Genomic DNA, 142,474 nt, shown 5'->3' with positions numbered 1-142,474 from the left:
TTTTTTTCTTTATGGTCTGTCTTAATTACTGCCATAGTAAATGATAGGTGAATGTTTGTTAAATAAATTAATGACTCCTTAAAGATAGTCCTTGTCGGATTTAGTTGTTATTACTTTAGCCAAAGAATCCTAAGTGTCTAGTACCACTCCAATTTCCATCTGTGGATATCCTTTTCAGGGACCCTCTTCAATAAGCCTTCTATCAATCAGCATCTCAGCCTAGGGCTGAGCAAGCCCTAATTTATAGCCTCACAACACCATGGGGTTAACTCTATTTCAGCACTTGTCACTTTTTTTTTTAACTGCCTCTTTATTGGCTCAAACAAAATCAAATTTATTTTTCTCTTACTGAACATTCCAGATTTAGGTGGTACTAGGGTAATAGCATTGACAACCTTAATACACAGCTTCCGTCTGGTCCAAGGTAGCTGCTCCAGCACTTGCCATCATATCTGCATCCTGGCCAGTGGGGAAGGGCAGGAGAAAGGGCAAAGAGAGAGCATATCCATTCCTTTTAATGAAATAACTTGGAAGGAGCATACATCATTTCTGCTCACATCTCACATAAACTCACAAGAAGATCTCAGAACTTAGCCATAGGACACTTAGATCCAAAAGAGGCTTGGCCCTTGCCGGGTAGCTCAGCTCAGTTGGTTAGAGTGTCATCCCAATATGCCAAGGTTTTGGGGTTTAACCCCTGTCAGGGTACATACAAGAAGCAACCAATGAATGCATAAATAAGTAGAACAACAAATCTCTCTCTCAATCTCTCTCTCTCTCTCTCAATAAAAACTAAAAATAAAATGAATTTTTAAAAAGAGACTCATAAAATGTAGTTATCATGTCAACCACATGGCAGTAAAAAGTCACAAGTTCAATTATTAAAGAACGAGGGAAGGAGAGATATTAGTGGTAAACCAGCTATCTCTGTCATAGCACTTGGTTTGATTTGTCTAGAGCAGGACTTGGCACACAGTAAATGTTCAATGAAAGAAAGAACAAAGGAGGAAAAAACCCACAGAACTCAAGATTCCTGCCATGATGAATGTACCATTAATCTGGAGAGACAGAGAGAACCCAGATGAAGAGCTAATATACCACAGACAACACAAAACAATACTTGGTGACGGGTTAAAGCAATTAACATTGTCTCTGTGGGATACATCATTTTGTCTGGCTCCACAGATCGCTCAGCCTCCTCAATTCCACAAGAGCTAATCCTAACTGTGACCCACTCTATGGGGCAAAATTTCCATGGCCCATCCCTTTACTTGTATCCACTTTCTAATGGACAAAACATTTAGTGACAACAATGGACAGTAACTGGACAATTGGAACCCTCCTGAATTCAAAGACCCACATAGGTTTAGCCTTGGTGGTAAGTCACATTCAAGAAACATAGTTTAGTACAACAATCAAGATTTAACTATAAGACTGCGAACAAAGACCACTAGGGGGTGCACCAAGGAAGCATAACAAAATGCGGAGACAAAGAAACAGGAAAAAATTGTCAGTGGAAGATATAGAGTTCAGAACCACACTTTTAAGGTCTCTCAAGAACTGTTTAGAAGCCGCCGATAAACTTAATGAGATCTACAAGAAAACTAATAAGACCCTCGATCTTATATTGGGGAACCAACTAGAAATTAAGCATACACGGACTGAAATAACGAATATTATACAGACTCCCGACAGCAGACCAGAGGAGCGCAAGAATCAAGTCAATGATTTGAAATGCGAGGAAGCAAAAAACACCCAACCGGAAAAGCAAAATGAAAAAAGAATCGAAAAATGCGAGGATAGTGTAAGGAGCCTCTGGGACAGCTTCAAGCGTACCAACATCAGAATTATAGGGGTGCCAGAAGATGAGAGAGACCAAGATATTGAAAACCTATTTGAAGAAATAATGACAGAAAACTTCCCCCACCTGGTGAAAGAAATGGACTTACAGGTCCAAGAAGCGCAGAGAACCCCAAACAAAAGGAATCCAAAGAGGACCACACCAAGACACATCATAATTAAAATGCCAAGAGAAAAAGATAAAGAGAGAATCTTAAAAACAGCAAGAGAAAGAAACTCAGTTACCTACAAGGGAATACCCATACGACTGTCAGCAGATTTCTCAACAGAAACTTTGCAGGCCAGAAGGGAGTGGCAAGAAATATTCAAAGTGATGAATACCAAGAACCTACAACCAAGATTACTTTATCCAGCAAAGCTATCATTCAGAATTGAAGGTCAGATAAAGAGCTTCACAGATAAGGAAAAGCTAAAGGAGTTCATCACCACCAAACCAGGATTATATGAAATGCTGAAAGGTATCCTTTAAGAAGAGGAAGAGGAAGAAAAAGGTAAAGATACAAATTATGAACAACAAATATGCATCTATCAACAAGTGAATCTAAGAATCAAGTGAATAAATAATCTGATGAACAGAATGAACTGGTGATTGTAATAGAATCAGGGACATAGAAAGGGAATGGACTGACTATTCTTGCGGGGGGGAAAGGGGTGTGGGAGATGCGGGAAGAGACTGGACAAAAATCGTGCACCTATGGATGAGGACAGTGGGTGGGGAGTGAGGGCGGAGGGTGGGGCGGGAACTGGGAGGAGGGGAGTTATGGGAGGAAAAAAAAAGAGGAACAAATGTAATGATCTGAACAATAAAGATTTAATTAAAAAATAAATAAATAAATAAATAAATAAATAAAATCACACAATATAAGATTATTATTACAATCATGAATTTTTAAAAATTATACTCTAAGCAAGTCATATAGTCTTCTTTAAAATGAGAATTTCCTTATTATTTTGAAAACTAAAATAGTGTAATTATTTAAAAAAAAAAAAAAAAAAAAAAAAAAAAAAAAAAGAAACATAGTTTAGCAGACAAAAGTAATTAAAAAGGAATCGAATTTCCCTTTCTCATCTCTCAAGAACACTAAAAGAAACTCACAGTGATACTAATGAAGTCTCTATCCTTTCCCAGCCACACCCCTCACCGGCTCTGCCTTGCCAAGCCCCTCATTCAGCCCCTAGCCTATTCTCTTCTCCTCCTGGCCCCCTCCCCCCAATCCTTTAGGTGAGAGGCTCTCAAAGTGTAGAACGGAAATAAAATGCCCAAAGTAGTTCTGCCTTCCAGCTCTGCGGATCCAGACGCTCAGAGGTGCCATCAGAATCTTTTACTCCCTCCTGCTGTGTCCGTGCGGACTTTCTCAATGTGATGGCAAAGACAGCTGCAGAAGTTCCAAGAAAAAGAGCATCTCTGACAGTCCAGGAGCGTAGGTAAGAAGTGAATCCTCTGATTGGTCCAGATTGGATCATGTGTTCAGCCCTGAACCAATCACAGTGGCCAGATGAATGGCGTCCTCTGATTAGCTAGACGTGGGGCACCTGTTCACAGCAGAAATTGAGGGACCCAGATGTGGACTCCGCCCCGTGTTGGGCAAACTGCAACTCGCCAGCCACATGCAGCTGTTTGGCCCCTTGAGTGTGGCTCTTCCTAAGCCTTAGGAGTACCCTAATTAAGTTAATAACAATATACCTACCTATATAGTTTAAGTTTAAAAAATTTGGCTCTCAAAATAAATTTCAATCGTAGTTGATATTTGGCTCTGTTGACTAATGAGTTTGCCGACCACTAAGGAACCAGGGAATGGCAGTGAGTGCAGCAGCATCCGCCAAAGGAATGCTCAGTAGGTAAAAACACGGACATCTAGCCCCAGATGGTTTGGCTTAGTGGATAGAGTGTCTCCCTGCAGACTGAGGGTTTTGGGTTCGATTCCAGTCAAGGGCACATGCGGGGGTTGCGGGTTCCATCCCCAGTGTGGGGCGTTCAGGAGGCAGCTGATGGAGATGTTTCTCTGTCATCAATGTTTCTATCTGTCTATCCCTCCTCCTTCCCCTCTCTCTAAAATCAATAAAAACATATTTATTAAAAAAGAGAAAAGGTGCGACAGCTTAATTGATAATGATGAAGCCAAAGAAACAATAGTTTTAATTCTGTATTTAGTTGTGCTTACTTGGTTATAGTGCATTATAAGTTTATGACTTAAAGGTTATTTTTCCAGTTTTATTGAGAAATAATTGACACACATCACTGTATAAGTTTAAGGCATACAGCACGATGGTTTGATTTACATATATTGTGAAATGATTACCACCATAGATTTAGCTAACATCCATCTTTTCATGGAGATGCAATAAAAAGAAAGAAAAAATTAGAAAAAGGGAAAAAATGTTCTCCTCGTGATAAGAACTCATAGGATTTACTGTCATAAAAACTTTTCTATGTATCACACGGCAGTGTTAGCTAGCGTCATCATGCTGTGCATTGCATCCCTAGTACCTACTTATTTACCTTAATTTTTTTATATGTATATTTTATTGATTTTTTACAGAGAGGAAGGGAGAGAGATAGAGAGTTAGAAACATCGATCAGCTGCCTCTTGCACATCCCCTATTGGGGATGTGCCCACAACCAAGGTACATGCCCTTGACCGGAATCGAACCTGGGACCCTTGAGTCCTCAGGCCGACGCTCTATCCACTGAGCCAAACCGGTTAGGGCTACTTATTTACCTTATAACTGGAAGTTTGTACCTTTCGACCACCTTCCTCCAATTTCCTCTCCTCTTACCCTCAACATCTTTATACATGAATGTGCATATGTATATAATCCTATATAATAAAGAGCTAATATGCAAATGGTCATCATGCCCTCACACGGTCATGCCATAACGGCTCAGACACTCAACACTGGGGAGAGAGGAATGGGGCCAGCCAGGCACAAATGAGCTCGCGAGAGAGAAATGAGGACCAGCCAGGCTGCAGCCCAGGAGAGGGACAAGCTACCCACCCCACGGTCCCGGGCGCCAGCAGTTGCACCTGTGCCTACGGCCCAGGAGAGGGACAATCTGCACACCCCATGACCCCCCCGGTCCTGGGCACCAGCGGCTGCAGGTCTTTTTGCATACATATTCTTACATACTACTTCCTAAGCATGGAACCTATTCCATCAAATGTTAAGAGATATTTCCCAAAGGCCATAACAATATACAAATATAGAAGGGTGTCCTCCATATGGCCACCAGCAATAACTGTTATGGCTCTTTCTTTCTTGTTTTTCTTCCTCCTCATTCTCCTCCTCCTTCTAAATTGATGTGAGATTCACATAACATAAAATTAACCATCAGTGGCACTCAGCAGTCACAATGTTGTGTAACCAAGACCTCTCTCTAGTTCTCTTTTTTTGTCCCCCCGTCTAATTCAAAAACATTTTCATTACCCATACCAACTAGCAGTCATTCCCTATTCCCCTATCCCTGAGCTCATGCCAATCATTAATATACTTTCTGTCTCTATGGATTTACCTGTTTTGGACATTTCACATAAGTGGAATCATACAATATGTGGCCTTTCAAGTGTGACTTCTTTCACTTAGCATAGTGTTTCCAAGGTTCATCCACGTTGTAGCCAGTATCAATACTTCATTCTTCTTTGTGACTGGATAATATTCCATGGTATGGATATACCACATTTTGTTCCATTCAACAACTGGTGAACATTTGGGTTGTTTCTACTTATGTGGCTTTTGTGAATAGTGCTGCTATGAACATTCATGTACAAGTATTTGTTGGAATACCTGTTTTCAATTATTTAGGGTATATATCTAGGAGTGGAATTGCTCAATCAGAAGGTAATTTTGTGCTTAACTTCTTGAGGAAGTGCCAAACTGTTTTTCACAATGGCTGTACCATTTTACATTCCCACCAACAGTACACAGAGGTCTGTTTTCTCTTCTTATAAGGATACCAGTCATTGGATGAGGACCCACCCTAATCCAATATGACCTCATCCTAATTTAACTAAATTACATCTTCAAAGACCCTATTTCCAAATGAGGTCACATTTACAGGAACAGGGTTTAGGACTTGAACATGTCTTTGTGGAAGACACAATTCAACTGACAATAGGGTGTGATATCTTTTTTTAATCCTCACCGGAAGATATTTTTTTATTTATTTTCGACAGAAAAAGGGAGAGAGAGAGAAACATCCATCGGTTGCCTCTCGTAGGCACCCTGACCAGGGATGGCACCTGCCACCTGGGTACGTGACTTTCCCGTATATGGAATGATGCTCCAACCAATTGGGCATGTGATACAGGACGTAGAAGCAGCGATTGCGAAGCATATAGGTTTAGCCTTGGTGATATAACAAAGCGTCTTTTCCTTAAATCGTAGGAATTTCAGCCATTTGTGCAAAGGCAAGACCATCAAGCGTTGCGTGGCAGCCGGCAGGACTTGGCAGGACACCGATGTGGATGAGTGGCTAATTTTAGTCCATGAATACCACATTTGAATAACCCTGACTAGCTCACATCGGGAGTTACTGTTAAGTCCCTGTGGATAGATACAGACATGAAAAACTCTGACAGTCCCCATCATCCAGGTGCAAGAACTGAAAGGAGGACAGGAGATTTCAATGTTCCAAAACACCGTGGCTGTCCCGATGTTCCTTGTGGCAGAGAGAGCCAACTGGCTGAGCCCGCTACTGTTCCCCGTCTCTGACTCTCCTCTTCCTCCGATTTTAAAAGCTGGAAAGCTTCTTTGCCGTTGTGGTTGCCAACTATGCTGCTGGATTTCCAGGAATATGTTTGCTTTCTGATAAAAGGGACAAACACCACTGGTTCCAGCCCTTCCCCTGCCTCTTCCTGCCTTGAACATGGCCACGACACCGGGAGCCGCCGCAGCCATCTTCCTGCAGCACGAGGAAAAGGCCAAGAGGATCACAGAGTAGCTGGCTCTCCTCTCATTCACCCAGCGACAGCGCTCCCTGCTTCCAGATTCCTTGTTTGGAGAGAAAAATGTTAGCCACTCTTAATCAAACGTTCTGTTGTTCGTAGCCCCAAACATTCCTAACTGATTCATTTCTTTTGCTACTTAAACACAGCGGTACAATGCCATCATTATATCTATGATTTCATCTTGCTTGACAATTCAAAAGCCCATTCCCCAATGTCAAATCTTAATGGGCTCCTTGAGAATGGGTACCCCCAGGATTTATTTTTTAATGAATTGGAAATTCAAGTCTTAAAAAGAGAGATAAAAACAAATCAGCCCCTCCCCCATCGCAGAGGCTGATCTTCAAAGGGATCAATCACCGAAGTGCCGTGGGGGGCCAATTACACCAATATTATCCAGGTGGCTTTCTTCCCCTCTCCCCCAGGACTATAAAGAGATCCTGGAATTCTGTAGGGATTCGCACAGCCCCCCCGGCAGTTGTCAGATGCTTTTAACCTCTTCCACAAGGCTGCATAGTATGCAAAAAGGCATCCACTCTTAGTTCAAAATCGTACTCTTTATGCTCTTTTGGCACCTGGCAACATAAATTCTTCTGGGCTGTGGTTAGAAGCATTGACAGAAACGATCTCGTAGAAGGAAATTTAGCAAGATTTCTCAAAATTACAAATAAAGGGACCTTTCTCTCCACCACCTGGCCAGGAGGGCACATGACTGGGCAATCAGACGTTCCCGCCCAGGAGTTTCCGTTCCTGAGCAAGTGAAGCTAAGGGAAGTGTTTAGACTGACCCTGCATGTGGTGGCCAGGAGTCCGCAGCTGTGCCCAGGCAGAGGCAGTGTCGGGCTCAGTATGTCTAGTGGTGGCAGCGATATTCACCTGGACAGAATTCTCCAGGGGGCCTCCCTCGCTTCCTGCTTGTTTTTTTACCCTTCCTATGATTCTGTAGGAAAGCCCCCCACAGCGTTCCAACAGACCCCCTTGCCGCTCAGCTTAGCCAGCGTAGGTCTCTGTTGCTCGCAATCACAAACCTCGGCTGATAGAGCTTGGACATGCAGAGGCTCTCTGGGAAGTGACAAGAGAGACTGGTGATGTAGCTGCATCTTTCTTTTATTTTTTATTTATTGATTTATTGATTTTTTAGGGAGAGAAAGAATAGGAGAGAGAGAGGCATCGATGTGTTGTTCCACTTCTTTATGCATTCATCGGTTGATTCTTGTATGTGCCCTCCTGACCGGGGATCGAACCGGCAACCCAGCAACCTTGGCATATTGGGACGACGCTCTAACCAACTGAACTACCGAGCCACGGGGTGGCTGCTTCTTGAGAAGGCAACTGGGTGTGAGCCAGAGGTGGAGAGCACATGGCCTGTCATATATGCCCTTCTGTTCGACTTGACCTTTGGTCATTTTAAAATACAAATCATATATTATTTTTTAATTAATAAAAAAAATTCAGCCCCAACCAGTTTGGCTCAATGGATAGAGCATCGGCCTGCGGACTGACGGATCCCGGGTTTGATTCCAGTCAAGGGCACGTGCCGGGTTGCAGGCTTGATCCCCAGTGGGGGGTGTGCAGGAGGCAGCCTATCGATGATTCTCTCTCATCATTGATGTTTCTATCTCTCCCTCTCCCTTCCTCTCTGAAATTAATAAAAATATATTTTTTAAAAAATTCAAAGACCAAAAAGAATCAAATTTGATTTTAGTTCAAATCATTGTCAGATGGATGGCACCGATGGGCTCACTCTTCGGGTTGCTCAGTACCTACATCAACGCACTTTTCCTAAAGTAAGCACAAAGGACAACATCCCTGGAAAGCTGTGGAAGAGAGTCTTCTGCTAGTTCGTCTTGTCTCTGTGCCTCTAGGGGGAATGTGGCTGGGTTTTAAGTTACCTTCCTATTTTAATGAGGGTTACCTGGTTGTCTGAGCAGAAAAGAAACAAAACTGAACCACCGGGAATGAGCATATACAAGTCTATTTAGCTCTAGAATTTGAATTTAGCAAAAGGAATTTTTTTTAAAAAATCTATTTTATTGATTTTTTACAGAGAGAAGGGAGAGAGATAGAGAGTTAGAAACATCGATGAGAGAGAAACATCGATCAGCTGCCTCCTGCACATCCCCCACTGGAGATGTGCCCGCAACCCAGGTACATGCCCTTGACCGGAATCGAACCTGGGACCCTTCAGTCCGCAGGCCGACGCTCCATCCACTGAGCCAAACTGGTTTTGGCAAAAGGAATTTTTTTTAAGCCCATTTTCTTACTTACGGGCCTTCCCAGAGTATTACTTCACCTAAACTCTTGGAGAGCTCATTGGGGTATTTATACATCACATGCTTCTCACATCTCATTTATTCCCACACATGGACTCACTCATTCATTCAGCAAACATTGGTCCTGTGACCTGCTCTGTGCTGGGCAGCAGGATGGGTGGGGTAGGAGCTGTGAGTTAGTTGAATTGTTTTGGCTGTGAGTAACCTAAACCCAACTCAAATTGGCTTCAGCAGGAAAGGAATTTATTGGCTTTTGTAACTGTAAGCTTCAGTGCACACTGGCTTCAGGCGGGTTGGCTCCAGAGGCACACCAGGACTTCAGTCTTCATTTCTCAGCTATGCTTCCTTCTGCGAAGGCTTCACCTCAGCAGCTTCTCCCCTGAGAGCGTAGCGATGATGGCCTCTAGCAGGTCCAGACTTACCGGTTCAGCCACCCCCAGGGAAAGAGAGCCTTTTCCCCATGAGTTCCAGAAAAAGTCCTGGATTGGCTTTAATTTGGCCTAGTTTGAGTCATGTGCCTTCATTTGATTGATTGGGAGATGCAAGACGCTGATTGGCCAGTGCTCAGTCACATGGTCAAACCAGGCCTTGAGAGCAAGGCCAGTCCCATTTGAATCATGGGGATTGAGAATGAGGGGCAGGTAGTTCCTCCAACTAGAAAACTAGAGTGCAGTGACCAGAAAAAGGAACGATGGATATGGCCATGAAAAAAACATAGATGTCCAACTACAGGTGTAAGAAAGACAAATGAAATACCTTTCCTGGGACTATAGAAAACCCCTTGGCTGCTGGCAATGGTAAAGACAGGGAGCAGCCATGCGGGAGAGCAAGCAGACGGTAGTCACCCACATGCATTATGACTGGGCATCTCCTCTCCTGGATATAGATCCCACAGAACTGCTCATTCATTCCACAGGGGGCACGCACACAGATGCCCATTGCAATGGCACGTGTATAGGCAGGGAGGTGGAGGTGGAGGTGGAGGCAGGGATGGGGAGCCATCGCTAAGAGAGCGCGTTGGTAAAATGTGGTGGCTGCACAGAGTACAGGGAAGCAGTTAAAAGAAATGGACTGAATGTTCGCAGACGCAGGAGTGGGCTAGGTTGAGATCATGGAGGATCTTGGAGGCCATGGAAAAGGTTTATGCTGGTTGCTATGGAAAACCCATAGAGAATTTTAAATAGGCGTCTGGCATGATGTGATTTGCTTTTTCAGATCTGGGTGAGAAACTGATTGTGGAGGCACAAGGGTGGAGGCAGGGAGACCAAGGGATGATGGGGTGGAGACGTGGAGAGGGGAAGGGAGCTGTGCCACCGGCTGCTACTCCTGGAGGCGGAGTGGGAGGGAAGAAGAAGCAAGGACCACTCCTCACTTTTGCGCGTATCAGAGCCACATGGAAGGGGCAGGTTGGGCTGGGGCCAGAGGCAGTCAAACATTCTACTTTGGGGAATGCCCTTCTGGTTGCTAGATGGGGTGCTGCCTGACTCATGAATCACTTAATAAAGCCAACTTAAAAACCAGAAAGAATCGTGATGGAATTGTGCACCTAGAACCTGTATAATTTTGTTAACCAGTATCACCCCCAATAAATTCAGTAAAAAAAAAAAAAAATACTCAAAGGCTAGTTTATAGCTGCCATCTCCCCTTTCTTACCTCCTGTTCTTTCCTCAATCCACTCTGATGAGATTGACAAAAGTTTTTGAAAGTGAGTTGATTTAATAAAAGTGATTCCATTAGCCCTAGCCAGTTTGGCTCAGTGGATAGAGCATCGGCCTGCGAGCTGAAGGGTCCCGGGTTCGATTCCGGTCAGGGGCACATGCCCGGGTTGTGGGCTCGATCCCCAGTGGGGGACTTGGAGGAGGCAGCCAATCCATGATTCTCTCTTATCATGAATGTTTCTATCTCTCTCTCCCTCTTCCTTCCTCTCTGAAATCAATAAAAATATATTTTTAAAAAATGATTTCATTATAATAACAGGTCAAGTGGATCCTGGATAATAAAACTATATGTCCCACTCTATTATCTAGAGCAGCGGTTCTCAACCTGTGGGTCGCAGCCCCTTTGGCGGTCGAACGACCCTTTCACAGGGGTCGCCTAAGACCATCCTGCATATCAGATATTTACATTATGATTCATAACAGTAGCAACATTACAGTTATGAAGTAGCAACGAAAATAATTTTATGGTTGGGTCACAACATGAGGAACTGTAGTTAAAGGGCCAGAAGGTTGAAAACCACTGATCTAGAGCCTATTCCAGGTCCTCAAATGTGCTAAACATGCATGCCCCACGCCCTTTGTTCTTACCATTCTCTTTCCTGGAACATTTTCCCCCCAAATAACTGCTCCTCTCTTTATCTCTCTTCCCTCAAACTTTTGCTTAAATGTCATCTTCTCAGTGAGGTCTGGAGACCACCTTCCTTATTTTTCTAAATGTGTTTTATTTGCCCTGGCTGGGTAGTTCAGTTGGTTAGAGTATTGTCCCAATATGCCAAGGTTTTGGGTTTGATCTCTCATCAGGACATATATGGAATCAACCAGTGAATGCATAAATAAGTGGAACAACAAATTGATCTCTCTCTCTTTCTCTCTGGCTCTCTTCCTCTCTCTAAAATCAATAAAAATAAAAAAATATATATGAACATGTTTTATTCATTCACTCATTCATTGGTCATTCTTGGGCAGGAGGGCATTCATCAAGGCAAGGATTCAGGCTGTTCCATTTATTTCTGTGTCCCCAGCACCTAGAATAGTGCTGGCATATAGTAGGCTTTCAAAAAATATCTGCTGAATGAAAAAATGAATGAACAAATGGACTGGATCATGAAGCGGGCACTGGCATTCAGAGAACACGTGGCATTTTTATAACAACCCTATGAGGTTTAGTCCTGGAAATTCCTCTGCAGGCGTGCTTGGGAGGGTCAAAAGGTCAAAGTCCGGATTGTTCTCAGCTTACCGTCTTTATCCTTTTACCCCAGCCCCCTGAGCTCCCCAGGGACTGGTCCACCGCCCTTCCTTTACATTCCTCAGCTCTGAAGTGCCCACCCCCTTTCAACACTCTGCATTCTTTCTGACGATGGAATGGACTGAATAATATTTTCCATGTTAGTAATGGGGCTGAGGAATGCTGATGATTCAAAAGAACAGAGCGCCCAGCCAAGGGAGAGGAACGCGGCGCTCCAAACCGCCACCAGGGGGCGCCATTCCCCCACAGAGTTTAACGAAGGCCGTTCTGCAAGATGCTGAACTTCAGGAGAGGCGAAGCTTTTTTGCCTGTACCGTGGTAAGCAGCCTTTGTTGTGCAATATGGACTTGCAGGTGATAGGAGCGCTTGCTTTGATGCCTAGAAAGAAGCTGATTGCACAGGCCCTCTCCTGCCTTTAGTTAGAGCAGCGTTCAAACCCGGACTTCAACAGCTTTCTGGCTGTGTGACCCTGGCCAAGTCACTTAATGTTTGGGAGTCTTGGTGATCTCATCTGTGGAATAATAACAGTAATGGGACAGCATTGCCGTGAGGCTGCGATGAGATGCGCCTTGCAGGTAACACTGATCTAGGGTGCTAGTTACAGTAATCAACTCAGAGCAGCGGTCCTCCATCAAAGTTCATTGCCTGGACCAGCAGCAGCACCTGGGAACTTTCTAGAAACTCAAATGCTCAGCCCCACCCGACCTTGTGATTAAGCTCTGGCGGGGATCCCTCAGTTTGTGTTTAACAAACCCCCAGGTGAGTCTGATGTGTGCTGAGTCCACTTGAGAGGCGCAGTTTTCCTGTGCTAAGTAAGTGGAACCCACCTCCCAGGCTCTCATCCCCAGAGGCAACCCCAGTTGCCCGTATCATTTCTTGTGCCTCCTTCTGGAAATATTCTGTCTATTCCTCACTAGTTAATATTTTGTACCTGAGTCTGTCCATGATCCCACTTGAGCCTGAGGAAGGGAGCGATGGACACTTGTCCCCACGGTGCTCAGGCCACCTTGGTCCCAGGGTGCCTCACTCAGGGTGGCAGTCTTTTAGGGTGACAGCTGTCTGTTTGCCTGGGACCCTGGGGTTCTTGAAATGTGAGGTTTCCCGTTTTAAAATCATCGAGACAGCCCTGGCCAGTAGGGCTCAGTTGGTTGGGCGTCATCTTGTTCACCAAAAGGTTGCTGGTTCGATTCCCAGTTAAGAGCCCCCATCAGGTTGTGGGCTCCACCCCCAGTAGGGGGCGTGCAGGAGGCAGCCCATTGATATTTCTTTCTCCCTCTCCCTTCCTCTCTCTCTAAAAATCAATAAAAATATTTAAAAATAAATAAAATTGGGACAACCCTGGGCAAACCAGAAAGACTTGGTCACCCTAAACCCACTCCTTATAGTAAGTATGATGCTAGCAATTAAAGAGGCATGTTTTACCTTGGCCGCATAGCCCAGTTGGTTAGAGCACTGTCCCCTATACGCCAAGGTTGTGGGTTCGATCCCCAGTTAGGGCACCTATAAGAATCAACCAATTAATGCAGAAAGTGAGTGGAACAACAAATATATGTTTCTCTCTCCCCTCTCCCCCTTCCTGAAGGCATGTTTTGCATACAATTTGCCTCTTAACAACCGCTTCACGTGGAGCCCAAAGAAATAGTTTTTTTTTTGTTCCAGTGGAAGAGGGAAGGGGAGCTGGCCAGGTTGGGAAGTCAGGAAGGGGTGTTCAGGGCAATCTCACAGTATGTGAGCTATGCTTACGAGGCCAACATCAGAATAGACTTGCCCATGTGAGTTTCTTTCTATGACAGGCAATGGATTCATTAGGGTAAGCTGGATTGCTGTAAAAGAGACTCCAATGTCAGCTTTTGACTCCTTAAAGCAATCACCACGAAAACCTGTTGTCCAAGCAAAGGCATGTTGAGAGAGTCCATAGTACCTCCGAAGGGGGAAGTCAGGGGAAGGGACTTACAGAGTTTTAGGGTCCTAAGTGTGTGATTTCAAGACAGGTCTTGAAAGACAGGGACCTCGTTAGAATTGACAGCTTTTGACATAACAGCTTTGGACTGGTGGGCGCCGCGAAGCAAGTGTCCTGAAGTAAGTCTGGACAAGCAACTTATTAACCTTGATTAGTAAGCTACCTTCGTTACTTCACAATCACATATTTCAGGAGCGTTTCTGGAGCAGGAAGCGGGCCCTCAGACTTGTTTTGCGCAGAAGCAGGGAGGGATGTTGATCTCCGTTGGCCCGACAGGCAGCTCTGCTCCACATGGTCATCCAGGCACCTTGGCTCCTTCCATGTTCTTGCTCCGCCATCCCCAGGTGTCACACTTGTCTGCGTGGTCAGTGCCAGGCCAGCCCCTCGACCTCACTGCAGCCTGGATACGATGCACTCACGCAGGAGTGTATCCTTGATGCCTAGAAGGTTGTCAAGCAGGTCCTCTCTGACCTTGCTCAGGAAAGAATTAGACAGCCCTGGATTCAAAGCCAGCTCTGCTACCTTCCAGCTGTGTGACCTGCGTCACTTCCTTTCTGAGCCCATTGACAGAGTTGGCTGCACCTTAGTCACATGGCCACACCTAGCTGCACATGTGCCACGGGTGGGTCCTGTGGTAGGCCTGGGAGGCCCTGCAGAAAGCTATGCAGAAAGGTTGGTGCACACTCTGGCTGGGTGGCTCAGTTGGCTGGCGCATCCTCCCTTACACCACAGGCTGCGGTTTTGATTCCCAGGCAGGGCACACACTTAGGTTGCTGGTTCGATCCCCAGTCAGGGCGTCTATGGAAGGCAACCAATCAACGTTTCTTTAAAAATCGTGGTAAAATATACATAACATAAAGGTACCATTTAAACCACTTGAAGTGGATGGTTCCGTGGCATCCAGTGCCTTCACAGTGTTGTGTCACCATCCATCTCCAGGACTTTTTCATCTTCCCAAAGGGAAACTCGCCCAGTAGACATGAACTCCCCCTCTCCCCTTCCTACAGGCCTAGGTAAGTCACCGCCCTTCTGCTTTCTGTCTGTATGAATTTGCCTGTCCATGTCCCTCCTCTAAGAGAGATCATCCATCCGTCCGTCCTTCTGTTTCTGGCTCATTTCTCTTCCCTGTCCCTGTGGCTCATCCACGCGGCAGCACGCTGTTTCCCTCGGCACTGGGCGGGCGCATTTCCCCCTCCGGGAGTCCGTCTGACCATTTGAGTGGCTCCGCCCTGGCGGTGGCCTCCTGCACTTTCTCCTACCGGGTCAAGCTTGACCTGTTCCTGAGAGCCCTCCTTGGGCACAGAGCGGTGCCCTTCAAGTGGGCTCGGGTATCCGAAGGAGCGGCTTCATCTCCTGGTGGTGCTGTTTACTTGCTGGGCGACACTGGATGAGCCTCTCTGAGCCTCAGTTTTCCCGTCTCTAGGTGAAGACAACAATCGCTCCAATCTTAGGGAACTGTCCTGGCATTTATCTATTTTTAATTTTTAAATACATTTTTATTGATTTCAGAGAGGAAGGGAGAGAGAGAGAGAGAGACATCAATGATGAGAGAGAATCATCAATCAGCTGCCTCCTGCACACCCTCTACTGGGAATCAAGCCCACAACCCAGGCATGTGCCCTTGACCAGGATTGAACCCGGGACCCTTGAGTCTAGCGGTCGCCAACCTTTTGGACCCCACAGACCACCAATGGTCGGCGGACCACCGGTTGTCGACTGCTGCTTTAGTCCACAGGCTGACGCTCCATCCACTGAGCCAAGCCAGCTAGGGCTGTTCTGGCATTTAAATGAGATGACACTACTTTGGCTAGTGCTTGGAGAATAGAACAATTGTTAACTGTTACTGTGAGCTTGGGCATCCTGGCTCTTCCAATATCTTGTCAAAACCTAATGGGCCCTGGCTGGTGTGGCTCAGTTGGTTGAGGCATCATCCCGCACAACAAAAAGTGGCAGGTTCGATTCTTGATCAGGGCACATTCCCAGGTTTCAGGTTCCATCCCCATCGGGGCACATGAGGGAGGCAACAGATCCATGTTTCTCTCTCTTTTCCTTCCTCTCTCTAAGATTAACAATAAATAAATAACCTAATGAGTAGCAAATATGCATACTGGAGCCCACAACCCAGGCATGATCCCTGATCAAGAATTTAACCGTGACCTCCTAATTTACTGCTCGAAGCTCAATCACTTAGCCACATTGGCCTGGCTGCATACTGGTGTTCTTATTGTTCCCTAGCTTTGTAATTTAATTCTCTTATGAGATCTGACTTCATCTCCTCCGACTAAACTCTAGGTTTTTTTTGAGGGCTATCTCTCTGCATGTCCTAAGGGCTGAACATTGAGCTAATACAGTATGGTTTGATGAATATCTATTCTGCTAATGAATGTTTAAATCCGGTCCCTCCTGCTGTCTTCCCAGCAGGGCCTTCCCAGCTCTGTCGGAAGGATGAGCATCTGTTCCTTAAAATGTCCAGCCCTAGGCTGGAGCCTTCCTCCAGATTTACGCTCAGCAATCTCAGGTCTCAGGGGTTGTCACCCAAACCTGCCCCCACCGCAATACACACAAACATGGAACTCCTAAGAAAGGTGCCTTCCTGTCCCTTCTCTCATCCACAGTCGAGACGTGTGCACATCAGTAATGTGACAATTACATCACATTTTAAATACGCACAGACTCTTAACATACATATATATCCCACTTTCAAAGGCTGTTAAATCGCGCTGTTTACCCATATCTTAAGGAAAAAAAAATCACTTCAACCTGCTTCCCTATTTATAATGGTCTGGCCCTCTAGCAACTTCAGCGCGAAATTATAGCTAATTTGCCTACAAACGTCAGGTGGTCATAATAATCTGGCCCCTCAGTGTATATTTATACCAAAGCTTAACTGTACCGAGACCCACTGACCCAGCAATTCCACTTCTAGGAATTTTTCCTATGGATAACCCTTGCCCAAGACAAATGAATAAGGATATTTATTGCTGCCTTGTCTATAATAGCCAAAGGCTGGACACAACCCAAATGTCCATCCGTGGGAGATGGTTGAATGAAGTATGGTATAGCACAGCCGTGGGCAAACTACGGCCCGCGGGCCGGATCCGGCCCATTCGGCTGTTCTATCCGGCCCGCGGAGCTGAAAGAGCGGAGGGTTCTCTTGCTCTCCTCTCTGCTCCTTCACCAGCAGCAGTGTTAACATGTATTAGTTCACACAAAAACTCCATCCATGCTTTTGTTCCGGCCCTCCGGTCCAGTTTAAGAACCCATTGTGGCCCTCGAGTCAAAAAGTTTGCCCACCCCTGGTATAGCAGCATAGTAGATGCTACTCCACAATCATTTAAAAAGAACAAAACAGGTCTACGTGGATCGCTAGGAAGCAGTTCTCCAAGAGAAACCGATGATTTCAGAAAGCAGATCAGTGTGGGTGGCATGTCACTACTTGTACCAATGAGAGGAGGGGGAAGGTACGTGCTGGCATATGCACAGGCACTTTCTGGGAATAGGAATTGCCTGGGGGAGGCGGCATCAAGGGGTCAGGGGTGAGAGGCAGACAGCATTTCCCTGGATAAATTCCTGTCTTAATTCTTTACCATGTGCACACATTTCCTATTGAAAATCATTTTAAAATTAATGTAATATGTGTGCTGTATCTCTGGGAGGGAGGGGCAAGGCTTTGGACCTCACACCCACAAGGACACACCTTTCTTGAAAGGCTGAGAAGTCTCCGTCTGCTTTGTGCTGAGTGATGTCAGCAGACGCTGAGCGAGCGTGAGAGCTCACTTCAGTGCGGTGTCTTCACACAGTGTTCAGCTGGCACCCATCCCGGGCCCACATCAGGCACTTCACCCTTCCCAAGGCGGAGAGGCTCTTTGCTTTTCGTGATCTCATCTCCCCTGACAATGCTGGGGAGTGACTGGGGTGGGCAGGAACTTGTCCGTGGACACACAGTTAGAAAATGCCCGCTCTCTCTCTCTCTGCTCCTTTCTCATGGTTGGAAGTGGCAATCTTTGGAGATCAACAGACCCTGCCAGCATCTTATGCATCTGAGATGTTCCATCAACAAATATTTATCAAGTGTTTCTGTGTCCCAGTTACCTGTGCCCACCACATCGGCTAAGTTCTGGGGTCAATTCTCAGGCCTCATCCAACTTGACTGCTCAGGAGTATTGAGGAGGTGGTCACTCCTCCATCCTACAAACACTTTTAAAAATATGTCCTGCCTGGCTGGTATGGCTCAGCGGCTGAGTGTTGACCCAGGAACCAAGAGGTTGCTGGTTTGATTCCTGGTCAGGGCACATGCCCAGGGTTGTGGGCTTGATCCCCAGTAGGGGGTGTGCAAGAGGCAGCTGATTGATGATATGCCTCCTTGTTGATGTTTCTATCCCTCTCCCTTCCTCTCTCTCTAAAAATCAATAAAAAATATTTATAAAATTTAAAAAATGTATGTTTTTATTGATTTTTAGAGAGAGAGAGATAGCCCTGACCAGTTTGGCTCACTGGATAGGGCGTCAGACTGGGGACTGAAGGGTCCCAGGTTCTATTCTGGTCAAGGGCATGTACCTTAGTTGCAGGCACATCCCCAGTAGGGGGTGTGCAGGTGGCAGCTGATCGATGCTTCTCTCTCATCGATGTTTCTGACTCTCTATCCCTCTCCGTTCCTCTCTGTAAAAAAATCAATAAAATATATTTTAAAAAGAGAGAGAGAGAGAGAGAGAGATAGAAACATTGATGAGAAACATCAACATCAGCTGCCCCCTGTGTGCCCCCTACTGGCGATTGAGCCCCAAACTTGGGCAGGTGCCCTGACCGGGAATCGAACCCCGATCTCTTGGTTTCTGGGTTGAGGCTCCATCACTGATTCTCACCAAGTCACTGGAAACGTCTTATCATCTCTGTTGGTTCACCGTCATAGCCAAACATTCTAACTGTGGTTCCAGCATGGTTCTAACTGATTGGCCCTTGACCTGTCTCTTGTCCCTCTACTGTCTGTTCTGGGTGATCTCACCCGCTATCATGGCTTTAAATCCCATCTGGGTGCAGATGCCTCCCACATTTAGACCTCCAGCCCAAACTGCCCCTGCACTCAATCACCCAACCGCCTCTTCACCTGACCGATAGTTCCTCGGCCCCTCACATGTCCTCCCTGACTGTCCCTTTCACTGCTGTCCCCATCTCAGCTGCCGCCAACCCGTCCTCCCAGCTGCCCAGGCCCAAAACCTTGAAGTCACCCAGGCCTCTCCCACCCGACACAGACCCTGCCAGCAGACCCAAATCTTGCCCCTTCTCTCCATCTCTACAAGTCTGAGCCCCCTTCACCTAAGGCCTGGAATACTCTACAGTCTCCTCACTGGTCTCCCTACTTCTGCCCTTGCCCCCTTCAATCTATCTTCAATCTCACGGTCAATCTTGTAGAACATGTCAGTCTGTGTCTCTTCTCTCCCGAAAAGTCATTTCCTGTCTCCTTTAGAGTAAGACCCAGGCTCCTTCAGATGGCCTAACCGGCCTTCTGTTCCTCCCTTCCCTCGTGGCCTCTGACCTCATCTGACCACCATCACTTCCTCCCACAATGCAAAACCAGCCTGAGCTCTGCCCTTCCTCCAACACAGCGCCTGCAGGCACTCCTCGGCCAGGGGCTTCCTCTTCCGTCTAGTTTCTGGCTTCTCAGCCTCAGGCCATGGACAGTTGGGGCTGGATAATTCTTGGTCGTGGAAGCTGTCCTATGCATTTTGGGAATGTCAGCAGCAGCCCTGGCCTCTACCCACTGGCTGCCAGTACCATGTCCATAGCTACAGAAATTGCCAGATGTCCCCTGCGAACCACTGCCTCCCTGTGATGCTTCCCAGAAATCCCCATGCCTGCCCCCTCATCTTATTCACGTCTCAACTGTCACCTCATCGCATCCTCTGTCCCCTCTGATTCTTACTGCTGCCCACCTCAAACTCCCCATCTTCCTTCCCACTACATTTTTCTTTTTTTAAAATTATGTTTTTATTGATCTTAGAGAGAGAGAGAGAAAGGAAGAGGGAGAAAGGGAAACATCGATTGGTAGCCTTATGCACGCCCCCTCCTGGAGATCGAGCCTGCATTGGTTAATTATAAAGATCATGGATCTTGATCAATGGTCTCAAATCCCAGACTTCCTTTTTACCACTCCCATGGCCATCCCATCCTTACCACCAAATACAGAAAACCTAAGTGAAGAAATAGAAAATAGTTTCCTAAGTCAGACCCCAGTGTTAATTTCCAACTTCCCGTCCAGGAGGGAACAATTAAGAACAGGTTTCCTGGATGCTCCTGTTTACCCACTGGGTTGGATTCAACACATCTCAAATATCCTAGAAAATATCCTTTCCTCTTGGGAATTCATTTATCCACGAATCATGGCGATTTCCCAGGACGGTAGGTGTTTAAACGAATGCTGAAGGTGACGGGGTTGAACCAAGTTCTCTGAAGCCCCTTCTCCCCAGCTGGAAAACCAATGCGGCTGTTCTGGCATCCCCATGGTCACGTGCCTTTGCTTTTGAGGCTACATTTTATTATTTTGCTTCATTTTGGGAGAAAAGCCAGAAATCTGACTTAAACCTAATCTCACCTTCATGTAGTTGGGGCTATAGAAAAAGCACAGAAAGACAGACAGACACAGGTTCAACACCCAGAAGGAGAGAGGGGGAGGGGGAGGGAAGGGGGAGGGGGAGGGGAAGGAGGAGGGGGAGAGGAGAGGAGAGGAGAGGAGAGGAGAGGAGAGGAGAAGGGAGGGGAGGGGAGGGAAGGGAAGGGAGGGGAAGGGAGGGAGGGAGGGAGGAAGGGAGGGGAGGGAGGGGAGGGGAGGGGAGGGGGGGAAGGGTGAGGATGGGAGGGAAAGGAAGGGAAGGGGTGGGGAGGGGAGGAGAAGGGAGGGGAGAGGATGAGAGGGGAGGGAAGGGGAGGGGAGGGAAGGGAAGATAAGACTCTCTTATTATGTCACGGAGACCGATGGGCACGAATATTTATGTAGTGCCGTCTGAAACACTGCTGGGCTGTAGGAGTTCATCATGAAAACCCTCCCCCCAGGGGCTAACAGTTTACTGCACATTCACATCTGATGAGGTTCAAAAAGAGCTTTAGCATGAGAGATCCAAAGATTGAACATTTGCTTCTTGTCCCTTCCGCTGAATACCACCCTCAGTTTTCCTCCTGTGAAATGGTTCAGCCATCTATGCCTCATAGCTCAGAAGGGTTTGTGGGTAGGCCCCAGGGAGATGGCAAACAGGAAAGTGGAGATTGGCCATACTGGTTGCTCTTTATGGCATCTGTATTGAATACTAAGAACGGGGTAGGTCATTTTCTTGGAGTCCTCACCCCACCCTGAGTGCCTGGTGCTGCTCCCTCACTTCCGCAGAGGCAAAAGCGGATTCAGAGAGGTTGAGTTACTCTTCTAGGAGGCTCAGGATTCCAAAACAGAAAGGTAAGAGAGACAACACTACTAGGGAGAGTTTGACGAGGCCTCAAAGTTAGGCGTGCCAGATTAAATATAGGATGTACTGAGACTAAAAAATTGTTCATTGTTTTATCTGAAATCCAAGTTTAACTTGGCATCCTGTATTTTTATTTGCTAAACCTAGCCACAGTGCCGGAGTTCTAATGTCAGGCTGGCGGAGGCCTGGGGTACAGCAGAGACTAGAGGCATAGGGGTGAGCTGGGTCCTGGGGCTGGAGAGCCAGAGGGTGGGTAAGATCAGTGAAAAGGGGCAGAGATGGGAAGGCCCAGACACCAGGGCAACCCACCCCTTCTGCCTGGGGCTTCAGCTTCAGTTTTGGCCTGCAGCTCCTCAGCTACTCCTTTGAGCTGCTCCAGGGGAATACCAAGTAGGCTGGCCTGCTCCTGCAAGGTATGTATGCTTTACATACAAATGACTGTAGCTGCCTTTGGTAGCCTGGTTACCACCAGCGGGCTTCAGGTTCCTGTTGCCTGGACTTGAAAACTGGGGCTTCAGGCAGGCATCCTCAAGGTTGGTTCCTTCAGCCATTTCCGTTCAACATTCCCCCAATTACTTCTGAGCACCCACCATGTGCCAGGGGAGAAAGAATTGACTAAACAGACACTAAATAAGAAATCAGTCATAGGAATTTATATCCAGTTATTAAACATGTATTAAGTATTAAATTATGATTTCCATAAGTACCACGAGGGCAACATAAGTATGGCAAGGGGATCTAATTTATTGGGAAGTGGGTCCAGGAAGGCTGCCCTGAAGAAATGAATTTTGTGGCGGGTTTTGAAGTTACCTGATAACAACAGTGATAGCTAATTGGTGCCAGATACTGCAAATAAGCCCTTTTACTACAGGAACTAGTTTAATCCCGACTAAACTCTGGGAGGTGTTATTATCTACATTTTACAGGCCCAGAGAGGTTCAGTTACTTGCACAAGGTCACACAGTGAGTGAAGGACATCAGAATTTGAACTCAGCAGGCCTGAGATGGCTGGGGTCTGCAGTTCAGAGACCAGGCTGAAGTTGGAGACGAGAACCCTGCAGCCCCCCACCCCGCAAGGCTCGGTTAGGAATTTGAGACTGGCCTGAGAACAATGGGAAACCTTTGCAAAGTTTTTGAGGTGGAGGTTGGGGGGATGGGGGTGTGTCCTGGTCCAAATAGAAATTTCAAAAGATCCCTCTGGCTGCTGAGGGTGGGGGTGGGAGCTGACTGGGGCCTGGGGGCTGGTGGGAAGCTGGTCCCTTCCTGCCCAGATACACAGTTAATAGTGGCTCCAAGCGAGACACAAGCTCTGCAGAATGGTGCTACGCAGCCGGAATCGACAGTCAAAGACGCTCCGAAGGTACAGGGCTCCAGGATGGGAGGTGGGCGAGGGAAAGGTCAAGGGTGACGTCCAGGTTTTCGGCTTTTGGAATTGGATGGGAAATACTGGGAGGGGGCAAGGCTTGGTCGCCTGAGAGAGCCCCTCAGAGTTGAGTTTTGATCAAATGTCCCTGCGCCCGAGATTTCCTTTTGCCTTGGCATGTGTGTGTTTTGTTTGGTTTTGCTGTTGTTGCTGATTGGGTTCCTGGTCGCCTTTGCATGATTCCTGTCAAATTTGGTTCCCTTTCGCCATAGTATTTGTTTCTTGGAATTTTGGAGGTTGAGAGGACTCAGACTTCATTTTTCTTATCAGGGTCGTCCTTTTTCAGATGGATGGACGATTTCATTTTTCTGCGCCTCAGTTTCCTCATCTGTGGTTCATAGAGTTGTGGGGAGGATTCCATTAATTTACATGCAAAATGTGCTCAGAACAGTGCCTGGCCTCGGTCAGGCTCCGTAAGAGTGTAAGAGTGGCGCTCTTACCGGCGATGATGATATTCATGTTGTAACAAGGAAGGAGACGGGGGCAGGGGTGGCTGTAAAAAGGGGTGAAAGTCCATAGAAGTCACTCCAGTTATTTAGCAAGTACATAGGAAGCATCTTTTTGTTCCAGTAGTAAGCAACCTATTTTAAAAGGATGGACAGAAGCTCAAGGAATTTACATTTACTCAAATGAATAAACATCGAGAGACTCCCAAATGCTGCACTTCCTCTAGGCAGTGGGATTACAACCTTGTATAGGAAAACAAATTTTCTGCCTTGAAAAGCAAATGCAACACCTCGTTTTAGAATGTGTTAAGTGCTGGGAAGAAAAGGAAACCAGTGTTGTGACATGATGTGATCCCGGGGGGCTTCCTGGAGGAGGTGACATTTGGTCCTGGGTCTGAAGCATCAGAAGGAGCAAGTGCAAAGGTCCATACAGGTTTGGCAGGAGCCAATGGACACATTTTGAGGACCTCCAGTAGGTCAAGATGGCTGGAGTAAACAGTTGAAGGATAGAATTAGCTGGTTATATTTCTGCATATATATCACCATAGATGAAATTACTGCGATTGGACTTTTATTCACATGCAAATGGAAACTTCGTATGGTTCAACCTCATAGATTGTTCTAAAAGATGATAAATCCGTATTACGGCCATGGTTGAACTAGTGGAGATCTTGTACAAATCCTGCTTTATGTAAGAAGAAAATGCCATTCATTGGACAAATATTTACTGAGCAACTACTATGCCCCAGGCCTGTGCTGGCCCTGGGAACATTGGTGAGCAGATACACAAAGTCCCTGTCTTTGTACACAGACAAAAGGTCAGTCAACAAATAAGGTTCTTGTATGTGGCGCTACGTCATTCTATGAAGGAAACAACCGTGTGATGGCCCAGAAAATGTAAGGAAGTTGGCCTCAGGTGGATGGTCAGGAAAGGCCTCCGTGGAAGAGTGGCATTTGTAATGGGATCCGAGTCCTGAGATGACGCCACCATGGGAAATGGTGCTCCAGGTTGAGGACCCTGGGGGTGCAGAGGACCTGAGGTGGGGCCCAGCCTAGAGAGGCTGAGGAGGAGCTGAGGAAGGAGGCCAGTGTTGCCAGAACAGAGGGAGGAAGGGGCGGGGGGGAGCCATTGGAGAGGAGGGTAGAGTAGGAACCAGCCTGCAGAAGTCACAGTCAGGGGCCGTGTCTTTTCATATCTTAGTTCATTGACTCTGCAGGGCCACCTTATGAGATAGGAAGTACTATTCCTATCGTATAGGCGGGAAGCCAGGTGTAGAATCATGGAAATTATTTGGGTCTCTGGTGCGTGGCAGTGGCAGACACAGTCCCAGTAGCTTGGGTCCTAAGTGTACATGTTCCTAATTATCTTTCCATGGGGTTCTCCTTTGGGGTAGACTCAAAGGCTGTGTGGACTAGATGGGAGAAGGGGGATAGAGAGAACATTCTGGAATATTCTGAACCCGAGTAATGGAAAGATGGCAGAGGAAAGAGCGAGCTTGTTCCTGACTAGCTCCATGCCCAGATCCTCTGCACCCCCTTCACTGGCCTTTTCTGGCCACACTTAGCCTTTTTTTTGTTTTTCTGAAACACTAAGTTATCAAGTTCAAGCCTGCCTCCGGCCTTTGTACTTGCTGTTCCCTCCACCTGGAAGGCTGCAGGTCCAGCAGCTCAAATGTCACAGCCTCCCTGGAACCCTGCCCCACCTACCTACAGCAGGCCGCCCCTCAGTGCTGTCACTCCCCTAGATCCCCACCCTGCTTTGTTTTTCTTCATAGCATTGGTCTCAGTTTGATATTTTGGAGCAACGGACCATAGGTCTGGCCCTTCGAGGGGGAGAAGGTGCTCCATATATTACCTGTGGGCTGTCCATCAACAGCACGGACACGCCTGCCAGGGGTTAGGTACACAGATCTGGGGTCAAGGGGAAGGTTGGAGCTGGGTAGTGTAATTTGGAATCTGTGGAGGCAGTGGATGGAATTTCGACGGAAAGGTTGCAAGGAAAGGAAAACCGCCCACATGTCCTGTGCAGGCGTTCAATACTCCTCACATCCCCACTTCACAGGCTTGGACACTGAGACACGAAAAGGTTAAATAACTTGCTTAAGTTCCCTAAGCAGCCAGAGAGGAAGCTCAGAATGGACTCCCCCCTTCTCCAACAGGCTGGCTCCAGAGCCCAGACTAGGGGAACTACGGCCAGAAGGTCAGAGCAGAGCAGGAGTTGCCGGGCCAGGCCATGTTTTTGAAAACTCAGAAGTGTCCAGTAGCAAATGTTAATAAGAGGTCAAGGAACAATGGGCCTAATACTAACTAGCCTGTTGAAGTTGATTCTTGGAAGTCAATGATGACTTATTTTAAAAAAGTCCTGTTCAAAAATAACTTATTCTAAACAGCTACATACAAATATAAAAGAAACACAAGAGATTTTACCTAATGAGAGCACTTGTAAGATGCTATGACTAATTCACAGGTGAGGAATGCTGGCATGAATTTACAAATAGATGCAAAACCTGGCAAAATTCCTCAATATCCACAAGTCAATAGTCCATTGCATTCCCGGGAACTACATTTGCATTTCTATGGACACGAGTCATTTGCATTACTGAAAGTCTTCTACCGTTTACCGTTGTGAAGTAGCTTAAAAACCATGATGGGGCAGGCCACTCAGGGGGGAAGCCAGCTGGACTACGCATTGGTTTGTTTTTGCCTGTTGCATAGCCTTTCACAATTTTCTTGAGATTACATTTATTAATTTATTTTTGCAGAAGTAATCCATTCAAAGTGTTGAAATTCAAAAGGGATAAAAGTTAAAATTGTGCAAAGTCTCCTTCCCACTCACAACCCAACCACCCAGTATATCTTGTTAGCACTTTCTTAAGTGTGCTTCCAAGAGATTCTATGTATAATAGGCAAACATGTTAAGAAAAAGATAGACATATGCAGAGATGTGCCCTTTTTTAAAAAAATTTATTGATTTTTTACAGAGAGGAAGGGAGAGGGATAGAGAATTGGAAACATCAATGAGCGAGAAACATCGATCAGCTGCCTCCTGCACACCTCCTACTGGGGATGTGCCCGCAACCAAGGTACATGTCCTTGACCGGAGTCGAACCCGGGACCCTTCATTCCGCAGGACGACGCTCTATCCACTGAGCCAAACCGGTTAGGGCAGATTTGCCCATTTTTAAAAAATGGTATTATATTCCACATACTGGTGTGTGTTTTAACTCAATGGTGGTTAGAGTTTGTTTCACATTAGTACATAAGAATTCCAAGATTCTTTTTTCAGAGCTGCACAGTATTCTGTTGTGGTGGGACCATGTTTATTTAATCCGTTTTTTTATTGATGGCATGGTGACTTATGAATAACTGTCACTCAAAAGGAGTGGGTAGCCCTAACTGGTTTGGCTTAGTGGATAGAGTGTCGCTCATTGATGTTTCTAATTCTCTATCCCTTTCCCTTCCTCTCTGTAAAAAATCAATAAAATATATTTTTTTAAAAAAAGGAGTGGGTGATTACTGAGGCATAAGAGACTGTACAAGATATTTGCTTAGGGCAGAACTATTCATAGTTCCTACCTCAGTTTCTTCATCTGGGAAATGGGTTGATGATTATAGTGGTACCCACCTCATAGAGTTGGGAAGGTAAATGGGTTAGTTCATGTAAATTACTTAGAACAGTACTTGACACCGAGCTTGGAACATGTTAGCTATTAGCATTTTTCCATATCCTCCTTGGGAAAGTCTGATGGTGAAAGAGGAAGGAAACTGAGTGGAAAGCATTCAGAAAATACCTTTTTAAGAGTAAGCAGAGCCCTACCCGGTTTGGCTCAGTGGACAGACTGTTGGCCTGTGGACCAAAGGGTCCCGGGTTTGATTCCAGTCAAGGGCATGAATCTAGATTGTAGGCTCCTCCCTAGCCCGGGGCCCTGGTCCGAGTTTGTGCAGGAGGCAACTAATCTCTGACATCAATGTTTCTATCTTTCCCTCTCTTTTCCTTTCCCTAAAAATCAATGGAAAAATATCCTTAGGTGAAGATTAACAATAAAGAACACACAACAACAACAACAACAACAACAAAATCAAAAACAGTTAAAAAAAAAGAGTAAGCAGAGAGGGAAGTTATAACAGCAACTAAATGAGTGCTGCCTGTGCTGTGTTCCTGATAGGAATGGTCCATCCAATGTTTCCAGGTAGGTGTTATGATGGCTCCCATTGTACAGATGAGAAAATCAAGGCACAGAGAATTTCATACCTCAAACAAGACCACCCGGTTGGCAAGTGGGGTGGCTGGATTCACACCCAGACAGTCTGATGCCAGCAGCCACACACTCAACCACTGACTGCACAGTCTGCCGCTTGATGTAGGGAGAAAGGAAAAAGGTTAAAAGGTAAGGGAAAGGAGGCGAAGGCTCAGGTAGGAAGGCATCTGATAGACGGAGCAGGGGCAGAGGGGCTGGTTGGCCTGGGGAAAGCCTCCTTTCTGAAGCAGGTGAGAAGGCAGGACGGAAGATGCAGACACGGGAGGCTAGAGGAGGGAAATGGCTTTCTGTTAGATGGCTTGGGGAAGTGGGGAGGGGCCGAGTGCAAGATCAAGTACAAAGGCCTGGGGGGGGGAGGGAGGGAATGAGGCTGTGTTAGGCGGTGGAAAGAGCAGATGGATGACCAGAGTGGCTGGGGGGAGTGAGCCCGAGGAGCAGGGAAGAAGAGGAATGAAGTCAGAGATCAGGGAGGCACTGCTCCCTGTAGGGAGGGCCAAGGGCCATCTTTAGCATTTGGGCTTTTAATCTGAGTGACGGTGGACTTTGTGCAGAGGAGGGACAAGATCTGACTTGTTCTGAAAGGCTCACTGGCTGCCTCTGCCTGTGTGCAGTGTGCGTGTGCATACACATTTACAAGGGCAGAAGCAGGAGGCTCGGGCCGGAGACCCCTGCCTGCAGTGGGGGATGGTGTTCTGTGGAGCTCGAATACACGTGGAGCATAATGTTAGACGCCGAGAGCACAATGGTGAAGCCGTTCAGACCAGGTCTTTGCCTCGAAGCTCTCAGCCTAGTTCAGTGTTTTCTCACCTGGGCAGTGTTAGGTCTGATCAAATGATTGAAGCAACACCCCCACCCCTGGGAGATCAGACCTAACAGGCAGTGGTGACATTGGGGCTGACTAGCTCTTGTTGTGGGTGGTGGTACGGGGCGGGGGGGGGGGGGCGGGGGGGGGGCCTCCACACTGTGGGTACAGTAGTGCACCCTTCCTCTGGATGTGGCAACGTCTCCAGCCACTGCCACTGGTCAAACAGGAGCTAGAAACTAACAGAGCAAATAGATATGTGCTCTTCCTTCCATAGTAACTGCAGGGAAGTGGAGGTCCGGATCATCTTTCTTCTGATTTTCCTTTTGTTCCTGCATCCCTTCCATCTCTCCCCACACACTGTGGCCATCTGTCTGGTTGATGTACCATCCCCCCATGCCCTTCCCTTCTCCCTCCATTTGCCTAATCCTGCCAGTCCCTCCTAGAAAGAAGTGGGGGAAAAAAAAAAAAAAAAAAAAGACCTTCCAGGGGACTCTTCTCCAAGGTAGGGAGTCCTAACTGCCTCTCTGTGGCTGTAACATGACTCCTTCTTCTGAAGGTGAGCCCTTCTGTCACCATGTCTGAAGTGGGCCTCAGTTCCAATTGGCTGAAAGGAACAAAACAAAACAAGATATTTAAACCATTTCCTTGCCTCAATCCCCACGTTTCCCACAACGGACCGAGGGGCCTGCTGCGAGCTTGAGGCCGATAACTCCATGGGTGCTTATTTTCATAGCCAGCCGAACAGGCTATCTCGGGCTGCAGCTTGCCCAGGCCGCTCCTCCTGCTGCTGGCCTGGCTGCGGGCCAGCCCAGTGGAGAGCCATGTCGGGGAGGCCAGGCCGCCGCTAGTGAGGGTGCCTGGGGAAGGGAGCTGGGGCCAGCCCTTCCTCTCCTGGGAGACCAGCTTTATCACCGGGGCTCTGCCTGGCTTCCTTCTGCCTGATTCTGTCCCCCGATTCTCTCCGTCCCCTGGGAATATGAAGAGAGACAGGCTTAATCTATTTCTATTAGCTCATTTCTTATTAATATCACCACGGAACCTGCTTGTTTAGGCCTGTGCTGGCTTTTCTATCCAGAGGCACAATGGTTGGATTTTTTCTTCCTTTTACTTTCAGCCAAGGATTCTCTACCTTGGCACAATGGGATGACTGGACCACATAATTCCGTGCTGGGGGGCTGTTCTGTGCGCTGTAGGATGTTTAGCAGCATCCCTACTAGATAGTGATAACCGCCAAATCCACAGACATGGTTACATATCCTGGGGGTGGAGGGGTTGGGGTGGGGATGGACAAAACTACCCCTGGTTGAAATCACTGATTTCAAGGAATATAAAAGCCTGATTTTAGAGATGGCAAAGCGACTCCCTTGAAATCTTGCTGAAGGTCTGTAGGGAGAGAGGAGGTTTCTCTGGGCCTTTGGTGAGTCTGATCTAAAATTCTCCCAACTGCATCATTCAGGGCTTAAAACTCATGGTCAAAGGAGCTGACCCCTTAAAGAAAACACTGACCATATGCTTCTCTTTTCTTTCTGTAGAGGCAAGTGAAGGTACAGGGTTTAGCGATGTGGAGTCCTAACCGGGTTGGAAGTCTGGTCTCTGGCCCTTGCCAGCTGTGTGACCTTGGGCAGCTCACTTCACGTCTTTGGGCTCACTTCCACGTCTGTAACCATGCTCCCTGCCCCCTGGAGCTAGTCTGTGGAAAGTGCTGATTTAGCCCAGGGCCTGGCTCACCCGGAGCATTTGGTAGCTGCCGGGACCCCTCCGTGCAGGGAGGGTTTGAGGAGGGCCACAGGAGGGTCACGGAAGCTCTCTAGACACAGGCCAGCAGCACTGGGAGGACCTCTTATCAGCCACATTCCATCAAGCCCAGGAATGGCCCTTAGTGGGCCTGCCCTTTTTGATCCGTCACTCACCCAGGATTCCATCTGCCACTATACCTTTGTCACTGTCCCCAGCGCAAATGCTGTTTTCCAGATAACTCAGATCTACCTGAATGCCAACAGCATTCCTCAAACAGAGCAGAGCTGCCAGAATAAGCCTGCAGCTTCCTGCTCTTTGCCCCAGAAAACATTTCAAGTGATCAAGTGATCAGAGAGAGGAGGGGAGGGAGGGGGAGGATGCTGCAGCTGCTTATGCAACAAGCTTTAATCCCTGGTTAAAATCCACCACGCGGCACCAGTGGCATATTTCGTTTCCTCATTGGGTCGTGAAGATTCATCACAAACCCAGTTGTGCCTCCTCCCCACCCCCCCACCCCCCCAAAAAAAAGTAGCACCGCAGAGACAAATAGTATTCCCCACGGAATGGTGGTGGAGGAAACACAGTCTGATTAGCTCTGGCCTACGACTCTTGTCCCCCATTTGGTCTGCCGGTACAGACAGAGCGAGCTTCCTACCCCAGGAAGAGGAGCCCCTCCCTTCTCTGGTGAGGCCCAGGCTTGTTGTCCTGAGTGCTGGTTCTCCCTGCATCTTGGCCTCTTTAGCCTAAAATACAAGGACAACAGCAACAAAATCCCCTCCCTTTTCATACAGCCTGGGCCCTGTCCCTGCAATACTGTGTGTGTGGATTCCTGGCTTGTTGCTGCTTAATAGAAGGCTCCCCAGCAGGAAGAATTGATGTACACTTGGTGGGCATTTGTTGTCCCTGTGTGTGTGTGTGGGGGGGGCGGGGGGGGCTGGAGGGGGGCAGGGAGAGCAAACCATCAGCTCTGTTTTCTTTGTGGGAACGAATGGCGTGGGACAGCAAAGAAAGCCCGAGTCCTTGATTGGGCCGTAGTTTTACCTCCTGGAATATGGCTGCCTCACCTCTGGAAGCTCTCTCCAGCCTCTGAAGAATGGTGTTTACTTAGCTTCCGTCGTTCCACTTGCAGTTTTAAAATAAATCTTGTTAATTAAGCAGCTTGTCTTGAAGAGGAAGGAAAGCAAGCATGGACATTTTGAGATCCTTTTGGCTTGCCTTTTTCTTCCCAGGGTGCAGACCAACTACAAAGGCAGCTTTGGGGAGCAAACAGGCAAAGACCACCTACTACTATTGAAATGGGTGGAAGTATAAGCAGCTCTGAAAAACCAGTTAATATTTTACTGGGGAGCAGTGCCAGAGTTGGGGGGGGGGTGGCGGGAGCTGGCAAGTATAGAGCTGTGTGTGAAATAGCTGTTCCATCTGCCTTCGGGGACGAAAAGAAGCCGTCCTCTGTGGAAATAAATTTCAGCAAGAATCCTTATAAAGCCCATGGGATTTGTCTGCCCACCGAGGGCCCAGCTCCCCAAGTACATACATACAGGGGTGATTGTGACAGGAAGGGCTAAGCAGTGGGTGTATGCCTGACTAATAATGGGGGTTCTTGTTCCCTCCCCGAGTTTGACATCTTTCTTTCTTTCTCCCTCTGGATTTAAATGGCTTCTCAGACCGAGAGGCACTGCCTGTGCCCTGGATTCAGAAGGTACACGCCTCCTTGGGAAGCAAAGGCGAGAGACAGCGGCTCACTCTCTCTCTCTTTCTGCATCTGCCGGGGGAGCTGCAGCTGGTATTTTTCCACAGGCCTTTTCTGCGCTCTCGGGGCCTAGTCCTTCCCAGCCAGGCCCAGCGTCCGAGAGAGGGTTAATAGGCAGGAAGCTGAAGGCATCGCAGGCTAATACGGAAGTCAGATTTTTGTTTAACTGACAGGTTTAGCAGGCCTCGGCGGCGGTGGGGGAGGGGACCGGGAGGGGAAGGGAAGTTTGTAGATCTAGGCATGTGGCCTGCTAGGAGCGCATTTGGCTTTTCTTAGGGTAAGGACGGAGAGGGGGGCCGCCCCTTGGCATCCTGGCAGGGAGGCAGGAACCCATGTTGGTTTTTCCTTTGCGTCCTGGCTGTGGGGGCTGAGAGGACTGTCTGTGCCGCGAGGATGGCTCTCTGGCCTGCTTTTCCAGGAGGCATTTTGACAATGACTATGCAAACTTGACCACTCTGCTCCCCTCCTCCCCTCTGCAGCCCGAGCCTCTGTGCTCTGAGAAGCCAGGGCTGCTCTTTAGGGATTTCTTGGGGTTCGCCTGTCCTGCCTGTCTGCCCCCCCAGCTCCCCAGAGGCCTGCCTCCAGCCCCTTTCTCCTGCCCCTTTGGCCCATTTCCTGGGGCTCCCCACTCCTCAGCTCCCCCCCTCCCCGGGTGAACCATTCTGCTGGATTGTTCTAGAAAAGGGCCAGCCTTCCTCCTAGCAGAGAGCCGCTTCTGTGGGGGGCAAGTGAGGGTGAACCCTGTCAGCTCACCCCAAAAACTCTCTTCCCAGTGGCATCTGGGCCTCGGGCTTTGCTGGAGCAGGTCAGGCTGGCTGCACTGGTTTGCCCGTGCTGGGAAATCTAGCCAGGGTGGGGGGGAAGTGCGTGCGGGGGCCCCTTTCCCAAGTTTTTCTTGCTGCAAAAGGCCTAGCTTAGCCTGTCTTTTTCTATGCACAGGATGGCTCTTGCTCACCAGAGCCTCACAAAGATAATCGCTCAGGAAGTGTTTCAGCCAATCCCGGGCCGCCTTACACTCCGATTTGCCGGGCCAGCCAATCGGGGATGAGCTCTTATTAGGCGGCCAGATCATCAAGCCGAAGTGCCAAACCCTTTTTCTGTGAGAACTAGGAGCCTGTCCTCCATGTTTTATAAGTATTGACATTACACAGTGTTAACAATGCATCCACAGAGGTAAGCTCGACTTTTTAACCATCTTTTCTCCCCCTCCCTCTGAGACATCCGAACTGTGGGCGAGCAGTGCGATTTCTCTGTGGCTGGCCGTGCCACACTCACCCCCACAGCACTTAGGTTAACTTGGAACTGTTTAGAGAGAATTTTTTTGCTTTCTTGGGTCACATGGCTAAGTAGCCATTAGCCATAGCTCGATTTTGCAAACTGGCAAGGGCCTGGCACACCTTTACTTCCACCAGGACATGGTGTTTCTGAAATAGTTTGAAGCTAGATCCTGGTATGCCAAAAAAGAAGCTGTTTTTTTTTTTTTTTTCCTCCTCTTTCTCTCTCTCTCTCTCTGAGCAGTTTCCCCCCTGCACTATTGTCTTCTCTTGTGTCACATGCCTGCTGGGGGAAGAAAATGGAAGGTGAGCAAGCAGGCTCCTCTCTGAGGAGAGCTCATGGCAGACAGCAAAGCAGGCAAGTTTTCCTCTCCAAAGAGGTTCTGGGAAAGCTGGACTAAGTTTTGACCAGAGAGGACGTGTGTTTTTAAACAGAACCAAGCCCTCAGCACAGCAGGGCTCAGGAGAGCTCCTAGCTCCTGGGGCCTAGGTGGGTGGTGGTGTCTCTCCATGGTCTTCTCTCCCTGCAGGGTTTCTTCACTTGCAACTACATTGTTCAGCCTTTTTTTCCTGACTTCTGTTGATAACAGAGTGTTTGGGCTTCTGCAAGCCAGCCTGCAGCCAGCAAATGTTTCTGAAAGTGTTTCCTAGGCTTTGGAGGAAGTTTTTGGAGTAGGGATGGGGAGTAGGGGTGGGGGTGGGGGTGGGGGTGGGGGTGGGGGAGATGTTGGACAACATCCTGCAATAAATCTGTGAGGACTCTTTTTTGGATCCCTTAGCCCTCCTATTCTTGCATGGTTTTCAATGAACTAATGTATCTTTTATCCTTTTCTTTTTCCTTTCCTTCCCCCCCCCCCCCTCATTGTATCATCTTCTGTCCTCCTGTGATAGTGCAGAGGAAATAAAATCACGTCTGTGGCTCATGACAGCATTCCCTATTCAGTTGTTGGGTTGTGTTGTTGTTGTGGTGTGTGTTTTTAATAATCCCATGTAACTGTTTTAAAAAAAATTTCCTTTTTGATCAAGTCCCAAATCTGCCAGCCTGTTCTCTCTTCTTAACTGTGGAAAAATGAGACGGTTGCTTGAACATGTTGGGTAAGTAAAGCGATCCATTTCCTCTGTGACCATGTATAAAGAGTTTGGCGAACATTTGGGGTCTGTTTATAGCAGGGGGTCTTGGCTATAGCAGTGGAGGGCTTTTCATTAGCAGGAACCAAACAAGGGCTTTTAAATAGTGTCTTGATTTTAGGTGACTGTTTGAATCCACTGTTTTTCCTGAGAACCTCAGCTAGGATTGAAGATTATACTTCCTGTTAACCCTCAGACAGGGGAGACATGTGCAGTTCATTGTGACTTGCCTGGAGACCTTTAATTGGGTTTGTTTGGATATTAGATAGAAGTCTGGGTAGGTGATCTGCTTGTGAAATATAAGAAAGTGCTTGTTCTTAAGAGTCACAGAGCCTTAAGAAAGTAGTGGGGCAGGAGCTGCTGGTGGTGTGTGTGTGTGTGTGTGGTGTGTGGGTGGTGTGTGTGGGGTTAGTGGTGTCAGTACTCAGGTTTTAAGATACTAACACTGAGTGCAGAATCCCACCCACCAGCAAACTTGGTTTGATTAAGGACTCACTGCAAAACAGATTTGGCCTCTTCCAAGTCTGACCCACACACATCTGTATGCATGCTTTCCTTTACTTATGAATTATTTCTTACTTTTTTCATTTCCCCTGATCTCTTAATGCTGCAGTTAGAACTTCAGAGTGAAAAAAGTGGACTCTTGTTTGGCGTTAGCTTCAGAATTTCCCTGGAAGTTCAGTGCATCAATTTCCAGCCTGGAGACCAATCCCGCATAGCTGTAAATGCTGGAAATATATTCAATTGCTGTGTTATGCCAACCTGATGGAGTCAATAATCTTTTTTTCCTTTTAAATTAGTGTCCAGCTTTTAGCACCCATGGGAAAAAAGGCTCATTTAATGGTGAGAAATGTACCAAATTCTAAGTTAAGAAAAGTCTGTGGAAGGCCAGCTTCTTAGAGTAAGATGTCAAGAGTTAATGATGTTTTATATACTTAAAACTGAACAGTTGGACTGCCCCACACAAGTCAGTTCAGACATTTAGCTATTTTCTTTGTTCTTGTCTCCTGACTGTAAATGGAAATTATATACTGAGGTTCGTGTGGCTTCCCTAGAAGCAATATCTAATCACAAGACTCCTGCTTTGGTGCCTTCAGTGTTTGCATAATGGCGTATTTGTTGGGCTGGAAGGAAACCTAAGGGCAAGGTATTTGTCCTCTAAAAGCTCACATTAAAAATGGCTCACACAGGTTTGCGAAGCCAAGATCTGTTTTCAAATGTGCAGCCAGCCCCAGCAAGTTCCCAATCTGGACCAAGCTAGTCACTTTTCCTGGGTACTGTGGCCACCACTAAGCCTGAGTCTGTAACAAGTCAGTTGCTTTCAAAGTAGCATTATTTCCCAGTTTCAGTTAGGGGGTAAACATGTCTGCATTGCAGCAGGACCAGGTAGGCACAGCAGTGCTGGCTCACAGAGCAGCCCAATGGGGCTCCTCTCTCCAGCTTTTGAACCAATAGACTGGGAGGAAAGGTTACAGATTGACAATGGCAGTGGCCGAATTGAGACTGGGCCTTCTGGAAATTTCTACCATCTTTGTTCCTTTTAGGAAAAACAGATCCACCAAGCGGAAGAGTCTCCTGCATTCCATTCCTAAGGCATTTCTCCCCCCTCCCCTTTCTTTTTTTACATCAAGGTAGAATGTTCTCTCTGCCACGTTTGAAAATTGCAGAGGAAGGGACAGAACATGGGGCTGTTTTCCTTTTTCCTTCTGCCTCCTCAGTCCCTAAAGAGGATGCACAGCTGCAAGGAACAAACACAGACACACTGGACCTTTTGATTCCTCTCTCCCCCCCTCCCTTTTCTTCCCCTTCAAGACCCTCCAGGATGGATTCACTTTCTGCTTTGGGAAATTAAGTGGCATTCACGTGGGGGGAGGGGGAGCCACTGCTTTTATTAGCTCCAGAAAATGGTCAGTGTTCCCTGTGTAACTGGGAATTAATTATATATAATCACTCAGTAAACTTTCTACGTAGTTTTTCTAATTGCCGGGCATGAACATGGTTAGCCTGTTGGAGCCCCATCCAGTTACTTTTGTAATTACTAGCTCAAAGATTTGAGTCAGAAAGAAGGAAACAATGGGGCATCTTGGATTATAAATTAAGGATGAAAACAATAGCACCCCCCCCTTCTTTCTTTCTTTTTCTTTCTTTCTTGTAACCCCTTTTCTTTCCCTGGGAGGACAGTGGCGAACGGCTTCAGGTCTTAAATAGGAGAGGAGGAAAGGACTCAATCTGTAAAAAGCCAGGGTGACAGGAACCCAGAAAACCCTGAAGGCAGAGGTAGGTTTTTTGAGTCCAACCACTTCACATGTGTGATCTCTTTGTTTCTTTTGCCTTTTCCCTTCTCTCTCTCTTGTAGCAGAGGCAACAAACATTTGTCAGCTGAGAAGCCCTAGGTCTGGCTTTGCCTCTGGTTGACCCTGAAAAGAAAGACCCTCAAAAAGTGCCTTTGCCACCGCACCGCAGAGATTTAGTAAGGGAATATGTCGAGAAGCCCTGGTGTTGCTCTGAAATGCAAAAAACGAGGATTCACCCCTGGCTTTTCAGGTTGCCTAGGCTATGGCTGCCCTTCCCCCTCCCCAATCTCCTTCCAGATAAACAAGCTGGCGGGAGCCATTTCAGCCCTGCAGCCAGCCAGGCTGCTAGGCTGTCCCTCCTCATCAAGATTACCCACCTATCGGCCGGCCGGCGAGGAGCCAACCGCCCGTCCCAGCCCTGGCACAGCCTTGGGCACCGTGCCCTCCTGTCTCCCCTGGAGCGAAAAAGCAGTCACCTTGAAACTCTCCCCTCCCAGCACCACGGCGCGGAGGCCAGTGCTCAGACCTGTAACCGTAGATTACATTATCCACTCTGAGGCTATCAGTTTGGCCTCTGAAAGCGGGTTTTGCAAAACCAGTGGTTAATTTTTAGGGCTCTGTTGGGGGTGGACCAAAATCTAATCTGTGCATTGGCTGAGCGAATATTTTACTGTTGTGTCCCTGCAGACTCCCAATTGTCTTTCCTTGATGCTGTCTTAGGACCGGCTGGGCATTTGGTGGCCGTGTTCAAGCTCATAACACAGCCTTTTGATTTTACCTCGGCCTCGGACTGGGGTGCTGCCCTTTAGCTGGGCTTTTCAGGTGCCCGCTGTCCTGGAAGCCCTTTCATTTTACCTAGCTCCTTTTGGGTATGGATGCAAAGCTGGCTTTTAATATACCAACAAGGGGAAATGGACTTCCTTCCTTCCCCTCGCCAGCCTGCTGCTCCCTTATAACATGTGTGTGTGCGTGTTTTGCACCGACACCTGTCTGTCCGCAGCTTCTGCCACACGCCTGCCTGTTTCCTAATCTTCAACCGCCTAATTCGAGGGCAGAGGGGGCCTCTTCTCAGAGCCTCATGGTGCAGGCTCAGGATCCGAAAGAGAAGGGTTTTCCTTAGGAACCTGTGACTTCACAAACTCCCCCCTGTCATTGCAGGGTTTTTTTTTTTTAAGCTTCTACACGTTGGGTTGTTGGTGCCCTCTGGTTGAGCGCTGCCTGGTTCAGATCTTTAGGAGGGTGGCTTGAAAAGTAGCAGGGCTGCCTAACCACGAGCTGCAGCTATTGAACAAACTGCTACCATTTTAGCTTCAGCCCAGGAATGAGGGAGGCAGTGTTGCCAGACGCCATTTTAAGAATCCTGCATAAATAGCTTAGCTACCGATGACTCTGCCCGTTTTAGGTGAGTGCTTATATAAAGCTGCTCTGCTAACCGCCCCCCCCCCATTAAAACAAAATGAATTGCAGATTTAGGGGAGCATGGTTTTTAAAATTTGATGTTGGTTATTTTGTGATCTAGAAGAGGAAGGTGTTGTGTCTTGGGGATTAACTATTTTCTTACAGCCTGGACCAGTTTGGGATTCTGAATGAAAGTGAAAAAGCTGAAGGAAAAGTCCTTTGGAATGATGCATGATTCTTTGAATTGCTGCGGGGTGATCCTCAGCTGTAGAGCCAGAGTCTCGTGCATGCTGATTGTATATTCTAGATGGGTTTAGATATTCTTGGTTAACAGTCAAGTAGTAGGGACACTTGGGGGAAAGAAAGATCTGGGCATTGTGTATCCAGGCATTTTTCTGTTAAAACTATATGTATATATATTTTTCTCTCTCTCCCTTTTGGAAGTGCTCAGGGGATGGGATTCCTGGGAATTACGGACCAGCCTTGAGTCCTCAGAATTAATAATCAGAAGGCTTACAGCATCCTGGAGGTGCAGCAGTTCATCTGCAACTTTTAATTGCTCTTTTTTAAAAGTGCATGCAGGTTAAGAGGGAAGCATAGGTTTTCTTGCTCAGGCATTGGGAGAGAAATCTTTTATTCTTTCTGGGACTGGCTGGCATGCCCTTGGTTATATTTGCAGGCACTGTTATTTCTTGAATTGTCTGAACTGTATCAGTTTGTAAAATCCAGAGGCAGGTGACTTGGGTAAATGTGAGTGTAAGAAGTGGTGGTGGTAACATTTGTATACAACTAGTTGATGGTGAATTTTCCTGTGGGGGGAGAGACGGTAGTTTGATTTTCAGCTAATATTACCCCTTTCCTCATGTGGGTATCCTCAGCCTTCCCTGCAGATTTTAAAAGAAAAGAAAAGAAAAAGTAATGTCAGTTTGAAACAAGTGCTTGTTGTCCCCTTGTTTTTTGACCTAGGTAATCCCGGGTTGCTGGAAGCTAACAGATAGGGAAGAAAAGATGCTGGATATTTCCTAAGACTTTAATGTGTGAATAACAAGAGTTGAAAGCCCTTTCTGCAGATGCATCCACCTTTTCTTTTTAACAATTATGGTTATTTGACTGTGTGTGTGTGTGTGTGTGTCTGTGTGTGTGTTTAATCCAAATGACTGAACAGTTCTTAACCTAAATTGACCAAGATCTGTGGGGCATTCAGACAGGTACAAACCTTTTCTCACCACCACTTTTGATGTAGTATAAATAGATTTTCCCCTAATAACATACTAATATTTAAAACGAAGCCAAAAGAAAAAAAAAAAAACAACAACACAGCAAACCTGAGTTCAGTGGTGTAGAAAAAGGAAGTCCCTTTAGATGTGGCTATGCAAAATGACTAATTTTGCATTCTGGTCTTTGCTTTTGTAAATGATTCCCCCACCCCCCCTCTAATGCATAGACACTGCAATTTCCTTTAATCAAATACAAATTATTGTATGCATTGTGGGCACATACATGTGCATGTACGGGTTCCCTTTGCAATGATGGCTTGCTGATCGGTGAAAAAGATGGTTTTCTGAAATTGTTGTGCTCAAAATCCTTGCTAAAGCTGGTGGTGCTATTGCTAAAGTTAGGTGATTATGGTGGCCCACTTGCAGTACTTGGAAAGATAAAACAGCTTAACCCCCCCCCCCCCCCGCCCCTTGTCTGCTTCAGAATTGATTATCTTAAACTCAGCAGCAAATAGCCCCTACATCACTAGTTTGCATTTTCTTAGCCTCATAACAGTATTTCTGCTGAAAGTATTCAACTCCTCTAGGCTGTTACAAGCCAAATCATTGTTCTCTTGAACACAGCCCTCCTCCATGATCCATATACCTTTGAATGTCTTCATCCCTGCAGAAATACTTCCAGTGGGCTTTTGGGGCTCTGTTATGCATACATTGTTTCTTTCACGACCAGACATTTTGGTTGGACCCCAGATTAGCATTTTTCTCTGTCACTCCAAATATGGGATTGGTTTCAAGAAGTTTAAGATTTCACATACTTCATGCTAGAGGGGGAAACAATTCTAGTTGGTAGAAAAGATCAAGGTGGCTATTTGTTCCTTTGAAGTGGACCATCTATCCAGCTCTGAAGGCTGCGTGGGGCTTTTTAAAATTTATTTCCAATCACCCCAAGCAAGAAACCATCACCAGTATCTATTTGGACAACCTGTGTGTGGGGCAGGCAGGGTGTGTTTCTGAGTTGAGAATGTGTGCCTCTTAAGTTGGAGTAGAAGGTATTAGTGCTAAAATCACCTTCCACCGTCACCGCTGTATTATTGCATGTTAGCGATGTGTTTAAATGTAAAAGGCTGCTTCCTTCTGATGAAAACCGTTCGTGACAATCTGTCAGTTGTTTCTGGTGATTTGTGTCACAGCCTTTCTCTACAGGTGCAGTGCAAATGAAATTGTTAACGGGGTTCAATATCAGAGAGCGAAAGGTGTTAATATGCTGATTTAAAACCAAACTACCTTTCTTCTCAGTGCTGGCACTAGGGAAGTTTGAGGCCTCCAAGTTCTTACAATTTAACTCTAAGCCATCATCTCTTCCTTTCTATGTAGTTCCCATTTTGATGAACTCTCTTCCCCCAACAAACATGGAACTCCCCTAAACATACCTCCATGTGACAGGCCTTCTTGGACTCTCTTGTCCTAGACAGTCCCAGACTACTGAATGCAGAACGACACTCATCCTACCTCTCCTGCCCGCCTCCCTCCTGTCCTGGCTTTGAGTCTTCCCAGTGTAAAATTCTAGCCATAGCCATTGGGAACACACCCTTTTCTTGTTGAATCACAGTCGGGTGGAATTGCATTAGAGTAATTGTTAAGATTCTTTTTGTTGTTGTTGTTAAATCTTTACCTGAGTAAATTTTCCCCCATTGATTTTTAGATAGAGTGGAAGGGTGGGGGGAGGGGAAAGGGGGGGGGAGAGGAAGAGAGAGAGAGAGAGGGAGGAAAGGGGGGAAAGAGATGGAGAAGGGGGTAGAGAGAGAGAGAAACATTGATGTGAGAGACATATTGATTGGTTGCCTCCCACACACACTCCAGATAGAACCTGAAACCTAGATACGTGCTCTTGACTGGGAACCTGAGACCCTTTGGTGCTGAGACCGACACCCTAACCACTGAGCAACACTGGCCAGGGCTGTTAAGATTCTTATCACTTCACTGTCAGCCCCAGAATGTTGAAGTTCTTCGTATCTCACCATTTGCACCTATTTAAGCAGACTTTCACTGGCTTGATTTAGGGGTGTGTATGTGTGTGTGTGTGTGTGTGTGAGATATAAAATGGTTTGTACTCTATTCAGTGGGAGTTCCAGAAGAGAAAGGGAGAGAAGATTCTGGTGGACCTTCCCAGCAAAAGGGGCCTGCTTTCTCTCGTCTCTCCCCAACCCCCATCTCTCAGCCTCTCTTTCAAAGAATCCTTCCTCCTTCCACTTTAGTGGTGGGGAATAATTAGTCACAGCTCAAAAGAGTGCCATTGCTTTCTCTAAGCCATGCCTGCTGCCCAGAGGACACATCCCTGGGGGTGGGGGATGGGAGTGTGGAGACCCCGGTCCTAGCTCCTGGGGTAAATGCTGGTGGCTTGAATGTTTCCAGACAAGGCTTTTTGCTTCTGGCCGGGGCAGATTTTTCTACTTTGCAATTCTGTACATTCCCCCCCCTGTTCCTGCCCCTTCTTGAAATTGTAAGATGCAGCAGGGAGATCTGAGAAATGCTGTTTGCCTTACAGAATTCAGACATCAGAACTCTGCATACCCTGCAAACCCCCTCCTACCTGAATCCGGTGTTAACAGTCAGACACTTGTTTACTCCAAGGCTGGGTGCTCATTGGCCCATGGGGGCAGATTGTAATTGTGTATCTAAAAAAATGCTCTTTGCATCCCCCACCAGCACGATAACTGGAGTAGTAATTTGACTTAAAGAAAGGACAACCCGGTGTCTTAAAAATACTCCTTTAGGAGGCATTACCCTTTGTTTGCAATCAGGTGTGGGTTTCTCCCCACCCCCACCCCCCCATCCCTCCATAAGGATGGGGGATTGTCTTAAAGTTGGGTTTGTCGTTAGGACTTCTAAATAGCTAGCTGCCCCCATGGGGCAAGTTCTCTCAGTCTACCTAAACCTGAACGTAATTTGCTCTGTTTCAGCTTGGCCGAGGAGGAAATCAAAACAGAACAGGAGGTGGTAGAGGGCATGGATATCTCTACTCGCTCCAAAGGTGAGTGAAAATCTCGTATTATCTATTCCAGATCAGAGGAGGAAATTGGAATTTCTCTTTCTTGTGGTGGTGCAGCCAAGTGTGGCTCTATGGGCCGAGGCTGCAACAACGCACCTCCGATTTTGAGCTGTGAGACCTTAGATGGATGAACCTGATTTATGGAGAAATCTCTTTCTGCTTTTCTTGCCCTTGCGTGTCTGTGCAGGTAGACCGACCTGTCGGGGGTTGTCCACGAGCACACGTTTTCTGTCTTGACTAAGGGTGGCTGGCTGCCTCTCTGCAGGGTGACTTTCAGGAACCAGAATTTAAATGAAGTACGTTCTGGAAGCGAGCCATCTCCAGCTGCTGCAGGTTCCTTATGTTAATAAACCTGACCCGTGTGGAATCACGGAAGTGGGAGAAAATGCAGGGCTTTCTGGAATTCGGGGGCCGGTATTTGCATTTAGGACAAAATTTAGCAAATTAGAGCAAACACAGTTGACGTTTCCTAATACAGAAACCTGTATGTTAGACTCCTCCAACTTCTAATGGAGGGGTTGGGACTTTCTGTTTGGTGTGTGTGAGATTTCATGAGGCTTCCCCGAAAGGGAAGCAGTTGCTCACTTTTGCCTCCAGGGTGCCTTTGAAAATGAGCGACTGGAGTACTTTTCATATCTTTGGTTGATGAAAATGCTCATCTCTAAACTTAATGGTTGTACCACCCTGTTGTTACTGCTTTGACGAGGCGCTGAGCGCCTGCTCTGAGCACTCAGCCTGGTGCTCTGGGGCACGGGGGAGGCCAGAGGGCTGGGGAGAGGGTTGTTGACAGGCTCACCCAGAAGGATTCCCATCTCGCTAGCTAGAGAGCCACACAAAAGTGGCTCCCTAAATGCGGCTGCAATAACAAAGGTTTTTGAGGATTTTTATGAGCTTGTCATTTTGGGCAGAGATAGGGGTCATCTCGCCTTGGCTGGGACCTGGGTCTGGGAGCTGGCTGTTGCTGGGGCTGGCCTGACAGATGGAGGATTGGCATGGTCCAGAGAGGAGGCGGGAGGCACCTCCTGTTGGAAGGCCAGGCTGCCCATGTGGGTGGTCTGTGCCTGGGGGGCGGGGGAAGGGAGAGAATAACTGCGAGAGGTTGGCAGGGTGGGCCCAGTCAGTGGGCGCTTCATCTTTCATCACAGTCCTCATCCAGCCCATGGGGGCCATCAGTGGGGGAGTTTTGAGCAAGGAAAGAACCTTCCTGAAGGGGTGTTGTGAGACAGAGGTTAAGGGATTGTGGCCCAGCCCCCTCCCGCCTTGTGGTCAGAGGGTGGAGGGAGAACCCAGAAAAGGAAGCTGGAGATGGGGTCTCCTGCTGTTCAGTTTCCTGTGGGGTTTGGACACCTTCTGTCTCTGTGCCTCCGTTTTCTTCTCTGTAAAATGGGGTGTTAGGTTAGATTCTAAAATTCCTCCCACCTTGGCCTTCTCCTGTAGAAAGAATACTCAGAGGGACCCTTTCCCTCTCCCCACGTAGGAGTCTATCTATTCTTCAATAAATTTCCACCTTTGCTAAAAAGAAAGAAAGAAAGGAAGAAAGAAAGAAAGAAAGAAAGAAAGAAAGAAAGAAAGAAAGAAAGAAAGAATACTCTGAGTATTTTGAAGGCTGTGCTTGGACCAGGAGCTTTCTCATACTGAATTCCTCCAGTCCCCATTTGACCGAGGTGTTGTTGCCATTTTGCAGATGAGAAAACTGAGGCCCTAAATGGCACTATCTCACAGGCAGTAAGGGGCAGACCTGAGCGAGGCTCTGACTCCAAGGAGGTGCTTCCTTCCTGGAGCCCCGCTGTGGAGACTTCTCCAAGAGGGTCAAAGGCGGGGTTTGTCACTGTCACGGGTCGGGGGCGGGGAGGCCTGCTTTGGTCAGTACACCCCCTTTCCCTATTGAGAATAGGGTAGAGCACCCTATTCCCTTTCCCGTAAGTGTGGAGACCTCTCTTCCACCTCCCTAGACATCCTAGCTCTTCACCAGGTGGCATCTTCCTCCGACTGCTACATGAAGTGTGACCACTGTCCCTCTTTCTTATCTACCCCACTCCAACCCTCCTCCTATAACAGCTAGGGCGATCAAAAAAGCATTGGTCAGATCTGTCCCATCTTGCTGAGTCCTTCCACTGACCTTCTAGTGCCCTGAGGCTCAAGTCTGAGGCCTCTATGCCCTCCCTACCCGAGCCGGCTTGTTCACCTTGTGACATTCTGTTTACCTCCTCCCCTGCCTCCCCTTGACTCCACTTGAGCTTCCGGGCCCCTTTCCCCTCTGTTTTCTCCTCAGGGCCCCGTGTGTCCTGTGCCCTTTGCTGGGAACATGGTGCCCTGGGTCCTGCTGCCTATTTCTCATCTCAGATTCATCTCTGACACCCATCTCCTTAGAGAGGCCTTTAGTGGCCATGCAGTCCACAGGAGCCGTTCCATCATTTTCTGTTACTTTTAGTAACAAACTTCTAATTTTAGATTTCCAGATAAGTTGTGAAAATAGTGCAGAGTATTCTCATATCAAACGCCCCCCCCCCCGAGTTTTCTATTATTAACCTCATGCATTAGTATGTTTCATTTGTCACAAGAAACCCATCGATATTGATGTTATTACCAACTAAAGTCCATGCTTTGTTCAGATTTCCTTAGTTTTTCCATTAAGGTCCCTTTTCTTTCTTTATTTCTTTTTTTTTTTCTCCCTGTTAATCCCCCCAGAGGATATTTTTTCCATTGATTTTGGGAGGGAGGGAGGGGAGAGGAAGAGAAAGAGAGAGAGAGAGAGAGATATCGATTGGTTGCCTCCTGCATGCGCCCTGGCCTACAACCCAGGTACATACCCTTGACCAAGAATTGAACCCAAGACCTTTCGGTGTGCGGGCTGGTGCTCTAACCACTGAGCAGTGCTGGCTAGGGCTAAAGTCCCTTTTCTGTCCCAGGATTCCACATAGGATACAACATTATATTTAGTTACACATCTTCTTCGACTTGTCTTGGCTCTCACAACTTCTCAGTTTTTGTTTTTGATGACCTTGAAGGTGTTGAGGAATACTCGTCAGGTATTTTGTACGGTGTCACTCAACTGGGATTTATCTCATGTTTTTTTTCATTATTGGACTGGAGTGGACTGGAATAATGGGGTTTTGGGGAAGAGGACCACAGAATAAAGTGCCATTTCATCACACCATATTAAGGGTGCCCATTATAAACGGATTATGTTGACCGTGACCCCAGAGGCTCAGGCAGCGTCTGTCAGTTTTCTCCCCTCCCACACTGTATGCTTTAGAAGGAAGTCACAATGCCCAGCTCACATGGGGCGGGGAGTTGTATTCCTCCTCCTTAAGGCCAGAATATCTACATAAATTACTTGGAATTCTTCTGTATGGGAGATTTGTCTCTTTTCCCAATTTCTTTAGCCAATCACTTATTTATATCATCATGGGCTCAATTATTTTCTACTTCGGGTTATACAGTCCTATACTAATTTACTGTGTTGCTCAAATTACTTCAGCTGTGGCCATTGGGAGCATTTCAGTATCCCTTTGACATCACTGGGTGGCTGACTGATTGATTGACTGATTAATGGAACACTTTTCTTACCTCCTGCCCCTGCAAGGTGCTTTAGGCTTCTCTTGCGTATTTTCTGTCCCAGCCCTAGCACTGGTCATTTGCCCAAGGAATCCTGCTTTCGTGCATTGGAGAATAGCTTTAGAAACCAGCATCCGAGTGCTCAGTGTGCTCCTTGCTACTGCTGAGTCTTTGCTCCTACGTCCTCTCAGCGGACAGCAAGGAAAAGGGTTCCTAGCCCATCTATATACACCTATCTATAGGTATTTCTACCTTTATAGCAAATTAAATGGGTTCATACACTTGTCTCCATTTCTGATCCATTACCGCATGGATCACTCCAGCCTTCTCCCCTTATCTGCAGCATTCCACCATCTGCCATTTGTTTACCGTTTTCTGGTACATTTTAAATCTTCGGTGTACAGCTGGATGAACTTCCAATACATGTGCACTCATGGGACCGCAACCCAGAGCAAGATAATTGAATATTTGCGGCATTCCAGAAGGTTCCTCAAAATCACTCCTGATTTTTTTCTTCATCTGCCTTGTCCATGACCTTGTAATTCTTTTTTTTTTTTTTTTTTAATATTTTATTGATTTTTTTATAGAGAGGAATAGAGAGTTAGAAACATCAATGAGAGAGAAACATTGATCACCTGCCTCCTGCACACCCCTACTGGGGATGTTCCTGCAACCAAGGTACATGCCCTTGACTGGAATCGAACCTGGGACCCTTCAGTCCGCAGGTCGACGCTCTATCCACTGAGCCAAACCCGTCAGGGCGTAATTCTTTTTATTTGTTTGTTGGTGGTCTTCTCTGCTAAGATGTAGGCTCCTTTGCTCCTCATGTCCTAGGCCCCCTTGCTCGACCCCTCCCTCCCATTCGAGATGCAGGAGGGCATGAAGACAAAGAAAATCCTCGCTTTTAGAGCCAGGCTCCTTGGGTTCACCTGCCAGCTGGTGCCCTGCCTCGTTAGGCTATTCTTTGTGACTCAGTTTCCCCGTATGCGTGGGGATGATGAAGATAGAGGGTTTCGGTGAAGATTAAATTTGCTCACACAGATGGAGTGCTCAGAATGGTGCCTGGGACGAGGTGGGCGCTCAGAAGTGTTAGCCATGGTTAGAACTGGCATGAACCGGCATGAGTTTGCATTGGTAAGCCTATTGGGTAGAGATCCTACGTACTACATTCCACAACTGCCCCCACTTACAGCCTCCAGGAGGAGGGCTTGGAGGTGAATCTGGAAGCTGTGCCCAGGTAACGAAGAATTGGGTAGGGTGACCTGGCAGGCAGGCTCAGGCCAGCTTCTTAGCCCGCGGGCCTCCGACGCATTGGAGAAAGATGGTCTGCAGCTGTTTGGACTGCTTCTCCTAGGGCGTCTGGGGCCCCTGTTCTAGTGGGGAGTTTGTGAACAGGAGGAGGGGTCACCTGGTTTCAAGGGTTTGCACTATTGGAGTGCAAACCCTTTCTCTCCCCAGCGGCTGCCTTGGATGGCTTTCTTTGTGTGGAACTGAGCTCCCGTCACCCAGGGGCAGCCTCTGTGTCTAGGGAACCTTTCTGACAGAGCCTCTTGGGTCAGGCAAGGAAATTGCATACACACAGGCCCGGAGTGATGATGATGAGCCTGGGTTGCTGGGGTTCTGAGCGCCGAAGTCATCATGGTCAAGGTGTGAGGTTTGCAAAGGCTGATGGGGTGAAGTCTTATCTCTCAGTCCTCATCTTTCCCAAATCCGAGGCGTGGCGATCTGGGCTCAGTGAATACACACTTCATCCTGCAGCCTGTTTTTCTCGTGGTTTGGGAATTCCCTGCTTCAGTCCCTACACGACTCCATCCCTCTTGGGTTCTTTGGTTGTGAGCAGCGGAAGCCGCTGGTTAACTGGAGAGGAAGGGGAAGAGGAAGGTGGTCCGTCGGCTCATGGGGTCGATGGGCAGGCCGGAGGTCTGGGACTGCTCTGGGGCGTGGAACTGTGTACAGCCTCCTCAGGAACGACAGGGCAAAGTCCCCAGGGAGAGTCTCACCCAGGGAGAGTGTCATGTGCCTGCACTTTGGCCAGGGAAGGGCTGGTGTCTGGACACCAGAATTGCCCACATCCGGGAAGAGATAATTCCTTCACAGAAGATGAAGTGACTACTCAGGCATCTTGGGAAACTGGCAGCGGTATTACTTGGGAAACTTAGAAATGCTGACAATAATTGGCTCCAAATTCTCAAATCCTATTACTACATCTGGTCCGTATGACCTTTCAGGGTCTCTGACCAAATTTTAGTTGGGACACCCTCTTCCCCCTGACACGTACTCACTTATGAACTGAGTAATTTCCAAGCCGGTCGTTGTCGCTGCGCCAGCCTTGGCATTTACCGCGCGTTTTGAGTTCTCGGGAGATCAAGCTATCGAGCTTTCAGGATGTCAGGTTGACATTTGTGTCTGAGGGCAAAGATCTGCGGAAGATGCTCAGGCATGCATACATCGGAGTACCGTCTAGATGTCAAGTGTGTTTGCCGTGCGAGTGTTTTCCGAGTGCTTGTTAGGGGCCGGGTATTTGATGCAGATTACTTCATTTGATTCCCATGATAACGTGATGATATGGGTGTGTTGTTAGTCCCATTTTACAGTTAGGGAAACTGAGACGCAGGGACGAATGAAGTGGCTTAGTGGAGAACTGGGATCAGGTTTTATCTTTGAATTTAAACCTTTGGACTTGGTCATGAGCTCTGTCCCAAGGGTTCCAAGCTGGTGTCTGCAGGGGCCAGTGAGTGTAGCTGGCATCTAGGATTTCTGGAGCCTTTGGTGAATAGCAGAGTGTCTGCACTGAAGGGGGAGGGTGCCTCCAGCTGATCCATCCCTGACCAGCAGGAATATGACTCACTGGGTGTTGCCACTGGGATATTTTTCTGTAAAAACGCCTAATGGAAATATGGTCCGTGCAGCCCATTTTCTGAAAGATGATGCATGAACCCAACAAAACACATCTCTGGTTCAGGAGTGGCTGAGGTTGTCAGTTTGCATCCTCTGCACGAGATTGGTCACAGCGCAGCTCATGCCAGGATTGTGGCCACCTCGTGCATGAGTCTGAACAAGCCCCTCAAAAGCTGGGGACTTGAAATCTGAAAAATGATGGGCCCTGTGAGTTCACATCTCCATACAAAGGCGTCCCTGTTTGGGCTGCTTGCGTCTTGATCCTGCCATGTGTGCATTTTGCGGTAATGATTGTGGTGTGCGGATGCTAGGCTGCCAAAGCTGAAACTTTTTTTTTTTTAAATGTCTGTGTAATGTCACCCGCACAAGGGAATGAGCCACTTGGAAACCATGCACAGATGCAGCGGAAGCCCAAGATATTAAAATCTTGAACAGTATCATTCTTGCTGAGCTTTGCCTGGGTATGGGTATGTTTTCTGAGACAGGATGCTGGAGAATATGCAATTATAGCAATTTGCTAACCAGTCCCAGACCTTAATTAGTACAGGAGCCTCGTTCTCACTGTTGTATGTAAATTAAGACTGTTTCACAAAGGGATTGTTTATGAGGATGGAGATGAGCTAGAGACCTTCTGTCGTGTTTTTTTTTTTTTTCAAGGAAACTCTTTAAGAAAATATAACCATAAACACCCTTAAATCACAGTGCAATGCAGAAGTGCTGAGAATTTTTCTCTAAAAAAAAAAAAAAGAGCATCGGTATTTTTAACTCTATTTTGGCTCGTCTGCATCTCCGACAGCCCAAGAAGTGCCATGCGTGTGCTGTGCAATGGAAAGAATTTATTTGTGCGTTAGATAACTACCAGATTGTTCCTCTCCCAACAAGGTCTGAAATGCCCGGAACTCTGAAGAAGGCAGATAATGGCTTTCCAAGGCTCTACCTCCCCTTGGCCAGCGTAGCATCCACTGCGGATCTGTTCTCAGAGCCCGGTCGGCACCATCTGTGCCGCGTAGCTCTGTGGTTCACTTGTGCAGAGCCTTGTGCTTGCCTCATTTTTGAAGCCTGACCCATGTGATGTGTTTACTAGAGGCCCATTGCACGAAATTCGTGCAAGAGCAGGCCTTCCTTCCCCTGGCTGCCAGCACCGGCTTCCTTCCCGCACCCGGGACCTGGGCTGGCTTCCCTCCGGCCCCGTCTTGGTCAGGAAGGACGTCCAGAATGGCATCTGGAAGACGTCTGGTCTAATTAGCATAGTACCCTTTTATTATTATAGATGTGACTCCTGCCATTCACTACAATGGACTGTTTTCAACGTTAGTTAGATAAGAAGTGTATCTTTTTTTTTTCTCCCTCTTCCGGCTGCATTTTGGGGCTTCTTCCCAGTTCCTCCCTATTAGCAGTGATTGTTGAGGCTCCTTGCAGACTCCATGTTGCCCTTTCCGGGGCAGGTGTTCAGTACTCGGCCTCCGGGATCTCACCGTGGTTCTCAACCTTCTGGCCCTTTAAGTACCGTTCCTCATGTTGTGACCCAACCATAAAATTATTTTCGTTGCTGCTTCGTAACTGTAATGTTGCTACTGTTATGAATCGTAATGTTTAAGTATCTGATATGCAGGATGGTCTTAGGCGACCCCTGTGAAAGGGTCGTTCGACTGCCAAAGGGGTCGCGACCCGCAGGTTGAGAACCGCTGTAATAGAGGCACTGGACACTGCTGACCCTTCTTTTCCTGGCAACCATCTCTTCCTTTGGCTTTTTCTGCCTCCACGGTCCTGGTTTTCTTCTTGTTTCCCTGGCACCTTCTGTTCTCTCCAGCCTTTAGATGTTGGAGTTGCTGAAAGCTTGGTTCTGTCCTCATCTCTCCCAGCATGTTTTTCCCCTGGGGGATCTTGCCCACATCTGTAGCTTTATGACTCACAACTTTCTTATTTCCAATTTAGATTTTTCCCAAGTTATGATGCAGAGGGCCAGCTGCTCACCTGCCCTGCCTACCTATTGTTCATGGATGTCTCAAACGAAACATGTCTACTGATTTCACCTCCCAGCTTATCCTCCTGGTCCTCCTAAAACTCTTGCTCCTCCGTCACAATGAAATACCCCAGCACTCTGCCATTGGCTGGGTCTGTGGATATGGGACTTATCCTCTATTCTTCTGTCCTTTTGTCTTTCCGTGTCACTTACTTAGAATATTATATCCTAGATGCCATCTTTTTTGTGCTATCACCAATCCTTTAGCTGGTCTCACCATCTCCATCCATCCCAGCCTCCCAATCTTTCTGAGAGGTCATTTCTTCTGGCTAGTCCCTCTTCCTTTAAACTCTTAAGTGCTTTCTTCTTGATTTTAGGGTGAAGATCAAAATGCTAAAATCCTCCTGGCTGGTCTCTGCCCACCTTCCCAGCTTCCCCTCTCCATGTTCCCCTTTTCATCTGTTCCAGCCACATGGATCTTCCAGATTCTCAAAAGAGCCATCTCTGGCCATGGGGCCTTTGCGCATGCCTGGGAGATACGCCTCTCTCTTTTCTCCTAACCTCCCGCCCACGTTGATTGTAAGGCTGCAAGTGAGGGTGGGCCCTGCCTTTTTTTGCTCATCTTATTTTTCCCTGTGCCCTTTCTACGGCCACTGTGCCTGTTCTGGTTGGTGCACAGCAAATACTGATTTTTAATGAATGAGTGAATAATGACTTGACTTTGTCTACCAGATGGATAGAACGTTTTTCCTGGAGAAGGAAGTATACAAGCCTTTCTGCTAGAGAAGATGGCTTTGTTTTCCAGCGTAACCCGTGCCTGGGAGTAATTACCGAAGCTCAAATGTTTGCTCTCTCAGAAACGATTGGTGGCCTGTCTTTCTTTTTCCCTGGGGACATGGTACTGTCTGAAATGGCGCCCTTCCCTCTGATTTCTTTCCTTCCCGAGGTATTAATGCCACTTCTAGTAGGCTCTTTCCAAAACACAGTCGGATTGTCCTGTTCTCCTGCTTTATGTTTCCAGTGGCTCCTAAAGACCGAGGTCTGGAGTGGAGATGAAGGCCCTGCTGCCCCTCCCGCCCCTCCCCGATGGCCATGTGTTGGTCCTGTGGTGGCCAGGGCCCTGCTCCTCGCCCAGTCACAGCTTTGCAGCGTCAGACTGCTCTCCCTGAGCACTGCCTTCCGCTCACCTTCTCAGGCCCCCCTCTTTCTGAGCCTTCATTTATACCTCCTACAGTGGAATCCTTTACCTTCCAGAGTCAAAATCACCCTGGAAAGTCCCTTAAATTGCCCATGAATGTACACTCATCAGCTCTGATCAGATATTTTTATGCATGCTAAAGGTGTGTGAATTTCCAGGCGAGGCTAAAGGAGGAATCAATGTCAAGTCCATATTACGTTGCTAGGCATCAAATCATTGTGCCCTTGAGGCATTCAGGATGGGCGGAGGTTTCTACAGTGGCCTGCTCCCTCGCCAGGCTTGCTTCGTTGTCTGTTAAATATCAGCGTCCTCATCTACACTCTCCAATCAAGTAGCCAGGAGCTGTATGCGGCTGTTTAAATTTACATTAATTAAAATAAAAAATCGTTCCTCAGTCTCACTAGCCATGTTTTAGGTGCTCAGTAGCCATCTGTGCCTGGAGGCTGCAGCCTTAGGCAGCACAGAGAACCCTGCCATCATCATGGAAAGCTTTAATTACTTTAATACATTAATGGATTTGTTGTGAGTGCTGGGCTGGATGCTATAGGTGAAAATACTGAGTTAGCCAGGGACTGGCCCAGCATGGAACACGCTCAGTAAAGGAGTATTGTGTTGGGAGTCTGAATTTTGCTTCATCTCTTGAGTCTGCTCTGTTTTGAAAAGTTCTGCAAAGAAAACATGGCTCTAATCTTGTCTTCCCTAGTTGGATTTCTTACCAAGGCCACGCTTGATCTGTCTTTCTGTCAGGCCCTTTGGCATCTTGGCACTGGCTGGAGGAAAATACCACAGGGTATGCTGGTTTGCCCTCTCCCCAGCCTTCAAAACACTTTATTGTAAAATTAATTTACCTGTGTGTCTCCTCACCTGGACTGATATGGGGACCAGGTCTCTATCCCTTCTTTGACAAACAGGAGTCTGGTGATGTTATAGTAGCTGCTCAATAAATGTTGTTGTTGTTTTTTGAAATCCTCACCCGAGATAGAGTGTCGGCCTGCAGAGCGAAGGGTCCCGGGTTTGATTCCAGTCAAGGGCAGGTGCCCGAGTTGTGGGCTTAATTCCCCAGTGGAGGGCGTGCAGGAGGCAGCCAATCAATGATTCTCTCTCATCATTGATGTTTCTATCTCTCTCTCCCTTCCTCTCTGAAATCAATAATAAAATATATATATATGTATGTATGAGAGATTTTCAAGGTTAGATTTAATTATCTGAGAGTTAAAAATAATAGAGACCCTGGCAAAGAGGAATTTTGCCAGGATTATTCCACGTGGAAATGGGAGCCTGTGTGGCTGGATCTTCTGATTCCTTTGTTTACTTGTTTAAGAGAAGCTGGAAATCGATCTTCTACACCAGTGGTTCTCAACCTTGGCTGCACATTAGAATCACCTGGGAATCTTTTAAAAATCCTGATTTCTGGGCCTCATCCTCTGGAAATTCTGTTTCTTTGTTACTAATGTTGTGGCCTCACCCCATAACAAAGAAATAGAATTTCTGGAGGACGAGGCCCAGAAATCAGGATTTTAAAGATTCCCAGGTGATTCTAATGTGCAGCCAAGGTTGAGAACCACTGTTCTAGACGGAGATTTTTAACTGGTGTGCTGCAAGAATTTTTAAAACATGCAAAACCTGCTGAAACCGGTTTGGCTCAGTGGATAGAGCGTCGGCCTGCGGACTGAAAGGTCCCAGGTTCGATTCCGGTCAAGGGCATGTACCTGGGTTGCGGGCATATCCCCAGTGGGAGATGTGCAGGAGGCAGCTGATCGATGTTTCTCTCTCTTTGATGTTTCTGACTCTCTATCTCTCTCCCTTCCTCTCTGTAAAAAATCAATAAAATATATTAAAAAAAAACCATGCAAAACCTGACTAGTATTTAGTCAGGGGAACTGACCTCTTTTCCCTTAGATTGTCAAATAAAAACAAACAAACAAACAAAATGACAATAGTCAATACAACAATAGCTGTCCAGTGTGAATGAATCAAAATGACACCTATTTTTTGGTCAGATTGGCCAAAAATATGTTTTTTGGTATGCTGCAGAATTTTAGTGTTTAGTTTATGTGTGCCATGAGATGAAGAAGGTTGAAAATCATTGTCCTGGACTGAATCCTTCCTGGTGATCGCTTCCCTTGACCACTGGACCATCTTGTCAGCTATCACTAAGGTCCTGCTCTGAGTAAGGCTGACTTCACCTCCTTAACCGTCCTCTGGTAACCTTCTATTCCAGTCCTCTGGTAACCTTCTATTCCAGCCGTGGGCAAACTACGGCCCGTGGGCAAACTACAGCCCGTGGGCCGGATCCTGCCCGTTTGAAATGAATAAAACTAAAAAAAAACACAAAAACCGTACCCTTTTATGTAATGATGTTTACTTTGAATTTATATTAGTTCACACAAACACTCCATCCATGCTTTTGTTCCGGCCCTCCGGTCCAGTTTAAGAACCCATTGTGGCCCTCGAGTCAAAAAGTTTGCCCACCCCTGTAATCTATTCCCACACACTAATCTCTACTGTCTTTCCAACCAGGTTGTTATTTCTTGGGTTGGGGCCAGATACACTAGTTGGTGAGAGTTATTGACAAATAGGAATCTAGACTCATCTCAGGGATTAAGGGGGGCGTTGAAAAAAGATCTTCAGACTTAAAAGGGTCTGATAAGAACAGGGGCAAAGAATCAGGACTAAAAATTTGGTTAAAGTGCCAGCACAGTGGGGGTCTCCCAGTGTGGAGCACGAGATAGAGTGTTTTCCCTGGAGAAAGTCATTCCTTTTTTTTTTTAAAAACACTAAGTGATCTTGAACAATAGCCCTCCCCAGGAAGAATGGAGAGAGCTAGGAAATGGGTGGCCTGAAAACGCCTGAGTTTTCTCCCTTCGGTTCTCAGTAATTGTGTTTATTAGCTGCATAGGCCCGTCACATTCACGACATAAATTCTTTATTCCCTACTTTGGGGGAAATGGGCTCTTTTAGGCAAGAAACAAGAAAGGCTGAGTACCTGTGGAAAGGGCATTTCCTTCTCTCGTTTCTTTCGGACCCTGAAATGGCTAGGCTGCCTTTAGTGTAATCTTCCCTGTTGACTTCACAACCCTCCCGCCTTCTGGCTTTGCTGCGAGAAATTTTTAGGCCGGGGAAGGAAAACTGGAGTTTCCTGTGAGTTAGGTCTGCTCGGCACACCTCGAAGCTTTGTTAACCTCTCCTGCTTGTAGCTGGTCAGATGTGCATTTGGGGGGCACGTCTGAGCCAGGCCCTGGGCCCCAGCAAGGAAAGAAGAACTGAGATCAAGCGTACATTCTGAAGGAGATGCTATACACAAGGGAACCAGCAGAAAAGAACACAGTTTTCGAACATTTCCAGCTAGAGAATGAAGAAACAAAAAAGATGATACAATAAAGTGGGCGGAGGCTGGGTGGTCAGGGGAAGGTTTTTCTGGGGAGGTGACATTTGAGCCAAAAGCGGAAGTTGCCAACTATGGGAAAATTAGGCATAAGCCATTCTAGATGGAAGGGCTAGCAAGTGCAGATGAGTTTAGCTTGTTCGAGGCCATTATGTGTAGGGGTGAGTGAGTGGAGGAGAAGGGGTGAGAGCAGGGCCAGATCCCTGGGGGCATTGTAGGTCTTAATAAAAGGTTGGGTGTCTAATCCTTTGGAGGGTTTTATGTAGGGGCCTGCTTATCTTTTGTTAATCCTCACCTAAGGATATTCCCTCCCCCATTGCTTTTCAGAGAGAGTAGAAGGATAGGAGGGAAGAGAAGTGGGGGGGGGGGGTAGAGAAAAAGAGAGAGAGAGAGACAGACAGACAGACAGACAGACATAGACATTGATGTGTGATGCGGGAGAGACACATTAACTGGTTACCTCCCACAGGCTCCCTGACTGGAGGGTGGGGAGTGAACTGCAACCCAGGTATGTGCCCTTGACCTCGGAATCGAACCTGTGACCCTTGGGGCTGTGAGCCGAGGCTCTAACCACTGGACACACTGGTAGGGCAGGGACTGCTTATCTGTAGTTTTGAAGAAGGCTGCTGTAGAGGGGCAGGGAGCTTGAATCAAGGTGGCAGCTGTGAAGGTTGGACTGAATTTGAACAGGCAGAAGTGATGATGGGCAGGGAAGGAACACCCCTTGCAGAGACTCGCCATGTGCCAGGGACCACGTAGGCATTGCTTTCATCCTCACCCTGCGGGGTTTGGCATTCTCAATGCGTTTTGCAGGTGACTAGGATTCTGAGGTCGGCTCCATCCCAGGCATTCTGGGCCCCTTGAGTAGGGAGGAGAGTGCCTTTGGAGGAGTCCTGGGGGCGAAGTTCAGTCTGGCGCCGGGGCTGTGGGCCACCTGGACCTGTCCGCTTTGATCTGGGTGAAATCCTGAGCAATAAAGGGCTGTAGAACCTGGTTTGGTTGAGCCTGTGCCTGCCTGAGAGGGCTTAACAAGTTTGTGATTCTCATCAGGGAACCTTTTCCAGAAACAGGCTGGAAAGAGCGAGGCTGGTGTAAATCAAGGTGAAGATACAAAAAGATTTGGGGAAAGGGCTTTGAAATGTCTGGGTCACTGTTTTTTTCTCCGCCCCGGCTCCTCCTTCCCCCACAGGGGGAATAGTATTGGTAATAACTGGTGGTGCTTTGTGCCAGACGCTGCTCACTCTGCATGTATTGTCTCATTTAATCCTAACAACCCTTTGAGGAGTATTCTAACACTCACAGCTGAATTGACGGAGGCATTGAGAGGCTGAGTACCTTGCTAAAGGACACGGCTGGCAGGTGACGGGGCTTGGGTTCCAACCTTGGGTTCCAACCTCGTGGTGAGGCCCCAGAGCCCACACACTGAACAGCGGCGGGGCTGTGTGACAGCGACCAGCACCAAGCGTGCCTTAGTGATGGAGGGTTACGAGGTGGCTCACAGCCCTAGGGAAGCGTGCTGCTTTGACCGGCGGCATGCCAGCTTTGCATATCTGAGTCTCACCTATCAAATGCATCCAAAAGGGCCATTCCCACCTCATGGATGCTTGGGGAGGATTCCTAAAGTAGTGTTTTAGGAAAGAAACAATATCTGTGAATCCCATGAGCCCAGTTTGAGAAGGAAATAGAAAATGTTTCCCTGGCTATCCCTTCTCCCCCAGTATGTATTCACCAATTCTTAATATTTCTCCTGCTCTGCTTGTTGTCCATTTGTCATCAGTGCCTTATTCTATATGCCTATATTCATTCTCTATTTATTAGCCACTTCATCATGGGTTTGTTTTCCCCTTGGCCTCAGTTTTCTCATCAATAAAATGGGGGTACTTAGTCCTGACCTGGTGAGGAGTAAGTAAATTGATCATTGTATTTAGAACAGTGCCTCACAGATAAGTGGTCAACAGAAGGTACCTATTATTACCATTATTTGTTTCTGGCTGCTTCCCACAGGGGCAGGGAACCTTCCAGACGGTTCCCAAGGTAGCCCAGATGTCTGTTAGTTGCTCAGTGACTGACTGGTCCCATTGTTTTCTTCTCTTTGAAATCTGAAGTCAGGCTGCCAGGTGAAACATTGGGCATCATTTTCCTTCTTAATAGATACAGATACCTCCGTGGGGGGTGTATTTACACAAGGTTGGACCTGCCTGGCAGCTCACTGCAAGATTCTTTACACCCGGGTTTCTCAACCTGGGGTCTTTGACAATTTGGGCCTGATCATTCCTTGCTAGGGGACTGTTCTGCGCACTGTAGGGTATTTAGCAGCAGCCCTGACCTCTCTACCCACTAGGTGCGAGCTGCAACTCCCTCTATTTGCCTTGTTATGACAACCAAAAATGTCTTTAGACATTGCCAGAGGTCTCCTGGGGAACCTGGTTGAGAACCACTGCTTTAAACACCTGAGCCCCTTAAAAGTGGCACCTGGTTGATGTCTGGGGTGGGGAGGGGGAGCATGTTCTGAGCTCCATCTGTAGAGTGTCAGGTGCCGGGATGCAGATATGGGTCCCTGGCTGGGGCAGTGCCTGGTACATAGCGAGAGTCACATAAGCATTAACTGTTACCATCCATTTGCCCCACAGCCATTAAAAACGATCTTACATCGCTCAGTATGTGAATGTGATCAGAAAGGATGAAAAAAGCCCAGTATTTCCTGTTTGCTGGGGGTTTCTGCAGGCCTTTGCAGGCCCAGAGCCCAGGCCGCCTTTGCTCAGTTGGGTTTTGTTCTGTGCACTACATAAAGACGGGGTTCCCTTTTTGTTCCATTTTATGGCTGCATCACGAGTGTTTGCACCTCAGTCCCCTATGGATGACATTGAAATGGCTTCCCATCTTCGGCTTCCACAAGGCGTGCTGCAGTGGCTATGCGGGCCATCCTCTGGGCATTTCTGGGTCTGTGGGCCCCAGGACACATTCTTAGAGCCCCCCCCCCCCCCCCCACTGATATTGGGTGAGGGTAGGCATCTTTTTGACCAGTGTAATGTGGCTGGGATTGTGGGTCTGAAATCTTTGCTTCTCCAAAAGAACATGACGAGGTGCCTGTAGAGGGCCTGTCCCTTCTTCCCTGGTGTCGTAGAGAATGTTCTTGTCCTCATTACTAAGGTGGCTTTAGGCCAGACCCCCACCCAGGACATGTGGGGAACGATGCCTGGTTATTAGCGACATCTCTTTCTTCATCTGCCCCTTCCTGAAGCCTCTGCATTTCCCTGTTTGGCTCGCAGGCAGCCCACTTCTCGGCTTCAGCTGCTGCCAGCCGAGTTTGTTTTTTGTTTCTGAATTGGCCCTGTGATGCTGCAATTCCCCGTTGCAATTTGAAAGCCACCGACCTGCACCTGAGCTTTCTAGAACCTGATCTGGGCTGGAGGGCGGGGCCCACCAAGCCTCTGCAGCCTGAATAAATAATGCAGAACCAGCTCCTCCTGCCAAAACTTCCTCAGCCAGCTGTGATGCAAAGGCCAGAGGCAGCCAGTTATTCCACATTTTCTTTGTGGTGGTTTGGCTGTTTTGAGGGCCCTTGTACGGACACCGGAGGGACGCAGCCTGTGGGGCCTGGGCCTGCAGAGGGCGTGGGTGGGGTGCAGCGGCTTCTTGTAGGGAGTTGAGTCCTGCCTCCCTGCTCTCTGCAAATTTTGAAAAAGCTTGGCATTCGCCAGTCAGGAAATTCCTGTTGAGATGTTGTCGTTTTTTCCAGAAGGCCTGGTCCCAGCTGAGGGGGAGGGAGGGCTGTGGTGGTTGCAATTGCCTCCAGTTGTTGAGGGCTAAACAGTGAATTCATTTGTAAATCAGCCTCTTTTCCCCTAGAGTGAAGCAATTTCTGTCCTGCCAGGAGGGTTTGCTAGTTCACCTTTTACCTATGAGTGTGCCCTTTAATCACCATTTCTTCATTATTGAGAGAGAGAAGAATGAGAGAGAAACAGACTGGGAGAGACAGACAAGAGACAGAGAGAGACCCTGCCACTGTGTAAACAATGGGAAGATGGTTTTCTCATTTCTGGGAGAGGTACATCAGAATTAAAGACAAATAATAAACAATTATTAAAAAACTAAAAAACACCTTTACAAACCACCACACTCCCCCCTGCTACACAAATGCAAGTTGTGTTTGTTACACCCGGGAAATAAGTAGCCGTTCGGGGCAGGGCCGGAGACGTTCCGTGTTCAGCCTAGTGGAGCTGCTGTCTGTCCAGGGTGATAAATGAGAGCGGAAAGCCCGGGACGCGGAGGCACGCCGCCCTGCCCCTACATGCCTGCGTGCGGAGAGGTGAGGGTGTCCTTGCCCCGTTGGGAGACCCGTGCGTACGAGGCCAGGGCTGGCCTGGTAAGTGGTGACTCTTAGCCTGTCCTCACTGCTTCTTCCTCCTCCCCCTGGGAGAGGCCGCTGAGGATCCGGAAGCAGGAATGTCTGCGGTGTGTGAGCTTCTGTTCGCTTTAAAAGAGAGGCTAGACCCTCTGAGCAGCAGAGCTTTCGCAATGGCAGGTAAGCGCCCCTCTTCCCACGGGTACCTGCCCTTCGCTTGCCTTGCCTCCCAGGTACCCGGGATTCCTGGTACCTTGACATTTACCCACGTTGAGAATGACCCTGTCCTGCCACGGCCTCATTTCTTCTCCAGCCCCCCTTTTCCTGATCTGGATGAGAAGTTCACACTCACGTGTGGCCGGAGGACCCTTTAGAAGCCCGGCTTCGGCCAGAGAGCAGCTCTCTGAAGGCGGCCGGGGCCTTGTCTCCAAGGGTCTGTCGGTCTAGGTCTAGGAGGTACTTTGTGTGAGCAAACGATTTGGTCGAGAGTTATTTTTGCTCGTATTCTTCCTGACTCGGGCATTCTCTACGTTAAGAGAAAAATACGCCCCTCCCCCACCCCTTGCTTCTGATTTCTCATTTCTGTTCTGGGCCTGGAGGAAGTTCAGGGCTTTTGTTTCATGATGATGTAATTACTGGCTGGAGAGGGCCTGAAGATTCCTGGGGAGGGAGGCCTGTCTGGGTACCTGCTCTGTGTCTTTGGGAAATGCTTTGAAATGATTAACTAGGCTCCGCTTTGCTGCTTCGGAGAACAGCGTGTGGTCATGTTTGAAGTAGGCTCTGGTGAGGGCTGGCCATTGCTTGTTGCCGAGCCAGAGCTGGCCTGTGCCTCTGACCCTGCCTTCGCAGTTTCCCCAGGACACCTGGACTTTTCACAGTCAACCACAAGGTCCTGGGCTGGTTCTGGTCTCCACTTCGTAGCTTGGTGTGTCTATACCTTTGAACCTGGGGCATCAATTCCACAGAAACCAAACTCTATTTTGGGGGGAGAGGTGGTAGAAGAGGAGGAAGAAGATGTGGAGGAATGATGGTCGATTTAAAAAAGAATAGCTACCTTGTATTGAATGCATACTCTTGGCCAGGTGTTATACTAAGAGCTTCACATGAATGAACTCATTTAGTTCTTTAATACTCCACTAGGTACTGTGATGTCCATCTTACCAAAGGAGGAAGCAAAGAGGCTAAGTCTTTCTCTTAAGGCCACACTATGGGCAGCAGCAGAACTAGGCTCCCAGCCACTGTGGCACCCTGTCAGCACCACCCAGATCAATCCTGTCAGAACATGTGTTCCCTTGACTTCCATGTAGGGTGACCGACTCATCCTGGTTTGCCTGAATCTGTCCATCTCTGGCCAACCAGCGGTTGGTCATACTTCTGTTGCCCATGATGCCTGTTGACCAGTTTCTCTTTTCGTTTAGGCCTTGCTGTCGGCATCATTATGGGAATTTAACACCCACAAAAACACACCACAGGCTGGTCCTTGTGGGGAAGCACCCAGCCTTTCAGCTGTGGCCCTTTCTCTCTCTGGAGGACACAGTTCTCTGTAATGATGTGTCATTTCCTAGGCTTTGGGGAATGGTGAGCGCAGTGACTCAGGCTCCGGATGTGGGTGGGGGTGGGGTGCAGGGTGTCTGGGAGGCCTGGATGGAGATGGGAAAGGAGTGTCAGGGGAGGGCAGATGGCAGTGGAGATCCCCCAGCTTATGTTGTGGCCTAGGCCAGGTTCTGGTGCCACCACTGGGAGGTTGGGAGATTGGGAGGTGAATGTGCTTCCTGGCGACTGCCTTTGAGAGACTGGTGCGCCCCATCGACGAGTGACAAACACCATTTTCCATCTTTCTCCCAGTTAGTTCCTGGAGCTCCTTATGGAACTTTCCTCCGCCTCCCTCCTCCCCATACCACCATCTGCAGTGGAGAAAGAAAAAGGCAAAATGAGAGTGTGCTCTGAGAACGTAGGCCCTGTATTAGGAAGCCGTCTTGCTGCAGAGCTGAGACAAGCCCCTCTCTGGCATGAGGCCATGCGTGGGCCTCGCGGGTCATGCTGCCCGGGTCCAAATCCCAGCCCCGCCACTTGTGTGATCGTGGGGGCGATGACTTCGAGGGAAGGACACGGAAGGCATTTTGAACACTGCCTCTGGTACATTGTATGTAATCAAAGCAAGTCTTAGCTGTTAATACTGTGGCTCAGGAAAGCGAAGAGGCCGGGGACCCCGAGGGAAGGCGTCCCTAAGGCAAGGGCCATCTCGGAAGTGCTGAGCGGATTATTTCTGGCGGTGCACAAGACGCCGGTTCGGGAACCATCTAATGACATGCTCGGTTCCTAATACCCGTAGACCTTCCCATATTGTGAAGATTTCAGTGAAATGTCACAAGGAGGGGAAAACGCTGCTGCCTCCTGCTCAGTGCCAAGCTATTTCCCTGAGTCACTGCTCTGTGCTTTTCCTCCAGGCAGCTTGCCTCCCTCGCCCACATTAACTCCTTCGGAGCCAGGCTTCTTTTGGGGAGGCGGAGGGGTGGGGGTGGGGAGCAGCGGGTGGGCCAGGCCTGTGGAATCACAAGGTCCTGCTACCTCACCGAAAGGTCTCTCAGATCAAGGGTGAACCATTTCCCTGGGGATTCAGTCTACGGAGGCTGTCTGTCATTGTTCCAAGTTTAGAAATACATCCCCATCAGAATTAAATCATTAAAGAGGGGGAAAGAAATACTTGACTCAGCTTTCTGGAAAAGTCCTAAGGCAGCTTTGTTGCCATGACGACAGCAAGGTCTGCAGCACCTCCCATCTTGTCACCACCAGAGGCTGCCCCCTGGAGTGGGCAGATGTTTATGTCAGAGTGCTGACCCGCTGTCTCATACCTCTGAAGGCCACCATTGCCCAATTTTTCTCCCTAAGAGCCTCCGTTGAAAGCTGTTGCTGTTGATAGCTGTGCCTGTTGTTTGGAACCTATTACATGTCTACCCTTTGGATGCAGCCGCTGAAGTCTCATTCACTCTGGAGGGAGTCCGTGTGTTCGTAGCCAGAATTGAGGTCTTGATGGTTGGCTGAGACTAGAAGGTTGGGATCCTTTGAGGGGTGGGCAGTCTTGGGTCAGACCCCTCCACTTGGCAAACAGGTCCCTGGTTTCCCCTTATGCTTCCTGATGGGCTGCTTAGCTGTAAATTGCTTATGAGTGTATGACTCTCTAGAGAGGATCCCCCATTTCCCCTGGAATTAAAGAATTTGGAAGGTCAAAAGTACTTTAAGGTCCTCTAGCCCTGTACTCTTTTTTTTTTTTTTAAATATATTTTATTGATTTTTTTACAGAGAGGAAGGGAGAAGGATAGAGAGTTAGAAACATCAATGAGAGAGAAACATCGATCAGCTGCCTCCTGCACACCTCCTACTGGGGATGTGCCCGCAAACAAGGTATATGCCCTTGACCGGAATCGAACCTGGGACCCTTGAATCCACAGGCCGACGCTCTATCCACTGAGCCAAACCAGTCAGGGCTAGCCCTGAACTCTTATTTATTTATTTAGAGAGGAAGGGCTGGGCGGGGGTGGGGGCTGGGGGGGGAGGAGAGACAAAGACAGACACATCGATATGTTGTTCACTTATTTATGCATTTGTTGGTTGATTCTTCTATGTACTCTGACTGGGGATTGAACCTGCAGCCTTGGTGTATCGGGATGATGTTCTATCCAGCTGAGCTACCTGGCCAGGGGCTAATCCAGCCGTGGGCAAACTACGGCCTGCAGGCCAGAAATGAATAAAACTAAAAAAAAAAAAAAAAAAAAAAAAAAGACCATACCCTTTTATGTAATGATGTTTACTTTGAATTTATATTAGTTCACACAAACACTCCATCCATGCTTTTGTTCCGGCCCTCCGGTCCAGTTTAAGAACCCATTGTGGCCCTCGAGTCAAAAAGTTTGCCCACCCCTGGGCCGCTAACCTGTACTTTTTTTTGTTTTGTTTTGTTAATCCTCACCTGAGGATACTTTTTCCATTGCTTTTTCAGAGAGAGTGGGAGGGAGGGAGGGGGAGAGAGAGAGAAACAGAGAGAGAAACATGGTTGTGAGAGAGCCATATTTACTGGTAGCTTCCCTCAGGGGGCCCCTGATCAGGAGTTGAACCCAGGACCCTTCTGGCTGATGCTCTAACCACTGGGAACACTGGCCAGGGCCTAGCCTTGTACTTTTTAATCTTTACTGCTGATGACACCTTGGAGAAGGTGAAGTAGGCATGGCCCTTCTTCCCAGGAAATTGCATCCAGATATAGAACTGTGTGTGACACATGGATCATGGGTCCCTGGAGCACATGCATGGGCTCCAGGTAAGAAGTTCTGGTCTGACTACTTTCTCTCCTCTCCTCCCATTTTACAAGTGTGGCCTGGGGCCCTGAGAAGTAGAGACTGGCCTGGGGTTATCTCCTGTTTAGCTGTCTTTATTTTCTCACCATGCCTCCTCGTATGACTTCTATTTCCTTAGTCCTGAACCAACCCACAGGCAGCCAGCCGTGGGTGGTAAGGAGAGGCTTATCAGAATTTTCTAGGCTTGAGAACTCAGAGTCCATCCCCCAAACGCACACTCAAGAGCATCTCAAACCAGCATGCATCTGAGTCCTCCAGAGGGCTTGTGAAACCACAGATGGTTGGGCCCTGTCCTAGAGTTTCTGATTCTGTAGCTCTGGCGTGGGGTCTGAGAATGTGCGTTTCTAGTAAATGCCCAAGTACAAACCACTGCTGCTCGTCTGGGACTTCGTACTGGGAACCATCGTTCCTGGGATCTCAGTCGCAGGTGGGGAACTGCCCAAGGAGGAACTCGTTAACTCTGGAGGGAGTCAGTGCTCTTTCTGGCTCTTTCTGGCTCCAAAGGTTGGCTACGTGTGGGCGGGGCTGCCCCATGTTCCAGCTCAGCAGTAGCACTCCTGGGAGTGTTTGGGACTATTGTGGGGGCACTTTTCGTTGTCAGTTTGGGAGTCCTGATGTCTGAGTGGGAGGATGCTGAGGTGGTTCTTGGGATGAGGAAGTGCTGTCCCTTCCAAAATTCAGTAGTGCGTGTTCTACTGAGAAACATCAAAAGACACTAATTTCTCCCCAACATGCCCTGGTTTTCTCATTGGCGTGTCTTTCCTCATGTACTTTCTTCCTTTAAAATTTACCCACAAACGGAGCAACACATACAAAATCAACACCTTTGTCCGCTTGCTTTTGGTTTTTGCCTGGCCAGCATGCCATTTCTTCTGGAACACATCTCCTGTGAGTTCCCAAAACACCTTTCTTAAAAACTCACAGTCTGACACCTGAGCAAAGATACTGGGTTTATCAGGTCTACGTAGAAGAAATTCCAAACACCTACCTTCCTTTGATCAGCCCCAACTTTGTCCATATGTTGATGTTTTTTATTCTGAGTCAGAACTCTGTCATCTGCTCATTAGTGGTTTTGGTTTGCACCTGCTGCCTTTTTTTTTTTTTTTAAATATATCTTTATTGATTTCACAGAGGAAGGGAGGAGAGAGAGAGAGAAACATCGGTGATGAGAGTGAATCATTGACCACCTGCCTCATGCACGTCTCCTATCAAACCTGGGACCCTTCAGTCCGCAGGCCGACACTCTATCCACTGAGCCAAACCAGCTAGGGCTGTTTTTTTTTTTTAAATGTGAAATTGAACCTCCTAGATATTTCATTATTTTATTTTGATAGAGTTGTCCAGGCACATGGTAAGTACCATACACAAGGGTTACACAATGCAAAACAGTCCCGTTTCCACACCCAAGCAGGTTCTTCTCGCCTGAGGCAGCCGCCAGTCCCCATTTAGAACTCTATTGTACTTTCGTGTTCATCCAGGAATATTCTAGGCTTATGCCAACGGAGATACTGTACATATATTACTTTGGGGTGGGGGTATGTGTGTTGGTCTGATAATGGTGCTAGACATGTGTGGCTTTTTAAAACACGATGCAGAAGCTTGGAGATCGTCAAGCGTCAGTCCACGCGGAGCTGCCTCATTCCTCTCCGTGCTGCAGAACAGCCTGCTGTGTGGCTGGAGAGGATTATGAGGCCAGTCCGCTATTCGTGGGCCCTGAAGTCGGTTCCAGTCTTAGAGACAGCACACAGCACCGTGGCGGAGCCTCTTGTGTGGGCTTGTTCCTCTGTGCCTGTGTGTCTAGGAGAGGACTGTTGGGTCAAAGACTTTGTGTGAGAAAGTGAGAGTGTTGATGGTGGCGTGGGGGGAGGGTCCCTGCGGGCAAGGGGAGGCGTTCTCTGGGGAATGTGCCAATCCCAGGCTGCACCCTTGAGCGAGTTTCCTCACTCACTAGCTCTGTGTGCCTCTGGGCCAACCCTTTGGGCTCTCCAGGCCTCCATTTTGATGTCGGTGGGGTGAACCCCTCAACTCTGGGGTCTGTTCTCCCTCAAGGTTAGCATTTAATTGCCTCTCAGGGCTGTGTCTCAGCGAGAGACCCTGGACATTGAATCCGGATTTCCCTGCAGCCTGTCTGGGGAGACTGGAGAGTTCCAAAGCAGGGACTGTCACAGCAGTTCACTGTCTCGCTTTGCGAGCCTGCCGCAAGCTGCTCCGCCTTTCCGACCAAAAAACCACTGGGAGGCCTTGCATGTGGCCCTTTTGGACCCTGTTAATCTGCCCCCGGCGACTCCTGTCCAGACACGGAGGCTGGTGACACAGGGTGCAGCCTGCGTGCTGGGACGCGCCTGAGGGTTAAAATTGGAGGAGGAATGTCCTCGGGCTGTCTTTGGGGATAACCATTTTTCTGGACCCCCCCCCCAGTCCCGTCCCGTCCCATCCCATCACCTGTACTCTTCGCATAGCTCTTTCCTCTTCGCTGCCTGTAGCTTTCATTTCTCAGCACGTGAGGCACGCCAGGCCGAGCCATTGTATCACCCTAAGCTAACAAGTCACCTGTCGGGCATGGAATGGATTCACGGTCTTGCAGGTGAAGATTGGATGGTGGAGGAAGTATATCTGTTTAAATGAGATTCTGGGAGAATTAAAATGGAAGAGAATGGATTGACAAAGGTGTGAGGTTAGCATTTCACGGATGAGACTCAGTGAGAAGGTAATTTGTGCTGGCCTCTTTGGAGGGGAGTTGCAAACAATCCCCAGCGGTGGCTGAGCCATGAGGACTTCCTGGTGGGTGGGTGATACATATATTTTTTGCATAGTTACACATGGTTTGCCTGATAAACATGAATAAATGTTGTCTTCTATAAAGAAGTATGTTTGCCTTTGCTTTCTTAAATGTGTGGCCTTCCTGCTCTATCTTTCATGGTTTCCTGCTCTTGCCATCAGGAACGGATGTGGAGAAAAATATTTCTTTGGGCTAAAGGATGATACCGGTGCCTGTGTGACGACTCGTGGTAGCTGGGTCGTCGCCTCGTCCTCAGAGATCAGTAGGGAAGGGGGGATTGTGGCAAAACGGAGGACACATTTTCATGTAAAAATGGCTAGCCGGCATTCAGATCTGTATCTGTTGCCATAAGGCCATGGAAGGAAGGTCCTGATCTGTTTCTTTTTAAGAGAAGCCAAAAATCTAGGTGATTTTGTAAAGTCTCCCAATTTTTATATTCTGGTAGTGAGTTAAATTTGTTACAGAAATGTTATGCAGGCCACAGAAAGACCATCTGACCTCTGAGATGGGTAACAGAAAGGAGGGTGGGGGGAGTGTATTCTAAGGAGGAGGAACCCCGAAACGAAATGGGTTGTGTCCTCCCCGCCCCCTCCCTGAGGGGGCCGAGGCCCCCCTGACTGCTTTAAAATGTGTGGTCCTGTGTGTCTCTTTCAGATCCTGGCTCCGCCGACAGAACAGCCCCGAAAAGAAAGTTCCCCAGCCCTCCGCATTCTTCCAATGGCCACTCGCCACAGGACACATCCACAAGCCCCATTAAAAAGAAAAAGAAACCCGGCTTACTGAACAGTAACAATAAGGAGCAGGTAAAGGGCCACCGCGAACGGTGTCCACACGGTGGGACAAAGGCTGGAATGAGAAGACGGCAGCTCTCGGGGGGCGGCGGGTGGGGGCTGGGGTTTAAGAGCCGGTGTTCTTGGCATTTAGCAACCTGCCTGACGCTGGCTGTCATGGACGTAGAGCAGCACAGGGCAGCTCAGGAAGGGCCTGTGTTGAAATTTGTGGCGGGTTTTCAGATCTGTTTTGGGGACAGGGCAGTCGGCCAGATGAGACAGAGAAATTGTGCTTTAGGGCTTGGGGCTTTTTCTTGGGTTTCTGTTTCATCCTTTAGGAAGGTTCCCCCCTGTGGCTGGAGAGTATTTTCCTCCTGGGCCACGCCAGCAGGATGGCTCTCACCTCCGCCTGGAGGTGTGTGTATGGCTGAGACATGCTCTCTTCTGGTCTCAGTTTTCTCATCTGTAAAATAATGGGTTTAGGTCTGTGGTGAGAGACAGCTGCCCTCCCCACCCATTGCTCACGGTAGACTGGTAATTACTCACCATTCCTTCTCACTGTGCAGAGCCCTGGACTGCAGACCCCACCCTCCCTGGGCAGCCAGGGCCAGTCAACTAAACACAACATCTGTTCGCCATCTTGGATCATACTAAGGAAACGTAGCTTTAACATTACCTGATGCAGGCTAGATATATTTTCGATTAAAAAAAAGAGAGAGAGATGCTTTAGTGGACCAGGAGGCCAAATCTCCTGACACTGGAGGAGGCAGGGTGACCCGTGGTACCACTTAAGTGAGGAGCCCTCGGATGTATTCATGCATTTTCTGCGTTAGGGAGCGCCGGAGTGGGCTCTGGGGATTTGAGGTTGAAGGAAACAAGATTATTGCTTTCACGGGAAGAGACCTAGCAGCGGCTAAATGCCCAGAACTGTGAGAGGGTATGTTTCTGCACACGAATCTATTTTCATTCTCAAATTATATAGCGAAATGCCAGCTCTGCTTTTTGCTCCGTGGCTGTGGGCAAGTTAACCTCTTTGTGCCTCGTTTTCCCATCTCCTGAAATGGGGATAATGACGCTGCTACTATTGATTTCCTAAGGTTGTTAAGATGAATTGAGCCAAGTGACATAAATAATTAATAATAATAATAATAATAATAAAAATCAAGCCAGGCCCTACACTCCATAGAATAAACACACAAACTACAACAGCAGCTCTAGAGATGTCCCAGGCCTGTGCTGGTCAGTATGATAGTCACAAGCCACGGGGGGCCCTTGAGCAGGTGCAGATGGCAAATGTAACCAAGGAACTGAGTTTCTAGTTTAAATGTCAGTGGCTCTCTGGCTTGCAGCTACCGTGTTGGACTGCACAGGGCTAATTGTATTAGGAGGCGAAACTGGAGGGTCTGAAATAAATTCGGGGGGGTCGCAGTGTGAAAGACATATGTAATAGTGTTGGTAATAATAAAAGCAGTGCTTACACTGTGCTATCACATGACATTATAGTTTCAGATCCTCCCCGCCCCCCATTTTCCGGTGTCTATGTTAATGTTTATAATAGCCCCTTGAGTAAGGGCTCTCATCATCTCCATTTCACAGATGAAAACACAGAGGGTTAGAGAGGTTAAGGTGCCTCCTCAGCGCGAGTAAGAAGCTGCCTTTGAGCTTAGATCCTGTCACCCAGGAGCTACCATCGCTGTTGAGATTAAAGACTAAGAAAGAAGCATGAAGGCCACAGATAATCCCCAAACCTTGACTTAGCCAGCCATTAAGTTCCTGGGCAACACTTTCTCACCAGCTGCCCCATAAGTCACAAAGCAGATATTGTCCCCTCCTTGCGCCTCCTCCCTGTGTGTCCACCACGTACAAACACACACACACACACACACACACACACTTGAGTCCCTACCTGTCCTTTAAGAATTGGCTCCCATCTCTCTTTCTGGAAGCTGGCCAGCTTGGACAGCTCATGCTTAGCCTCTCCCTTCTCCATCCCTGTGTTAATACCATCCCTATAACACTTAAACCTCCCAACCACATTAATGCATTTGCCAGTCTGTGCCCCCCTCTGGACCATTGTCCTCAGAAAAGTATCCGACGGTTGCTGTCTCATCTCCCCGGAGCTTGACCCCGGGTGGGAGCTTATGAATATAGAACGCGCTCAGGATGTGGAAAATAGCAAAGCATGGGTGACTACCCACGGGGCGCGATTATGCTCCTGAGTAATCCGTCACCCTCAGTCCTGGTAGAAGAGCTTGCAGGACCGAGACACTGGAGGGAAAGCGTCGCAAACCTAGAGACTGGGCTCTTTCTAGCCCCCTGCACCTGGGGAACTGGCTGTGTGACCTGGGCGGTTGTTTCCTATCTCTGAGCCTCAGTTACATTGTCAAATATAAGGGTTGTGACTAGGGACATCATAAGGTTGCTTGTAGGTTTGTTTTTCGGTTGCAAAACTCCCTGGGGCTGAGCAGCCAGGAGCTGGCAAAGGAGAATAGCCTAGCTCAGTGGTCGGCAAACCGCGGCTCGCGAGCCACATGCGGCTCTTTGGCCCCTTGAGTGTGGCTCTTCCACAAAATACCGACTTCTGCACACGGGCCACGAAGTTTCAAGCGCACTGTACGTGTGCGCCCGCACGTGGTATTTTGTGGAAGAGCCACACTCAAGGGGCCAAAGAGCCGCATGTGGCTCGCGAGCCGCGGTTTGCCCGACCATGGGCCTAGCTGTAAAGAGAAGAAATGGCTGACCTCGACTCTGTAATTCAGTGTAGCATAGAAGGTTTGCAGGGTAAGCGCAACCCCTCTCATGCAGAATCTGCTTTCCTAAGAGGAACTAATTCTTCTGGACACTTTCCTCTCCCATTCCCTTCCCTGGCCTCTTTCTTTCTTTTAGGATTATGGAATTAAAACCAAATCGTAGGTCGCACATGCTGTGTTTAACCAACATAATATAATTCCTGTTAGTCACCCAACATTTGAAGATTATGAGATTTTATTTATTTTTTATTTTTTAATTTTTTTAAAATATATTTTATTGATTATTTTACAGAGAAGAAGGGAGAGGGAAGGGAGAGGGATAGAGAGTTAGAAACATCGATGAGAGAGAAACATCGATCAGCTGACTCCTGCACACTCCCCACTGGGGATGTGCCTGCAACCAAGGTACATGCCCTTGACCGGAATCGAACCTGGGACCCTTCAGTCCGTAGGCCGATGCTCTATCCACTGAGCCAAACAGGTTAGGGCGAAGATTATGAGATTTTAGATAACAACTTATATTTCTGAGTTCCTAGAGAACTCGGAGAATTCTAACAACAGTTGGAGCTGAGCACATCCTGCTCCTTTATTATTTTAAAAAATATTTTTATGTTTTTATTGATTTTGGAGAGGAGGGGGGAGGGAGAGATAGAAACATCAAGGATGAGAGAAGATCATTAATCAGCTGCCTCCTGCATGCCCTCTACTGGGGATCGAGACCTGGTCATGTGCCCTGACCGGGAATCAAACTGTGATTTCCTGGTTCAGAGGTTGACATTCAGCCTCTGAGCCACACCGGCTGGGCGATCCTGCCCCTTAGACGCAGGGCCTGTGTGCTCCGCTTTTCCCCACTCCCCCCCCTCCCTTTAGTGTCACCCTGCCTGCTTCGCTCATTCCTTCTGCCTTTGGCTCTCTTAGGTGTTTGGGTTATTTTTATTTTTGGTACATATCAAGGTTTTCTGCCTCCTTCCTTTTTTTCCCCTTCACTCTAATTTCTTTTTTTGTGTTAATCCTCACCCGAGGATATTTTTCCATTGATTTTTAGAGAGAGTGGAAGGGAGGGGAGAGACACAGAGAGAGAAACATCGATGTGAGACAAATACATCGATTGGCTTCCTGCATGTGCCCTGACCAGGGCCTGGGATTGAACCCATGACCCTTCAGTCCATGGACTGACACTCTATCCACTGAGCCAAACCTGCTAGGGCTTCACTCTAATTTCTCTTCTGTATTCTAGGGTTCTAAAAAGAAAGCCATTCTGGCCTTACAAACACCCCCACCTCCCCCCATATTTTTCCATTTTTGGTAGCAACTTTTTATTAGCGGGTGGAGATACAGGTTGAGTTTTTAAGTTGGAAGCCCATTTCACCCATTTTTCATATATTGGGGATTCAATACTTTTAGGGGGAATTTCAAGAAGAGCTTTAAAAACATTATTTTTTTGGGGAAAAAGTATTCTAATGCTTATAATTAATTTTTAATGCCTCTTGGTCCAGTGGTTTCACCCCTAAAAACATGTAGGTGTTTTTTCTTGGGACTGCTGGAGGGGATGTCCCAAAGCCTGGAAGGGTGCTCCTGGCATTTCGTGGAGCGGGTCCGGTTGCCAAGCACCCTGCAGTAGAAATACCTTGTCCCCAAATGACATGAGGCCTAGATTGCAAAATACCATCTTTCCTTTAATTCTTGGGTCATTTGAGTTTGAAGAGCCCTTTTGGAAGATCCTCCCTCCCTCCCACCCTTCATTTTTCTCTCCCCCCCCTTCCCTCCCTCCTCCTTCCCTCATCAAAGGATTTAGAAATAATTGCTAATAGACTTGTACAAAAAGGCCTTAGGTGTATATTTGATCAGATATGGCAGAGAAATCCCCTCCTCACGTACAGGGTGTATACATGTCATAAATGGGTGGCTAGGACTTATTTTGTTGGGTCCATGCATTGTCTTAAAAACGAGGAAGCTTCACAGAAGTCCTTTGCTGGGCAGGGGCAGTGTATTAGCAGTTGTACCAGGTCAGGTGGCACCGTGGTACGTGCCTGCCTCGCTGCCTCAGCCCTGGAGCTGAGGGGAAGTGCTCCCCTAGGGTGGGTATGAGCTATGTCCTCCTGCTGTCTCCCCGAGTCCAGGCTGAATGCCAGGGCCATTCCTCACACTCCAAGACCAGGTCGTCCATCTTACTGCAAGACCCATGCTTTTATCCGTGCAGGAGAACAAAAGCTGGAGAGAGGACTGCTTTATTATTTATTTATTTATTTATTTATTTATTATTTGTTACCTACGTGGCCCCTGTAGGAATTTGAATTTGTGGATCCCCAACATGCACCCTATGCTTACACAATAAATAGCCAGAGTATCCATTCTCTGGCTTAGGCAGACCAGGGGTTGCAAACTATACTTATTACAACTGTAGTCGCAAACTATAGTTATTAACAATATTCTGAGCCTGTTTTTGTAAGTAAAGTTTTATTGGCCCACAGCCACATTCATTCATTTACATATTGTGAAAAGTTCGCGGCCCCTGGTGTAGACTCGGGCATTGCAGAAATGAATGAACAAGCCTGCCTCTTTTCTTGTTGAGCCCACCTGTGGGAGAAGCAGGGAAATCGGAGCATTTGCTTACAGAGCCTGCAATCATCCTGTCACAACACAGGTCGCAACCTGTTTGCCTTCCCAGCAGGCTGGTAACACACCTTACGCTTGTGGGGGTGAACCTGAAATGATTTGCTTTTCCTGTTTTAAATGTTCCATATTGGTTATCAGATGATTTTGATGGAGCAGGAAACATTTACAAGCAGCAGATAAGGCAGGTATCTGATTGACAAGATTACCAGGGAGCTAGGTCTCAGCAACAGCGTCCCTGGTTCAGGAGAGGATGGAATCTCCTGAAAGATTGGAGCAACCTGATGCCCAACTCCTGGCAACCCTCCCGGGAACACTCGCGCCCCACCCCGGTGTGGGGTAGGGCAAGGGCATGGAGAAACTACTGTCTGAAGTGGCAAACCTGTGGCTTCTGTGCTATAGAGAGGACTTGGGTTGCCCAGTTAGGGAGATCAGCGACCATATTTGAGTTTTCCCGTTAGCTTACTGAAAGGAAGTCAGGCACTGAACTATGGTTCTCTGCTGTCTTGCAGAAGCCACAAGAGCATTCTGGAAGACCCTACTCAGGTTAGAGATAGTTCTGCTTGCTTGATATAACAGGTTATCTTTCTTTTTGTTTGCTAATCCTTACCAGAGGATATTTTTCCATTGATTTTTAGAGAGAGTGGAAGGGAGGGGGAGAGACACAGAGAGAGAAACATCGATGGGAGAGAGACACATCGATTGGTTGCCTCGTGCACTTGGCCCTTGACCGGAATTGAACCTGGGAACCTTGGTCTGAGGGCCGATGTTCTATCCACTGAGCCAAACTGGCTAGGGCCACAGTTTATCTTTCAATATAACTGTTCTTCTCCTCTCCTAAGCACCCAAAGAAACCAAAACAGACCTGCTACATTAGTGTCTCTCAACTAAAGGCAGTTTGGTTCCCAAGGGACATTTAGCAGCGTCTGGAGACATTTTGGGTCGACACAGTTTTGTGTTTGGGGGATGCTATTGGATCTAGCCAGTGAGCTACATATAGCTACTACATAGAGTGAGCAGGAAAGCGCCCCTACCCCAAGAATTTTCTGGCCCCAGTATCACTGGTGCGGAAGTTGAGAGCCTTTGGTCTAGATAAGGTTACCTTTTCGTGCCCCCATCTGGTGTATTTCTCGTGTCTTCCTAATGCCCAGATTTTTTCCCCTCCAGCTTTATGCATTAAGCAGGAATTAATTTTGAACTACAGAGAATATTCTCTCAGGGTTCACTCAATCAGAATCTCTTCTGAATCCATCATCCTCTTACAGGGGGCACAGGGACAGGAGAAAGTTCAGATAAGTTTTTTTTTGAATTTTATTTTCAGTTACAGTTTACACTCGATATAATTTTGTGCTAGTTTCAGGTGTACAGCGTAGTGGTTAGAAGAAGCGTACACTTTACAGAGTGATCCCCGATATTTCAAGTATCCACTGGCACCATACATTAGCAATACAGTATAGTGACTATATTTATTTCCTATGCTGTATTTATATCCCTGTGACTGTTTTTAAAAAAAATATGTTTTTAGTGATTTTAGAGAGAAAGGAAGGGAGAGAAACATCTATCAGTTCCCTCCTGCATTCACCCTGACCCTGACTGGGGATCAAACCCACCATCTGGGCATGTGTCCTGACTGGGAATCAAACCCGTGACCTTTTGATGCACAGGACGATGCACAACCAGCTGAGCCACACCAGCCAGGGCCCTGTGACTGTTCTGTAACGACCAATTTGTACTTCTGAATCCCTTCACCTTTTCCATCCAGTTCCCCCAGAGAAGTCTTTTTAACCTGGTTTTCTCACCAAGTAAGACTAGTGGTGTCTACCCCGAGTACCCCTCTGGGTGGCTGTGAGGATAAAGTGGAGGTGGTGTGTGTGACAGTATGCTGAAAACCATAACGTGGAAGAATATCGGAGTGGTGTTACTCTGGAAACCAAGTAAATGGTCTGTCTTAACTGTTGGAGTGACACAGGGACATAACTGGGCTCAAGAGCCGTGTATTCCCTGCAGCCAGGTTTTAGAGGACTGGCTTATCTGTGTCTCTGGGCTTGGAGCCATTTTCTTAAACGAGTAAGCCTACTTTCTTGGCTGCAAACGCCTGTTCGAGTTTTATTGGGCTTTGATGCACTCGGGCAAATGGATCCCTTTAGTCAGGTAACAATTTTGGTCCCTAACTTGGGGCTTTTTTGCCTGTGGGTTTGGTGATCCTGGCTTGGAGCTTGCCACCAGGCCCCTGCCTAGCAGCTGCCCAGGACCTATTGTCTTGGAAAGGGAGGCTGGATGGCAGTCCGTGACCGGGCGCCCCCTGCCTATGGCACTTTTGTTTGCAGCATGAGAAATGAGGAATTGAAAAGGATTTGCTCTGCTTTTGGAAATTGGAGATGTCCTTTGCCCCAGGCCCATGAAAGTGGATAAACACTGCCTATCACACCATCGTGAAACTATAGACAGAAAAATGCCATGGTTGACTGACATCAGGACCTGATACAAGATCAACCAATCAGTACAGCCCAGGACCCCAACTCCCTTAAATCACCATGATTTTTATTTTCTGGTCAATGGATTTTATTTTCCTTTTTGAATGAACAGTAGCCATATAAGATTTATTAAACCAGTAATGAAAACATGTTACTGGTTTGTCAATAGACAGACAAAAAGTTCAGACACTGACTCAAATACATATGGAAATTTAGGAAGCCAATTTAATCAGAGAATAACAAGATAGATTATCTTGTTGGACCTTTAACTTTTTCTTATTTCTCTAAATTTTTTATTCTTTTTTAAAATATTTAATAACGATAATTAATTTTTCCTGTATATAATATGTCCCCGTGTGGGCCATCGGGGAAGCCAGGTTTTAGAGCCCTAGCTTACCTCTGTCCCTAGGTTTGGTGCCATTACCTTGAAGTAATAATCCTCTACTTTCCTTGTTGCATGCTCCCCCGCCCCTCAGTGCAATCACTCTTGAAAGTCTTAGTTGTTTCCTTAGTAGAAATGAGAGTAGGAGCTTTAGAAGGATTGGATAATGAGGATCTGCCAGGCATCTATGAGGCTCTTTATCAAGGAAGAGCAGGCATTTAGAGCATTAAAACCTCATAATAAAAACCAGGAACAAGACCTAGGTGCCTGCAATCTTGGCCACTTTTCCCCATTATCCTGGGGGTTCTAGCCAGAAAGTCCGGCCAGCCTGGCTCAGTGGTTGAGTGTAGATCGGTGAGTTAGGAGGTCACGGTTTGATTCCTGGTCAGGGCACATGCCAGGTTGTGGGCTTGATCCCAGGTGTGGGTTGTGCAGGAGGTGGCCGATCTCCTGATTAGAGATAATCATTGATGGTTTTCTTTCTCCCTCTCCGAAATCAATAAAAATATTTTTAAAAAATAAGGAAAAAAGAAAAGTAATGTGATGATATGAGGCATGAATGGACAAAACTGACATTACTCAGAGATAAGTTTTTTTTTGTTGTTAATCCTCACTGATGATATTTTCCCATTGATTCTTAGAGAGAGGGGAAGGGAGGGAAGAGGAAGAAGGGAGGGGGAGGGAGAGAGAAACATTGATGTGAAAGAGACACATTAATTGGTTGCATCCCACACACTGGATCAAACCTGCAACTCGGGGACATGCCCTTGACTGGAAATTGAACCCGTGACCTTTTGGTGTGTGGGTCAACATTATAACCATGAAAAACACTGGCCAGTGCCTCAGAGAGAAGATTTTTTTTTAAATATATTTTTTATTGATTTTTTACAGAGAGGAAGGGAGAGAGATAGAGAGTTAGAAACATCGATGAGAGAGAAACATCGATCAGCTGCCTCCCCGCACATCTCTTACTGGGGATGTGCCCGCAACCAAGGTACATGCCCTTGACCGGAATCAAACCTGGGACCCTTCAGTCTGCAGGCCGACACTCTATCCACTGAGCCAAACTGGTTTCGGCCTCAGAGATAAGATTTTTTAATCAATAAAATATTAGGACTGTTTATATGTGAGGACAATTAAAAAATCTAGCAGCATTTCTGTGTACCACCAAAAACTATTTAGAAAATATAATAGAAAAAGATGCCATTAACAGTACCAACAAACATTATGCAGTCTCTAACCAGTATATGAGATCTTTATGGAGGAAACTGTAATGTTTTAATGAAGAACAAGAAAAAGGAGGTTATACAAGGAGGCTTATTCAGAGGTTAGGTACTAGGGTTGTGACTAAGCTATTGTGCATGGAATCGAGGCCGGAAGTGGATGGAGGAGCCTTCTTAAGGTCACATGGCCAGTTACCCCAGGTCATTTTGATGTTTACCACCAGACTATCGACTTCCAAAGCAGGATTTCTTACTGGTTTCCGATAGACATTTTCCTAACGAGTTTCATCTGAGGGATTTTATGTGCTTGGAGTGTGGCTTTGCTGGATTCTATATTATATCAGTAGGGAACTGTTGCTCTTGGTATTTCGGGATAAGATGGGGTCTGGCTCCTGTGAATTGGCTGCCCATCTCATCTTTCTGCCATTGTTGGTCCTAAGTAGGTGATGTAGCTCCGGGTCGATGGGGACCTACCATGTTTAAGAATCACGGCTTCAGGAAGCCTCTTGTTGGCTCATAGTATTATTATATGCATTCAGGGTAGACGTACTAGTAAAAAGTGGGTGATCGTTCTTTAGTGACTCAAATCCAATGGATCTATTCTCCAAAAGCCTGATGTTGAAAGAATCCCAGGGCAAACTAACATTATTTTGTTGGCTTTGCACATTTAGACTTCCATATATTGGACTCTTAACTATATCAGCAATATTAGTAATGGTGGCACTGTGTTAAATGCATGCATTGTATCATCCCATTTAATCCCGACCACAATACCATGAAGTTAAGTATTATCATGCCCATTTTACAGATGAGAAAATTGAAGCCGAGAGGTTAAGAGACCTCTCCAGGGTCATGTAGCTGGCAGAGCTAAAATTTAAACTCGGGTATGCCTGGGTTGTAGCCATTTTGCTATCCTGCTATAGGGCTGCCTATTAATTCTTAGACATTAGTGTTTTAATCTATGTCCTCTTAAAATAGAAGCAAGAAAAACATCTTAATATGTAATGATCTGTAAACCATGTATTGAGTAGTGTAATCCAGGGTGGCTTTTTAATGACTGTATGAAATGCTGTAATTGTCTTTTGTTGTTTCTTGATGTGTTTGTTAAAATTCCTTTTGAGAATGCACATTTGTTTTGAAACCAAACCTGTCTTTCTTGCCTACATTTCAGTCAGAACTAAGACATGGTCCGTTTTACTATATGAAGCAGCCACTCACCACAGACCCTGTTGATGTTGTACCGCAGGATGGACGGAATGATTTCTACTGCTGGGTTTGTCACCGGGAAGGCCAAGTCCTTTGCTGTGAGCTCTGTCCCCGGGTTTATCACGCTAAGTGTCTGAGACTGACATCGGAACCAGAGGGGGACTGGTTTTGTCCTGAATGTGAGGTCAGTTTCTGATGAATGAATGCATTCTCTGCCTGGTTTCTTCTCCTTTCTCTTTCTCCCTTATATTTTCAACTCTTCAAATCATCAAGATACAGGGAAAAGAGAAATTTCTTGCCTTCCACCTGCTCTATCCTAGTCATCCATCTCCTTTTTGGACCAACATTGGCAGTTGGTCCAAGTGGCCTCTTGGAAAGACATTCTTTTTGATTCCTCATGGGTCTTTGGATCGCTTTGAGATCCACAACCTTCTCTTTTGTAATGAACATTCCAGAAGTTAACTTAGGCATCTTTACCTATTTTGAAAAGATCTCATGCTATTTTTCCCTTTCTTGCATGTTGTCTCCTGCTTCATCATTGAATCGTCGGCAGTAGCCATGCTAGGAAGACCAATTTTGGTTGTATAATCTGTGTGGTTGCCATCTGATGCTTCCGTTCTGGCAACATCTGCTTCTTCTGTGCTTCTTCGGTGCTAGGGAATCAGCAGTTAAGAAAAAGAGGCAAGAATCACATTCTTTTCAGGAGGAAAGGGCAGAAACCAGGCTAGATAAAGTTACATACAGTGTGTTAGAGGAAGAGTGTTCTGGAGAGAACGAATTGACGATGAGGAATAGGGAGTGAGGAGGGCGCAGGGTGTTCCCATTTTAAATGAGGAGACCCAGGAAGCCTTACTAAGATTTGAGAAAGATGTGAAGAGGAGGAGTGAAGACCCTCCAGGCAGAGGGGCAGCAAGTTTAGGACCCCAGGCAGAAAGAAGCCACTGGCACAGTGAAGGGAATGTTGTATTTCATTTGTAGCAAAATCTAAACACTCCTTAAAACAGTTGGGGTGGTTTCCGCTGTTCTGAAGTGCCTTCTGTTCTTGGTGATTTCCAACTAGGATGCTTTTCAAAATGCTGAAAATAATGTCGTCTATAGAATCATTTCCTGTGGAATGTCACGTGATCCAAAGGATCTGTTGGCATTAGATCTCAAACGAGGGAAGCTTTCTATGTGTGAAATGGAAAGTTCGCCCAGATGTTATTTGTGCGGGGGGAAAAAAAGCAAGCTATGTATAGGATAGTGTCTGCGGTGCCACTTTGTGTAGGAAAAGGAGAAATATAAGAAATTAGACTTTCATCCAATAGGATGATGACATTTTAATGGTGTTCTGCCCCTGAAATTGCAAACGATGGCCTCTGGTTCGCTTTGGGTTACTCTAGATCAGTGGTCGCCATCCGGTGGTCCGAGGACCACTGGTGGTCTGCGAGGTCCTAAAGGTTGGCGACCGCTGCTCTAGATGGAGAGATGTGCAGGCATGTTTTACTCAGCCAAACCCTCTTGGTCAGAGCCTCACCTCATTCTGCATTTAGTATGGGAACTGGAGCCTTCACCTATTTCCTTTTGTCTTGACCAACCCTCCCTTCCTTCATTTTGCAAAAAAGATAGTGGCTCAGAGAGGATGTTTTTGCTGCAAATAATAGATCTTGATGAAAGGTGACAGAGAAACAAGAGGGTTTTATTAGCATGTGTAGGAAAAACCCAGAGGCAGGGCCAGGCCAGCGTTTGTTCAGAGCCAGACTCTTTCCATTCCATCGTTAGGGCCATGTGTCCCTGCATGGCCCTACGATGGCTGCTGGGGATTTGATGACAGTGGCTAACAAAAATCCCCTAAAAGGAGTGTCCCTCTTCACGTCCCTTTTTATCAAGCAGACTTGCTCTTCAGTTCATTGGTCAGGATTGGATCACCAGTCCTTACGCAAAAAAGGCTTGAAAAATGCTCATCTGGCACTTTCCATCTATATCGTGGGAACCGGGCACTGCCAGCCAGGAGGGCAGAGAAGAGGTTGGGGGGAGGGGGGCAGAGGAGGCGAATGGCAGTTGAGCATGCAACCCAAGTGTTCGCCATGGATCGGTTACCTGGAAACGCACGGGAATTCAAACAAACAGGAGTGCTGTGTCTAAGATTTCAAGCCCCGGTTTCCTTGCGGGGTGACTTGGTAGGGCAGTCAGCTGAGAAGACGAGCTCTTTCAGGCGCTGGTAGCCAAGCGATTAGAGACGTGCGTCACGGACTGTGTTCGGCTTCAGAGCCACTTTCTGTTGCCCTTTTCCTCGACAACCAGACACGTCTCTGCAAGTTCCTTTTGGAGCATCCAGAGACAGGAAGAATGGACATGAAGTCCCAATCAATTGGAGAAAACTTTCTCAGCTCTCTCGACACAGATGGCTCAAGAGCGTCCCCTGCCACCGTCAGCCTTGCTGTTTTTGTTGTCTTTGCCGCCTGAGGATGCTGAAGCTCTGAGATGTAGCACCACCAGATTTACGTAGCAGAATCCAGTTTCAGGCATTTCTCCGGGTCTCTTCTTGGATGGGAGTTTCCCTCACAAAGTGGCATTTATTGCCCATGGAGCTAAACAGCTAGGCTATTCTTCTTGTGCAGTTTGCCAGAGTGTCCTAAGTGAGTTCCCATCAGTGGTGATAGAGAACTAAGTCATATTTATTATTCGCCACCATCCCTTGGATTCATGCTTTCTCTCAGTGATGTCACTGGGTGAATGCCTTGTCAATTTCCTGACAGACAGCCCTGAACCTTAAGAACATCAAGATAAGTGGTTGATTCATTATATGAAGAGATTACCCTGAAAGCATCAGTGGCCTTTTCTCTTATCCCATTCTTGGAATTCAAGATCGTAATGATGGCGATTTTCAGGTCCCTGCCTAGCTGCAAGCATCTTTCTCAGCTTCTGTCATCTTCATGAGCACAGGGCACTTCTAATAAGGTAGTCAGTGGATTTGTGTGCTTCTGACCTTTATCCATTGATCCAGTAAACTCCAAGTAGATTGGAGTCCTTGTCAAGTGAAACAACTATAGTCTCACTTGGAAATTATTTCCTTCTATGTGCGAGCTAACTGGAAAGTTAGGAGGAAAAGGAAATCAGTCTGTGGATAGTAACTTTTTCCCTAACTGTCCCTCTGTGTGGTTTGACTTGTAGAAGATTACAGTAGCAGAATGCATCGAGACCCAGAGCAAAGCTATGACAATGCTCACCATCGAACAGTTGTCCTACCTGCTCAAGTTTGCCATTCAGAAAATGAAACAGCCAGGGGTAAGAAGAAAGTTCCTCGTGGTATAAGTGTAAATGGAAGTAGTGACTTTTGTTCTATTAACCTCTTTTAAAAAAAATCTATATCTTTTAAATTAATATATTTTTATTGATTTCAGAGAGGAAGGGAGAGGGTGAGAGAGAAACATCAATGATGAGAGAGAATCATTAACTGGCTGCCTCCTGCATGGCCCCCACTGGGGACTGAGCCTGCAACCCAGGCATGTGCCCTGACCGGGAATTGAACCGGTCGAGCCGTGACCTCCTGGCTCATAGTCGATGCCCAACCCCTGAGCCAAGCCAGTTGGGCTGTTCTGTTAAACTCTTATTCCATAATAGCTTTAGCTATGTGTGCTCTTTAGGCCTTCTTACGTGCCCGAATTCAAACAGCTGAAAGTGAAATGTAAGTTATGACAGCATTCAGTTTTCTATAATGAGCACTCTGTGTCCTCAAGGACTTTAGTTGGGAAATGACATATAGTGGAGAAACTTGATGGGGATTTAAAATTCTGATTGGTTATGTAGTGTAAACTCCCTCATACCCCATCGAGTAAGGGGGATTTTACTCCTTCCCACGTGAGCTGGTAAACTTCCATTGCGATGAGAGACCTGAGTACAACCCAGTTGATTTATAATCAAGGTCTGATGATGAAACCTTCAAGTAAAATTCAGCCAGTGCGGCTTCCCATACAGGGTGAGAATTTGATTAGTTCCTTCAATGTTTAAATAGGATTTGATGTACGGACCCTTCCCCTTAAGGAAAATTTTATTTATTGACTTGAGAGAGACAGAGAGATAGAGAGATATCAATTTGTTTTTCCACTTATTGACGTATTAATTGATTGGTCCTGACTGGGGATCGAACTTGCAACCTTGGCGTATTGGGATGGCGCTCTAACCAACTGAGCAACCCGGCCAGGGCGAAGAAAATCTATGTGGAAGCAGGGCTGCCACAGTCGGCTGGCAAATTGTGCACTTCACCTGGTTTCCCTCCTGAGTGCCAGTCTGATCATAGCCAAGGAGGTTTTAGATTTCTTGTGACAGTTTTCAGGAAGATGGCAGTAAAATACCTTTCTTCTAAAAATAATCCATATATTATGCCATTATAATCAACATATTATGAAATTTTTTCCTACAGAAACTTGAAGATGGAGTTCTCTTTTTCTCATTTGCACCAGTAGCGAACCTTTGTGACTGTTTGGAGTTTGCTTTCTAAGTCCAAAGAATCTATAGAAATGTAGAATATTTAGTAACCACTGTGGTTTAATTTCTTTTAAAAAAGTACGCTTTAGCTTTGAGTTTTCACATAGTGGAAAAAAATTTTTTTTTAAACTATATGTTATTGATTTTTTACAGAGAGGAAGGGAGAGAGAGAGTTAGAAATATTGATGAGAGAGAAACATCGATCAGCTGCCTCCTGCACAACCCCTCCTGGGGATGTGCCCGCAACCAAGGTACATCCCTTGACCGGAATCGAACCTGGGACCCGTCAGTCCACAGGTCGATGCTCTATCCACTGAGCCAAACCGGTTAGGCGACATAGTGAAATTTGATATTATGATGGAAAAGATTGAGAGTGTGCCAATTAAGTATTGCTAAATTGTAACCTATTTTTCTCTTTATTAAAATGTTCATCAATGGAAGCAAAAGTGAATAGCCTCAGTTTGGTTAAAAAGACAGATGTTTTAAAAACTATGGAGTTTTCTATTTTTAGTGACAAGGAATTACTTCCTGTTTTTCATAGGCTGGATTAATTATATCTGCTGAGGACTGTTTATAAGAAGAATAATTATGTAGACTTGTCAACACTGTAGAATGATAAACCACAAAGAAAAATTGGATAGGGTGTTAATTTCTCACATAAATTCTTTGATATAAAATCAGTCAGTTCAGAAAGTTGCTGATTTTTGTGGCAGCATCTTTTAAAAAATATTTTTATTGATTTCAGAGAGGAAGGGAGAGAGATAGAAACATCGATGATGAGAGAGAATCATTGATCTGCTGCCTCCTGCACGCCCCCTACTGGGGGTCGAGCCTGCAACCCGGGCATGTGCCCTTGACCGGACTCGAACCAGGGACCCTCAGTCTGCAGGCTGATGCTCTACCAACTGAGCCAAACTGGCTAGGGCTGTGGTAGGTAGTATCTTTTAAACTTACAATGGTCACGCATTCATTCTGGATAAAAGGCTCAGCTGACTGCAAATGGTAATCCACTCAGATCCCTTGCTTATTTTGGTATTTATAACTAAATCTTTTAATTTCCTTTTTTTTTTTATTATTGATAACTAAATACCTCCCATCAACAAATCAGGCTTATTTTTTTAGCCGATTCACGTAGGGCTTAAGACAGTGGATCAAAATGAGAAACGTACATAGTTCCTGTGCTGAGGGTAACTGGGCTTTTTAAAGGGGAAGCAAAACCTTGCTGTTTAAATTTTTTTCCCACATGCAAAATATCTGCCGGCACTTTGGGAACTTTATTTGGAGTGTCATTTTTCGTCCTCAGTCAGTTTTGATTACGGGTATTTGCAGTGTATACATAAACTTCGTTCAAAGTTCAGGTCTAAAGGAACTGATAGTTGTTCTTGTCAATCTTAATACAGGGTGGGGCAAAAGTAGGTTTACAGCTGCGAGTACGTGAAACACAGACTTCATTCTCGTATCACTGTTTATTGTTATTTTCCGTGGGAACAACTGCGGACCGACGTTTGCCCCACCCTGTATAAGAAGAACAGGACCTGTTATTTGCATATATCTTGAAAAGGGAGCAAATAAAACCAGAACACAGCTGGGTCCATGATTATTGATCAAAAGGCGGAATTAGAAGGGGAACTGATTTGGAGCGCTCCTCAGGGTCATTCTTTGTGAAAACTTCAAAGCCTGTTGTCTGAAAAGTTGTTTCCAGTTTAAAGTGCTTTGCTGGCCTTAATGCTTGGTCTTCCCCAGCAATAATGGTTTGTGTCTGTGTGTGCACGTCTTTTCCCTTATAGACAGACGCATTCCAGAAGCCTGTTCCGTTGGAACAGCATCCCGACTACGCAGAATACATCTTCCACCCCATGGACCTTTGTACATTGGAAAAGGTTGGCCTCCATCAAAGAACCTCACCGTTGTGTAGCCCACGGTTGTCGAGATGACTGAGGATCCGCCCTCATTTTTCGTGCCCCATCTCAACATGGTTTTTCTACGTGTCCTCTGTGAATTTTTATTGGGATGGAAGAACTTTTATTTCCTAACTTCTTCTGTAACATTTTTGCAGGGATTGCAATGGAGTGTTGCAGTCCACGGATAAGCTCCAAATATTACTTCTGCTTGCGATTCTTCACCTGAAAAAGTCATAGCTTCTAAGAATTAGTGATTTGATGGATTTGAGCCTTACCTCTTCTCTTCCTCTCGGAGGTGCTAATGAGAGCAGCAGGAGGGCAGAAGAGAAAATTAAGTGTCTGGGAAACGTTCACATTAGCAGTGCATTTATGGCTTCATAGAACTTGACTTCTTTTACTGATAAGGGTGTTTCTTTAATGCCTGGAGGTGTTTTTAAAATTCATGCTAAATCTCCATGCTGAAAAGGACACTTGCAAACTGTTAGATTGTGCACAACATCCTGTGTTGATTTTCAGATTGTTGACACCAAAATCTGGGTCAAGAAAGCATGGATGAGGGGAAAGCATATGTGCACTGATGATCCCTAAACAGTTAATCCAACCTGCTTTTGGAAAATTGCACACATCCTCATGGTATTCCAAGAAGCAGGCATTCAAAAAAGGCAGGGTTGGAATTCTAGCTTCATAAATTAATAGCTTTGGAACTCTGCATACGTTCCTTAACATTCCCATACCTTGGCCCACCTGTCTGTAAAATGGGGATGATAATGACTGCTTCATCGAGTTCTCAATCATGAGGCTTATGGGAGACTATTACAAATAATAACAAATACTTAAGTATATGTTATGTCCTGTTCCATTGGAATAAGCTTCTGTAAAATGAGAAAATTCGGGTTAGTGTGATAAATTCAGTGGATGCGTTTTTATGGAGTTATAGATCTCCACTACAATAGCATCTTGGGAAACGAGTAAAAGCATTCATTAATTTGGCAAATGACTGCTAAGAAAATTATGTGGGGGTGCAGGTGCTACTGGCTGTGGCTTGTGTAGACTCGGTGGTGATTATGCTCTGGCTTGTCTCTGCAGAACGCTAAGAAGAAAATGTATGGCTGCACAGAGGCCTTCCTGGCTGATGCCAAGTGGATTTTGCACAACTGCATCATTTATAATGGGGGTGAGTGCGGAGATGGTGCCTGTAAAAGAGTATGCTGTGTGTGTTGCCCCTTCTTCCGCTCTTCATAAAAAATCAGGCTCTTTTCTCATGCATCAGGGCCAATACCTTCAAATACTTGTGTAGGGATTGCTAATATTTGTGAATAGGGGGCTGGTGAACTGTATTTGAAGTATGAGTTGACATCCAAACTGGCTGTGTGATGCTGCTGCCTGTCCTTTTTAAAAACTTCATTCTAATGGAGGAATAATTACATAAGATACAAGGTACAGATTTTACGTGTATATTCTATGGATTTGACATATGTGTAACCACAACCCCAAATAAGATGTAGAATTTTTTCATCATCCTATTATATTCCCTCTTTGCCCTTTCCAGTAAATCCGGCCTACTGTTCTGCTCTCTGTCACTGTAGATTAGTTTTGCATATTGTAGATTTTCATGTAAATGGAGTCATAGAGATTGCATTGCACTCTTTGGTGTCTGGCTTCTTGAATGCGGCATAAGATTTTTGGGATTCATCCATGTTGTGTGTGTCAGTGGTTCATTTCTTTTTATTGCTGTGTGTGTTTGTTTTATCAAAATAGAATTTATTCATTCACCTTGTTGTTGATGGGTATTTGTGTTGTTTTTAGCTTTTGGTTGTTAGGAACGAAGTTGCTGTGAGCATTCTTGTACACGTCTTTGTGTGGACATATGTTTTCATTTCTCTTGGGTAAAAACCTAGAAGGGGTATTGCTAGGTCACGGAATAGGTTGTATTTGAGTTTATAAGTGTTTTTTGCCAAACTGTTTTTGCAAAGTGGTGTGTCATTTTGCACTCCTTCTAACAGTGGATATGAGCCTTAGTTGCATCATATTCTTGTCAACACTTGGTATTGTTAGTCTTTTTAATTTTAGCCATTCTTGAAGGTATGAAATATTATGTCATAGTGGTTTTAATTTGTCTTCCTGTAAGGACTCATGGTATTGAGGTTTTTTTTGTGTGTGCTTATAAGTCATTTGTATATTTTTTGGTAAACTACCTTTTAAAATCTTTTGCTCCTTTAAAAAATTGGATTTTTGTGTTTTATTATTGAGTTGTAGGAGAGCTTTATATTCTGAATAAAGTTTTGTCAGTTGTTTTGTCAGTTGTGTTGTGTAGATTTAGGGGATCGAGCCTTCTCAACAGAGAAATCTCCTCTTGGCATCTTATGGCCTCAACTTCTCTCCCACAATCCTGTCTGTTTACCTCTGGCCAGCAGATCTTTCAGGGTCCTGCCCGATCCTGTTTCTCTCGCCCCCAGGTCTTGTTCCCTGCTGGAACAGGCTTTACCTCTTTTTCCTGTTGGCTTTTTCTTATTCTCGTGTCTCAGTTTCTCAGTTCTCTGAAGAGCTTTTCCTGGTGAACTAGACCATATCATATGTTATGGTTAAGGGCTGCCACAGAACCTGCCCTTCCTGCGGCAGCGTTTCTTACCCTTTCTGGATGGTACTGTTTTTATTTGTTTGAGTTGCTTACCAGGATGTAAGCTCTTTAAGGGCAAGCACCATGTCTTGTTCCCTGCATACCCTTGGGTCTAGCATAGACTTTTAGGTAATGTTTAAGAAAAGACGCATGAATGGTAGATGTTTACTTACACCACATGTTTTGCTCAGTAGCAGGTCAGGGTCTAGGGAGGGAAGAGAGTCACGGGGCATTGAGAATTTAGATAAAGATTATAAACTCAAACCTATAAACAAGTGAATGAGGACTGGTGAGCGAAACACATCGGCACAGCCAGGGTTAGGCACTGACTGTGGGGAGAGCAGGATACTATGGGGTTGCCTACCTCCTGGTGGGGTTCCTACCTGGTCTGGCGGGGCTGCCACTGGATACTCCATGGTTGTTGGACACAGTTATCAGATCCCCTGAGTTTTCAAGGCAAGCCAGAAATCTAGGTGCTTATGTGTGTGTGAAATCTTTTTGTCAGCAAACATACAATTTCTGAAAATAGGGTAACATTTGAAGAAAACATGGATTTCTAACCATCTTGTCCTCTGGTTTAGTGCAAAGGTAAGGGATTTAGAATCCTGGGGCCAGATCTTTAACTCACTAGCTAAGTGGGCTAGTGATGACTCCTGAGCCTTGGCTAGCCCAGTAATGAAATGGGAATATTCCTACCTGCTCCCCATATTATGGTTTCTTGAGGGGTTAACAACAAAATGTATTTTCAGGCACTGGGTACACCAGAGCTATGTAATTCAGTGTCTTTTCCCCCCCGTACTCTTCTTGGATGGAGTCTGGGACAGTGGGTAGAGGAGGACTCCTTTCCACTAACTTAAGCCTTTAAAATGTAAAAAAGCATCTTTACTTTTTAAAAATATTTTTTATTGATTTCAGAGAGGAAGGGAGAGGGAGAGAGAGATAGAAACATCAGTGATGAGAGAGAATCATTGATTGGCTGCCTCCTACATGCCCCATACTGGGGATCGAGCCCACAACCCAGGCACATGCCCTGATCGGGAATTGAACCGTGTCCTCCTGGTTCATAGGTCAATACTCAACCACTGAGCCACGCCGGCTGGACTGTAAAAGCATCTTTAGATATGAATCCATGACTTGTAGGGAAACGCCACAAATTGCTCAATTTCAGAAAAGCTGACATCAAGGCACAAAGACTGGCTGATAGTCATGGAGACTACACACAATTTGACGGGTATTAGAAGCCAGAACCTCCTGGTTTTAGCCTTTAAAAGTTTCATCGTGGGGGAAAGCAAGTTAAAAGGTTGTTAGTGGGAATAAAATCCCAGGACTGGGCATAAACATGCTTCCATTTGAATTAATCCAATTTTCTTATTCCCTTAGGAAATCACAAATTGACGCAAATAGCGAAAATAGTCATCAAAATCTGTGAGCATGAGGTATGTGTTTCCCACTGTCGTGTTTTAAACGTGTCCAGAGTGAGGATAGGGTGGCTGAAGTTTGCATGTGCAGGATCTCCCAGTGGGTAGCCAGAGCGGCTTTAGAATTTGTTTAGGCACAGGTGGCTCCCTCTCTCTTTAAAGAAAAGTAAAAGCAACTAGGAGGGGACCCCCATATGTTATAGAGCACCCACACCTTAGCCATGATCTAAAGGAGATGGTTCATAATTTCTTCACCCACAGCCTGTGGCACTGAGTCAGGTCCTTTTCAGTCTTCCTGCAGAAGATGTTTGACATTATTTGGGGAAAGGTGCTGACTCTTTCTCACAGAGCAGCCCCGGTGTCCTGGAGAGTCGGTTCCTTTCGCAAATACCAATAGGCTCGATGGTGTGGATGACCAGTCTCCTGGCTGTGCGCCCTGAGGTTGTGGGACAGGCTTGTGGCAGAAACGGTTTCTTTATTAGATCCCCATCGTAAGCGTGAAAAACTGCGATGCAATGGCCTCCACCCTGTCTGTGTACATCCATTCATTCATTCATTCAGAAAAAATCTGGATACTGCAGGATATGTTCATGTCTCCATGTTCACATGGAAAGAGTTTTATAATCTACGTTTTTCACGTAGTTTGAATGTTTTCCCAGGTGATTAAACACACAGGGAGAACAGGTTTTTTTCATGGCTGTTCTGATGATTTCCTTAGTATAATTGTTGGAAACGTACCTACCAGGTCCAAGGCAGTAACTTAGGGTGATATTTCTGGATTGTCTTTTGGAAAAGCTGTAGCAACTTATACAACAACCTGGAATGGATGAGCGTGGTCGTTTCTCTGTGCTTTTTCTAATACTGGAAGTTCTAATGAGGAAAAATACACTTACATAAGCTTGCCTTCAGTGCGATCAGTAAGAACAGTGGCACCTCACTGTGCCTTTGGTTTGCATTTCTCTGATGAGAAGTGATCATGGACTGTTTTTGATACTGTTAATTGGTGATTAGGAGATTTGTGTGGGTGAATTTTTCAGTTGTTTCCTTGGGTAAGGGGAGTAAAGGCCTTTAATTGGTGGGGTGCCCCCAGGTGGAATTTATTGAACCTGGACACTCTTTTATTAAAAAAAAATCTTTTATTGATTTCAGAGAGGAAGAAAGAGGGAGAGAGATATAGAAACATCAATGAATAGAGAGAGTCATTGATTGGCTGCCTCCTGCACATCCCCTACTAGTAATGGAGCCTGCAATCCCTGGCATGTGCCCTTGACCGGAATCGAACCCTGGACCCTTCAGTCCTTAGGCCGACGCTGTATCCACTGGACCAAATCAGCTAGGGCTTGTCTGACATTTTTCGGCAAATTAAAAAAAACAACAACTTCACCTGAGGATATTTTTCATTGATTTTAGAGAGAAAGGAAGGGAGAGGGAGAGAGAGAGAAACATTGATTGGTTGCACCCTGTACATGCCCTGACTGGGATTCGAACCAGCAGCCTAGGTATATGCCCTGACTGGGAATCGAACATGAAACTTTTTGGTGTATGGGATGATGCTCCAACCAACTAAGCCACCCCGCCAGGGCTCTGTCTGGCATTTTTTAATCTACCTGTTGGCAGCACACTGTTGCTTTGTGGGCTCCAAGGCCAGGGCTGTCCTGGACATGGTGTACCACTTTGTTCCACCCAGTATCATTAGAATAGAAGTAGACTGGGTAGAAAGGCTTTATACTCTGGCGTTCATTTTTCAGTTATAATCACAAATTATAATTAAGAGATTAATAATTAATTCTTACCTGAGCAGCTGCCATGTATTTGGCACCTTGCAGGATGGAGATAAAAGTAAGCCTCATGGTGATAAGAAGATGTAGCAACTAACAGGGCGATGGTGAAGTGCATGGGTTTCGAAGCCCGACTGCCTGGGTTCAACTTCTGGCCCTGCCGCTTCGCTGCAGTGAGACCTTGGCCATGTTACTTGAATTCTTGGGTCCTCATTTTTTCCTCTGAAATAGTGGAGTCTGAATTCAGATCCATTACGCGAGCTTCCAGGGCCCTTGGTTCTAAGATGTGATGATATTTTAAGGGAACGCACTTCTTCAGAGGGAGAAGGAGCCCTGGCCAGTGTTGCTCAGTGTTTGGAGCACTGGCCTGCAAACCGAACGGTCAGGGGTTCAATTTCTGGTCAAGGCCACGCACCTGGGTTGCAGGTTTGATCCCCAGCCATGGTCGGGGCTCAGGGTGTGTGTGGGAAGCAACCGATTGATGTAATTCATGTGTCTCTCTCACTTCAGTCTCTCGCTCTCTCTTTCCTTCCCACCCTCCCTCCCTTCTTGTTTTCTACTCTATGGAAAACATAAAATTTAAAAGAAAAAGAGGGATAGGAAGTAATAGTATTTTTAGATTGTCAGTAAAATAGGGCAACACGGAATTAACTAATTGTCTGGATGGTGTGAGTAGAGATGCATAGACGCTGAGCATGGCAAGTGGCGGCAGGTGGGCCGAGGCCAGACCACACCTGGTCTTGAAGGAACTGATCAGGTGTTTAGATTTCATTGTTAGTTTCTCAATGTTGGCACTACTGACATTTGAGGCTGAAGGCTTCCTTGTTGTGGGGAACTGTCCTGTACCTCTTAGATCCCCTTGCAAACCACGCCTCCCTCCCTCCCTTTGCCCCCCCAAATTCCTGGAGGTGTTGAACCTCCCTGGTAAAGAACCACTGGTATAAGGTCAAATTTATGTTTGTAGAGGGTGGCTCTGGCTGCTGACTACGTGGGGAGTGAGCCATAGTGGGAGCTGGTAGGTGTTCCAGGAGAGGTGACGGTGGCTTGGGCTGGGTGGAAGTGTTGGGGTCGGTGAGAGATAGTCCCTATTGTGTGACTTTGTTTAACTAATGTTATTTTCCAACATCGTCTTGCATTTCTCGAGGGCCTAGAAGCCTAGGCCCCTGGGATGCCGCATTCTAACTTATTTCTGCTTTACAGATGAATGAAATCGAAGTATGTCCAGAGTGTTACTTAGCTGCTTGCCAAAAACGCGATAACTGGTTTTGTGAGCCTTGTGTAAGTTGGAGTTCCTTCCCTTCGTCTTCTGAACGCTGTGCCTGGATGACTACCCGAGACAGCTTTCGCTAGGAGGCTTACTCGACCAAACTTGGGGTGAAGTTTTTAAGTAATGTTTTTACTGAAAAAGTGATAGCAGAGTAAAAGCAACGCAGGTAGGAGAGACCTCTTCGGCTGCTCGTCCAGAGAGCGGGATTCGCCAAGCGATGAGATAGTGACACAAGTGTTAAATGAGTGTGTCATTCCAAATCTATTTTAAGAGGATTAAGTCCATGGTCACCCAAATGTGGTGGTGGTGGTGGTGGGGGGGTCAGGGGAGAAAGATCACCCTTGTTTCCCTGTGGTTCTGCATTTACCAAACTTGTCTTCTACGTAGAGAAATGCAGTTTTGGAGTGGGCTGGCGGCGGTGGAGTATGCAGGGGGTGGGGCAAGATTGGGCAAGTAAAGTGAACAGTGAAAACAGTTTATGTCTCTCCCTGCCCTTGGAGATTAACACCTGAATCGTTAAGGGTTTGAGTGGCCCTCCATAAAGAACCAAAGAGGCTAATACTGCCTCTCATTACATGCTAGATACAACCCACGTTTAATCCTCCACCTTAACAGAGGCTGTAAGTGCTGCAGTCTCTGAGTTGCACAGAAAGGTGGGATCTTGCTCAGGGCCACCCAGGTAGTCACGGCACATCCAGTTTTCAAGCCCAGTTTTGCCAGTGCTCCGTTCTTGGTTTCAGCATTTACCCCCGTTCCCATCTTCGCCCAGGCCTACCGGCCACACACCGCCCAGGGGGCACCACCTGGGAGACTGTCTGAAACAGTTCTCTTTCAGTTTGTGGCCTCTGTCCCCTCTGCTTCGCTTTACCCCCACACACCACGCTTTATGTATGTCTCTTGCTGTCCAATACATTCAGACTCTGGATTTTGTTTTTCTTTTCCTAGAGCAATCCACATCCTTTGGTCTGGGCAAAACTGAAGGGGTTCCCATTCTGGCCGGCCAAAGCTCTGAGGGATAAAGATGGGCAGGTGGATGCCCGGTTCTTTGGACAACACGACAGGTGGGTGTTAAAAATGGGCTGCAAACGTGTAGCTCTCACTGAACCCACGGTCAGTGGGTACGAGGAGGAGCGGACGGGATGGCTATCGTTTCGTTGATTATCATGATACCCACCGGTGATCTTGTAGTTTAAAAGTCCTGTTCTGTGCTGTGTCGGCCCTGGGAATAATGCATGGGCTTCAGCTTTTTCAGGCACATGAGAAGAGAATCTTGCTTTCGTGCTTTTCTTGATGAAACCAGCACCAGAATAAGGTTCCATGGTTATTTCAAATGCTGCTGTTCTTTTTCTTTTTTTTTTTCCTGGAGTAAATCAAACCATTGTGCAAATTGGTTTTCAAAATAATGCTCTCCGTGATCAGAAGCATTTCCCCAGGTTACCAGTAAATGGGTCTCCTATCACTGTGCTGGGTAGCGCCGACCCTCCCCCCCCGCCCCCCTTTTCTTTGACGCTAAATGAGAAATGATAAGGGGTGACTGTTTGGGCAGGTGTGAGCCCTCCCTCCCAGCCTTTCTGCCTTCCCCTCGCCCACTGCGAAGGGAGTTATTCCAGTGATTAGCAGTTCCCTTTAGAGCACAGCCCCCTGCCTGCCTGAGAACCACAGGTGGACGGAGATGAGCAGCAGTTAATATCTTAGCTCTACTTTAGAGTTAAGTTATGATTAAATAAGGCAAAAGCCCTTTGGAAGCCCCACCGAGCCGCTTGGCAAAAGTGTGTGAGTGTGTCGGGGAGAATATGTAAAAGACATCATGCTGAATGTTACACACAGCCACAGAATGTACAGACCGTGCGGTTTATGATTTCATACAACACCGGAATCTGCAACACCCCTCTCTGTTAAATTTTGCTTATCATCTTGCAAGTCAAAGAAAAGAGTGAATTCCAAAGTAATCTACAAAATCATTCACTTAGGAACCCAGGCCGTCCAGTGTCAGGAGGCGAAATGGAAGTTAGCCGAGATGATCGTGGGTTTGATAGGAGGTATTACCCTTTATTTGATTTTGACCGTTTCTGTTGGAACACTCTTAAACATTCATTTATTTGTTCACTCAAAGAAAAATGTATTTGGTGGGCCATAGCCTGCTATGGGCCAGGCTATGTGCTGGATGCTGGGGCTTTAGGATTGGATAGGCAGATAACACTGTGTCTGCCCACCAAGAGGGGGGCATCCTAGCGGGCAAGACTGATAATACACAAGTAAACAAACTCTCAGGTCAGCAGGGAGCGGTGTGGCCCAGGGAAGAGCTGGGTAGAGGGGGCCAGAGAGAGCAGAGACGTGGGCACTGAAGGCCAAGGCCCATTGTGCTGGGGGGAGGGGGAGGGGAAGCCAGGAGCACGGTGTGGTTGGAACAGGATGAGGGAGGAGAGGATGCTAAGACGTGGGGTTCGGAGGTTGGGCAGGCCCTGGATCACATGGGCTATTGTCAGGAGTCTGGCTTTTATTTGAAGAGCGAAAGGCATTGGTGGCAGGCTGCAGACCTTCCTGCCTCTTCATTAGAACATCCACGCGTTAACCATCTTGATGGTTTGGGATTATTCTTGTTCTCCAGTATGACGTAATATGGGTAGACATAAGATACAGGCCCCTATGCACCAACTGTTCCCAGACCCCTGGGATCTGCTGTCAGCTGATTCACTCTGCATGGACACCCCTTGAAGGTGGCTTAGGGGCATGAACTTTGCTGGCTCTGGAGGCTGTTTTTTTAAAAGACAGCAGCACAAATCTGATTAGATTTTCAGGAGCTCCCTTGGTGTCCTCTGCCCCCTCAGGGGGAATATGCTGAGCTGTTGGGCTCATTTTCGGTGAGGAGCATGCATTGGGCAAGGTGTTTGGACGCACAGTGGTGGAGTGGCCATATGTTGGCCTGTAGGAATGAGTCAGCCTTGGGCAGGGAGTCCCTGGCAGCGGTGGGGGAAGCCACTCCTTCAAGGATGAGCATCCCTCCCTCCCCTGAGATGCCCTTAAAGCAGAATGGGGCCGTTTTGTCCACAGCTGGCTCTTATCAGACCCAGGAACAGGACGGGGAGTCTTCAGGGAGGCTGTAAGGCGGGTAGCATGCCGTCCCTTTTATGGGGAGTTTGCTTTCGGGGATGTAGAGCCAAAATGTGAGCCTGGACAGGTGTCAGTGAAATGGGCCAAGACAGCAGAATAGAAATATTACAGACTGTTACCTGGTCACCGTCAGGGTAATGAATCCTGGAGCCCGGGGAGGCTCTTCTGCCAATCAAGGCATGTTCTCAAGTGTCCCATCATGTGCCTTTTGTCCTTTAAAATATTTTCATTTCACCCGGCTGGTTTTGCTCAGCGGTTGAGCATCAGCTCATGCACCAAGAGGTTGCTGGTTCCATTCCTGGTCAGGGCACATGCCCAGGTTTTGGGCTCGTTCCCCAGCACAGGGTGTGCAGGAGGCAGCCCATCGATGTTGATGTTTCTCTCTCATCGATGTTTTTATTTCTCTCTCCCTCTCCCTTCCTCTCTCTCTAAAGCCAGTTAAAATATACTTTAAAAAAAAACCAAACACACAACTTTAAGTGCTATGTAAAAAAATTATTAAAATATATTTTGATTTTTTTTTCAGACACAGTATTATGTAAAAATATAGAAAATATCTTATTAAATTCCTGCAGAGATGGCATTAACTGAGGGCCAACTCTGCAGCCGGCACTGCTTTAAGTGCTTTCTATAAAAGTTGCTTTTATCCCCATTTCACTGGTAAGAAAACTGAGGCCCAGAGCTAGGAAGAACCTCAGCTGTGGCCTCACAACATTGCCCCCACAGGCTGTTGTATTGTTAAGCAAATCTAATTTTCCTTTAAATATCTCCTGGGCCTGCTTAAAGGAACAGAAACAGTCATTTTCCAGAAATCACTTGCCAAGCAACTTCATTGAAGGCACTTAAGAACCTGGGAAGAAACAGGTAAGGCCCTGATACCAGATGACAGTGTGGGGGAAACTCGGTCCCAGTGACCGACTGGCTGACCAGCTCCTGGTGGTACCGGGACTGGGGCATTTTGTTTGCTCCCCTTAGTACCCCTCCAGCTTGGGGCTCCTCCTCTGTTTTACTGATGGCAGCCTGAGGCTGGCTCAGGGACGGGGAGTCCCTTGTCTGCAGACAGCCCTGGGAGCCTGACCGCTCCGCAGGTCTGTCCCGCCTGGTCCAGACGCTTGCCCACCAGCGGTAATGCTTGGAGTCTAGGTCATTCTGCCTGACTTGCAGGGGTGGTTCCTCAGGTCTCAGCATGGAAGCAGCAGTGAGCTGGGATAGACGAGAAGCTGTCATTTCCAGCGCTCAGAGCAGATATTTATTGTTAGGGTGGTCAGGTTTAGTGGGTGTGGCAATCTAGCACCGCCAAGCATTGCAAACAGGCAGCCTGTGCCCTGAATTCTGCCCCATGCACATGCTGTATTTCCCCTGGGCTGCTTTTTCTTTAAAAAGTAGGAACGAGATGCCAACCATTAAATTTGGGTAAAACATAGTAGAATTTCCTATTTTGTTTCTCTTTGAAGCCGTGGGAGGCTTGGTAGTGTGGGGCTGACTCTTACAGGGGCACTTCTGACAGCACTCGGGGATGGTATTTGCATCAGACTGGCCGTGAGTTTAATTCCTCCCCACAGTTGACCTGGCTTTCTACAGCGTGATACCAGGCTTGGGTTGATGGTCTGTGAAAGCCAAGAGGCCTCCTTGGAAAGCTCACTCCCACCAGATCCCCAGCTGCAAACGGTTGAGGTTGGGAATAAAATGTGACCCAAGTTACAGCTTGGATGTTTCTGTGTCAGCTCTGCCTTCCCCAGGGCAGGGGGGTTGTGTGCCCATCTCCTGCCTGCTGTCACTCCGGTCACTGATTCCAGGAAAGCAGCTCATGTTCCCATGAAGTCTCTGCAGAGCCCGCGGGGGTGTGGGGTGTCGACGGTAGGGAGGTGGAACCCGCCTGGGAAGCGGAGGGCGCACACCTGAAGGCTAAGCGAGGGGCTGGTTTATCGTTATTTTTCATGCGAACTATCTCACGTTCAAAGCCATGCACCTCCTTTTAGGGCTATGGCTTTCCAGCGTTCCCTCCTTGCTCCATGGAGAACCCCGGTTTTTAAATTCATTTAAATTTTTTTTTTTATTGTTTTAAGTATTACATGTCTCTTTTTCCCCAATTGACGACCCCCCCCCCCTTCCTCCAGAGAATCCCAATTTTAAAAGAGAAAACTTTTCATTGTTTGAGTGCAAAATAGTGAGCTCGGGGAGTAATTTTCTATTGGGAGGTGTGGTCTAGGATGCAGTGACTGTCTTCTTATTCTCTACCAACCCAAAGCCAAAGGGACATTATTATTATTATTTTTTTTTATGGATTAAAATGACTAAGTCTGTTGAGGCTTTTAATGTTTTTGTTAAGTTCATGTTCACGTTCAGTCCTGATGACATTACGTGTGTTAAGTGGATTGTTTATTAACCATTCAAACCGAGTCATTTATAAAAGAAAAGGACTGTGCCTTTACGAATCTTGGCAAGCGTACTAGGCTAATTGGGTTTGTGTTCAGGAAAAAACAATTTTGAGACCGACCTGAATGTTCCATTGACTGGTGAATGAATAAGGGAAATGTATGTATACATAGTGGAATACTATTCAGCCTTAAAAATTATGCCACAGCATGGCTGAAACTGGAGGACAACATGCTAAGTGAAATAAGCCAATCATATAAGGACAAACACTGCATGATTCCATTTTTATATGAGGAATCTATGTCAGATTCATAGAATCGGTGGCATCATGGTTGCCAGCGGCTAGGGGTGGGCAAATGGGGAATTACTAGTCAATGGGCATAAAGTTTCAGTTACACACTATGAATACGCTTTAGAGATCTGCTTGCTGTACAACCTTGTGCCAAAAGCCAGCAATTCTGTCTTGTACACTTACACATTGGTTAAGACGGTAGAACTCCTGTTAAATGTTCTTAACCACAACGAAGTAAATGTTTTTAAAAAGTTACATAAAAATCTTGGAAATGACCAAAGTCGACTTAAACTCTCTCTCTTTTTTTGCCCTCCTAGAGCCTGGGTTCCAATAAATAATTGCTACCTCATGTCTAAAGAAATTCCTTTTTCTGTGAAAAAGACTAAAAGCATCTTCAACAGTGCAATGCAGGAGATGGAGGTTTATGTGGAGAACATTCGCAGGAAGTTTGGGGTTTTTAATTACTCTCCGTTCAGGACACCCTACACGCCCAACAGCCAGTACCAAATGCTGCTGGACCCCAGCAACCCGAGCGCTGGTGCCGCCAAGATAGACAAGCAGGAGAAGGTCAAGCTCAACTTCGACATGACGGCGTCCCCCAAGATCCTGATGAGCAAGCCCATGCTGAGCGGGGGCACCGGCCGCAGGATCTCCTTGTCGGACATGCCGCGCTCCCCCATGAGTACAAACTCGTCCGTGCACACGGGCTCCGACGTGGAGCAGGACCCCGACAAGAAGGCCATGTCCAGCCACTTCAGCGCAAGCGAGGAGTCCATGGACTTCCTGGACAAGAGCACAGGTCAGCCCCGGGCGGGAGAGGGTGGAGGAGGCCCCCGGGATTGCCACAGCTTCCACACCTGGTGGGCCAAAGCTGACCACTTCGCAGAACCATGGGGAGCCTCTTGGGGTTTCATTCTAGGGCAGTGGTTCTCAACCTTCCTGTTGCCGCGACCCTTTAATACAGTTCCTCGTGTTGTGGTGACCCCCAATTTCATTGTGACAAATGGAACATAATTAAAGATAGTGATTAATCACAAAAACAATATGTAATTATATATGTGTTTCCCGATGGTCTTAGGCGACCCCTGTGAAAAGGTCGTTCGATCCCCAAAGTGGTCGCGACCCACAGGTTGAGAACCACTGTTCTAATGGGATGAGTGACGAAGCTGGATGGATCCTTGCTGTTGGGAACCAAAAAATGACAAAAGCACTCCCAGCAGTCCAGCTTGCAGGCCATTCCTAGAAGTGGGCAGGGATGGTTAGAAATCCTTCCGGGTTCAGCTCAAATGCCCCTTAGATTAACCACAGCAACTTCCCGTAACGGCTTTTCTGTCTCAAGAATTTTATTTTAATTGAAACATGTTTCTGTCAAACCCATGCACTTACATCATTTAAGGCCTAAACATCAGAGAAACATGCAAGGTGACCAGTACTCCTCTTTCACCAAGGACTGTCCCACGCCTCCGAAGTTACCGGGTTTAACAGCTGCCTTGCGTTTTGAGACTTGCTGTAGCTGAGGGGTTAAGAAGGAGGACGCTGGTCTCAGATTCCAGCTCTGCCACTGCTACCTGTGTGGCATTAGTCAGGGTCCCTGAGCTCTTACGCCTTAGTCTCCGCATCTGTAACGTCGTGATAGGAATAGGATCTGCCTCGTAGGTTCTTATAAGGATTAAATGAATCAAAATACACAGAGGCTTAGAACAGTGCCTGGAGTAGTAAATGCTTCAAAGATATTGACCATATTATTTCTTATGGCTGCTGATCAGATGCCTTTGTTCTAGGACACAGTAACTTGTGTTGACATAGTTTCAGAAAAAAACTTCCCTTTTGCCCTTTAGTTTCTGACCAGAGTCCGTAAAAGCTTCCTCTTATTCCACGACACGATTCCACTTAAGCCCAGTTAACAGAAGACGGTGCATAATCACCTACAACCCCCCGCCCTCCCCCCAGCCTGCTGGGTCCCAGGGAGAGCCCGCTTTTGAGAAAGTGTTTTAACCTCGGCAGCAGGCCCGGGAAGAATCACTGTTCCTGAACTTTCATTGCCATGGTTTTTGCCACGTTCTAGTACCAGCTATTTTATTACATTCTTAAATATGAAACCTCCCACGTAGCTTCATCCTAAGCTGAATAAAATGTATAAACTCATGTGTTTACAGTGCTTGTTGTATTTTTTCCTAAAATACATCAATGAATATGTAACTTGTCATATCACACCTGTAGGGCCATGAACCCACTCTCCGTTCTCCTGCACCGTATTTCAGAAAAACAGTTTCAATGTGTTGACTGTAGCGTCTTTCTTCCCTTGGGTGGTACAGAGGTCGAAATGACATCAGAAGTCCTGGCAAAACCCCTGATCATTTGCGTAGTGTTTTAGGTCCTGCGTTAGCAGACTTTAAAGTCCTTCTCCCAAACTGCAGTCCCCTTGCTGGTATGTGCTTGGGTCATTTGGCTGATCCTGAGTTGTACAGCCAGTGAGTAGTTCAGGAAGAGAAGGGGATACTCAAAATTGTTTTCATCTTACAAATTGCCCCCTTTTCTGTAAGGAGCCCGACAGTAAATATGTTAGGCTTAGTGAGTCTCTGTCACACCCATGCAACTATTCAACACGGTCGTCGTTACTAACCCAGCCATAGACAGTAGGTGGCTGTGACACTAAAGTGTGAATTTCATATAATTTGTATGTTTAGTGAACTATTAATCCTTTTGATTTCCCTTCCACCCCACTGCCCCAACCATATAAAAATGGTAAAAACCTTCTTAGCTTGCAGCCCATACAAGAACAGGTGGTATTCTGGATCTGGCCCATAGCTTGGTTTGCCAACCTCTGTTGTATAGATTAAGAGAAGCTGATTCAGCCTCCCCATTTTACAGAAGGCAAGTTGAGGTCCCTAGGAGAGTTCGGGGAGGTGCTGAGGTTCCTGGCGCCCCATCCTGACTCTAGAAATGGCTAGTCTGGTTTTTCTTTTCATTGCACTCTACTGCCCTCTGCTGTTTGCAGTGATAAGAGCATTTATTGGAAGAAGTGGACTCGTTACTGGAATGTTCCCATAGTCAGACAAGACTGATTTATCCAAAATTGTGAGAAAAAAAAAAGTGCCATAGGAACAGAAAAACCATATAGTTACAGCAATGAAAACATTTTAAGCAGCAACATAAAATTGAAATAAATTGTTAAATAAAACTTGTATGAGAATTTAGAAACCCTTCTTTTTTGCAAGGGGAGAGGGTGTGTGGATTGAGCTCAGAATCACGTGTCTGTGACCTTAGAACTGGATTTTTGAGAAGCGCTTTGTGTGGCCAAAAGCCTTCTACTGGAATCCCATTGTCTTAATGGTCAAAGTGGTTTATATTCTCAGTGATTTATTTTATTTATTTATTTATTTTGCTTCCCCTTTTATTTAGACCTCATGGCCAGAATTGATGCCTTTGTCAATATTTGCTTGTGGGATCCCAATTTAAGTCGTTAATATGTTTTAGGATGATATTCCTGGGGCCTGTGAGCTAAAGGTCCTTTGGTCTTATAGCTCTATATGGGTCACTGCTTAGGGAGAAGGAAAAACATGTTCATAAACTCCTTTATATTGTGAAATCAATATATTTTTATAAAACAATTGTTATTTACGAAGACGGAAGTCACAGACGATACCACCTACCACAGTCAGCCCTTAGCTAGTTTCCAGGACTCTCTCCATGTTGGTTCACGCCATACTATTACTTTGGAAACTCAAATACGTCCAGAGGTCAGGCTGGTATGGAAATGAGAGGCTGGGAAGTGGTAGGGACTGGGGTGAACTAAAGCAGAAATACACCTTATCATGACGCATGACACGTACACACGTGTGCTTGTGTGTGCAGCTCTCCCCGAAGCAGTGCAGCGTCTACAGCCCGATACGTGATATTCTGAGCCCTCCCTTTTTTCTAAAGGGCATCGGGGCCTTTTCCTCCTCCTGGTTAGAGCCACGTGGGGGTGGGGGCTGAGTGTTGCCAGGTTTCTGGTTGTTCAAGAGAAGTTTCAAATATTTTTTTAAATGCAAACTACTCAGACTTTTATATATTGGCTCATTTAAAAACAACAACCACATGCTGGGTCACACACATCCGTGCACTACTCGATGCATGTGTCACCTGTTTGCAATGTCTGGTGCAGACTGTTGGAGTTTTTTTTGTAACTTAACCTGTGTTCTGAATGCCTTTTCATGCTAGTAAATGACGCTTCCACACAGCATTTCTGTCCTGTCGTGGGACCGGCCCGTGATGTTCTGCCGTGTGGCTCATCCGTGCACACCGCCAGGACTTGTGAACACATCGGTTGTTGCCGAGGTTTTATAAGCAGAGGAAATTTAGCCTGAATCCACCCCTCCTTCACCCCCACCCCACCTGGAGGGCTGGGGTGCGCGGGAGGGAAGGGCCTTTTTTTCTAACTTAATTCGAAGACTCCTGTTTCGTGTAGTCAGAACAGCACTTAGCACAGGCTAGGATTTTGTCAATGCAGATAATAGATGGTGTGCTTTAGCCCACACTCGTAAATTGCACATCAAAGTATAAAATCTTATTAAGTTATTGGTGACTTCAAAGGCTAATAGTTTTTCCTTTGGGCAGTATTTATGGCTTTATAAAAGGATTGGCATCTGTTCCAAAGCATACTTGGAATGAGCATTTCCCAATGTCTTTCTGCTTTTGAAAATGCCTAGAGTGATTCCAAACAGGGCTTCTCAGCCTTGGCACTGTTGACAGTTTGGGCCGGATGACGCTGTGTTGTGGGACTGTCCTGCGCACTGTAGGTTGCTTAGCAGCATCCCTGGTTCCTACCCATGAGATGCCAGCAGCACACCCCGTCCAAAGTTAGAACCCCCCAAAATGCCTCCAGACATTGCCATGTGTCCCCTGGGGGCATAGTCACCCCTCCACTCCCCATTGAGAACTACTGATCTAATGTACCACACTTCTGAATTTTAGCTCTGACAAAATTCTGATGGCTTCACATTAATCTTTGAAACTCTTCAATATTTACATTTAATTTTGTCTCACTTTTTTCTTGAACATAATATTATATAATTAATAGCACATCATTGTACCCTAAGAGATGGCAACTATTAGGAAGGGGCTGTTCCTTCAGATATGTTTAATGTATATCATCACATTGATGATGATAATTATTTTGTGGTAGAGTGGGATCATGCTAAGCTTTTTGCTTCTTTCAACTTCGCGATATTTCTTTGGCTTCTTTCTATGTTAGTGTATATAGTTCTAATTGTCAGTAGTATATAGATTGTACGTGAATGTGACAAGTGTTGGGGGTCAGAGCTGAATTTTGGGAGATACTCCTTGGGGAAGAAACCTGGTTTTATTAAGTAATATGAATGCAGATGTTTTAAATGGATACACCGATTTGTTTTCTTCACGTAATTTAACTTTTATATATCTACATTTTTGCTAACTTTCTGATGTCCAATGCTGTAGGCATTTTGGCCAGCCTAGTATTAACATGTTTCTCTAGATGGCCTCATACAAAACCAGAATAACTTTCAAGAGCATATCTGTTCGTCTTCACTGGCGTCATACGATTGCAGTACTTTTTCTTTATTTACGTTTTTCTGTGTTAGCGTGTATGTTCAAAGATGTTGAAGGTCCTTCCCGTTGCAGCATGCATCAGCATGGCATTCCTTGTTGTGGCCCAGGAACACCCCGTCGTGGCTGTACCACAGTGTGTTGATGGACGTTTGGGTTGTTGCCACCTTTGGGCTCTTGTGAACTATGTTGCTCTGAACATTTGTGTACAAGCGTCTGTTTGTGTTCCTGTTTTGGGTACATACCTGGGAGTGGACCTTCATGTACAGGAATTGTCTGTCTGTTTGCTGCATGAATTTCTCTGCTTTATACATAAAGTGCAAGGTTTTTTTCATCTTCTAAGAACTACTCTTTGCCCCTTGCGGGCCATTTTGCCCCTGTTGGGAATGCCCGGACTGGGGGCGATAGCAGTGGAGATGGCGGTCTGTGGCGGGGTTGGCGGTGTAGTTTGGAAGTGGCGTGCAGAGGCCTGGCTGAAAAGTTGGCTAAGTTGAGGCAGGAGGAATTGGAACGGCCTTGGGCAGCCTGGTGAGTGTGTGTAGCATTAACTGAAAGGGGTTGGGGACAGGTACAAGGTCTGTCACAAATCGGGCAGGTGGCACTCAGGGGTGGACATCGGCCCTGGCTTTTTCAGGGCCAGCTTTCAGGGACCTGTAGGTTGCTAAAATCCTCTGCATGATCACAAGTGGGTCAGGGCTCCGGTAGGCCGCCACCCGGCCTCTCCTTACTTTGTTAACTCGACCTGTTAGGCAGGGAACCGTGGATTCACGTGGTGGAGGTCTCTTGTGACAGTACCTTGGCGTGGGATTTTGTTCCCGTTCTCTTTAGGGTTAGGCTTCTTGGCAGGGTTCCCCACAGTCCTCAGGAGCGCTTTGACAGCGTGCTAAGCGAGCCCCTCTCTGCTAGGCCGGCTTGTTCGTTCGTTTTAGAGCCGCGGTCGGTCGCCAACCGGTGGTCTGTGGGGTCCGCGAGGTCCGAAAGGTGGCGACGGCTGTGTCAGAGAGCACAACTCGAAAAGCCTGGTCTGCAGCCCTCGTGGGGCGGGCATTCGACCGATCCTTTCAGCCACCGGAAATCTCTTGGAAGCGGGAGGCGCATAAGTGAGTGGGTTACTTAAAAACAAAACCAAAGAAACATCCCAACACTAAAGGTTTTATTGGAAATATTGAAATCTTTTAAAATGTCTTTAACTTCATTTATTCCTGTTGGTTTAGGTAACAAGCACTTTATTTCTGCTTGTTATCCTAGCAGTGGTGAGAGGAGCAGGGTTCGTACCAGTAGTAACAACAGCCCTCAGAATGCGGAATGCTGGGCCAGGTATTCGTTCATTCCTATAGTAAAACTGATTGAATTCAGTATTCAAAAGGCCTGAGTCCTCACAATGGTTTCGAATGTTTCTTGAGCACTCGCTCAGCCCAGGTGACCTGCTCCCCACCTCTGCTCCTCATTTCCGGGGGAGGCGAAGGATTCCCAGAGACACGGCTGCGGTCCCCGTGTGGGCGATCAGTTCAGCACTTGTTGGCATTTGGGGCCAAGATAGTTCTTCTTCAGGGATGCTGTCCTGTGTCCTGTAGGATGTTAGCCGTATCCCTGGTCTCTACCTCCCAAGGTGCTCCAGGCACCTTAAGGTGCCTGGAGCACCTTGTCTCCTGGTCTGACAACTAAAAACATCCGCAGACACTGCCCTGTGTGCCCTGGAGGAGAACTGCTGGTTTGAATGATTGAAACCGAAGCCCCAGAGGTGAATGGGAAATAGAAACTTCTACTACACTAAGAGCAGGCGATGCACAGGGTAGTACTTAACAGATGTCAGGCAGCTGTCCAGATGACTGACTGACTTGGTCCTTACAACTTGATGAGTGTAGGGACTTGCACCCTCCCTTGGTAGGGTATTGTTAGTATTCCTCTTGGTTGCTGCCAGGAAAGGAGATTCAGAGACAGGGTAATGTACCCAAAGTCACACAGCAAGTCAGCGCAGAGCTGGGACTTGCACTCAGTCTGGCTTCCAGTCCATGCCTGAGTCCATTTCTCTCCGCATCTAGAGTCTCTCCCACTGTCTTACGTTCAGTGAAGCGTTGGCAGGTCCTGGCGCTGGAGATGAGGTGACCTCCGGTGTATTGGTGTATCCATTACTGATGCTCAGTCTGAGCGTGCCCATTTGGCAGGTGAGGAAATGGAGGCAGGCACCCACGTAAAGGGGGGGTAGTTGACCAGTATCTCATCACTCCATCGGGGCTGCATTTAGCTCCCGTCAGCATTGCACCTGTGACGTGGGAGTCCCGAGCTCTCCTGAGGGGTCCAGTTGGCCTTTGGCAGATGCAGTAGCTGTGAGGCCCACCCCTGCGTCTCCCACAAACAGGTGACATGCCATCTGCAAGCCTGGCTCTGGTCTCTGCGCCTGGCCCGTGCTGGGGTCTCTGTTTTAAATTGCTATTTATTTTGAGATTTTTCACACCCATGAATGTGCCAAACCAATTTCAGTGGCAGCTTAGCTGATTTGTCTTAGAGCTTTGTGTCTAATAGAATAACTGGGAGGCCTCCTTTCTGTGTGGCCGAAATGGTTTAACATGGGGAGGACGTCCTTTGCTTTGAAACCAATGGCTGGCCCTGCCCACTGCCCCCTTCTCTGGTGCCCTGCTGGAATCACATACAGTTTCTCTGCTCTTGCCCACCCCACACTTACCTACAAGTCTGATTTGTTTATTTCTTCGTAACTCTGTCCTTTAACAAGTGCCTTATCTTTTCAGCATCGCCGGCCTCCATGAAGATGGGCCAAGCGGGGAGTTTATCTGGCAGCCCGAAACCTTTCTCTCCTCAAGCGTCCACGCCAATCATGACGAAAGCAGACAAGACGGCCACCACCGGAAGCATCCTGAACCTTAACCTGGGTCAGTGGGGATTTTTGGAGTCTCTTGCTGGGGCACCTGCATATTTTTGCAGGTTGTGATGCCCTCTTGTGTGGTTCTTGAACTCTGAACTCTCTGAGTAAACCGTGTAAAGGGTAAAGTAGAGGAACATGAAGATTGGTCAATAAAAGGGACAAGTGAGGGATTTCCTGGGGGCTGTTGAAGTATCTTAGGCCAGTGTTTACAGCTGTACTTGCCCTTGACCATGTAACCCAGTTCTTACATGTAAATATATATACTTGAAGTTGTATGTGTGTGTGTGCGCACATACATTGAGTATTATGAATCAGTATTTACCTTTTCTATGTGCAGTATATTCTTAGGTCAAAGTCTTTAGCAGAAATTGGCATTGGAAATGTTAATTACCTAACTCTACGAAGTTATTATTTTCCTGATTCATTCCACCGTTTCTTAGTTTTTATTGAGCGTCTGTCATGTGCTGTGTACGGCGTTGGCATGGGGCAGAGTGTGGGGAGGAAGGGCCCTGCTCCTGTGGCGCTTGGGTTCTAGAACGGGACAGAGAATCATCAAGGTGGGTAAACAGGACAGTTCATTCCGGAAGGTAAAATGTGTTGATATGATAAGGAGAGAGATGGGCGGGGTGGAGGTGGGGAGGAGGCAGTGGTTCGGGGGTGGAAGGGTTAGGGAAGGCCTATTTGAAGGGGAGAGTTGCATGACAAGAAAAACCAGTTGTGTCAGGACGAGGAGGAAGAACATTCCAGAAGGAACAAGAACATTACAGGCCCAAGGGTAAGGATGAACTTCGTGTGTGAGAGGAGGGGCAAGGAGGCCCAGGTGGTGTCCCAGTGGCTGATGGGGAGGTTAGGAGGTGAGGTTAGAGAGCACGGGGCCTGAGGACCCTGGATTGAGCAGTGCAGGATGTGAACTGACTGAGAAGTTCAGAAGGACTCTTGGTTGCTACGTAGACTAGCCCATTCTGTTGTTCGAAAACCTGGCAGTTCCTCCCTCCCCTAAGGGATACTTGCAGGGTCTGGAGACATTTCTGGTTGTCACCCCTGGGGGTGGGGGCTGCTGCTGGCCTCTGGTGGGTAGAAGCCAGGATGCTGTTGACCACCCTACAGTGGATAGTAGGCCGCCACAGCCAGGAATTACTGGGCTGTGCCAGTAACTGTGTTGACAAATTGGATGTGGCAGGAGAAATAGGAGCCAAGGGTTTAGTTTTAGGTTTGTATGTTTGGTGCCCTGAGGCCAGGTCGAGGCATGAGGTGCCATTCGGAGAATCTTGACTATACGTGGGGTGGGCTAGAGCAGTGGTTCTCACAGAGCTGGGCAGGGGGTGCCTGCTACTGGCATTGAGCGATTTAGTGATTGCAGATCAGGGACGCTGTTACACAGCCTACGCTGCCCAGGAAGCCTGCCCCCACCCCCCAACCCCCCAGCAGGGAATTATCTCATCCCAGTGGCGGTAGTGCTGAGATGAAGACCCTGGCCTAGGGCGTAAAGGGCGGGCAGGGGCCCTGGGACACGACCATGGAGACAGGTCAGCAGGAGGGGGACAGGAGCAGTGGACAGGGGCAAGCCGCCCTGTGTGTGTGTGTGGTCCCGGAGGCCTCTGGAACAGGGCTTTCGGAGGTGCTCCAGCGTGACTAGAGCCTGTGGCGGCCGGTGCCTTCCGGGTTCACCTTTTCCTGCAGTGCCCTTTCGGATGGAGAAACGGGTCTGGAGAGGTGGCTTCTGGTGCCCGGATGGCAGAGCCCGAAGGTGGCGGCAGGGCCGGGTCAAGCCTGTGCTCCATGGAGGCCAGTGCCCTGTGCACCCGGTCACCGTCAGGGCCACGCAGGTGTGACTGACCAGTCAGGGGGATGTAGGGGCTCCAGCTCAGATACACTGGTGGGAACCGCTCACTTGAACAAAAAGGCGACCCGTTTGCCGCCTTGGGGAATAGTCACCTCCTCAGCAGTGTGGTTTGCTTTCTCATGCCTTCCTCCCACCTCCACACCCCAAAAAGAACTGCTGTGTGGAGGTGTTCTCACGGTCCCATTTCCTTTTTGCCAGCCATGCATGGCAAGAATAGCTCCTTCCTTAACCCAGGCGGACCGTGGGCATCCTCGTGACACGGGGACTTCCTGTTTGGCCTGACCCACCGTGGGAGTGCGCGCTGCTTCCTGCCTGCGTTTGGGTGGGCGGGCACAGCGGGACCAGGCCTCTCCTTCCCACTGGGGGGGACGCGGGCCTCATTATGTCAGCAGGAGCGGAAGCCTTGGGATGTGGGTGTTTTAGGGCTGGGGTTCCAGTCACCTACTGGAAAGAGAATCAGAGAGGGATCCGTGAGAAGCGCCACGGGTGGGTTGAGAAATGGGAAAGTGGAAGGGGATGCGAAGTATTTTTCCAGGATCCCAGGGAGGGGACCAATGCTTATGGTGTTTCATTATGTCTGTCATCTGTGTGACTACTTGGAGCAGACAGAAGTGCCGGGGATAATGATGACATTATTACATCTAACAAAATATTTAATTAAAAAAATTACACCGAGAAAGGCAAGCTTACAGGAATGGCAAACAGATCAGCGATTGTCGGGTGTGGGGGTTTGGGGACGGTTTGACTGTGATCTCAGGGGGTCAGGGGCAGATGGAATTGTCCTGCATCCTGTTTGTGGTGGGGGTCCCACAAATCTCTGCCAGTGTTAGAACTCAGAGGTGTATCCCCCAAAACGTGAATTTTACTCTCTGCAGATGAAAACGACTCAAAGGTAGGAACTAGCCCCATTTCACAGAAGGCCCAGAGAAGGGAAGTTGCCTACTCAGGGTCACACATGGGTCAAGGTGAAGTTGGGCCTTTCAGACTCAGGCCTGTTTTGCTGTGTAGCTGGAGCTCTTCACTGGGCTACGGGAACTGAAATGCTTCAAGATGCGGCCCTGTTTTGACTTTCATGTGCCCTTGAAAGGGGTTGGGGGTAGAGTGACGATTCGGAATGGGGGATCACACAGAGGACGAGGTGCCTTTTTAAAGGAAGCAGCTCCTACCACTTGAACCTGTGTTGTCAGATTCTGAGTTCTCAGAAAAACAGAAATCCTGATTTTTGTGTGAATTCTCCTAGTTTTAAAAATGTGACGTCGTCGATTTCATCAAAAATAAAAAGAACTCGCCGGAACCGGTTTGGCTCAGTGGATAGAGCGTCGACCTGCGGACTGAAGGGTCCCGGGTTCGATTCCGGTCAAGGGCATGTACCTGGGTTGCAGGCACATCTCCAGTGGGGGATGTGCAGGAGGCAGCTGATAGATGTTTCTCTCTCATCGATGTTTCTAACTCTCTATCTCTCTCCCTTCCTCTCTGTAAAAAATCAATAAAATATATTTAAAAAAATAAAAATAAAAAAATAAAAAGAACTCGACTCGGGCCAAATAAATACGACTAAAAATACGGAAAACCAGCCCATGGGTCATCCATGGTTGCTTGATTACCCTCACAGCTACTGTGCATGAGCGAGGGGAAGGTTTACGCAGACCGCCCTCAGCCTGCTGCCGGCACACAGCCTCTCCTCTCAGCTCCAAACAAACCCTGGAGGATTGTCACGACCCCTCCTGTGGCTTCACCCTCATCGTAGTGAGGACGTGCTGGTGAGACTAGGAGGGAGAGGAGGCCCTGATTCTTGTCTGCATTCCGGTTCCCCTGGCCTGCGAATCCTCATCTCTTATCTCACAGAGGGTGTCTGCTTGTGGCTGGACACACCCAGCAGTTCCGGGGCCTGCTTGTGACAAAATGTGCTTTGCTGCTCTCCCCACGGTGGGCGCCGGTGCCGCCCAAGCAATGGAGCGTGTCTGCTTGTCTGTTCCTCCCGGTGGCTGCCGGGAGGCGTCCTTCCTTTCTCACACAAAGCAGGGCCTTGGCAGCCAGGCATCCGAGAGCCGGATGCAGAGCAGGGCCTGGGTCTCCCAGAGGTGGTCTTGGTTTTGTTTTTTGCAGTGAGTGCAGTGAGGAGGGTCTCTGCCTGGCTTTCACGGCCAGGAGACCGTCTGCTGGGGTCTCCTGTCTGAATGTTGTTCCCCGAAGGACCTGCCATTCTGTGGCTCCTGGAAGTCCATCCGGTAGAGTCTCCGGCAGCTTTGGAACAAAGGAGTTTTGTTTTATTTTTCCTCCCTTTTTTTTGTTTTAACTGAAAAAAGAAGTGGTTATATTTCTCTTTTAAAAAGCTTTATTGGTTTTGTTTTGGTTAATCCTCACATGAGGACATTTTTTCCATTGCTTTTCAGAAAGAGTGGAAGGGAGGGAGGGAGGGAGGGAGGGGGAGAGAGGGAAAGAGGAACATGGATGTGAGAGAGACATCGACTTGTTGCCTCCTGCACGTGCCCCGACTTGGCAGGAGCAAACCCGCAACCCAGGTCCGTGCTCTTGATCGGGAATTGGACCCGGGATCCTTCAGTGCTCAGGCCGCCACTCTAGCCAGGGCTCCCGTGTTTTTATGAGCAGTGAATGCACACGGTGAGAGAAAGTTCACAGGACAGAACGATGTGGAATGAAAAGCCATCCTGGCTGCAACCCTCTGATCACCTGCCTCTGTATCCGCTCCTCACAGGTGCCCGCTGTGTTTTAGTCGCTGTGGAGAGCTCGCCTAGGTACATCCCAGTGGTTCTCAAACTGGGTGATTTTTGTCCCTCGGGCATGGTACAATGTCTGGAGCCATTTTTATTGCCACAACTGGGATGTGGGTGCTACTGGCACCTAGGGGTGGAGGTCAGGGTTGCTGCTAAACATCCTACAATGTGCAGGGCAGCCCGCCCTCCCACTGCCACTGCCCCCAACAGAGACCTGTCTGGCCCCAAATGTCTTAAGTGCCAGCATTGAGAAGCCCCAAGAACACAGGTGTATTCATATCTATCCTCCGTTTCCTTCTTTCTCCCCCACACCAGTGCTAGAGTGCGCTACCGATTGTGCCCTTCTCAGTAAGCGGCTGGCTGTCCGAGCAGTGCGCGGGGATCTGCTACGTTTCAGCAGCTGCATTTTAGTGCATTTCAAGGTGAACTGCACCTTATTTATCCAGGCACTTAGTTATGGACTCTAGGTTGTTTCCCCTGCCCCCACCCCCCCCTTTTTTTTTTTTTTGCTGTTGATAACAGCTGTGATAAAGACCCTTTACCCACATGGGAGTGTGTATCCACAGGATGAATTCCTAGAAGTGGAACCCGGGTCAGAGGCCACGTGCAGCTGATGTTTGGCTGTCCAAACAGCCAAATTGCCCTCTAAAGGGGCTCTTCCCATCTGTGCTCCCTCCAGAAATGTAGGATCGTGCCTCTTCCTCTAGCGTGGGTTTTTTTGTTTTTGTTTTTGTTTTAAATATATTTTATTGATTTTCTACAGAGAGGAAGGGAGAGAGATAGTCAGAAACATCAATGGGAGAGAAACATCAATCAGCTGCCTTCTGCACCCCCCCACTGGGGATGTGCCCGCAACCAAGACACATGCCCTTGACCGGAATCGAACCCGGGACCCCCCAGTCCGCAGGCCGACGTTCTATCCACTGAGCCAAACCGGCCTCGGCTAGCGTGGGTTTTTTAAAAAAAATTCACTGTTTCCATTTGTAGCCTGAGCTGTCTTCACATCAGCTGAAAAGTTCAAAGTGTTGGCAGCAAAGGTGGATTCGGAAGATACACCCGATATAGAAGGGCAGGGGTGGAAAGAGTTGCCTGGGAGCTAAAGGAGAGAGCAGCCCTTCTCTGCTCTCTGCGGGGGAGAGTCAAGTGCAGCTGAAAGTTTCAGAAAGATGATCACATGTGGCTAAACTGAAGCTCCGCTCCCAGGGTCCTGACCCCAGCCCCCCGGCTTGTGGTCGTTTCTTGTCAGAATAAACATTATAGCAGCATATGGACGCGAGCAGCCTTATTTTGTAAAATGCGGCCCTTTGCCTTTTCATTCCTCTCTATTATGAGGTGTATGTAGGTCTCTTTCTATGAACCCTAACGTTTAGAAGTGTGGTTTTGTGTGTCAACACAGATACGCCAGGGTTCAGGCAGATCATGAGGAGTTTTCTTCACTCACATTGGTCTAACACAGGGTTCTCAACCTTAGCTGCCGTCAGCATCGCCCAGGGAACTTTTAACATATCAATGCCCAGGCTGTACCCCAGGCCAGTCTCGGGGGTGGTGGAGGGGTGGCCAAGGCATTAGGATTTTTTTTTTTTTTTGAAGCTCTACAGGTAATATCTATGTGTAGCCCGGTTAGCAGTCACTGGGACTCATACCGGTGATGGCACATTTTGTAGCCTGCAGATCAAATCTGGCCCCCCCACCTGCTTTTTGAATAAAGTTTTATTGGAACGCAGTCATACCCATTTGTTTACATATTGTTTCTTTTCGCTTTTGCACTAAATCCTGCATTGTATGGTCCATACAGTTTCTTCCTCTCTGGCCCTTTACAGAAAAAGTTTGCTGACCCCTGGGTATAGTAAGCGTGCTTTTCTGTCACTGCTATATGGAACCGATGAACGGTACGAGAATGTTATTGAGGACATTGATGAGCATATCACTTGGGTAGCAACCCTCCTCCCGCCCCACCTCACAGTATTTCTGTGAGATGCTTCTTTTCTAGCTTAGGCTTGAAAGAGCTGCCTTTTCCCTCTGGAATCCAGTATGCGTCCTCCTTTCTGAGAACAGAAATGACCAGGCAGACCTCATAGTCTCCCTTTTGCTGTCACATTTGGAGCTTCAATATTAAGTCCTTACGTCCTGTTTGTACTGTCTTTATTTGTGTCTGTTTTTCTTGTTTCCCTGGTCCTCCGCCGCCGCCTTCTCCTTCTTGCTGTTTGATCACTGTTTCCCTCTGTCCTAGCTTTGTAAGTGCTTCTGCAGTAAATTCTTTCCCTCCAAAGTGGCCGTGCACTCACACCTGTGAGCGTCTCCAGTCCCAGTGCTGCCGGCTCTCTGAAGAGGCCCTGGTCAGCGCGTGCGTACACACACGCACGAACACACACACACACACACACACACACACACACACGGCTGTTTCTCAGGATGCTGTCACTCTTGGAATCTCCCTGGCAGCCCACTCCGAGTGTTTTTGGGCAAAGGGCCTTCCTCATCCTAGAGGAGGCCTCGTTGTGGTGATAAAATCAACTCTGAGCAATTTGTTGCTCTGGTCACCTGTGTTGGGTGGGGCATTTGGGAGGCCACCTGCGGTCACTTTAAAGGAAGGAGTCTGAGCGTGCATGTGGGGAAGTGGCCTGTTCCTGAGCGAAGGAGAAGGTTTGTGAGTCAAATCGGAAAACAAAACAAAATCGAAGGGAGAGAGTGAAGGCTTTGAACAGCCCTTGTGGTCCAGCTCTCACTCTGTATCCTGGGCCTTTAACAGCCTGGGCGACGGAGGCGGCCTTTGGGTGGGTGTAGCAGGGAGATGAAGGGGAGTCGGGGAGTGAGCTCTGAGCTGGTGCAGACAGGCTCCGTGGTAGCTTCTCTGTGTCCTTGACTCGATGCCACATGCTTTCTGACTGCTTTTCTGGGATCAGTCTGGGTGGGGCATATGCCCACATTCTCAGCTGGGGGTTGGTCAGAGGGTGGCAGGCAGGATGGGCAGTGCTGCTCCTGCCTGCGAATCTCCCGTGCATCTGGGCCTTTGCACCCACCTTCATCTGTCCCCTTCTGTTTCCAGGACACTAGAGGAGGCAGGGAAGGAATTCCAGAAATGCAAACTCGCCTTGGCCTGTGTGGCTCAGTTAATTGTGCATCATCCTGAGCACCGAAAGGTTGTGGGTTCGATTCCTGGTCAGGGCACATGCCCAGGTTGTGGCTTGATACCGGTTAGGGGGTATGCAGGAAGCAGCTGATTGATGTTTCACCTCTCACATTGATGTTTCTCTCTCCCTCTGCCTTCCTCTCTCTCAAAATCAATAAAAAAATCTTTTTTTTTTTAAAAAAAGACTTATCAAAGAATACTAAAGGCAAAATCATCTGCATTTAAAGAAGGAAAAGAAAAAGAAATGCAAACGCATGGAATCTGGTCCAGTTGCTCTTATAAAGAGCCCATGGCCGAGGGGGGTGGGGGCAGGACCTCGGCCGAGTGAGTCATCAGCAGTCGGAGGCCTTTGCCTGGGACTGTGGTGAGGAGCTCGGACTCCTCTTACCTGAGTGAGAGGACACAGATGTAATATCCAGGGCTAATCTGTTTCCCTTCCCAAAGAGAGCTACAGCAGGCTGGCTGGCTGGCTGGAAGGTCTGCCTCTTTTTCTAGTTTTCTCTGCCTTTCCAATTTACGCTCCAGACCAGGTTGAGGAAGAGTGAAGAGTGACGCTTCTGTGATCAGTGAGGAGCCCGGGCTCCCCGTTATCAGCGTGTTCTCAGAGGGGCTCGGCGTCTCTCGGGTACAAGCCTCTCTGATGTGGCCTTGGGGTGAAAGCGCAGTCTGGCCAGACGGGTGCCACTTGCTCTGCTAATACTGAGATTGAGCTCAGGACGCTAACCTTTGGCGTTCGAGATTCCCTGACGATGCGGAGCTCCACCGACAACCATCTGGCTGGGACGGCGCGTCTTAAATACTGAGTAAACCTGCCAAGTGTTTTCTTGGGCTGCTGTCTCCCAAGTCAGCCCGTGTCATCGAGCCGGGGGTATTGCTGGGACAAATGACAAAAATGTTTTAGGTCTTTCCCCTCCCATGTTCTAAAACGTGTTGTTTGCGAGTTGTTTGTTCGTCCTGTAATGCCTGGTCTGACGAGGGCGGGACGGTATCTTCCAGATCGAAGCAAGGCCGAGATGGACTTGAAGGAGCTGAGCGAGTCCGTCCAGCAGCAGGCTGCCCCCGTGCCTCTCATCTCTCCCAAGCGGCAGATCCGCAGCAGGTTCCAGCTCAATCTTGACAAGACGATAGAGAGTTGCAAAGCACAACTAGGTATGTCTTTGGTTTGCTTTCATCATCACCAGCAGCAGCAGCAGCATTTGTGGGGACACCACCCAGGAGAAGTCAGAGGTGGATCCTGGCTGCTTCGAACCCTGAGCTGTTTGCTCAGCTAACACATATTTCCACTCGTGGCAACATATTTCAGATTGGCTAATTGTTCGGACAGGCTCTTTGAACTCCTCTGAATTTGTTCTTAGGTTGTGGCAGCCTGCAGGTGCCAGGTGCAGGTGCTCTAGGAGCAGACTGGTCCTCCCGCGTCTGCCTCTGTGCACCCTCTCAGTGCATGTCAGTGTCCTGGCGTCAGGATCAGGTTTGCCCTGCCAGTGTCTGACACAAAGCCTTCTCCTCCAGACGGGGCCTCCTCACCCAGCAGACCCATCTTGCCTCTGTACCTATAGCCTCCCTCCCTCTTTCCCCACACTGTCTGCCTTCACCTCCTCCAGGAAGTCTCCTCCGACTGCTCTCCCTATCTGCCCGCCTACTTGGATACGTCATTGCTTAGAAGCAACAGTGGTCCCTTTCTGTGGGGGGTCTCCCTCCCAGTCTAGGCTGGCAGCTCATCGAGGGCAGGGAGGTCGCCTTAGGAGGATTTGCATTCTTCAAGGTACTTGGTCTTGTGCACATAGGAATGCTCTGGAATATTGGTTGAATAAGTAGATAAAGGAGGGCATTTATAAAGAAGTAGGGGATGGCTGGGCCTGAGAGAGCCACTCCATGTGAGGTTTATGTGTTGGTGGGGGCCTTGGACCTTTGGGTGAGCAAGGAGATGTGGTTTGGAGTCATCTGGGCTGTGATCGGAGAGCATTCCTTGTTGGGTTGCCTGTTTTTGGTTAGGACACTGATTGGCAAGGATGAAGTCTTGCAGTCCATTTAAATATCTCTCTTGATTCCCTCCACACATGTGGTCTAACTCCTTGATTTATTATTGTTGTTGATGAGAATTTTAATATTTCCAGTCATGGAGTGTTTCCTATGCACCCTGCACGGTGCTAAGGAAGCACCGCACAGAGATTGTCCTGGGAGATCGATACCATTATCAGTCCCATTTTGCAGGTGAAGAAACTGAGGCTTAGAGAGGGAGGTCACTCGTTCAGGGTTACACTGCGAATGAAAGCAGTGGCGCAGGATTTGAATTCCTGTCCTTTGGGCTCTAGTACCCAAGCTTTTCCTGTCACGCGTGTGGTCATGCCCTCCTGCTTGTCCTCCTTATGTCTGACCATTAGCTACAGCAGCAGAAGCCCTTTACCTCGCGGGCCTGTCAACCAGAGTGGCCAGGTTCTGTTCTCTCAGCAAAAGCCTGCCAGCTTGATTTCTGTGTGAAATCCCCTGATTTGTGAATTGGGCAATAAGTTCCAAATTAAAAAGCAAGAGCAAACAACAAACTACCCTGTGGGCCCAACCATTGCTTCCCAAATAGAATGTGCTGGTGGTCAGATGTGGCTCCCGGGCTGTGAGTTTGCAGTCTCCGCTTTAAGACTTTGGCTTGTTTCTTTGCGCGCTGGACACTAAGGGCGAAAGGCATTTGTGCTTTGGGAATGTGTGAGAACAGTACTTGGTGAGTCAGGAGCCCAGGGTTTTCTTTGTGTCCTAGGGACAAGGGATTGCTGTAGGCCTCTATTTTCTATTCTGTAAAATGGATCCATTTTAAGTGTCTCTCTGGTGTTCCCTTCCATCTCTCCCATTTCCTGTATCCCAATTAGTTATCAATACTGCAAAGATTTAGCTCCCGGATTTATGTTGTTTGGTCCCACGTTGTCTTCGGAACCCTCTCCGAACACAGGTTCCGTTTGTCAGCAGACTTCAGGGGCACCTGGTTCACTGCTCACCACCCCAGGCCAGTGTGATGCGATTTGAAATGTTTTCTTTCTTTATTTCCAGCGTTTGGCGTGGAAAATGTTTGCGTTTTTGGTCCTGCTCTTTATGTTGTGACTACGCCACATGCTGGGTTTTCTTTTTGAATTTAGGCATAAATGAAATCTCGGAAGATGTTTACACGGCCGTAGAGCACAGCGATTCGGAGGATTCTGAGAAGTCAGACAGTAGCGATAGTGAGTATATCAGTGATGATGAGCAGAAGTCCAAGAATGAGCCGGAAGACGTGGAAGACAAAGAGGGTGCTCAGTTGGACAAAGAGCTGTCTGCTGTCAAAACAAAGCCCAAGCTGGCCAGCCCGGTGGAGATTAAAGAGGAGCTGAAAAGCGCTTCGCCCCCCAGCGAGAAAGCAGACCCCGGCTCAGTCAAGGAAAAGGCCAGCCCCCCGCCTGAGAAGGACTTCTCCGAGAAAGCCAAACCCTCGCCTCACCCCACAAAGGATAAGCTGAAGGGGAAGGATGAGACGGATTCCCCAACGGTCCACTTGGGCCTGGACTCTGACTCGGAGAGCGAACTTGTCATAGATTTAGGAGAAGACCATTCTGGGCGGGAGGGTCGGAAAAACAAGAAGGAACCCAAAGAACCATCTCCCAAGCAGGATGGTAAGTGACGCTCCCAGTTCCCGGTTTCTTGGTTTGGTTTCCAGTGCCACCATTCCTTTGTGTGACCCTCTAACGTCAGCACAGGAGACAGAGCAGAGCTGTGATTGGCTCACGGTCACCTCGCTGGCCACCTGATAGGACCAGGACTTCAACTGGGCCTGCCCTCCCTCCCCTCCCCTGCTCAGGACTCAGCATGGATGGTTTTGAGTTGAGAAAAGTCCCTTAGAAAATAAGTTGCTCCTGGTAGTCAAGTTATTCTTCGCCTAAGCAACTTCTCCCCTGGTACGTTTTTTTTTTTCATTTTCTCGAAGTATTTGTCAACATTTAGACATTTGACAAGATTGAAATTGTTAGGAGTGTTTCCTTTGAAGATTTTGATAAGTTTAGCTCCCCTTCCTCCCCCTCATGCTGCCCAGGCACCTCAGCGTGCGTTTTCTTACCAGAACCTGACACCATTTGGTAGGTGGTGCCAGGATGGTGAGCACTTCTTGGGGCACTAGAATTCCAAGGCGCACTGCGGGGTGCACACCTGAATCGGTCTTCACCATCTTTGCACTTAACCCATCTGATGCCGGGGATTTCAGCTCGGGGGCTACTGGCCTTTTGTGCCGCATAGCGCCTTGTCCTGTGCAGTGGGGGTGGTGAGCGGCATCCCTGGCTGCTCCCTGCTGGGTGCCCGTAGCACCTGCCCGGTTGAGGCCATTCAAAGCGGCTTGACATTGCCAGATGTCCCCTGGAGGCAAACTCTGCCCCGGTGGGAATCGCTGCCTGAGCCTCGGCCTGCTGTCATTGCTGCCATATAGCCTGGACCAGCCGTGGCCGCCGAAGCCGGCGGAGCCCATGCACGTTGACAGACCCCCAGAAGGAACGTCTGAGTGATTTGCAGGGTGTCCTTCCCATGGACAAAGCAGTCCGCGCATTTTTCAGTTGGGGTGGCAAATGGGTCGTGCGGAGAACCAACACGCCCAAGAAAGACTGGAGAATTCCCTGGGGGGCTCCGAAGACCCTTGCCTGAGGACACATTAGAGACGTAGCCATAGGGACTGTGTGAGGAACTTGAGGGACTGCGGGTTTCAGCTTTGACTGTGTCCATCTTCTGATAGGACCTAGCTGCCGACCCAGGCCCTTGAGTAAGATGACATTCTATGCCCCTGGGCATTTCTGAGCCCGGCAGCTTGAAAGGCAAGTCGGGGACGGGCCTTGAGAATCTGTCCTCGGTGGTTAATCAGCCGAGCTGCTCTGGAACCTGCACCCTGCAGGTCATCACAAGAGGCCGAGATGTCCCTGGATGGTGCAGTGGAGGGAGAGGGAACAGCTGGGGGCACAGGAAGGATCAACCACCACACCATCCCCGAGCCATCTCTTAGATTTATGGATGGTGTCTGAAAAATGTGATCCTGTAGCACAGTGGTTCTCAACCTTCCTAATGCTGCGACCCTTTAATACAGTTCCTCATGTTGTGGTGACCCCCAACCATAAAATTATTTTCGTTGCTACTTCATAACTGTAGTGTTGCTACTGTTATGAATCGTAATGTAAATATCTGATATGCAGGATGTATTTAGGCGGCCCCTGTGAAAGGGTCGTTCAACCCCCAAAGGGATCGTGACCCACAGGTTGAGAACCGCTGCTGTAGCGGAATGGGGTTTGAGGGGCCTCCTCTGCTGTTTCAGAGGGAACAGTAGGAGCAGCCTTTGTTCCACCTGAGGGACCAGTTGGGTGCAGATGGGAGTGCTCCTATGAATGTTGTATTTATACTGTTCCTTTCTTTCTGGAACAAATCTTTTGACTGATTGGTTTAGTGCCTCTTCCTCTTCCAGAAAGGATTTGGCGAGAGTACATAATCATGAGATAAAGTTGGGTTTTCATTTTTGCTGTGAGCTTCCTAGCAGTCAAAGCAAAAAGGGAAACACAGTCCCTTAAAAGGTGTCACAGTTTCCAAAAAATAAAAAAAATTCCATTGATTAGATGAAGTAGACATCTGAGGGAAGTTTCTTGCACTAACATCTGAGCGAAATTTCTCCAGGAACCCCCGAGTGTTGGGGGGATTAAGCTGAAGATGATTATAAAACATTATTCAGTCAGAGCAGGTCCTTACAGGTGGGGCAGAACCGACTGGTCTTACATCCAGATCCCCCTGATGGTGGTTTGGGTCTTGAAGAATCGGCTTCATGTCGAACTTTGCATTAGAACATCTTTTCAATGATGTGCTTTTACTTATAAATTTATTAAAGTGAAGGGCATTTTGGAGTGTGCTGTGGTGACCTCCAACTCACCTGCAGGTAGGAATGCAGCTGGTGCGTAGGAATCCTCAAATAGTAAAACAGCTTTTACCGCTAGTGATCTCAGGCAGAGGCAAAGGGAGTTCACTTGGAGACCTTTGCTCTGCTTACCTGTAACATCACAGATTCCCATCCTTCTCTTACAAGGTCCTGTATGCACACGACAGTGACCAAGCTCTGGAATAAGTAGATGAGCTTGATGGGCGATTTCTGGTGTGCGGGCCTTTCAGAGATTCACCCTTTGTTGGGCTATAAGTGATGGATCAGACACTCTGAATTTCTAGGACAGATGGAATTTCCCACAGCTTCTTTTTTTTTTTCTTCTTCTCTATAAATCATCAGAATCCCCTAGAAATGAAATATTTTAGTGTCTGAAGGATAACCCCCAAAGAGTACTTGGAGGCTGGAATCTTTTCAGATTGCACACTCCTGGTTTTTATTTGGGAAAACGGGCCAGGCATGATTCCTGCACAACTGTTACCATAGGCAGAGCCCTGAGAGAGAACAGGACCCTTCCTGTGGTTGCCCTTTGCACCGGGGAGGATTCGGCTAGCTCGTCAGCAAGAACAGCATATTATTTGGTCACATGGCAGGAAAGGGGAGGTATTGAAGGCCCTTCTGCAGGTTGGACATCCTGCTGGCCCCCTGCCCCTGTGGGCTTTTAGTAGCGCCTGGTTCCAAGCCACCTGTGCTAGAAGGGCAGGGGCTCTGGGGCCCAGGGTCGGGTGCCCTGGAAAAGGATTGGGGCTCCTCACTGTAGGAAGAGTTCCCCATCCAGCCCCACCCTGTGCTCTTGCCCTTGAACTTGGCTGAGGATCAGGAGGGCCAGCCAGATGTGATAACCACCAAGAAAGCCCCCAGTCAGAAAAGTCAGCTTATCTTTTCTTCTTAATTTCCTTGGAGATCCCCAAACCCATAATAGCTCACCGAGCATCTCCCTGAGAAGCATAGCCAAGCGCAGATCTTCCCCAGGTGATATCAATCTAAAAAGACAGGCTGAGTCCTCGTGGAAAGAGGTTTGGTGTCCAGGCACATTGTCAGGTTGGGGTGCTGACTTGCACCTGTGCTTTGCGTGTGATCCTCAGGGATTCCTCTCCCCGGTGGCTGGGACCCCTTTACAAGTGGCGCCCTCACGTGGTCATCCCCTTTGCAGCGCTCAGCGCTCCTGGCTCTCATCTGCCTGCTGGCCACTCCTCACCGCCTACCGTCAGTCACCGCAGTGCAATGCTCCCTGTTCCTAAGTACATCTTGGCGAGTGCTGTTCCGCTCCAAATTCTCATCTCTGCCTGTTGAAATGCTGCTCCCTGGCCCCACAGCCCAACTCCTCCCAGAAGACATACTCCATAATACGGCTTTTCTCAAACTTCAGACATTCACGGTGGTGGTTTGTTGTCATTCCCAAATCCTGCTTGTATAATTACTGACTTAATATTTTTATTTGAAGCAAGCTACTCTTTAAAAAAAAATCTAAGCCTATTTTAGACTTAAACGTGCCACCTCACAGTAGCGAAAGTAGTAGTGTGTGCTATACCTAAAATACAAGCCAGGGAAGTACACAGTCAACACACAGTCCAGGTCCGGAAGTCTAGGTAAATACCACTGTGTTGGGAGGGCTCTGGTCTTGGGCGGGTTCCTTTTGAGTTAGGTGTCAGGGCTCCACCATGCTGGAGGGACTCGGGAGAGATGACAAGGATACCTTTACTTCGGAATGATTTAATGTGACTCTTGGGCCGTTGGGAAGCCACCAGGTCTCCCAGGCACCTGTGTACCTAGCCAAAGGGCTCCTCTTGATCTCTGGATTCAGTTGGGCTGGGTCTTTCTCAGGTGCTTACCCAAGTCTCACTTTGGAAAACAAGACGGTTGCAGCCAACCAGCCCAGGAGTTCATGGGCAGCTTGAGGGCAGGGCCTGGGTCACCTGTTTCCCCCAGGGGCCTTGGCATGCATGTCTCCAAGGTGAGGCGCTGAGGAGATAAGGTGAGAATGTGCTCCTGGGCATGCACTGAATTTGCTGGTCATTTCTGGCCTTAGGTTGTTTCCCTGAGAACTTGCTGGCGGAGAGGCCCTGCCGGCAAACCTGACTCAAGTCCACTTTTTGTTTATTTTTTCCACGCAGTGACTCTAGTTGTAGCTAAAGCTCCACCACTGTCCACTGCGGCCGGCAGCCAGTCTCCCCCCGAAACGCCGGTCCTCACCCGCGCGTCCTCCCAAACTCCCACGGCTGGTGTCACGGCCACCACCAGCACCACGTCCACGGTCACGGCCCCGGCGGCCACCGCCACCGCCACCATCACGGGAAGCCCAGTGAAAAAGCAGAGGCCGCTTTTACCGAAGGAGACTGCGCCGGCCGTGCAGCGGGTCGTGTGGAACTCCTCAAGTAAGTTTCAAACGTCCTCCCAAAAGTGGCACATGCAGAAGATGCAGCGCCAGCAGCAGCAGCAGCAGCAGCAGCAAGGCCAGCAGCAGCAGCCTCAGTCTTCCCAGGGGACGCGATATCAGACCAGACAGGCTGTGAAAGGTACCAGCCCCCCTTCTGCTCTCCGTGGCACCCCGGCCCTCTGTGCCACCTCGACAGGAGACACAAAACAGAAACCGTTGTTTTATTTTTCTCAGTTCCCCTTCGTTTCCTGGCCACGGCAGCCCCAAGGCCATGCACATTCCACTTGGCATTATTTTTAAAAGTTGTTTCGCAACTCGCATTTTTTACATTTGTTTCCATTTTTTTTTTTTCATTTTGCAAACAATACATGTGCATATTCTCGAGATACTGGCACACGTCTACTGTTCCGATCGACTGACCTTTCATTTTATGCGTCTCAGCGGCCACTGTGAACCGTACAACCTTTTTTATGCATGTCTGCATATATATTTATACATATATATGACTCTTCATAAAAACACTACTTTTTTTTCCTTTTTTTCTTTTTTACAACATGAAAATGGTACCATTGTCTTTCACCCATCAGCATGTTTTGGAGGTCTGTCCACGTCCGTACACACAGCGCCCCCTTGCTCTTTCCGACTGCTGCATAGCGTTCCCTGGTTTGTGTGAAGGCTGCTTCCTGGTTTTATCCTGGGAGCAGCGCTGCGATGCATGCCGTTGTGTGCGTTCCCTGTGCACACCTGTCGTGAACCTTTTGGTGTTATTTTGGAAAGAGTGCAGTGAGAAGTTGGTAGCAGAGGCTACCTTACTGGCGAGGAATTAGCCACATCCACAGGAAGAGCCAGCATCAGAAACCAGTTGCTGAAGGTGCAGAATAAAAATCTCTTCTGGCCGTGCAGGGCGCTCCATCTGGAGCTGACAAAGGGGATGCCCGTTTGCTCAGCTTTTGTGAGCGCCGGCGTAGATCTTACTCCACGGGGCACCTGCACCCAAGGTTGGGCTCCTTCACTGAAACTCTTGTGTAGTGAGTGCACCCTAGTGATTAGGACTCTTTTTTTTTTTTTTTTGAGTTTCTCTCTCTCTATCTTTTTTAAATTGACCTTAGAGGGGAAGTGAGGGGGAGAGAGAGAGAGAAGTATTGATGTGACAGAAACATTGCTCGTGCTCTGACCAGGGATCGAACCTGCCATCTGCTGGTACGGGATGACGCTCCAACCAACTGAGCCACACCAGCCAGGGCTAGTCGGACTCTTAGGAGTAGCATCAGGACAGGATGTTAAAAGGCAGCCAGCCAGATCTTGCATTGGGCTCCCCAGTAGAAACCCTTCCAAGACTGGGGAGCAGGAACACTGGGCGATTGCACGGGCAAAGTTGGGGTAAAACTGGTTTGATCTCACCTTTTAAAGTGTTGATCGGGTCCTGAGATAGAGATGGCGGGTCCCAGGCTTCTGCCTTCGGACCCCAGGAGCATTCCGAGCTTAGGCTAGAAGGCGGCCCAGTGCTGTGGTTCTCAATTTGCACGTTGTCTTGTGTCAAAGACCAGCAAAGCTGGACACTAGTTGAAGTGGGAGGGACAGAATTTAATCGGCAGTGTCCTGCTGCAATAGGGAAAGAAGTCCATTGTGAACTTTGATTTGTACAGAGGTGACTGGGTGTTTTAAAAGGAGGACGAGGGAATAGCAAGGGGGGTGAGTGGGGACTCAATAGAGTCAGGGAAGTGAAATTTTACAAAAAGTGGGAGGTGGGGTTGGTCCATGTGAAACCACCTGAATTTGCTGACTGGTACCTATCGAAGCGAGGCCCTTCTTCCCACAGAGCTGGGAGACGGGCCTCATCGGTAGGTGTTGGCTGGAACAGCCATTTATTTGGGTGGCCTTGAGTTTTCTCAGGGAGGCTGGGTCACCTGAGGGATGCTGTCTGGAGCCCTTAGAGGCCATGGTAAGCCTGTTGAAGTCTTTACAGACTACATTCGAGGATTAGTCGAGAGAGGGCGCGGAGCAGCCTGGCTGGAGTTTGGTTAGGAGAGCGACTCTGTCCCCTGAGAGTGAAAGCTCGCAGGTGTCTATCGGTTTCCCGCCCTCACCACAGCTGCGCGTGGGGACCGTGGGGACGGCCCTTCCTGCAGCCAGGGCTGACCGAGACCCTTTGTTTCCCCAGCTGTCCAGCAGAAGGAGATCACGCAGAGCCCGTCCACGTCCACCATCACCCTGGTGACCAGCACTCAGTCGTCACCCCTGGTCACCAGCTCGGGGGCCACCAGCACCCTGGCCTCTTCAATCAACGCAGACCTTCCCATCGCCACTGCCTCCGCCGACGTCGCCGCGGACATCGCCAAGTACACTAGCAAAGTGAGTGCCAGCAGGCACCCGGCGGGCGGGCGGTCAGGGGTCCCGCTTCCTGACGGGTACTGTTTGGGGCACGACCTCCCAGCTCTCAGGGGCTGTTTAGGAGAGCAGGCCCCGTTTTCACTGAGGAGCTCCAAGACTGAATTCTCCCCTTTGGGCCTGACGTTGGCCCTCCGCAGAGACATGTAGACTAGACTAACCCTTACTCTGAGAGAGCTCAGATCCTAAAGCCAGTACCTCACAGGACGGCGATGGCCTAGAGTCAGAATTACCCTTCAGCACGGAGTCGCTCATGACGGACAGGTTTTCCTTAACGGCGGGAACAAGTTTCTGATCCTTCAGTTAACAACAGACTTAGGGTTGGTTTGTTTTGCATTTTGAAGCCACATAGAACCAAAGTGATAGAGGCTTAAATGTGAGGCATGCAAGGTATGATGCCCGCACCTAGGTTTTTCCAGGAACCAAGAGGACGGGAAGGAAGGCGCGCGCGCTCTCTCTCTCTCTCTCTCTCTCTCTCTCTCTCTCTCTCTCTCTCTCTCTCTCGACTGGCCCATCCTCGGGGCGGAGTCCTTGTTGAGTGGTGTGGAGGCGGGATTCCCACTGGGGGTGTTCTCTCAGCGAGGTGTTTTTCTTTTCTCTCTTGATTTGCCAAGGGCTCTTATGCTCTTGTTGAATCGGGCGAATAAAACATGGAGATCTCGGCGACCTCTGTGTGTGCTCTGCGGTGATGCGCAGGCACGTTCCAGCAGACCTCTCGGTGGTGAGAACCACCATCGGAATGTCAGGTGCACAGTAGGTGGTTGGTGCCGAGCTGCTGAATGGGTGCCTGTTGTTCCCTAACTTCTCATCGTGGGTGTCACTGGCAGTAACGGTTAGTAGTAGTTAGTGAGTGTTAATCTAACGATGCAGTAAGTTAAGTAGGTAAATATAAAAATGTACTCTTTAAGGGTAAGTAAATTGGTTACTAGTGAGTAAACTATTTCGTTTATAGAGAGAGTGGGTGGAACTAGTTAAGAACAGTTGTTTCTTGAATTCTTGAAGTCTTATTTATAATAAAGTGTTGCTGTTATGTTGTGTTAAAGGTAGAATCTTTTTCAATTCTGGTGGCATGAAACATATAGACCTAATGTTTTACCAGTGAGTTTTTGTTGTTCATCTAAAAAAATTCCTTCTCTCAAGGAATTATGTTAGTTACCTGTTGCTGCATAACAAATGGCTACAACTTCTCACAGGCTTCTTATCAGTTTGTGTGGGTAAGGCTCAGTGGGTCCTTCCTCAGGCCTCGGGCTGCGCGCAGTCCTAGGGTCGGAGTTTCGCCTGAAGGTTTTATAGGGAAGGATCCCCTTTCCCCCCTCAGTTCCCAGCTGGTTGTGCCCTGAAGGCCCCCCCTTGCTGTGTGGGTCTTCCCCACATGGCAGCTCGCTCCACCAAAGCCAGGGAGAGAGAGCCTGTGAGCAAGATGGACGTTTCCATCTTATGTAGCATCGTCACAGGCATGACACCCACGACCTTCTTCATCGATGAGAAGGTCACCAGGCCGACCATCTTGGAGTCTGTCGTACTGGCTAAGATGATAGCAGCAACAGCTTATGTGTGCATGGCTTGTACTGTGGGTTCCACACTGTATGTTTTTGTATGTGGCTTAGTTTTACTCTTAATGACAAATTGATGGGGTGTGAGTACTGTTACCATCCCCATTTCATAGATGAGAAAACTGAGGCCCAGCGAGGTTATGCAACTTGTCTAGGGCCACACAGTTAGTGAGTGGTTGGACGGGGATTTGAAGGGTAGCAGCCAGGATCTAGACCAGTGATGCCGAACCTTTTGAGCTCGGCATGTCAGCATTTTGAAAAACCCTGACTTAACTCTGGTGCCGTGTCACATACAGAAATTTTTTGATATTTGCAACCATAGTAAAACAAAGACTTATATTTTTGATATTTATTTTATGTATTTAAATGCCATTTAACAAAGAAAAATCAACCAAAAAAATGAGTTCACGTGTCACCTCTGACACGCGTGTCATAGGTTTGCCATCACTGATCTAGACAGTGGCTTTGAGCTGGTTTGTGAATTCTCATGCAGCCTGCTAACCACACATGTCCGATGTCCCCAAAAACTGATTGTTCTTGCATGTGGCTGTTTTCAACCAGTCCTACTTAAGATGCAGAGTGGCTCAAGAGGTAATCAGAATCTAGTCTTGGGGATGACTTTGTAGTATATCTTCCCCTTTTTGAATAAAACGCATGAATGGTTATAGAGTTCACAGTGGGAAGATTCAAATGTCGGTTATTTTGGGCCATTCTCAAGATTTTTGTCTTACCCATTCACCTCCTGAACTAGTAGTATTGACTTAATATTTTTATTTAAATTAAATTTTATTTAAATTGACTTTAAAAATTAAATTTAACCTCACCAGATACCATTCCTCGTCCATTCCTTTTACCATCAAAGTGTTAAAGACACATAATGGCACCAATCGGAGACTTTCTTCCTAATCCAGTCTGTCGGGTTTCCAGAGAATTGAAAGGGGAGTAATTTTTTCATTACTGATTTGAGAAGATCCTGGAGTTGCCCAAATGGTCTCTTTTCTGCTTGCAGTGAACGCGCGTATCACCTTCCGTTGATTTGGTCCAAACTGTCTGTTTACAGATGAGAAAACTGAGGCCTGGATTTGGCTAGTGGTTTTTATGGAGCCAGTAGTGACGGCTCATGCAGCCATTAAAAAAAAAAAAAAAGTGTTTATTGGTTTTAGAGAGTGAGGAAGGGAGAGGGATAGAGGGAAACATCGATGCTTCCATGGGCTGCCTCCTGCACTCCCCCTCCTGGGGATTGAGCCCGAAACCTGGGCATGTGCCCTGACCAGGAGTTGAACCTTTTTGGTGCATGGGATGACGCTCACCCATTTAGCCACACCAGCCAGGTGGCCTCCCCCTTTACTCTTAAGCAAAATGGAGGGATGAACTTTCTGATAGCAGTTTTCTTTGCTGTGAAGAAAATGGCCATGGTGACATGTTTTTGGAGCCAATGAACTTTTCTGTCTCCAGGGTGACCCCGAGTTGAAGACCCAGATTTGTGTGTTTTGGCAGAAGGGCGCTCTCGAACGTAGTGTTCTTGGCTATATTTGGAAGTAAGAGTGAAAGTCCGTCCACAGATTCATGATTTCTTGAGAATGGAATGTAACCGTGGCGTTCGGAAAGGATTGAATTTCATCCATTTTCTAAAGTTTTCATGTAAAGCAGTTTCGTTCTCATACTGTAACGTGGACGGTGCAGTGGGGTCAGGAGGCCGGCCATAGCGACGGACCGCGAAGCTGCATCAAGCAGTGTTTTTGCTGGCAGCGTCCCAGTGTGGCCGCAGCAAGCGGGGAGCGCCCCATTTGGGGGTCAAGTTGGGGTTACTGTTCTGGGGGTTGGCAGGATTTCACAATTACATGCTCATGTGAATTTGTTTTTCTGTGAAAGTCAGATAAACGGGTATTTCTTTATGAACACCTACTCTGTGTGGCAGGGGCTGAACCACAGACTGCATGTGGTTTTCTCTTTAATCCTCGTGCACACTCTACGAGGGGGCGCTGTTGTTATCCTTGTTGTCTGCATGGGGAAACTGAGGCTGGGAGAGGGTGGGTAGTAAGAGGTAGTGGTGGGTTCAGATCTCGGGCAGTAGATACCAGGTGCTCTTTGTCCTGCACTGAAGCTGCAAAACACAGGGGAGACTCGGCAGCAGCCAGGCCACGCCCGAGACCGCGGTTTGTTCTTCTGTCCGCTCCTCTTTCCCCGGGATGCTGGAGGGTCAGCCGGCACGTGGGAGGTAGGGGGGGATTCATCCTGCAAACACATTTGGTCCTCAGCTTTTTCTGTGGACCTGAGCTGATGTCACACACTTGCTGGTGCCCTCATGGGTCCGATAGTTAGACAAACTGGAAAGGCAATGCCCTAATCAAAGGCATTAAGATAACAAACCAGCCACACCCACACAATGGACTATATTATTTGCCATAAAAAGGCATCGAGTACTGATACACCTTTGGGAACAGATAAACCTTGAGAAGAGTGTGCTCAGTCCAAGAAGCGGGTCCCAGAGGACCACACACTGAATAATTCCACGTATGTGAATTCTCTGGATTTAGCTAATCTGAACAGATAGGGAGCAGATTAGTGGTTGTCGGGAGCCTGGGGGGGTGATGGGCATCTTGGGGGGGGGGGGTGAAGGTTAAGGGGGAGTGGAGTTTCTTTTTAGGATAACAAAAAGGTTCTAAAATTGATTGTGGTGATGGATGTAGAACTCAATATGCTAACAGCCACTGAACTGTACACTGTAAATGGGTGAATTATAGGGTTTAGCAATGATCCTATATAATAAAGAGCTAATATGCTAATTAGACCAAATAGCCAAATGACCTTCCTGACGTCTTTCCTGATGAAGCCAGGGCCAGAGGGAAGCCAGCCTGGGTCTGGGTGCCTGCAGGCAGCTGGAAGGAAGCAGCCCGGGTCCCAGGTGCCTGTGGGTAGCCCGAGGAAAGCCAGCCCGGGTCCCGGGTACCTGCCGGTGGCTGGAGGGAAACGTGTCAGCAGCCTGGGAAAGAAAGGCCTACTCTTGCACGAATTTTCGTGCATCGGGCCTCTAGTATCTCAATAAAATGGTTTTGTTTTTTAAAGGGAAAGAATTGAACAACAACAGCAACAAAACAAAGTATTCCCCCCCCCCCCCCCCCTTGAACCCCTATGCTGGCTACTCCAAATGCTCCTGGGGCTGTCGACCACTCCAGTATAGCCTGTGGCCATAGAAACTAGCTTTATGGTTGTGAACTTGTCCTGGCAGATGGGACAGGGAACGTGTGGGTGGTCCCGACCCTGGTTTATATCAGGGTCTCTTACCTCAGCACTAGTGACCTTTGGACTGGGTAATGCTGTTGTGGGGGCTGTGCTGTGCACTGTAAATGTTTAGGGCGCCTCTGGATTCTACCCACTAGATGCCAGTGTCATCGTCGCCCCCCCCCCCCCCCCTGCTCCCTCACCAGTTGTGAGTCCCCCAGATGAGACCCGCTGCTTCACGCAGATGGAGTTGAGAGGTGTCTCATCTAGAAAAGCCTCGGGGAAGTGATTGCCTGAATTGTTTCTCTTTTTATCTTTCAGATGATGGATGCAATCAAAGGAACAATGACAGAAATATATAATGACCTTTCCAAAAACACTACTGGGAGCACAATAGCTGAGGTCAGAGATGACGGTTAACTCACTGTTCGCTGCGAGTGTTTTGTGGGCCGCTGTAGGATGGCGCCATGAAGAAGCTTCTCGGGGAAATCCCTCCAGGGCCTGGCCCGGTCGCCAGGCTTGCTCAGCTGGTTGGAGTTGTTGGGGAGGGTGTTTCTCACTGAGCCAGAAGGCTGATGCTGTGTGTGATCAGTTCATTTTTCATAAAACCGCCCAAACCAGCGCCTGAGTTCATCCACTGGTGAAACTGGAAACCAGGTCCTTGTGCTCCATGTAAAATTGGCTCCTTGGTCTTTTTATTTATTTATTTTTATTATTCTTTAAAATATATTTTATTGATTTTTTTTTACAGAGAGGAAGGGAGAGGGATAGAGAGTTAGAAACATCGATGAGAAACATCGATCAGCTGCCTCCTGCACACCCCCTACTAAGGATGTGCCCGCAACCAAGGTACATGCCCTAGACTGGAATCGAACCTGGGACCCTTCGGTCCGCAGGCCGATGCTCTATCCACTGAGCCAAACTGGTTAGGCTCCTTGGTCTTTTTATACAAGAGATCCTTGTTGTCTAAGAATGTGTGGCCCCAGCCTGCACAGTTTCTGTGAGGGCCTGGGGAATCCAGTCATGAAACGCTAAAATGCCCACTTCCAAAGTGACCACTTGTAAACATCGGCCTCCACGAACTTCTCTCTCAGGCAGATTCCCTGCGAGCCAGATGCAGAAAGGGCACCAGGTGAAAGCAGAAGTGGCGGGGTTTCTTGAGGCCACTGAGAGGGCCCCGTAGAAGGTGGGAATCCCAGGCAAAGTCATGGCCTGAGGAGGGCCTGGCGGGCCCAGCCTGGCGCTCAGGCGAAGGGAGAGTCTTCAGGAAGGTGCCTCGAGCGGCCTCGGCAGAGCGCAGTGTGGCTAGCAGGCGTGGGAGAGGCCCCAGGAGAGAGCAGCGAGTCACCTGGATATTTAGTTTTCTGAACCAATGTCTTGTGCACTTGGGTTAACGCACTGGCCTCTCTCTGGACTGTAGCCGTGTGGAGAGCAGCTCCTTCACCACCTGAGGTTGACCTGACAGCCAGGAGAGCTCGGGCTCCTGGGCTTCGCGGGTGAGCGGCTCCCAGACCCGCCCTTTACGTCTCTCTCTGTTGTTACAGATTCGCAGGCTGAGGATTGAGATCGAGAAGCTTCAGTGGCTGCACCAGCAGGAGCTCTCCGAGATGAAACACAACTTGGGTGAGGCCTGGGGAGGGGTCTGCCCCGAGCAGGGTCGGGGACAGTGAACGTCCCTGAACCTCTGGAGTCAGGCCCGATGTGAATTGAGTCAGATGTGCACCAGGGGTTGTCCGGCTCCTGGGGGGCCCACCGGGAGGACCTAGGCATGAAAGCAGGTATTAAAGCCGCTCCTTTCCTCTCTGGAAAACACCAGCATCAACAAAATAACGGTAACAGCAGCACCCACAGCTCCGACTTATTAAACTCTTAACCTAGAACCAGAAGCCTTCTGAAGCACTTTTTCATAAGTTAGCCAGTTTAATTCTTACGGGAACCCTTGCGACAGAGGGCTCTCCGGTCCCAGTATTCAGGTGAAATTGAGGCACAGACATGCTAAGGTAGATGTTCAAAATCGTGCCGCTGTGATTCGCATCCAGCCTTGCCCCCCGAACCGCTGACGGTGGAGTATTCTGACTAAGTTCTGAATATTGCCTGTGCAGCCCACGCTGGAGACAAAGCTGCCCTGTTGGTCCCTGGATTAGATGGGCTGCTGTTCCACCTACCATTCTGTGTAAATACTGGTAATTATTTTTTCCCCCAGAGGTAGAGCCTCTTTCTTCCAGACCCTCATTTAATGTCAGTCCCAGGGTCAAGATGCTGCAAACAAACATAGGCTGTCTTTGTTGGGCAGGCATGCCCAGCTGTGCCCACCGCTCCCCAGGGATAGAAGCGGAAATCACCCCCTGCAAACTCAAGTCCTTATGAGGCCAACCAGAGGAGCAGCCCTCCACTCTTTAGCGTGTTACCATCAGGAAGTTATTGCTTCTTGTTTTTCTAGTCAGGTCAAATAACCTCTCTCTCTTTTTTTGTTTGGTCATCTTCACCCGAGGAGATTTTTCCATTGTTTTTTAGAGAGAGTGGAAAGGAGGGAGAGAGACAGGCAGAGAGAGAGAACGTGTTTGTGAGAAAGTCACATCAATTGGTTGCCTCCCACATGTGCCTCAGTTTTCTCATCTGTGAAAAGGGTATTATAGTAGTACTTGCCTCATAGGATCAGTATCTGGATTAAATGAGTTAAGATTTCAAAAGTGCTTAGAACACTCTCTGCATATAGCAGGTGCTGTGTAAGTAGAAAGAAAGGCTTTTCAGTAGAAAGAAAGGCTGGTGCTAATGAGTTTAGTGGCAGTTGTTTTGCGGGTTTATTTGAAGGCTTCCCACAGAACTACTGTGGTGCTGCCTTGATTGCTCTATCATTATTGAGATAATGTCCTGTTACTGTCATATATGATGAGGCAAATGTCATGCCATTGTGACACGCGCCCATTTTACAGATGAAGACGTTGGGGCTCAGGGAGGGAGGGGTGTCACACAGCCGGGCTATCTCCGAGCCAGGGTTTGCCTCAGATCTGGTCTGAACAACCCCTGCCCGGGCCCAGGGACAGGCGATGGAGCCAGTGTCCTCTCCCCTCCTCTGCCAGAGCTGACCATGGCGGAGATGCGGCAGAGCCTGGAGCAGGAGCGGGACCGGCTCATCGCCGAGGTGAAGAAGCAGCTGGAGCAGGAGAAGCAGCAGGCGGTGGATGAGACCAAGAAGAAGCAGTGGTGCGCCAGCTGCAAGAAAGAGGCCATTTTCTACTGCTGCTGGAACACCAGCTACTGCGACTACCCCTGCCAGCAGGCCCACTGGCCCGAGCACATGAAGTCCTGCACCCAGTCAGGTACGGCCACGCAGGGCATGTCCAGCCCAGCTCCCCGGGGACCACAGGCCACAGGAGGGTGACTCGGAGGGGGCCTTGCCCAGCCCCTCCTCCGTCCGTCACTCAACACACACTGTCTCTCTCTCTCACACACACACACACACACACATAGAGCAGCGTGCACACACAGCAGAGACTACAGGTGCAGGTTTTGGAACCTCTGGATTCTTGGTGTTATTTGCCCAAGTGTGGGGCTTGCAGTGCGAGCCCAGATGAGTTTAGTTTCATGCGAGTTGCAGCGGTTCCCAGCGGGGAGCCATGTCTGTGTCCTGTCCCCCACGGGGTTGGCGGTGACTGCAGACATCTGCGGTGGTTACAGCGGAGGGGTGGCTACTGCCTTCGAGAAGGTAGAGGCCGGGGGTGGGGGCACAGGGTGGTCACCCACGCGGAGCATGATCTGATCGGTACCTGTCATGATACCGAAGTGGCGAAGGCCTGCTGTTTAGGGGATCCTTTTAGTCGTAAGGATTCCAGTTCTGGTGAAGGAAACGCCTTGGTGTGGAACTGATCCAGTCTTGCAATCTCTTTCTAGCACATGGCACGCGGGTCTCAGCCAGGAGCCTCCGGCAGGAGACACTGTCCCGTTAGAATGGATTAATGCTATTTTAAAAACAGTATTTACAGCTAGCTTTTATTGATGGCAAATAATATTAGCTATATGTGCGTAGAATTAGAAGTGTCCATTTTAAGTATTTAAATGTAAAAGCCATCAATAATATGACAAGGTAGTGTGCCTGTAGATTGGCAGGATTTTCAAAGGTGACGGCGTAAGAGGCCCGTTAAAAGTTGTTTTTTCTAAAAAGACGAGTTTAAACCATACATGGCTGTGTCCTTTAACCTTCTTCAGGGAGATTTCTTCTTCTAGTGACTTTGAACCTCCCAGGTTCTGGAATGTGTCTGATGACCCCTTGCGTTGTTACGCGACGGCCAGAGTCCCCTTCTGCTCTCCTGTCTTAGCATCATAATGTCCCTCCTCCCGAAATTCTCTCGCATCCCTAGTTTTCCAGTTGTCCAAGTTTCTTCAGTCCCCCAAGGCTCCGTGCCTCTGACCATCATGTTGCTTTTCACGTGGATTTCCCCCGCCTCCTCTGAAGGAAGCAGTTGCATGGGGCTAAACTCGTTCTGGAACTAGAACTTAGGAAGCTTGCCATTCTAGGTGAGCAGTAGCTGGCTCCTCACCTGGGCCTTCATTTATTCTGTGAACATGCTTTCGTCTCCAGAATCATTTAGGAAAACACAAATTCCTATAAGCGTGACCCTATTTTCACACAGGTCTGGATTCCAGCTTCTGGAAAACGGGAGGTCTGGCCCCCTTGGGGGGTGGGTCAGTGTGCCGAGCCGTTGTGCTCCCATGTCCTGTGGTCCCTGAAGGTCCGGAGGCCACGGCACTCGGCTTACACGTGGCTTCTCTCCCCTTCACCTCCAGCTACCGCCCCTCAGCAGGAAGCGGATTCCGAGTCGAACACAGAAACACTAAACAAGTCCTCCCAGGGGTCCTCCTCCAGCACACAGGCCGCCCCTTCAGACACAGCCAGCGCCTCGAAAGAGAAGGAGACGTCTGCTGAGAAGAGCAAGGACAGCGGCTCGGTGAGCACCCGCACGCCATGGGGCGACGCCGATCCCCTGGGCCAGGAGAGTCTGTCCCTGTCCCCAGGCCTGCCTCCCCCGAAACTCGCCCGTTGCAGTAGATGGTCCGTCTTCAAGGTAGGGCAGTCAGGCTGCGGGGGGGATGGGTCTTAGCAGGTGTTAGCAGGTCGCCTTCTCACTGGCGGGCACCCGGGCGGGGGCAGCGGAGTATGGAGTCCAAGGTGACACTCGTGTGACTCGACAGCTGCTCCCCTGTTGAGGTTTAGAACAGCGTTGTCTGGGAGAACCTTCGGTGGTGAGGGGCGTGCTCTGAGTCTGCGCTGCCCAGTCTGCAGCCACGAGCCACACGGGGTGTGAGTTCCTCTGATGCCCATCGTCGCGTGGGCTCGAGGCTGCGGTGGGGCAGTGGAGGCCGCCTCTCTCCCTGCCCCGCGTGGGGAGTGTCCGACGGATTGTCTGTCAGCAGCATTGTAGGTGGCATGTGGGTCATTTTCTACATTTTTGGTCATAATGACTTGACTTGTGTGAGGAGAGAAATCAGTCATTATCCCACCAGTCAGAACCCCTTGATTCCAGTGATATTTCCTCGTGAGAGGTGAATGTGAAATACAAGGGAACTGACACAGTTTTGGAGGAATAGACTTCCTCTTTGGAGATGGCAGCTCTGGAGGGCTGGCAGGCCACTCAGCGGAGGCGCGGAGGCAGCGAGTGTTCTGGGAGCTGAGGCTGAGGGTTGAGTCAGGGCCGCCCTGGGGCTGTGGTCCAGCCTTTCGGGCCTGGGGACAGCGCACAGGTGGGGGGCCACCCCCGCTGACCTGCCTCCGCTGCCTGTGTCACCGGGCAGAGGGCACAGAGGTGCCTCGGGGGCAGAAATGAGCACCCCCAAGGATCCCTGGACTCCCCTGGGGGCTCCATGGGCCCCGGTGCCGTGAGTCCATCTCTCTCTCTTTGTATTTCTAGACCCTCGACCTTTCTGGCTCCAGGGAGACGCCCTCCTCCATTCTCTTAGGCTCCAACCAAGGCTCTGGTACGTTGCCCCCTGGTGGGTGAATGGCGCGCTCATTCCACGCGGGCAGAGGGGAAGCCATTTCCTTAGAGAGAACTTGAAGGGTTAATGGATGTCCAACTGCCGTGGATCCTTAGGGATCCTTGGGGGTGCCCTGGGCGGGTCAGTGGGGGTGAGGGAGTGGCTGGGCAAGGCAGCTGTCAGACACCTCTGAAGTGACCAGTGTTTGCCTGTACAGTAAGTCCTCACTGAATGTTGCCGATAGGTTGTGCAACTTGAAGCGAAACGATGTTTAACGGAACCGGTGTTACTGTAGGCCAGTGGCTATAAGCATCAATCTTGTAATGAAGTGACATTGAACAAAACGGTGTTATTGAGGACCTGCTGTGTTTACTTCCTGGGGATCCACATAGGACTTCATCTGGACAGGGGGTTCCGTTGTGGACCTGGGTGGGTAGGAGATGTGCTTGGGGGTCGGGCCGCCCTTCTGCCCCCAGGGAAATGACCAGGATAAATTAAGCCAAGGGAAACGATTCCAGCACCTGTGTTTGGGGGATGACGGCACTCGAGCCTCTAGGGAAATGAAGAAAAATTTTAGGTGGATGGATGATCTTTCTGTAAAAACCGTTCCTCTTAGGAATAAATAAACGGGCAGGCTGCATTGGGAGATTTTCCAAGACTGAATTTTGGTTTTTCTCTTCTGTGAGATTTGAGCTGTCCTCCTTTCTGGCCCGAAGGGTCTTTGTCCTGTACCCTCTACACCTGTTGTGGGTCATTCCAGAAGGCTTCCAAGAAGGTATCTTCACTGAGGACAATTCTGCTTAATTCAAGGTTTTTCAGCTCTAAGATCTCTCTCCGCTGGATAATTCAAAAATTTTCTCTCCCTTTTGCATATTAAGTGTGTGGAGGATGCAGTGATTTTCATTGTTAGTGTGGCATGAGCTGGTTTTAGGGAGAATATGAGCTTGGCATTGAATGCAGTTGAACCATCTGTTGAAAAAGTAACTCCTCGCACCCCCCCCCCCCTTCCATTCCTGATAGAATCTCCGAGAACAGGTGCATTTTGGTGCTAAGATGTCTTTTCCTTGATATTTTCTAGCCCTCTTTCTAACACAGAGAGAGCAGACTTTAGACCTGAGCAGCATGGTACCCACTTAACAAATTAATACTACAATTTGCTTTTCACTGTTTATTTGTAGAGTTGCCTTCTATATATGGGCAGGTATTAATGATTTTCTTCCTTGGGTGGTGCTATAAAAGCGTCCGTTTTATTTAAGTTTAAAAATGAGTTTGAACTTAAAACATGAACTAAGTGGTATGTGGGAGGATTGTGGGTGTGTCAGAATTGTGCAGGTGGAGTGAGAAAGGCCCACGATGGAGAAGCGCTGTTTCAGACAGGGGGCGCTGTTGAGGTTGTGCAGCAGCAAAGGGGTGGGATCCACAGGCTGATGGGGAATGGCTGATGCCGAGGTGTGTAGAATCTGCTGGAATAAGCCGGGTGGTAGACAGGACTGTGGTTGGGAGCTGCATCGTATTCCAGTTCGGAGGCGAATGAGGTATATCCCAGCCCAGGGGTCAGCAGACTCTGAAACTTAGGGCCACATGTAAATACTTTAAGCTTCTCGGGCCACATGGGCCCCTGTTGGGTGGAAGCAGACATAGGTAATATGTCAGTCAGAGAGTATGGCCACGCTCCAGTGAAACTGTTTGGAAAAGTAGTCCTTGGGCTGGATCTGGGCCATCACTGGCTGACTCCAACCTAAAGCACACAACCCAAGAGGGTGGGAAAGAAGGTTCTGTTTTATAAGAACTAAGTAACCTGCTGGAGAGAGGAGGCAGGACGCTCTGGTAGATGCTGGTAGAAGCTCTGGTAGGTTTGGTCCAGGTGGGTTTTGGGGAGAGCATGATCCCCAGGAGTCTGTGGACTGGGTGGGGTAGCAGGAGGGGGAGGGAAGACCCCCCCCCCCCCCCCAGTTCTACTTTGTGTTCCTGGAGAGTGTGTAGCACTGGACTTTTTGCAGAAGATTGAGGCACACAAGAGTTGGTTGAGTGTCTCGGGCGCCAGGCGCAGTGCTAGGGCTGGGAGTTCAGTGGTGAGCAAGACACACAGTTCCCCTTCGACTTCCTCGTGCGTCTGATTTAGCTTCTGCCAGCCTTGCTGTCGGGGACAATGCAGATGAAATCTCGTGGCGGGCAGTGGGCTCAATAGAACACCGGGGTTTCTGAGCTGTTTCTAGGCATCTGGTACCAGGATGGCAGGAGGAGGGAGGAGTCTAGTTGGAAGGGAGAAAGGTTTAGCAGGGCGTCTGAGCTTCCTTGGGGTGGGCATGGGCCTGTTATCTCTTAATTTAAAAAGTGTGACTAAAGCATTATGTGCATATAATTAGAGGAAATAAAACAGTACAGGGAGAATCGATGCCCAGTCCCAGCCTCACTGCTGTGTATAATGCGTGTGGAACTTACCTCCTTATTTGTGAATAATGCCCTTCCCTATACTTCTGTTTCTGGACTTTATCTTTAGAAGTTGCTCCTTGATTTCCAGCTTTAAAAGATGAGAGTTAGGCATTCGTGGAATATAATGAACAACACAAACTGATGAACAAAAAACAGAACCAGAGACAAAGCATCGAACAGACTGTCCAACCTATGAGGGAAGGCTGGGGGCGGGGGGTGAGGGGGTAAGAGATCAAGCAAAGGACTTGCATGCATGCATATGAGTTACATAACCAATGGACACAGACAGTACGGGGGTGAGGGCATGTGCTGGGGGGGTGGGAGCGGCCTGGGAGAGGCCAATGGGGGGAAAAGGAGACTCATGTAATACTTCAAACAGTGAAGAATCCAAATTTAAAGAAACAAAAAAAGAGGTGAGCGTTAGGGTCATAGATGACATCTCTCCCATTTCATCCCAAGTGACTTGTCACTATTTTATGTCTCTGTGAGTCCCCCGGTCAGATACAAGTCTTACCCTCTGGTTCCTATTCTGCCAGCTCCAGGCAGTCCTGCTCGGTCCCCTGGCGGCCCGTCTCCTCCCTCACTTCTCCTACCCCGTCCTGTCCAGACTCCCACCTTCTCCGCTCCGACTCGCCTTCATTGAGGTTGAGGACGGGAGCTGTTCTGTAACTGCAGTTTCTTCTCGCTGGAGGCTGGGCCCGGTCTGGGGAACTGAAATGCACGGAGCTGTGTTTCTGTCACTGGGGCCGTCCCCTTGGTCTCCGCATCCGTGTGCTGGGATTACACTCCCGTTCCTGTGCGGCCTTGCTTTTTCCTGCAGTTCCTGTCTCCCCCTTGGTCGTGTCTCCAGTCATTTCCTAACGAGCTCTTCACTGTTCTCACTTATTCTATGGAGACCCCTTTCATGCCACTCACTTTTGACGCTTCGGTTTCCGATGTGATTGGTTGGTGTCCTATCATCGGAGCTGAGAACGTGGCTCACTTGACAGCGTGTCTGTAGCCCCCCCTCAGCCCACCGCCCCCTGTGCACCTTCCTCGCCTCCCTCCTCCCTGCTCTGTGTCCACCGAGCCCTGGATTAGCTACTACCTGCCCTCAGCAGTCGGCATTGCCTGGTGCCGCCTCCCACCTTGCTGTGGTCTGGCGCCTGTTTCCCTGGCCGAGTGAGGCTGTTGGCAGAGTTCATGGCTCTGAGGATTTTGCTTTCAAATGTTGAGGATCTGTGGCTTCCAGAGTTGCTTTGATGTCGTGTATATCTCATTTCCACCGGTAACGCCGTGCTGTGTCCAGCGATCCTGCTTATGGTCTCATGTGCATTTTTAAAAAGCTTTAGTCTCCCGTGAACCACTAAGTGCAGAAGCAGTGCTAAGAGCAGTGGCCTAACGAGGGCCAGCAGTGGTGAGCACGTGGGGGTGTGGACTCGAGCGGATAGACTCTGAGGATGCCTGTGCTATCTCTTCAGTTAGCAACAACCTGCCTCTGCCCCAACCGCCACAGACCACCAGCCGCACCCCACCTACCCGGCCCAGAAGTGTAAGTATGACCCCGCCCCCCGGAGCCGCCTGGACTCACTCCTGGCGTGGGAAGGCCGGGGGGTGTGCTTTGGGGGTGTGTCCTCTGCGGTTCTTCTGAGTGATGGGTCTTGCTTTGGCTTGTACTTCTTCGTAACTGGGCCTCTGGTGACCATGGAAACGGCCAGAGCGTACGGTTTAGCTTCTCGAGGGGACATCCTCGCTCTTTTCATAAAAGCTCCCAGGTGAACACTGATCCTCCCCTGCAGTGATCGGCCGTACCAGCTAGCGCCGAGTCCCGTCCATGGGAGGGGGTAGGCCCTACAGGTGCCGGCCCAGCTCAGCCCGCGCCCATTTCTTCTGCTTTCACCTGAGCAGGGGGACTGGATGTGGCGTGACTGCATTGTTGCAGGACTTTCTCACATTTGGAGATGACCATCCACAGCACTCCCCAAAGTCCTTCCAGAAGAACTGATGGTGTGGGCCAAGCAGGTCAAACTCGTGGCTAACACGGGCAAATAAAGAGGCGTGCGGCCTGTAGGCCGCGAGTTTGACATGCTTGATGTAGGCAGTGCAGATCGGGCAGAAGGCTACGGAGAGGTCCAGTCAGGGCTGTTAAGGTAGAGCCGGCCCTTGAGAAGTACAGATTGGTCGTTACAAAATAGGCCGAGGGACATACCGTACAGCATAGGAAATACAGTCAGTAATGTTGTTAATAACTAGGTATGGTGTCGGGGGATCACTTTGTAAAGTTTACGATTGTCTAACCCCTATGCTGTACACCCTAAACGAATACAAAATAATACTGAATGTAAACTAATTGAAAATATATATAAAAAAAGAAATGCCGCCCCCTGACCCCCGCTCCGCAGACTCCTGCCCTGCGGGTCAGTGATGCAGTGACTGAGGAGCTCCTCTGTGTGAGGCCCTCACCTTGGAGATCCTTCCATTCTCTTCCCGGCCCTCCAGACCCTCCAGAAACGGCTCAGGACTAGCCCGGTGATAAGACGCGTCACCCCCCAGACGGTGACATGGCCCCTTCCTCCTTCGTTTCGATTTCTGTCTCTAAAACTTGAAGTTGACGTCTTCAGTCAGCTATTCCCCCCCCCCCCCCCCCCCCGGAGAAATCATAAAAGTTTTGCCCCGTCTGTCTGAGCTGGTAAATGACCTCGGATGTGCAGGACCCGGTGGCTTGCTGCCAGGGCTCCCGTAGGCGCCTGTCCAGGGAGCCCGCGCTCCTGGCCCGTTCGACGGCGTTACAGGTATCGCCCGGCTCTCGGCTCCTCGTTTCTGACTCGCCTGTGGTCTGAAGCTGTCTCGGGTCCGACTCGGTTCCACACTCTCTGGTGCCCTCCGGCTTGTCCTTCCTGGGGCCGGTGGTCTGTGCTCCCAGCTGGCCTTGGCCGCTCTGGTCCACGTTCCTCCTCCTCTATGACCTGCTCCTCTGGGTGGTTTGGTGTGAGTCTGTTTTTCGAGTTTCCTGTAAATGGATCAAAGAAGCTTGAGGTCGATGTAAGTCGGTGGGTCACACGTCACACTTGGGTGCCTTTTCCTGTGCCTGAGGGTGGCTCCAGGCGCACGGGGTGCTTGGGGTCACGTCCTGGGGCTGCCCAGTGTGGGTGCCGCCCCAGAAAGGCCTTCCTTGGCCATTTCCTCTCTGATCTTTGTTCTCCGTGAGCATGACACCCTGTCTTTCCAACCCGCTCTGTTAAGTCCTAAGAAAGGAAGCCGTTCTGCCTTGGTCCTCTGCAGACCACCCCCAGGAGGCAGGGGTGGCAGTGTTCACCCCTCGGCGCTGTGCGGCCTGGGAGCTGAGCCTTTCTCTCTCTGTTGTTTTCCTCCCAGACCATTCCCGGGGCAGCAAGTCCGGCGGCTGGAGCGGCAGCGATGAGAAGCGAGGATCGTCGCGTTCCGAGCACAACGCCAGCGCCAGCGCGAAGAGCCTCCTCCCGAAAGAGTCTCGGCTGGACCCCTTCTGGGACTAGGGACAAGCCGCCCGCCCCCCGGAGGAAGAAGGCAGACCCCGGGCCGCCGGGAAGCGGCGCAGACACGTGAGGCGGGAGACCACCCCCTCCGGCCCGAGGACTCCACACAGACCCGGCCTTTCTTCCCACTGAGGGTCTCACACTACACACGCCCCCCGTAGCTCTGAGGACCGTCCACCCACAGAACTCACGCTTTAGGTGTAAATAATGTACAATTTGTGGATGTCGCTGAACTTAGAGTACCTTCCCCTTTTTATATTTGTATTGACTTTAACTTATAAAAAAGAGAAAAGAAAAAGAAAAAAGAAAGGCGATTAGAAGAACACACCCAACCACACAAAGGACGTTCTGGTGTTGGAAGGGGTGGGCCGTGCCCGTCCGTCCGGAGGCGGCACCGGGACCGTGCGTTCCGGCGCAGGTTCTGTGCTGCCGTGGGCACCTCCCATCAGGCCATCGCCCCTTCCCTTCCCTTCCCTTCCCTTCCCTTCCCGACACCGCGCTCCTGCTTCATCAGATGCGAGCTCCCTGGGCCCGGAGGACGCAGGAGGACACGGGCAGGAGCGCGCTTCTGGGGCGCGACCGACGCGGTGACGCTCCTCCCAAAAGGGAAAACCCAGGGTCCTTGTTTACAGCCGAGAAGCAGAAACCAGCCCCGCTCAGCGCAGCGCAGGAGAGGAGGACACCGGGCGTTTGGAGTCCTCGGGAACCGAGAGAAATCCCTCCTGTGCGCGGTGGCTCCTTCCGACACACTCGCGCTGGGGGAGAGGAGAGGGCTGTGCTTCGCGGCAGGGAGGCCGGAGGCCGGACGCACGCGGAGGACGGCCGAGCCTGGGAGGAAGCATGTCTGTAGTATTTATACGAGGGGATGTTACGTTTTTATGTAAGCATGAAACCAAGGCAGTGTGAGAGGACACGCCCGCCATGCTGTCTGTTACACTACGAACGCTGTGGCCCCATTTTGTTTGTTGTGTAAAACAAAAAGCATTGAGCAAGCAGAGGGGGGTGTATGTATATGAGGAAATTAATTGTACGATATCATTCCAGCCCATCTTGTTGTACATTTTAGTCTCGTTTACTTTCTCTTCGTTGTTGATAAGAGGATGCGGACTGTACAGTTTCCAGCTAGTTACCCATCTTAGAGAAGAAGTAAGAAGGGAGTATTAGAGGAAAACAGGAGAGAAAGAACATTTGTGAATTGCAGTTATCAAAAAACAAAAAAAAAATAGCCTAGCTGGCCTTATTTGTGAAGCATAATTGCTTTTAGCATATGGAAGTATTTTTTCACATTTTCTTTGTATAAAATTTGTATTAAACTTAAATATCTTTTTTGACGGCGGTGTTTCTTTGTGACTGAGCCAGTAGACTCACAACACGGTATGCTCTTTGGGGTTCCCCCCCCCTTCTCCCCAGTTTCTTCAGGCTCCTCACCTTTTTAAAATTAAACTGTTTTGGAAAAACGGCTTGGTCGTCCTCAAATCTGCAGTTTTCCATTGGGCCTGGATGGCCGCGTCAGGTTTTCACGGCCGAACACAGAGGCCAGGCCGCGAGCGGCCGCGCACATCTCCGCGGCGGTGGGCACATCAGCAGTAAGGGCCCCCCGTCCAGTGCCCTGA

General features: G+C 48.2%; 1 protein-coding gene and 1 long non-coding RNA gene across 29 annotated transcripts in view; both read left to right on the top strand.

Moving 5' to 3' along the window:
• Window positions 1–67, top strand: part of LOC118663828 — a 20,182-nt gene extending 20,115 nt beyond the window's left edge. Inside the window, exon 3 of the long non-coding RNA XR_004970151.1 lies at window positions 1–67. This exon is cut by the window's left edge and continues 384 nt beyond it. This is a non-coding gene — a long non-coding RNA (uncharacterized LOC118663828).
• A 32,061-nt stretch (window positions 68–32,128) lies between these two features.
• ZMYND8 (zinc finger MYND-type containing 8) lies at window positions 32,129–142,192 on the top strand. Of its 28 annotated transcripts, none has more exons than XM_036321568.1 (27): window positions 32,808–33,043; window positions 34,171–34,239; window positions 42,142–42,212; window positions 67,360–67,508; window positions 78,089–78,307; window positions 81,277–81,390; window positions 84,378–84,470; window positions 85,578–85,665; window positions 88,489–88,544; window positions 91,505–91,582; window positions 92,517–92,632; window positions 93,542–93,610; window positions 95,469–95,546; window positions 97,668–98,149; window positions 105,666–105,806; window positions 114,504–114,656; window positions 116,630–117,139; window positions 121,536–121,937; window positions 123,960–124,150; window positions 129,283–129,363; window positions 130,506–130,584; window positions 131,064–131,144; window positions 132,042–132,281; window positions 133,747–133,907; window positions 134,868–134,934; window positions 138,828–138,898; window positions 140,722–142,192. In XM_036321568.1, the coding sequence occupies exons 1-27, from the start codon at window positions 33,030–33,032 to the stop codon at window positions 140,929–140,931; spliced, it is 4,083 nt and encodes a 1,360-aa protein (XP_036177461.1). In that variant the 5' UTR covers window positions 32,808–33,029; the 3' UTR covers window positions 140,932–142,192. The 28 variants fall into 28 exon arrangements, with proteins under 28 accessions (XP_036177470.1, XP_036177461.1, XP_036177465.1 ...); XM_036321572.1 differs by having other exon boundaries at window positions 32,810–33,043; window positions 78,164–78,307; XM_036321581.1 differs by having other exon boundaries at window positions 32,810–33,043; window positions 121,536–121,796.
• Window positions 142,193–142,474: the final 282 nt, after the last annotated feature.

The sequence above is a fragment of the Myotis myotis genome, unplaced genomic scaffold (assembly GCF_014108235.1).
Source record: "Myotis myotis isolate mMyoMyo1 unplaced genomic scaffold, mMyoMyo1.p scaffold_m19_p_9, whole genome shotgun sequence".
NCBI classification, from domain to species: domain Eukaryota; kingdom Metazoa; phylum Chordata; class Mammalia; order Chiroptera; family Vespertilionidae; genus Myotis; species Myotis myotis.
This window is presented reverse-complemented; position numbering and strand designations above follow the sequence as displayed.

Coding starts and splice junctions, on each gene's coding strand:
- ZMYND8 (XM_036321568.1), top strand. Junction 84,471..85,577: donor ACCTTTGTACATTGGAAAAG/GTTGGCCTCCAT, acceptor TTGTCTCTGCAG/AACGCTAAGAAGAAAATGTA. Junction 124,151..129,282: donor TCGCCAAGTACACTAGCAAA/GTGAGTGCCAGC, acceptor TTTATCTTTCAG/ATGATGGATGCAATCAAAGG.